The following is a 144179-nucleotide window of genomic DNA, read 5'->3' on the forward strand; positions in this document are numbered from 1 at the left end:
GCCCGCCGTGGGGAGGACCCCATGTTGATATATACGACGAGGTGGGGAGCCTAACAACAGGCGAGGCTGTGCCACCCGCACCCTGCCATTCGGTCCGAGGGGAGCTAGGAAACGCCTGAAAACCTAGTCCAGGGTGCACGCCAACATGCGGTGTACGCGCCCGTAGAGAGACAGGAGGGGCCGAAGGGTCGACCTCCATCGGGGCGGGACACCCGACGGGCGAAGACGTCCTATGGTCCGGAGCTGGCAAGAAGTCCATGGCGGAGGACATCTGGTCACGGGAAGCGATCGGCGGCGCGTGACCCAGGGAGGCGCCCGGCGGTTGCAGCGACGCGTCCACTGCGGGCGTCGCCGGCGGGACAACAGGCGGCGGCGGCGGCGGCGCGTCGCCATGGGGCAAAATGGAAGGCAGCGTCGGTAACACCTGGGGCTGAGGCGAGCCAGTAGATGGGTCCCCAGGGCGCTGACCGGACGGCACCGTCGCTGAAAGCAGACGGGGAGCGGCAGATCCCCTGCGACGACAGAGGCGCAGCTGATTGAGATGCCGACGCACCTCACCAGAGGCCCCCAAAACCAGATACATAGCGCGGCCAAGGCAGCGAAGAATGCGCCCTGCGAGCCAACGCCGTGAACCTCGATAGTTGCGTTAGTAGACAAAGTCGCCTGGGGCAAAAGCAGGTGTCTGCTGCTGCACAGGAACCTGATGCGGCGAATGTAGCAAAGACATCAAGGTGCGATGAGGGCGACCGTGGAGCAACTCAGCCGGCGAGCGACCATCTCGGGGCTGAGAGCGATACGAGGACAAAAAGAGCAATAACGCGTCCTCCCGAGAATGAGACTCTTTCAACTTCAACATCTGTGACTTGAAAGTCCTGACCAAACGTTCAGCGGCACCGTTTGACTGTGGCGAAAACGGCGCAGACGTCAGATGTTGAATACCATTGGCCTTGCAGAATGACTGAAATTCTGCGGACGTGAATTGTGGGCCATTGTCGGAAACAATAGTCTGTGGAAGACCTTCAATGCAAAAGAGAGCGGACAACGCTTGGATGGTGGCAGAAGACGTCGTGGAAGACATCCGGACAACAAAAGGAAAATTACTGAAGGAATCGACCAGAACCAACCATCGAGCATTCCAGAAGGGACCAGCTAAATCGATGTGTAAGCGTTGCGAAGAGGAAGTGGCTTTTGGCCATGCAAGAATTTCCGCGGTGGTGCGGGTTGTTGTGCGGCACACGCCATGCAAGAAGAGCACATATTCGTAATCGCAGCATCGATTCCGAACAAAGTACAGTGCTGACGAGCAAGTTGTTTCGTTCGCACTATACCCCAATGTCCTTGGTGGAGAAGCTTTAAGACAGAGGACTGTAACGAACGTGAGACCACGACCCTGGACTGATCATTATCAGAACGCAACAGCAAAACACCACGTCGTACAAAAAGTCTCTCCTTGTGAGCAAAAAATCGGCGAACCAACGGATCCTCGATCCGTGACTTTGACAAGGGCCATTGCGTAGCAACAAAACGCAGACCAGTAGCAAGGACAGGGTCGGCAGCTGTGGCTGTAGCTACCCGACGAAAATCAATCGGAAACGATTCGACCACGTCAGCGGTTTCCGAATCAATGAACATGCAAGCAAGTTCAGAGGAATCGAATGCTCTATCCGCAGCAACAGGCAAACGGGACAACGCATCGACGTTTCTGTGCTGAGCAGTGGACCGATACAAGATATCGTAGCGGTACTGCGAGAGGAAAATAGACCAGCGAATGAATTTCTGCGCTGTACGAGGAGGTACAGGCTTGGTCGGATGAAAAAGGGATGTCAAAGGTTTGTGGTCTGTGATGATGGTAAAGTGACGACCATACAAGAAATCATGAAACTTTGTAACACCAAATACGAGAGCCAATGCTTCTTTCTCGATCTGTGAATAATTTCGTTGCGCAGACGAGAGCAATTTGGACGCAAAGGCAATAGGGCGATCGTGCGAACCATCTTTGTGCGCAAGCACAGCACCGATCCCGAAATCCGATGCATCCACCATCAACAAAAGGGGCTTCCGGGGATCGAATGGCGTAAGGCAAGTATTGGAAAGCAACGCCGATTTCAACTGGCGAAAGGCGCGTTCGCATTCCGTCGTCCAGACGAACGGATCACCCTTACGGCGTAAGCGATGAAGCGGAGCTGAAATGGAAGAGGCGTGGCGCACATATTTATGGTAGTAATTTACACTCCTGGAAATGGAAAAAAGAACACATTGACACCGGTGTGTCAGACCCACCATACTTGCTCCGGACACTGCGAGAGGGCTGTACAAGCAATGATCACACGCACGGCACAGCGGACACACCAGGAACCGCGGTGTTGGCCGTCGAATGGCGCTAGCTGCGCAGCATTTGTGCACCGCCGCCGTCAGTGTCAGCCAGTTTGCTGTGGCATACGGAGCTCCATCGCAGTCTTTAACACTGGTAGCATGCCGCGACAGCGTCGACGTGAACCGTATGTGCAGTTGACGGACTTTGAGCGAGGGCGTATAGTGGGCATGCGGGAGGCCGGGTGGACGTACCGCCGAATTGCTCAACACGTGGGGCGTGAGGTCTCCACAGTACATCGATGTTGTCGCCAGTGGTAGGCGGAAGGTGCACGTGCCCGTCGACCTGGGACCGGACCGCAGCGACGCACGGATGCACGCCAAGACCGTAGGATCCTACGCAGTGCCGTAGGGGACCGCACCGCCACTTCCCAGCAAATTAGGGACACTGTTGCTCCTGGGGTATCGGCGAGGACCATTCGCAACCGTCTCCATGAAGCTGGGCTACGGTCCCGCACACCGTTAGGCCGCCTTCCGCTCACGCCCCAACATCGTGCAGCCCGCCTCCAGTGGTGTCGCGACAGGCGTGAATGGAGGGACGAATGGAGACGTGTCGTCTTCAGCGATGAGAGTCGCTTCTGCCTTGGTGCCAATGATGGTCGTATGCGTGTTTGGCGCCGTGCAGGTGAGCGCCACAATCAGGACTGCATACGACCGAGGCACACAGGGCCAACACCCGGCATCATGGTGTGGGGAGCGATCTCCTACACTGGCCGTACACCACTGGTGATCGTCGAGGGGACACTGAATAGTGCACGGTACATCCGAACCGTCATCGAACCCATCGTTCTACCATTCCTAGACCGGCAAGGGAACTTGCTGTTCCAACAGGACAATGCACGTCCGCATGTAACCCGTGCCACCCAACGTGCTCTAGAATGTGTAAGTCAACTACCCTGGCCAGCAAGATCTCCGGATCTGTCCCCCATTGAGCAAGTTTGGGACTGGATGAAGCGTCGTCTCACGCGGTCTGCACGTCCAGCACGAACGCTGGTCCAACTGAGGCGCCAGGTGGAAATGGCATGGCAAGCCGTTCCACAGGACTACATCCAGCATCTCTACGATCGTCTCCATGGGAGAATAGCAGCCTGCATTGCTGCAAAAGGTGGATATACACTGTACTAGTGCCGACATTGTGCATGCTCTGTTGCCTGTGTCTATGTGCCTGTGGATCTGTCAGTGTGATCATGTGATGTATCTGACCCCAGGAATGTGTCAATAAAGTTTCCCCTTCCTGGGACAATGAATTCACGGTGTTCTTATTTCAATTTCCAGGAGTGTATTTTTCCCAGCACACTCTGTAGCTACTTCAAATTCTGCGGCGGAGGCAAGTCTTGTATGGCACGGAGGTGCTCTGGACTGGGATGTATGCCTTGGGTATTGAGTACGTGTCCCAGATATGGCAAATCACGAGCAAAGAACACACATTTGTCCTTCCGCAAGCGAAGACCATTTTGTCGCAAGACCTGAAAGAATGTTCGGAGATTTGCTAAATGTTCTTCGTCTGTCTTTCCGGAGATCACAATATCGTCCAGATAGTTTGCTGCAGTAGGGACCGACGCACAAACAGTTTGTAGATATTGCTGAAACAATGCAGGGGTGGATGCACACCCGAATGGCAGTCTTTTGAATCGGTACAAACCAAGATTCGTGTTAACCACCAATACGTGCTGGGATTCTTCGTCCACCGGTATTTGCAAGTACGCATCTGCTAGTTCCAACTTCGAAAAATATTTACCCGGGCGCAGTTTGTCAGAAAGATCTTCCGGGCGGGGTAAAGGAAAAGTTGCAGTCACTAGTTGTGGATTCACTGTTGCCTTGAAGTCCACACAAAGTCTCAATTTTCCGGAAGGTTTTTGCAAAATGACTAAGGGTGATGCCCAGAGGGAAGCCTGCACACGTTCAATTACACCTTGAGATTCCAAATCGTGTAATGTTCTTGCGATCTCATCACGCAATGCGTGGGAAACATTGCGCGCTCTGAAAAATTTCGGTTGCGCGTTGACTTTCAGTTCCAAATGTGCTTTATAGTTCTTAGCGCAACCAAGGCCCGGTGCAAAAATGTCTGCAAATTCTTCACATAGACGGGAAACACTGTCCGAAGGCACAGTCTGGTTCACTGAGAGGACCTGATTGACTATAGACAAGTTAAACAACTGAAATAAATCTAAACCAAACAAGTTCACTGCAGAAGAAGAACGAAGGACGTAAAATGACACAAGTTTTGTTTGTCCCTTGTATGTGCAAGAAGGCTGCACTGTCCTAACACAGGGATAGCTTGTCCGGAATAACTAGTTAGCTTAACATTTTCGGCACGCAATGGAGCTGTGCCCAGCTGTTTGTACATGTCGTGATTGAGTAGTGAAACTGCAGCTCCGGTATCGAGCTGGAACGGTATCACTTTACCGTTAATGTCCAAGTCCACAAAAAGTTTATTGTCCTGCTGACGCCAAGAGCGACTGTCTCGTGCAACGTGAACTGACGGTACAGAATCACTTGCGACATGACGGGATTTCCGGCGACGTCGACGCACACCATTTGTGGGACGAACACAGTCACTGTTAGAGAGAGTGGCACTGGGTGGAGTGGAATTTACTACATGAATTTCCATGGGCGAAGGTTCACGAGCCTGAGTATTCTTGGTTCGATTCTGATTCCGGCTCGAAGCAAAGGGCCTGGAATGGTTGTGAGTGCCCGATCGGAGCTTTTTCTGGCAAACACTTTGAACATGTCCTTTTTTATTACAGAAAAAGCAAATAGCCTGGCATGACGGGCAATTCTCACGCGAATGTCTAGTAGCACACCGCGGGCATGATTTCACTCATTTGCATGCTGGCGCGGGACACGTGGCTGAGAGCCAGGCGGCTTTGGCGCGGCCGGGCGCGAGGACTGTTTACTGTTCTGTGCAGCTCGCCCAGTGGGCCGGTGAATGTGACACACAGGCGGGGAAGTTTCAAATGATTCCTGAGCAAAGTCAAGTGTGTCCTGCCGATCCAATATGTCCATCACTTGTTGAAGGGAGGGACTGACTAGTTTCAAAATCTGTTCCCGTATACGAACATCAGAAATGTTCTGTGCAATTGCATCACGTACCATAGTATCTGAATAAGGGAGTCCACATTGACACTCAAAAGCACAATCCCTAGTAAGGCCTTGCAAGGCTGCAACCCACTCCATATTAGTCTGATCGGCTGTACGTTTTGTACAAAAAAAGGTATACCTTTTCGCAACTACATTGACTGATTCTTTGAAATATGCATCTAAGGCAGACAAAATTTCTTCGTAGGACAGAGTTGATACGTCGCATCGGGGAAACAATTTCACTATCACACGGTACATTTGCACCCCTACACACGATAATAAGAAAGGATGCCGCTCGTTACCTTGAATTCTGTAGGCGGCGAGATGAAATCCAAATTGGCGTGACCACTCCGTCCAGCTTTCCAGTGCCGCATCAAAAGGATGAAAAGGTGGTGCAACTGCATGTTGTGGCTGCGTGAGCGGTGAAGCTGCGGCTGCCGCATCGTTTTGCAGTGCACGTTGACCCTGGACCAAGTGCATCCTATAAGGCCTGCGTCTGCTGATTCTGCAAGCGATAAAATTCGGACAGTACATCTGGAGAATGTGGCGAAGCCATTACACATGTAAATCAATACGAACGCAAAATGCTCGTCGCCAATTTGTTGTGACTTGGCAAGACAGACAAGCCACTATGATTGGTAGCCGAAAGGCACGCGTTTAAACTCACGCAGGCTGGCGTGAGGTCTGGAACAGTTAAAGGAGTTGAGTCTAGTAAAAATAATACGTAGCTGCTGGAATACTTAACTTTAATCCATAATTGGTGAACATCGGTTTGACGGTACAGGCACCACAAGATAAATAGCAAATGATAATGGCGCCTTGCTAGGTCGTAGCAAATGACGTAGCTGAAGACTATGCTAACTATCGTCTCGGCAAATGAGAGCGTAATTTGTCAATGAACTCTCTCTAGCAAAGTCAGCTGTACAACTGGGGCGAGTGCTAGGAAGACTGTAGACCTGCCGTGTGGCGGCGCTCGGTCTGCAATCACTGATAGTGGCGACACGCTGTTCCGTCGTATACTAGCGGACCGCGGCCGATTTAAAGGCTACCACCTAGCAAGTGTGGTGTCTGGCGGTGACACCACAGTATGCTGTTGCCCTTCTCCAACATTTGAACTGTCTTATCGACTATAGAGGGATCTCCTGTTTGTCGTGGATTCCGAACCTTGGTGTAGTTCAGTAGTTTTTACGTTCTATAACGGATCTTTTACGTTGGGATAAATTTATTTTATTTTTTGTTAGATGTTTTCGTTAAATAGCTGAATAAATTGTGATTAGGAATAACTGAATTAAGCAGAGAAGAGAAGATAAAGTCGAAGAGATGTTAATTGGGCGGACATTGTCGTAATATAACGGCATTGCGTTGTTCGATTGTTAAAACAAATCGTTTGTGTTCCGTTCTGCTGTTCGGACGTGCGCGTATCTGAAAGGAATTAATTCGTGGACTAGAATAAACTTTCACATAATAGTTACGATTCGATGTTCCGACAAAAGGAGTTAACGTCAGTGTTAATTTGAATTGTGGACGACAGGATTACTTTTGATAGATACGTCCGTACGTAACGAAAGTTTTTCGCATATCATCCTTGAACGTGTCTTTTTATTTAATTAACGATTGCGGGCTCATTAAAAGCCATTATCTCATGATTAGGATCAATTCCTCTTTCCTCCCAGATAGTGGTCATTCGTTAACATTTACGTCATACGAAAAAGGATTATAAATAAAAGTGATGTTAAATGACAATTACGTGTTACTCCGTTAGTGTGGAACCGAAGTAATATCTCTGAAATGACAGTGATATATAATTTGTGTTAAATAGTGAACTGAGATAGGAAGTAAATTGAAATTAGTGAACATTTGATACTGAGACTACAGAAGCAGAAGCGCTTAAGGTTTCTCTTCTCTAAAATGGCAAAATAGGTACGAACTACTACATTATGTATTGCAAAGATATTAGCATTTCATACTTATTTCGACGACGCGCTGTTAAACAAAGGAACGTTGAGTCTCTGTAAGAGTAATAAAATTAAATCTAAAAAACATAATTATAACGGCGAACTCCGATTTAACAAACTGTATTGCGTGTCGTCATCGGGCAATAACTGCTCAACCCTCGAGACTTGTGTGGTGAAATTAGAAGTCGGGCATGTAAAACAAACTTGAAAATCCATTCAACCTACAGTGGAGTCGGCAAAACACGACGTGGGCAGTTATAGTTCACAAACACTATCACAGATAAAAGAAGGAAAAAGTTCTAAGACTTAACGGGCTTTGAACCCGACATCTTTATCACTACACCACTGAACCATCGTGCCACACTTATAACGTTAATATACTTCGTGGAGGAGGGGAGGGAGAGAGGGGTCGTCATGTCTCTCACGACTCCTCCCCCATTTGTCTGCGCCCACTCTCAGGTTAGCGACACCAGAAGCGGACGGAGGCAGCTGCGGCTCGACTTCAGCGCCGGCGCCGCGCGGCACTCGGAGTAACGACTGGTGACGGGCGCGGCGGCCATAAACCGGCCGCATAAAATACGAGCGCGTGGTGTGGGCCGGCGAGCCGCCTGCGCCTGGATTTGTGGCAGCGGCGATATTGAAACGCGAACCGCACAGGGCCATGCCAGGCTAGCCCGGCCCGGGCTGCCCTGTCTCCGCGCCATAAAGCAAACATAGCGAGCACCGCGATAAACGCCTCTGCCTACACTCGCCCCGTCCCGCACCGCGCACGTAAACGTTATTTGTGGATCTGGCGACCCTGCCAGGAATCCCTCTGACCGCCCCGCCCCCCTCCGGCTTTATCAGGGACGTTTCTATTGTTGCTGAACGGAGCTCTTACATGGCGAGGTGTAGGGTGTACACTTCCTGGGAGCAAATTCCTCATCAGCAGGAAACCTACTGTAATTTCCAGTACACCATTAATGCAATATACACTGAACAGCCAAAGGAGCTGGTACACCTGCCTAATATCGCGTAGGGCCTCCGCGAGCATGCAGAAGTGCTGCAACACGACCTTGACTAATTTCTGAAGTTGTTCAAAAAATGGTTCAAATGGCTCTGAGCATTATGCGACTTAACTTCTGAGGTCATCAGTCCCCTAGAACGCAGAACTACTTAAACCTAACTAACCTAAGGACATCACACACATCCATGCCCGAGACTGGATTCCAACCTACGACTGTAGCGGTCGCGCGGTTCCAGACAGTAGCGCCTAGAACCGCTCGGCCACTCAGGCCGGCTCTGAAGTTGTGCTGGATGAACTTTACACCATGAATCCTGCAGGGATGTCCTTAATTCGTAAGAGTACAAGGGGTTGGAGATCCCTTCTGAATGGTACGTCGCAATGCATCCCAAATACACTCATTAATGTTCATGTCTGGGGAGTTTTGCTGAACATCGGAATTGTTTAAACTCAGAAGAGTGTTCCTGGAGCCACCCTGTAGCAATTCTGCAAGTATAGGGTGTCACATCCACCTGCTGGAACTGCCGAAGTCCGTAGGAATGCAAAATGCACATGAATGGATGCAGGTGATCAGACAGGATGCTTACGTACCTGCCACTTGTCAGAGTTGTATCTAGAAGTATCATGAGTCCAATATCACTTCAACCGCACACGCCTCATACCATTACAGAGCCTCCACCAGTTTGAACCGTCCCCTGATGCCTTACAGGGTCCATGGATTCATGACGTTGTCTCCATACCCATACTCATCCATCCGCTCAATACCATTTGAAACGAGACTCGTCCGACCAGGCAACCTGTTTCCAGTCATCAACAGTCCAATGTCGGCGTTGACGGGCCCAGGCGGGGCGTAAAGCTTTGTGTAGTGCACTCGTCAAGGGGACACGAGAATGCCTCCAGCTCCGAAAGCCCAAATCGATGATGTTTCGTTGCATGATTCACATGCTGACACTTGTTGATAGCGCAGCATTGAAATCTGCAGGAATTTGCGGAAGGGTTGCACTACTGTCGCGTTGAACGGTTCTCTGCAGTCGTCTTTGATCCCGTTCTCGCAGGATCTTCTTCTGGCCGCAGCGATGTCGGAGGTTTGATATTTTATCGGATTCCTGATATACACAGTACACTCGAAAATGGTCGTACTGAAAAATCCCCACTTCATCGCTACCGCGTAGATGCATTTTCCCATCGCTTGTGCACCCACGATAACACCACGTTCAAACTCACATCTTGATAACCTGCCATTGTAACAGCAGTAATCGGTCTACCAACTGCGCCAGACACTTGTTTTCTTATATAGGCAACGCCGACCGCAGCGTCGTATTCTGTCTGTTTGCATATCTCTGTAGTTGGGTGTGCATGCCTATACCAGTTTCTGGCGCTTCAGTGTATGGTATCAAACATCTCGAGGAAGAAAGAAGTCAGTAGTAGTCCAAACAGTTCATTAGGGATCACAGACGAGCAGGCTATGCCCATTGATGCCGATGGAGAAGCATGACTAGGAGTTAACATCAAGATGAAAATAAAGACGTCGTTTTTCCAGCAGTATGAGTGGTCAACAGTCTAAGGAAGATTGAAGGCCGAAGAACAACTTACAGAAGGCAGTTTTTGTGAGTGTACCTCAATGATTGTATTTGGGCGTCCAGTGCCATGACTTCTCATGGGACAGCTGGTGATGAGAAGCCAGACGCTGGTACTGCACCAGTCCTGGAGTACAGCCATCCACAAGACGAGTTTTCTGATGAGACCGTGGTCATCTCCAGATCAGACGATTATTTCATGTCATCAGGACTCCAGTGGACTTGATAATGGGCACAGTAAAGAGAAGTCTGGCACCCAACATAAAGGTTAATGGGTAGTGAAGGTCCTACTACAGAAAAGTAGTTCCTGCACAGAAGCGGCATTCTTCCATGCTTGAAAACAGACTTGTTTCGGCGCTGTAGTAACTAAAATACAAATAAAGTTGCTAGGATCGTAAAAGCAAATAACAGTAATTTATTAAAATAATAAGTGGTACTCTAGAAAAGACATGACCACTGGTCTCAGTGATAAGCAAGTAATCTAATAGTTTAGTCTGGACTGTTGTAGACAGCATTTAGTTCAAGCACGAATAGTAATAACCACCTAACACTCGACGGCAACTGTCCGATAACCACTCAGTAACTCGTTAGTGGTGGTGGTGGTGGTTATTGTTTAACGTCCCGTCGACAACGAGGTCATTAGAGACGGAGCGCAAGCTCGGGTTAGGGAAGGATTGGGAAGGAAATCGGCCGTGCCCTTTCAAAGGAACCATCCCGGCATTTGCCTGAAACGATTTAGGGAAATCACGGAAAACCTAAATCAGGATGGCCGGAGACGGGATTGAACCGTCGTCCTCCCGAATGCGAGTCCAAACTCGTTAGTACCTGACCAAACGCCAAACGAAGATGTTCTGCTGCTACTGAAATGGCCATGGCTCTGAGCACTATGGGAATTAACTTCTGAGGTCATCAGTCCCCTAGAACTTAAAACTACTTAAACCTAACTAACCCAAGGACATAACACACATCCGTGCCAGAGTCAGGATTCGAACCTGCGAGCGTAGCGGTCGCGCGGTTCCAGACTGTAGCGGCTAGGACCGCTCGGCCACCTCGGCCGGCGAAATGGTCATCTGCACTCTATTTGGCGGATGTAGGAAATCTTCCCTTGCGCCACTGCCCTACGTGGACTATTGGTGCATGGATAGGACTACTGTAATGGATTGTGGTGGAAGGTTTGTAAGGCTACTGTTACATGTAACATATGTGTAGGAACTGATCGTAACTCGCGATGCCACAGCTGGATGCTAACTGGCTGGTTGTGCCCTTTGTGGTAGCAGACGTGCACCTTGTGTATACAATAGCTAAGTTCAGTTTCAGAGCACCTGTGACTCCAGAGTTATGGGTCATAATTCAGTTCTGACGCTGCGGTTGATAATGGAAGCAAGACTGAAGAAAAATCAAAACGCGTTCATAGGATTTATTGACTTAGAAAAAGCGTTCTACAATGTCAAATGGCGCAAGATGTTCAAAATTCTGAGGAAAACAGGGGTAAGCTGTAGGAAGGGATGGGTAATATACAACATGTGCAAAAGCGAGAGGGAATAATAAGAGTAGAAGATCAAGATCGAAGGGTGTAAGACGGGAATGTAGACTTTCGCCCCTAATGTTCTATCTATACATCGAAGAAGCAATGATGGAAATAAAAGAAAGGTTCAAGAGTGGAATTAATATTCAAGGTGAAAGAATATCAAGGATAAGCTTCGCTGACGACATTGCCGTCCTCAGTGAAAGTGAAGATTAATTACAAGATCTACTGAATGGAATAAACAGTCTACTGATTACGGAGTACGGATTGAGAGTAAATCGAAGAAAGACAAAAGTAATGAGAAGAAGCAGGAATGAGAACAGCGAGAAGCTTCATGGTCACGGAGTAGACGAAGTTAAGTAATTCTGCTACCTCGGCAGGAAAATAACCAATGAAAGAGAAGTCTACTAATATCAAACATAGACCTTAATTTTAGGAAGAAATCTCTGAGAATGTACGAGTACGTTTGGAGCACAGCACTGTATGGCAGTGATACATGGACTGTGTGAATACTGAAACAGAAGAGAATCGTAGCATTTGAAATGTGGTGCAACAGACGAATGTCGAAAATTAGGTGGACTGATAAGAGGAATGAGGAGGTTCTGCGCGGAATCGGAGAGGAAAGAAATATAGGGGAAACACTAACAAGAAGAAAGGACAGAATCGTAGGACAGCTGTTAAAACATCAGGGAAAAACTTTGATCGTACTTGAGGGAGCTGTAAATGTTAAAAAATTTAGAGGAAAAAAAGATTGGATTACATCCAGCAAATAATTCAAATAATTGACTACTTTATTTGCCAGTGCTACAATGAGGTACTGAGGTAAAGAGGTTGGCACAGGAGAGGAATTCATAGCGGGTCGAATCAAACCAGACTGATGAAAAAAAAAAAAAAAAAAAAAAAAAACCTCCTATATGAAGTGGCATCTGTACTCAAACTAACACGATAAGTTATGCATTGACATTATGAATTAAGTCCGAAAATCTGCTTCTATTTTGAGATGTTTATTTAATAAAAAAATGTTAAAATGTGTGTGAAGTCTTATGGGACTTAACTGCTAAGGTCGTCAGTCCCTAAGCTTACACACTACTGAACCTAAATTATCCTAAGGACAAACACACACACTCATGACCGAGGGAGGACTCGAACCTCCGCCGGGACCAACCGCACAGTCCACGACTGCAGCGCCCCAGACCGCTCGGCTAATCCCGCGCGGTGTTTATTTAACCACGACATGCCTCTTTCAGCACTATTTCCATCATCAGACGATCTATAACATCGCTGGTTAGTCACTTAAGCACTTTTCTGACGTTTTTTAAAGTTATTTTATGACATAGCTTTCATAGGCTACATTTGTTGGAAGTTATAGCCTGAATTTTATTTGTTGTGTGTCATGCAAAAAAAAAAAAAAAAAGTGGCGGCAAAAACTTCCTTAAGAGCTCTAATTTTCTCTGGTTCTCTCGTTGTGGTCATCTGAAGAGACGCATGTGTGATGAAGTAATATGTTTCCTGACTTCTTCCGGAACGTACTCTCTCTCGAAATTTCAATGGTAGGTTTCTGCATGATGCCCTTTGTGAATATTGAGTATTAAGTAACTTAAAATTAGATATACTTAGCGTAATGAAGCGACTGGAATCAGTAAAGGTAAGCCTTCCGACCCAGACTGCATACTAATTTGGTTCTTTTCAGAGTATTCTGATGTAATAGCTTCATATTTAGAAATCTAATAAACCGTTCCCTCGATGAAAAGTCCGTGCCAAAAGACCGATAATTGCAGGGGTCTCACCAACACTCAAGAAAGAAAGTAGAAGTAATCCGATTAATTAAAAACGCACATTGCTGGCATCGATCTGCATTAGGATTGTGGGACATATACTGTGTTAAAACATTGTGTATCATGTTGTAGAAAACTGTCTGTTGACACATCGTCAACACGGATTCAGAAAATGTCGTCGTTGTGCAACACAACTATCTCTTTATTCTCGTGAAGTAATGAGTGCCATGGACAGGTACTCTCAAAATGATTGTGTATTTTTATATTTCCAGAAGGCTTTTGACATCATTCTTCACTAGAGACTCACCTCTGAATTCACAGTCGCCGGGTTTGTATAGCACAGTTTATCTGAAACAATCGGAGAATGCCCAAGACTAACTTGTATAACGGTTGCGGGAGTACTAATCGGTATCAGTTGTTAGTGGACATTTTGTGCCTGTTTGAAATTAACTGTGCAAAACAAACCCTGATGGCTCTTGATTCATAGAAGTGTTCTATTTCTGAATGATCGGAAATTGAAACCTGCAGTAATATACCGCCAGCTGTAATCATTTGTAATACATAATTTCTGGCCGTATCCGTGGTCTCTTTCTCATGGCTACTGTGGACTTCAGAGCCATTTCCGTAAAACAGGATCTCTTCTCCACCCTGGAGGCGATTTTGCGATCTTTCCATTATCCTTCTAAACGAAACATTGTCACTTCCGTCCTGACTTCAGCAGTGAACAGCGTAAAATTTTGAATATGTGTATTGTGTGTGCGCTGTGTGTAGTGACTGGGACTGAGAAGACAATAGACAATCTAGCACTACCCTTTCACATCATTAACTTCTGTGTAATGGGCATTGTACAATAGGGACAAACAGAAAGAAGTATCACTGTTTTAAACAGACTAGCCCCGTATATGGGAGGGCGGAGGCTCCAATCTTCATCTGGCTATCCTAACCTAGGTATTTAGTGGATTCTGTAAATTATTTCACGAAAATACTGGAATGGTTCCCACAAGAAGGCCGCAGCTGACTACCTATCCCACCCTTGTCGAACTACACCCGTAAGTATGCAAACGTCTATAAATGTCTACCTAGGTTACATAATTTATTTTTGTTGTTCTTAAAGTCTAATACTAAGACATGTCAAACATCCTTGCCAAAGTGATCTACGTATAAATAAAACTCCTACTACTGCAATCACTACCACTACTACTACTACTACTAATTAGTCTAATCTTTTCTTCTCGGTCTTCACACGTACTATGTTCCGAGATTCCTACCGTATAACTGGTTCTTGAAAATTTGAAAGTAGATTTAGTATCGTAATTATCGACAGCGAATAAGAGACAAACATTCTCTTGCGCAGATATAACTCTCTTCCGGTCCAAAAACAGTCAAGCAAATATGTGATGCAGTAGTGATCGTTACAGAGCTGTATTAATCCCGCGGCTGCACGGTGACAAACCATTTGCTGCTAACTTGTGAACCCGACCTTACTTTACCACAGACTTTTGTGGAACAGTGATGAGTCCACCACTCTCGACAACTTTGTCTATCCAAACGGCTTTTCATTTCGCAACGGAATTTACTTCGTGAATCACATCGCTTGTGAACCGAGTGCTATGTAACACTTGCAAATTGAAACTGTCTGCTGAACCGGGATTCGAACCCAAACCCACGCCTTTCTCGGGCAGTTCTCTTCCCGACAATCCTCGACTCTCGACCATCTCTCTAAGTTTCCGCCACTGCCATTATCGTACCTTCCAAAGTTCATAGCATTTCCAGACCGAAATTTTCACTTTGTAGCGGAGTGTACGTTGATATGAAACTTCCTGGCGACTTAAAACTGTGTGCTGGATCGAGGCTCGAACTCGGGACCTTTGCCTTTTGCTCTAGAGACTGAGCTACCCAAACACGGCTCACGAACCGTCTTCACAGCTTTACTTCCACCAGTATTTCATCTCCTTCCTTCCAAACTTCTCACTTATTCTGACATACGCTGAGTCTAATCTGGCTGCTGTCTTAAGCCATGGCATTTGATGTTTTCATATCAGTTTTATATTTGACAAGAGCCGCTCGGCTTCAGCTAATGTAATTTACCACAATCTGATGTAACAAGTGAGTACTTTTACTTCATAAATATTTTTCTGTTATCATTATTTTGTTGCGTAAGTAAAAATAGTTTGTAACCATCCATATGCATTTTTAGGGCCCATTTCTTCTGAAGAAGATATTTTTATAAACATCCAAACCCAGGTCAAGAAATAAATAAACTTTTAGTTTTAACGGGGTGGCTGACTTTTTCAGCCTCTTTACAGAAGCCCTTCTGCTTCTCTGATGTTTGTAAGGTGGGAAACGAGGTAGTTACAAGGGAAACTGCCCATCGCACCCTCCTCAGACGTAGTCGTAAGAGGGCCCAATGGACAGCCGTTAAAAACTGAACACATATCAAGCATGAAAACAGGAAGAAGGTGTGACTGAACTGTGAAAAAAAAGCAAAATGGAAACTGTGAACGATCTAAGGAAGAGAAGAGCAATATGGAGCAGCCTGAAACAGCAATGTCGTCGCGGTGAAGTGGTCTTGGAGTGCAAGACGGGCGAGCTGTGTTGAAGCCTCCCTAGTGCCATTTTTTTTTTTTTTTCGCTGTTCGCTGTATTAAAATTTGTGTCTGTGTCGAGGTGTAACGTCCGTTTGCAACAGTTACGTTTAAGGAAGGAACCTATAATGACAGTTGATTTGTACTGCATTAGCAGCCGAAAGCAAATGGCTTTCGAATGAGAACAGCAAACGTTTGAGGACAAAGCGATAAGTCAACCAAATCTTTCACCGCAAAACACGTCTTACGTGTCTTTCACGGCATTGGTGTCAGTTTGTGTGGTATGATAGGAATCTCTTACCGACGTACGTGATTTGTACGCCTGGTAAGTGAGTAAGATATGCCTCCTTGCACGATTTCGTGCGAATGTGAAAACAATCACTCCCAGGGAAATGATGAAAACATAATAGTTTGTCACATTAGCTGCAACAAAATGTACGCAACAGTTTCACAATCACACAGTTTCTCTGTGCTCTGTCAAAACATACGTTTTTAATGTTTCTGAAGTTGAGGAAATTTCGACTCTTGAATTCCTTTGTCGTAACATAGATCACACCCGTTTATTTTTTGTTTTGATTTGTGTGAGACGTCTATGTGGTATCGTGCGTGCTCTCACTATTCACCATGTTTACTTGCGACGGTAACGTACTCTTAGCACATGACTCATATTCAACTGCCAAGACTACAGAAAGAGAACAAACATTTCAATGACGGGACGGACAGTTGATAAGGTTGTGAAAAAAAAAAAATTGCACGGCTCGTCCGGTTTGTAAGCCAACACTGTGATCAGTTAACAGCGATGTTGTCTCTGTATTGCACTTGTTGTCCCTGGACCCGTTCCCTGTTTCTATTTTGCTTAGTTCATTATACCTTCTTCCTGTTTTCGTGCTTGATCTGTGTGCAGCTTTGATGAGCTATCCACTGGTCCATCTTACCACTAAACCTGAAGGGTGTGCGATGGGGAGTTTCCCTATGTCAGGAGATAAAGCAGTGAGGACGGATCATGAGACGCGTTTGGTAGCTCACTCGGCAGAGCTAGCAAAAAGTTTTAATCTGTCAGGAACTTTCTTTGCAGCAACTCTGCTGCATACCTCGCTATACTCCACCCGCTTGGATAGCCACAGGTGATAGCTAAACGCCTCCGGGATGCGGGGAGCTGCCTAGACCCAGCTCGAATCTGCCCAGCTGATTAGCGACGGTCCTGTGTGCCATCCAGCCTAGACATGTTTTTAGTTTCCGATATCCATTTAGGCGAATATTGGGCTTCTACCTATGTTCCGCCTCATTTACAAGATTTGCAAACATTTCGTTTTCTCGCACTTAGTATAATACTAGACGCAAACAGATGGGGTTCCCTCTCGGAGGGGTAGGAGTTAAAGGCAAGGGCGGTGACTGATACGACATTCGTCCATTCTCTGCCCATTTACACTGCCAAATCCAGAACGACATGCCGCCCCTGTGCATACAGGAAAAAGAAGAAGATTCCTTGCTGTACTAGCACTTAAGGAAGCAAAGATATTGCGGACAAATGGCTCAGCCACAGCTTACGAGCTTCTGGGAAGTTTGGAAATTACGATGGAAACAGAGCTGCGAGGGATTGTGGTGAGGCGGTCTTGAATAGCTCGATCTCGAGGAGGACTTCCGGGGAAACGCAAGGTACCGGGTTCGAGTTATGATCCGGCACACAGTTTTAATCTTCCGTGAGGTTTCATGTATTAGGTACAATTGACTGTAACGCTCTTTTTTTTTGTACAAGGTGGTAACGAAATCACGGCTACCAGCTTTTCTTTCGTCAATGGCCGCGTTCACGCTGCTGCTCTGAAGTTTCGGGGACCAGTCTGCTGCACGTGTGGCCGGCGCGAGAGCCGCACAGGGCGCTACACACAGCCGCTGATCCGGCAGTAACACCAGCAGCCGCCCACACCCAGGGAGGGCCACGGCGGCAGCGGAGTGTCTGGCTGCGCGTCCCGTCAAAGCGGCTTAATTGCGTGCCTGGGCTTTGTGGCGGCTCGCGCCGCTGTTTTGTGACCTGTCAGGGTCTGTGTGTGTGGGTGGGTGGTGTGGGGGAAGGACGGCAATGAGAGAGAGAGAGAAGGCCACTGAGCACTGAGGGCGAGAGTGAGTGCGGCTGCGGATGAACACGGCTTCTTGTCAGCGTCAGACGCCGAGCGCCGCTCTCAAAGACCGCCACCCGCACACCAGGGCACGCAAACAGCTCCTGTGACCCCAGCCCCTGCTCAGGACTCCTGACGTAGCCGCACACGCGGCTTTATCCCCCCTCTGCTTGCCTGTATGCGAGATTACAGCTCTCATCCAGAAAGTGCTCGGGCGCTCTGACTTTCAGACACTCGTGAGCTCGCCAGCATTTAGCAACGCCTTGTGTCATCTTCCAGGCGAGTCAATGAAAAGGTCTTCCGTAAGTTGTTATTGTTGTTGTTGTTGTGGTCTTCAATCGGAGGCCTAGTTTCATCCAGCTCTCCACATTACTCCATCATCTGATGCCCTCTTCGTCTCAGAGTAACTACAGCAACGTACGTCCACTTGAAACAGCTTACTGTACTCAACCGTTGGCCTACTTCTATAATTTTTATGCCCCACACTTCATTTCCAAACTGACGATTCTTTAACGCCACAGTAATGGCCTCCACAAACAGAATTCTCCTTTTAGTCAAGATGTGCCTTAAATTTCCATTCTGCCCAGTTTGATTCATTGCCTTCTCAATAAGACAGGCGTTCAATAAGTAACGCAACACCTGGCCTATTTTGATTGCAAAAATGCGGAATTTGTTGTGTGACATTCTCGAATATTCCAACTTCAGCGGTTACTGTTTCATGACCCGCCAGGTTAGCCGAGCGCGCTAATGCGCTGCTTCCTAGACTCGGGTGAGCGCGCCGGCCCCGGATCGAAACCGCCCGGCGGATTACCGTCGTCGGTCGGTGTGCCGGCCAGCCTGGATGTGGTTTTCAGGCGGTTTTCCACATCCCGCTAGGTGAATATCGGGCTGGTCCCCACGTTCCGCCTCACTTACACGACTCGCAGACATCTGAACACACTCGCACTATTCCATGAATTACACACGACGCAGACAGTTGGGGTACACTGATTCCGTCCGGGGGGGGGGGGGGGGCGGGGGTACAGGGTGGCGGCAGGAAGGGCATCCGGCCACCCCTTTCCACTAACCTTGCCAAATCCGTTCCTAACAATGCCGACCCTGCGTCAGCGCGGGATTTGGCACCAGTGAAAGAAAAAAAGAAAGAAAGAAAGCGGTTATAGTTTCATGAAGTTCCGATAGATGGCGGCGCTATACGCAGCTTTCAAAAAGACATCTGTAACGGAGGTACGTTCCAACCAGAGATCTGTAACTGAGCTTCTTTTGGCGGAAAACCAGAGCACTGCAGATGTTCATAGGCATTTGCAGTACGTCTACTGAGACCTGGTAGTGAACAAAAGCACGTTTAGTCATTGAGCGAGGCGTCTGTCAGCATCGCAACAAGGACGTGCAAACCTGTCCGGTGTCCCGCGTGCTGGTTGGCCACACACACCCTCAAGAAACAGAAGAAACGACTTCAGCGTGTTCATATCTACAAAAAAGTTATCGAACACCTACTTCTCCCTGAAAACGCAAGGCCTCTCACCGGTTTGCGAACTCGAGAGGTTCAAATGGCTCTAAGCGTTGGACTAAACATCTGAGGCCATCAGTCCCCTAGACTTAGAACTACACTACTGGCCATTAAAATTGATACACCACGAAGATGACGTGCTACAGACGCGAAATTTAACCGACAGGAAGAAGATGCTGTGATATGCAAATGTTTAGCTTTTCAGAGCATTCACACAAGGTTGGTGGCGTTGGCGACAACTACAACGTGATGACATGAGAAAGTTTCCAACCGATTTCTCGTACACAAACAGCAGTTGACCGGCGTTGCCTGGTGGAACATTGTTGTGATGCCTCGTATACGGAGGAGAAATGCGTACCATCACGTTTCCGACTTTGACAAAGGTCGGATTGTAGGCTATCGCAATTGCGGTTTATCCCATCGCGACATTGCTGCTCGCGTTGGTCGAGATCCAATGACTGTTAGCAGAATACGGAATCGGTGGGTTCAGGAGGGTAATACGGAATGCCGTGCTGGATCCCAACGGCCTCGTATCACTAGCAGTCGAGATGACAGGCATCTTATCCACATGGCTGTAAGGTATCGTGCAGCCACGTCTCGATCCCTGAGTCAACAGATGGGGACGTTTGCAAGACAACAACCATCTGCACGAACACTTTGACGACATTTGCAGCAGCACGGACTATCAGCTCGGAGACCATGGCTGCGGTTACGGTTGACGCTGCATCACAGGCAGGAGCACCTGCGATGGTGCACTCAACGACGAACCTGGGTGCACGAATGGGAAAACGTCATTTTTTCGGATGAATCCAGGTTCTGTTTACAGCATCATGATGGTCACGTTCGTGTTTGGCGACATCGTGGTGAATGCTCATTGGAAGCGTGTATTCGTCATCGCCATACTGGCATATCACCCGGCATGATGGTGTGGAGTGCCACTGGTTACACGTCTCGGTCACCTCTTGTTCACATTGACGGCACTTTGAACAGTGACGTTACATTTCAGATGTATTAAGACCCGTGGCTCTACCCTTCATTCGATCCCTGCGAAACCCTACATTTCAGCAGGATAATGCACGACCACATGTTGCAGTTCCTGTACGGGCCTTTCTGGGTGCAGGAAATGTTGGACTGCTGCCTTGGCCAGTACATTCTCCAGCTCTCTCACCAATTGAAAACATCTGGTCAATGGTGGCCGAGCAACTGGCTCGTTACAATACGCTCGCGTTGGTCGAGATCCAATGACTGTTAGCAGAATACGGAATCGGTGGGTTCAGGAGGGTGATACGGAACTCCGTGCTGGATCCCAACGGCCTCGTATCACTAGCAGTCGATGTTCTTGATGAACTGTGGTATCGTGTTGAAGCTGTATGGGCAGCTGTACCTGTACACGCCATCCAAGCTCTGTTTGACTCAATGCCCAGGCGTATCAAGGCCGTTATTACGGCCAGAGTTGGTTGTTCTCGGTACTGATTTCTCAGGATCTATGCACCCAATTTGCGTGAAAATCCCGAATCAGGATTCACCTGTGACGGTAGCAGCAGTGCGGTTCCGGACGGAAGCGCCTAGAAGCGCACCCGAGATGAGCTCACAAAACTTCACTGAACTGCTCTTCCTCATCCGCCCTACGGCTCGGATCTCGTAGCTTCTGATTTCCATCTCCTTCGCCCATTGACGGATGCATTACTCTGGAAGCAGTGTGTGGGTGCAGCAAGATGATGGCTGCGATGTCGACCAGTAGAATGGTACCATGCAGACGCACAGGCCCTCCCAGTAAGGTGGCGTGAGACTGCCGCATTGAACGGAGATTATGTTGAATAACAGAGTTTTATAACGAAATGGAAATATGGTATACTGGAATTCTGAATGTGGCAACGGCTTTGCCGCAGTGGATACATCGGTTCCCGTGAGATCACCGAAGTTAAGCGCTGTCGGGTGTAGTCGGCTCTTAGATGGGTGACCATCCAGGCCGCCATGCGCTGTTGCAATTTTTCGGGGTGCACTCAGCGTCGTGATGCCAATTGAGGAGCTACTCGACCGAATAGTTGCGGCTTCGGTCAAGAATACCACCTTACGACCGGGAGAGCGGTGTGCTGACCCCCTGCCCCCCTACCCGCATCATCCACTGAGGATGACACTGCGGTCCCGGTAGGCCACTCTTGGCCTGAAGACGGAGTGGAATTCTGAATAAAACTAGCCTTCTTTCAGAAAAAATGCGTTGCATTACTTGTTGAACGCTTCTCGTACCTATGTGATGCACCTATCTAACCTTCAGCACCACACTTCAAAATCTTCTAATCTCCTACTGTCTGAACTGCTTATAGCCTACGTCTAATTTCTGTTCAAGGCTACACTCCAAACAAATATCTTCAAAAAAATACTTGCTAACACTTAAATTTACACTGTGATGTTAACAAATTTCCATTGTCTGAAATGCTGTTTTTGCTGCTAGCAGTTCGCATTTTGTGTCCCCCGTACTTTGTTTATCGTCACTTAGTTTGGTGCCCAAATACCAAAACCAGTTTACTACTTTTATTGTGTCATTTCCTAATCTGTTTTCGTCAGCGTAGGATGATTTAATCCGAGCACATTCTATTACCTGTTTTTTATTTCTGTTGCTGTTTATCTTATAACCTCTTTTCTTCTTAATCCATTGCAGTATGTAACAAAATTGCAGTGTCATAGGCAAACTTTAAATTTTTTCTTTCTTCTACCTGAAATAAGCCTATCTCACTCCCTTCTCAAGTACTGCTTCCTCTTCGTCCCCTTCTACTCAAAACTCCAGTTTGGTTTCTGATCAAGTTCTAAATAGCCTTTCACTTCCTGTACATTATCCCTTCAGTCTTCAGAATTTCTAGTCAACATTGTCAAAACCTTTCTCGAATGCTCGTAAACATGGATTTGCTTTGGTTCAGTCTGTCCACTAAGATGTTTTATGGCCCGCGTGTAATAGAAATTGTGCTCTGGTGTTCCGTTAGATTCGGTTGTTGGTTTTGTGTGTATTTTTGTAATCGACAGCAACTCCATTTCCAGATCACATGTTATAAATGGCAACCTGGCCATTCTACATACGTGTTGACCAACTTATGCATTTTTTGCTAACAATTTCAATGTTGACTTCATTTATTTGAATTTGAATGGTGTTCTAAGCTCCACATCTATCATTTATTTCTAATAACCATTCAGTACCGACCAGCCATAGTGTTATCCTCTGCCAATGGCTTCATTCAGGTACTTTGTTGAGGACTATGGGATAAGCATCGGGGGACCAAATTCTAATAGTTTTCAATTAAAAATAGAGGCGCTATGAGTCTGCATTATACGCATGTTTTGTCATATACTTCTACGTACGAAATGAAGCTGACTATTGCATTTTTCTTTAAACTTGGGACGAGATCTATGTGTATCTCTAGTCTCGAGAAAATTGATTGTATGTAGCGCGTTCACTTCCGATTGCATTCGCAAAAAATTGAGTGACAGTGAAATTTTCATAACACCCCTCGTATCTCGTAAACGGTTAGAGACACAGCAACGCGGTATGGCAAATGATAGCGTGAAGCGCGGAGAACGTTTCGCCACATAGTTAACATGTGAAACTTTCTTATCTTTTGCTATATATGGCTGACTACAAATAATTTCAGCGAAATACTGTAATTATTGGTCATTGATTGCTCGTAAACTGAGAATTAACCACGCGTTTGTAACAACAGAAATGAAGAAATCATACACTTACTAATACACGGAACATGAGCGTCCCATAAGCTGTCAGCCTCACTGGACCTCAACAGTTTGTTTAATAGCAGACTGTTTCATGATTCTGTCAAAACTAAGTGGAAAGGATGGAAGGAAACAGAACAGCATTCTCCCCCCCCCCTCCCTCCACCATCCATTTACAGTTACCCATAGTCATACTGTGCAGACTTATATTGACAGCAGTAGCGCTGAGTCACTACGTTCATGCGAAACACATCTTCCAAGAGACGTTGTTATGTTGTTTTCTATTAATGATTGTATTACAATTCATTTTGGTAGAAATCCAAGAAATTTCGGTAACCGTATTCACTATCGGGTGTACAGGTTAAAGTCTGCGCTGGATTTGCTAGCCCAGTTAAATATGACGTCTGAAAAAGCGTTGTCACAGTTTCTGACTTAATCAGCACTGTCGCTATTTCTCTTCAGTCAGACGAGGTGTAAACAGCTTCAGTCTAATATTTCAAATTATCCTTCACTGTACAAAAAGGCTCTCCGTCCATATTAGCCATTTTTAAGAAACACAAGACAAAACCAAACAGCCTAAGCACGTTTCAAAACTCGCGCGTCTACATGGGAACGTAAACCGATTGCGCCGTTGAAAAACCGGAACCTAGAAACGGATTCCCAGAATAGATTTTGAAATACTTACATGACTATCCAGAAGCGACATTGGGGAATCGGTTCACGAAATCCGGTTTTGGGAGCCCCAAGTAAACGGGATGAATGAAAGACTGCTAATGGTGATTGCATACATTGATTTTGTATTGTGGACACTGCGACGTTGTGAAAGTTGTCAGAGTTTCCTACTATCACAATAATGTTAAACATGTTCCATGTACTTCAAAGAATTTCGCACAAATAATTTTCAGATGATGTACACACATCAAAAAAGTATTGCTTCCCCTCGGTTGCCAGAGTTCCGGAACCCGTACAGAAAATTGGAATAGAGATCAACATAAACATCATTTCCAACCTTTTTATTGCTCATGAAAACCACACTTGCATGTTGTACTACCATACAGTTCATCAAGGCACTGTCGGTTCAGACTGCCCCACTCCTCAACGGCGATTCGGTGTAGATACCTCAGAGTGGTTGGTAGGTCACGTTGTCAATAAACAGCCGGTTTCAATCTATCCCAGGCTTGTTGGATAGGGTTCATACCTGGAGAACATGCTGGCCACTCTAGTGGAGCGATGTCGTTATCCTGAAGGAAGTATTTTACAAGATGTGCACGATGGAGGCGCGAATTGTCGTCCATGAAGACGAATGCCTCGCCAATAAGCTGCCGACGTTGTTGCACTATCGGTCGGAGGATGTCATTCAAGTATCGTACAGCCGTTACGGCGCCGTCCATGACCGTCAGCGGCGTACGTCGGCCCCACATAATGCCACCCCAAAACAGCAGGGGACCTACCTTGCTGCACTCACTGGACAGTGTGTCTACGTCTGAACAGCCTGACGGGATTGTCTCCAAACACGTCCCCGATGATTGGCTGGTTGAAGGCATATGGGACACTCATCGGTGAAGATAACGTGATTCCAATCCTGAGCGGTCCATTCCGCATACTGTTGGGCCAATCTGTACCGTGCTGCATGGACATCGGGAGTGAAGCTGGGCATCATGCAGCCTACTGCGCACAGTTTGAATCGTAACAAGTCGTCCTGCGGCTGCACGAAAAGCATTATTCAACATGGTGGCGTTACTGTCAGGGTTCCTCCGAGCCATAATCCGTAGGTAGCAGTCATCCTCTGCAGTAGTAGCCCTCGGGCGGCCTGAGCGAGGCATGGCATCGACAGTTCCTGTCTCTCTGTATCTCCTTCATGTCCAAACAATATCGTTTTGGTTCACTCCGAGACGCTTGGACACCTTACTTGTTGAGAAGCCTTCCTAGCACAAAGTAACTATGCGGACGCGAAGGAACCGCGGTATTGACCGTCTAGGCATGGTTGAACTACATACAACACGAGCAGTGTACCTCATTCCTGGTGGAACGACTGGAACTCATCGGCTGTCGGACCCCATCTGTCTAATAGGCGCTGCCTGGTTGTTTACATCTTTGGCGGGTTAAGTGACATCCCTGAACAGTCAAAGGGACTGTGTCTGTGATAGGATGGCCACAGTCAAAGTCTGTCTTCAGGAGTTCTGGGAACCGGGCTGATGCAAATGTTTTTTGATATATTTAATATATTGAAAAGCGGGGGCGAAATGGTACACCCTTGTCTGAAGCCCTACTGGTGATGGAAGGTGCTAGCTCTCCACTTATACCTAAAATGCTTGAAGCGTTTTCGTAAAGGCTTTTTAAGGCGTTTATTAAATGGAGTGCGTACCTCCTTTTCCCCATCACTATCCACATCTATTCTCTGTTAGCTTTTTCAAAATAAACAAGTTCTAAGAGGTCTTTCGATTAGATTCTGCATATTTCTCAGTGATCTGTTGCATCATAAATAATGGATCTGTTGTCGGTCTTATTCTACCGAAACTCATTTGTTCTTCACTTAATAAACACTCTGATATTACTTTTAATCTGCAATTCAGGATCATAGCTTGAGCAGTGTATGTTGCGCCCAGTAAATTCAGTTCTCTATAATACTGACGGTTACTTCTATCTCCTTTTTCAAACAGCCATGAAACTTTAACTTGTTCGCATGATTTTGGTGTACACTCCTGGAAATGGAAAAAAGAACACATTGACACCGGTGTGTCAGACCCACCATACTTGCTCCGGACACTGCGAGAGGGCTGTACAAGCAATGATCACACGCACGGCACAGCGGACACACCAGGAACCGCGGTGTTGGCCGTCGAATGGCGCTAGCTGCGCAGCATTTGTGCACCGCCGCCGTCAGTGTCACCCAGTTTGCCGTGGCATACGGAGCTCCATCGCAGTCTTTAACACTGGTAGCATGCCGCGTCAGCGTGGACGTGAACCGTATGTGCAGTTGACGGACTTTAAGCGAGGGCGTATAGTGGGCATGCGGGAGGCCGGGTGGACGTACCGCCGAATTGCTCAACACGTGGGGCGTGAGGTCTCCACAGTACATCGATGTTGTCGCCAGTGGTCGGCGGAAGGTGCACGTGCCCGTCGACCTGGGACCGGACCGCAGCGACGCACGGATGCACGCCAAGACCGTAGGATCCTACGCAGTGCCGTAGGGGACCGCACCGCCACTTCCCAGCAAATTAGGGACACTGTTGCTCCTGGGGTATCGGCGAGGACCATTCGCAACCGTCTCCATGAAGCTGGGCTACGGTCCCGCACACCGTTAGGCCGTCTTCCGCTCACGCCCCAACATCGTGCAGCCCGCCTCCAGTGGTGTCGCGACAGGCGTGAATGGAGGGACGAATGGAGACGTGTCGTCTTCAGCGATGAGAGTCGCTTCTGCCTTGGTGCCAATGATGGTCGTATGCGTGTTTGGCGCCGTGCAGGTGAGCGCCACAATCAGGACTGCATACGACCGAGGCACACAGGTTCAACACCCGGCATCATAGTGTGGGGAGCGATCTTCTACACTGGCCGTACACCACTGGTGATCGTCGAGGGGACACTGAATAGTGCACGGTACATCCAAACCGTCATCGAACCCATCGTTCTACCATTCCTAGACCGGCAAGGGAACTTGCTGTTCCAACAGGACAATGCACGTCCGCATGTATCCCGTGCCACCCAACGAGCTCTAGAAGGTGTAAGTCAACTACCCTGGCCAGCAAGATCTCCGGATCTGTCCCCCATTGAGCATGTTTGGGACTGGATGAAGCGTCGTCTCACGCGGTCTGCACGTCCAGCACGAACGCTGGTCCAACTGAGGCGCCAGGTGGAAATGGCATGGCAAGCCGTTCCACAGGACTACATCCAGCATCTCTACGATCGTCTCCATGGGAGAATAGCAGCCTGCATTGCTGCGAAAGGTGGATATACACTGTACTAGTGCCGACATTGTGCATGCTCTGTTGCCTGTGTCTATGTGCCTGTGGTTCTGTCAGTGTGATCATGTGATGTATCTGACCCCAGGAATGTGTCAATAAAGTTTCCCCTTCCTGGGACAATGAATTCACGGTGTTCTTATTTCAATTTCCAGGAGTGTATTTTATTGTTCTCGTTACTGAAGTTCTGTTCATGTGGGGAACCTTAAGAGTGAGTTTGACATCAAGAAATATATACAGAGTGAGTCACCTAACGTTACCGCTGGATATATTTCGTAAACCACATCGAATGCTGACGAATCGATTCCACAGACCGAACGTGAGGAGAGGGGCTAGTGTAATTGGTTAATACAAACCATAAAAAAATGCATGGAAGTATGTTTTTAACACAAACCTACGTTTTTTTTTAAATGGAACCCCGTTAGTTTTGTTAGCACATCTGAACATATAAATAAATACGTAATCAGTGCCGTTTGTTGCATTGTAAAATGTTAATTACATCCGGAGATATTGTAACCTAAAGTTGACGCTTGAGTACCACTCCTCCGCTGTTCGATCGTGTGTATCGGAGAGCACCGAATTACGAAGGGATCCAAAGGGAACGGTGATGGACCTTAGGTACAGAAGAGACTGGAACAGCACGTTACGTCCACATGCTAACACCTTTTTATTGGTCTTTTTCACTGACGCACATGTACATTACCATGAGGGGTGAGGTACACGTACACACGTGATTTCCGTTTTCAATTACGGAGTGGAATAGAGTGTGTCCCGACATGTCAGGCCAATAGATGTTCAATGTGGTGGCCATCATTTGCTGCATACAATTGCAATCTCTGGCGTAATGAGTGTCGTACACGCTGCAGTACATCTGGTGTAATGTCGTCGCAGGCTGCCACAATACGTCGTTTCATATCCTCTGGGGTTGTAGGCACGTCACGGTACACATTCTCCTTTAATGTACCCCACAGAAAGAGGTCCAGAGGTGTAAGATCAGGAGAACGGGCTGGCCAATTTATGCGTCCTCCACGTCCTATGAAACGCCCGTGCCCCGCGTTTGTTACAACACGCAACTGAACGTCGGAGGTTTCAAGCGTCAACTTTGGGTTACAATATCTCCGGATGTAATTAACATTTTACAATGCAACACACGGCACTGATTACGTATTTGTTTATATGTTCAGATGTGCTAACAAAACTAACGGGGTTCAATTTAAAAAAACGTAGGTTTGTGTTAAAAATCATACTTCCGTGCATTTTTTTATGGTTTGTATTAACCAATTACACTAGCCCCTCTCCTCACGTTCGGTCTGGGGAATCGATTCGTCAGTATTTGATGTGGTTTACGAAATATATCCAGCGGTAACGTTAGGTGACTCACCCTGTATATGTCCGACGGAGAGGATGGGTCAGGCTAGGAGACAGTAACAAGATGCGATCTAACCAGATGCAACACAGTCGCGATTATGAACAGTGATCCAATACTGTCAAATGTTTTTTTATTCCACTCTTTGAGCACAATATCACTTCCTTTGACGCTGACCGGTTTCAGTCAGCAATGACCATCTTCAAATCTGCTCCACACCAAGTCCTAATATGATAAGTCCGTAATGGCATCGTCAAAACATACACTCCTGGAAATTGAAATAAGAACACCGTGAATTCATTGTCCCAGGAAGGGAAAACTTTATTGACACATTCCTGGGGTCAGATACATCACATGATCACACTGACAGAACCACAGGCACATAGACACAGGCAACAGAGCATGCACAATGTCGGCACTAGTACAGTGTATATCCACCTTTCGCAGCAATGCAGGCTGCTATTCTCCCATGGAGACGATCGTAGAGATGCTGGATGTAGTCCTGTGGAACGGCTTGCCATGCCATTTCCACCTGGCGCCTCAGTTGGACCAGCGTTCGTGCTGGACGTGCAGACCGCGTGAGACGACGCTTCATCCAGTCCCAAACATGCTCAATGGGAGACAGATCCGGAGATCTTGCTGGCCAGGGTAGTTGACTTACACCTTCTAGAGCACGTTGGGTGGCACGGGATACATGCGGACGTGCATTGACCTGTTGGAACAGGAAGTTCCCTTGCCGGTCTAGGAATGGTAGAACGATGGGTTCGATGACGGTTTGGATGTACCGTGCACTATTCAGTGTCCCCTCGACGATCACCAGTGGTGTACGGCCAGTGTAGGAGATCGCTCCCCACACCATGATGCCGGGTGTTGGCCCTGTGTGCCTCGGTCGTATGCAGTCCTGATTGTGGCGCTCACCTGCACGGCGCCAAACACGCATACGACCATCATTGGCACCAAGGCAGAAGCGACTCTCATCGCTGAAGACGACACGTCTCCATTCGTCCCTCCATTCACGCCTGTCGCGACACCACTGGAGGCGGGCTGCACGATGTTGCGGCGTGAGCGGAAGACGGCCTAACGGTGTGCGGGACCGTAGCCCAGCTTCATGGAGACGGTTGCGAATGGTCCTCGCCGATACCCCAGGAGCAACAGTGTCCCTAATTTGCTGGGAAGTGGCGGTGCGGTCCCCTACGGCACTGCGTAGGATCCTACGGTCTTGGCGTGCATCCGTGCGTCGCTGCGGTCCGGTCCCAGGTCGACGGGCACGTGCACCTTCCGCCGACCACTGGCGACATCATCGATGTACTGTGGAGACCTCACGCCCCACGTGTTGAGCAATTCGGCGGTACGTCCACCCGGCCTCCCGCATGCCCACTATACGCCCTCGCTCAAAGTCCGTCAACTGCACATACGGTTCACGTCCACGCTGTCGCGGCATGCTACCAGTGTTAAAGACTGCGATGGAGCTCCGTATGCCACGGCAAACTGGGTGACACTGACGGCGGCGGTGCACAAATGCTGCGCAGCTAGCGCCATTCGACGGCCAACACCGCGGTTCCTGGTGTGTCCGCTGTGTCGTGCGTGTGATCATTGCTTGTACAGCCCTCTCGCAGTGTCCGGAGCAAGTATGGTGGGTCTGACACACCGGTGTCAATGTGTTCTTTTTTCCATTTCCAGGAGTGTATAAATATACTCAGCACAGCATCGTCACATAGATCTACTCCTTATCTTAGATCTATGTGGCGACGCTGTGCTGAGTATATTTTGTAAGTGGGTAACCTCTTTTGATGCTAGCCAAATGTCAGGATGAGCATTACTGCAAAGGGCATTTGATTCTAAAGCATTATGTCAGGGTGAAAAACACTAAATAAATTACTTTTTCTCTCTTAACAACATGTGGGCAGGGTGGGTTCTTCCTTGGCTTGGGTATGAGGTAGAATGAAACAGCGTTTTACATAAGATAACTTTTATTGAAAGATTTGTACAATGGTTTCCTTACTGGAGTGTTCTGGCTGGGAGAGCAGCAGCTGTGTCGTTTGCGAAGCCTTCTGCTGCGTGAGCGGCGGCGTCTGATTACACCTGGCGGTGTGTATCTCGTGTCGCTGTTTCGCCCAGTTGACTGGAGACGCGCATCGTGAGGTGGCCCGTTTAATTATTGAAGACGGAGTTGTGAATCAGATGGTGATACCTTGGATGTGGCGTCCCATTGTTTCTCTTCTCTATGCGGCCGCGTGTGTCACTGTTGTGCGTCGGCCAGCGGAGCGGCGCTGTGGGAGAAGGCCAGTGTCCCGGACTCGAACAACGAACTCCAGCTTGCCAGTCTTCGGCTGTCAGATCTTCATCACCAGCTCACAGGTGACTGCTAATGTGAGGCCGTCTCCTTCCCGTCCTCACGAGTCACCCGGGTACGTAAAAATCAGTCTTCAAATATCTTCTAACTTCTGTCTTCTACCGGCGAGGCTGCTGCTTGCTATTCCATTACAGCGGCGGTCTTGGTGCTTCTGTGTACGATGTAGTCTCTTCCTGCATGACAGTCTTCAGCACCGACTGAACTGTACCGGAACTGAACTCGAACCAAATCTGAACTGAAAACTACTGTCTGGCCCACTGCATCTCGCGTATTTATTCGGTTCACTGGAGGTGAACGACTTCACGGTTATTGCCTCTTCTGTCACGTTGAAAATCTTCTCGAAGAATCTTCTTAACGTCGGTCATTGGCTCTTGGAATGCAGGTGAGGGCCTTTGATCACATGTGACAATTGAGAAACACGTGAGCCGGTCGGGCGATGCCCTGACGGTTGAATCGACAGCTTCCGCTTACGTGGGGAGGGCGATGGCTTCTCCTAAACGTGCTGACTTGCAAGCGCCGGCCGTTGCCGCTGCTGCTTTGCCCGCTGTTTGCCAGTGTGTAACTCTTCTAAACTAAGTTTTTCATTTATTTTCTAATTTCTGCTTCACTTTACATTGATTTCAGTAATTTATTTACCTATCTCAAGTACCACTAAACAATTTATATGTTTTGACGATGCCATTTCGGCCTTATCTCATTAGGACGTGATGTAGAACAGATCTGAAGATGGTTATTACTGATGTGACACAGCACGTGAAAGTTACTGGATTTGGACGGGTTACTCCTGTAACTGAAATATCAGATCTGAAGATGGTTCTGAATGAACCGAAACTGGTCATATGAATAAAAAATTTGCAATCAAGACGGATTTTAAGTAACATTATAAAATCACTAATTGCTGTTATCCCATAAGACATTATGTCTGTTTTTGCAAAATAAAAACGTAAGATGCGATTTACCTCCCACTGCCCCCCTAGAATCGATCTCTGGATCCGCAAATTCCTGACGATAGGTGTTCAAGGCTGATGGTCAGGAGAGGAAGCTAGCAGGCAGATTCTCTTTTTAGCAGGCTCAAAATGGTTCCAATGGCTCTGAGCACTATGGGACTTAACATCTGAGGTCATCAGATTTCTTTATTATCAAACCATTATATTTATACAAAGTAACCCACTACCTTACTACATTAGTGGGTCCTAACAATTATACATTGATATTGAAATGTTGCAGCTAGTTTAGTATTAGTTAGTGAGCTACAGTTTATATTAATGTTAATAACAATGGGCATCTAATATCTACATTTACTACTTATTATCTATTCCTATGACTAATTTAATTAGTGTTCTGCAGCGTCACATGTGTGCCAGTAAAGATATAAACCTACTTGCATTTGCCTTGCTCTTCGAGCTAACCCCGAAGAGCATGCCCCTGGCACTGGGCAGGCCTCAATGTTAATTCGCTGCAGTCCCCATCTTTATTTCCTATAACTAATTCCTACAAACTAACTTATCCTACGTCAAATCCGGTGTGTCTCACGATCGGTGGTTGTTCCCTACTCCCCCTAGTCCTGCACGTGGCGGATTCCAACTTAGATGTAGTCGGCCAGTCCACGCACAGGCGGCATGGGAATAGGGCTCCTGGACGCAATTGGTGGTTATTGTATCTCACCTAAATAGTCAATTAGGACTTTTCGAGATACCTCGTTAGCCAAGGTGTTTAAGGTCTGAAATGTTTCCTCTTGTCTGAGTAGTTGGTATGTGTCGCGGTTGGGTAGTCTGTCTCGTAGTGTATTGGCAACATCATTGAAGAGGGGACATTCGTAAACTACATGCTCGGGTGTACCCTCTGGATCACCACAGTCACACGCTGGTGATGCCCTCTTCCCAAATCGACATAAGTATGTCGGGTAGGGTCCATGGCCAGTGAGAAAGTGGATCAGCCCTCGCGTAGGCTCGAAGTACTTCAGTCCAAGTCGTTCCCTGACATCAGGTAGGAACTGGAAGGTTCTTCGTCCCGTCTCTTCTGCCTCCCAAGTCTCCTGCCAGAGCTCCTCCCCTCTTTTCCTTATCTCTCTCTTATCCCCCACTCTAATACCCATCAGTCCCCTTGAACTTAGAAATACTTAAACCTAACTAACCTAAGGACAGCACACACATCCATGCCCGAGGCAGGATTCGAACTTGCGACCGTAGCGGTCGCGCGGTTCCAGACTGAAGCGCCTAGAACCGCTCGGACACACCGGCCGGCTTTTATCAGGCCCTGTCGCAACAGAAAAGGGAACGCCGGTACACTGCGGCCACAGCGACCCCTATTGTTTAATTCGTCTGAGCATGGCTGGGAAAGGCGACCCGCTACCCGGTGGCGAGGTTACGCGAGGCAGCTGCAGAGTGCGCGTGCGCCGGCTCAGGGGCGATTAACCCTCACCCTGGATGGAGCGGCGCGACGCGGCGTGTTGCAGCCGGGGCGACTGGGGCCAGCGCTGGCGCCGTTTCCGCCAATTTGTCGCGTTTGCAGGCCGAGCGCGCCCCACCACCGCCACCGCCGCCGCCCACCGCCCCCGGTCGCCGGCCCGGCAGCGGCGCGCTCGATATATCGACACCTGCTGCGTCGGCCGTGTTTTGTTTGCCGCTGCCCATGGAAATGACTTCCAGAAACAATGTCAAGAGCCAGTGGACGGCGGCGGCGGCGGCGGCGGCGGCGGCGGCGGCAGACTTGCCTCATTGTGCGTAAAGGACCTACTTTCGACCCGGAATAGACTATCGGCAAACGTCCTCTGCACTTCGTTGCAAAGAAACTGAAGGCTACATATCCAAGTCATGACCCGTCTCATAGCGGGATGTGAACTGTACCTGCATAATATCGGCAAAAGAAATGTAATCAAATTTGTGTGAAATCTTATGCGACTTATCTACAAAGGTCATCAGTCCCTAAGCTTACACACTACTTAACCTAAATTATCCTAAGGACAAACACACACAGCCATGCCCGAGCGAGGACTCGAACCTCCGCCGGGATCAGCCGCGCAGTCCAGGACTGCAGCACCTTAGACCGTTCGGCTAATCCCGCGCGGCTCGGCATAAGACATACAGATGCAACTCAGTAGAGGTCGGTACGAGACATCTGGTGGCAGGCCCAAGGGAGCGGAGGCGTTTGTAGATTCATGACCACCACCATAAAAAGTTGAGTAATAGCGTTCATAAAGTTACACTACAGGCCATTAAAATTGCTACACCACGAAGATGACGTGCTACCGACGAGAAATTTAACCGACAGGAAGAGGATGCTGTGATATGCAAATGACTAGCTTTTCAGAGCATTCACACAAGGTTGGCGCCGGTGGCGACATCTACAACGGCCGGCCGCGGTGGTCTAGCGGTTCTAGGCGCTCAGTCCGGGACCGCGCGACTGCTATGGTCGCAGGTTAGAATCCTGCCTCGGGCATGGATGTGTGTGATGTCCTTAGGTTAGTTAGGTTTAAGTAGTTCTAAGTTCTAGGGGACTGATGACCACAGATGTTAAGTCCCATAGTGCTCAGAGCCATTTTGAACACCTACAGCGTGCTGACATGAGGAAAGTTTCCAACCGATTTCTCATACACAAACAGCAGTTGACCGACGTTGCCTGATGAAACGTTGTTGTGATGCCTCGTATAAGGAGGAGAAATGCGTACTTACACGTTTCCGACTTTGATAAAGGTCGCATTGCAGCCTATCGCGATTGCGGTTTGTCGTATCGCGACATTGCTGCTCGCGTTGGTCGAGATCCAATGACTGTTAGCAGAATATGGAATCGGTGGGTTCAGGAGGGTAATACGGAACGCCATGCTGGATCCCAACGGCCTCAACTAGCAGTCGAGATGACAGGCATCTTATCCGCATGGTTGTAACGGATCGTGCAGCCACGTCTCAATCCCTGAGTCAAGAGATGGGAACGTTTGCAAGACAACAACCACCTGCACGAACAGTTCGACGACGTTTGCTGCAGCATGGACTATCAGCTCGGAGACCTTGGCTGCGGTTAACCTTGACGCTGCATGACAGACAGGAGCGCCTGCGTGGTGTACTCAACGACGAACCTGGGTGCACGAATGGCAAAACGTCATTTTTTCGGATGAATCCAGATTCTGTTTACAGCATCATGATGGTCGCATCCGTGTTTGGCGCCATCGCAGTGAACGCACATTGGAAGTGTCTATTCCTCATCGCCATACTGGCATATCAACCGGCGTGATGGTATGGGGTGCCAATGGTTACACGTCTCGGTCACCTCCTGTTCGCACTGACGGCACTTTGAACAGTGGACGTTACATTTCAGATGTTTTACAACCCGTGGCTCTACCCTTCATTCCATCTCTGCGAACCCTAGATTTCAGCAGGATAATGCACGACCGCATGTTGCAGGTCCTGTACGGGCCTTTCTGGATACAGAAAATGTTCGACGGCTGCCGTGGCCAGCACGTTCTCGAGATCTCTCACCAATTGAAAACGTCTGGTCAATGGTGGCCGAGCAACTGGATCGTCAGAATACACCAGTCCCTACTCTTGATGAACTGTGGTATCGTGTTTAAGCTACACGGGCAGCTGTACCTGTACACGCCATCCAAGCTCTGTTTGACTCAATGCCCAGGCGTATCAAGGCCGTTATTACGGCCAGAGGTGGTTGTTCTGGGTACTGATTTCTCAGGATCTATGCACCCAAACTGCGTGAAAATGTAATCACATGTCAGTTCTAGTATAATAATTGTCCAATGAATACCCATTTATCATCTGCATTTCTTCTTGGTGTAGCAATTTTAATGGCCAGTAGTGTAGGAGTCGATAGGGAAGAGATTGGGGATCTAGCATTAGAACAATAATTTAAAAACGCTTTTGAGGACTTAAGATCATATAAGACAGGAAGGATAGATAACATTTCATCAGAATATCTAAAATCATTGGCGGAACTGGCAACAAAATGACTATTCATGTTGGTATGTAGAATGTACGGCACTTCAATCACACAATTCCGATGATTGTAAGAGCCGAAAAGTGCGAGAATTATCGCACAATAAACTTAAAAGTTTATGAATCGAAGTTACTGACAAGAATAATACACAGATGAATGGAAAATAAAATTGAGGATCTGTATGCTTACGATCAGTTTGGCTTTAGGAAAGGTGAATGGACCAGAGAGGCAGTTCTGACGTTGCGGTTGGTAACGGCAGCAAGACTAAAGAAAAATCAAGACACTTTCATAGTATTTGTCGACCTGGAGAAAGCATTCCACAATGTCAAATAGTACAAGTTGTACGAAATTCTAAGAATAATAGGGGTAAGCTATAGGGAATGACAACTAATATACAAGATGTACACGAACCGAGAGGGAATAATAAGAGTGGAAGACCAAGAACGAAGTGCACCTATTAGAAAGGAAGTATGACTTTTTTTTAAAAATCACACCATCGACATGACGGAGAATGCAAAGAAATAAAAGGAGACTAGCATAGTCGAAGACGGCATTCCTTTCCGAGAAAAGTCTTGTGTCGAACTTCGGCCTCACTTGGAGATAGAAATTGGAGCACAGCACCCTGTGGTAGGGAGTCATGGACTGTGGGAGAACCTAAAAAAGAGGGGATCGAACAGTTTGAGACAAGATGCTATAGAAGAATGTTGGAAAAAAGATGGACTGATGCCATACAGGTTGAGAAGGTTTTCCGCAGAATCGGTGAGGTAGGGAACATCTACTTACATGTAAGTAGTCGCAAAGCCACTAAAGGTGGCGTCAGGGAGGAAACGTTGCACCATTTCGCGTTATTTCCTTTCCTGAGGCACTCGCAAATGAAGCGAGGGAATAATGGTAGCCTATATGCCTCCATCCGAGCCCTAATTCTGTTGTCTTTTCTTCAGTGTTGTTACGCGAAATGTACCTTTCTCCCAGGCGAAGCGTTCTGCAATCATCCGCAAATACCGTTTCTGATTTGTGTTCACTGAGCATTTCCGTAATACTCGAGAGTTAATCGGACCTGCCGGTAGCAAATGTAGCAGCACACCTGTGAACTGCTTCGACGTCTTCCTTTAATCCAATGCGGTGGGAAACACGTTACTCGTTCGCACACCAGTCCAGTCCCGTTCAGTCTTTCTCGTTCATTAGCGGGAGATTACTCGCTCCTTATTCCTGCGTCGGTTACTACTTCCAGTTTCGTCGCTTTCTTTCTGAACAGTGCCGAAATTTGTTTTGTTCATTGTGTTTCCCCATTCATTTTCATCTACAAATCATTCCCGAAATATCGACTTACAATTATAGCATACAGCATTCACCATCCACGATCAGTAGTTCACAACTTTTTTATAATTGTATATTAAAACTAAACAGTATGTCCCGATTCACCTAAACTCGATTTTCGACACGCTTGTCTGTGTTTCCGAAAACAAAGTGCCCACAATTTTTGCTTTACACTTCAGAACGAGTTATACGGGTTCGTATAAATAAAATTTTAAATTGGAACTAAAGGCATTTATGAAAACAGTTTCCTGTACCATCTACACCTTCCAACTTCTGAAGAGTAACTGACAATCCATTGAAGTGACAAAAATCCGTTGTAGTCTCAGGTTCGTTCGCTCAATCACCAACTTTCTTCGAGTTTCGAAAATTTCTGAACCTACTTGAATTCGTCGTATATACAATGTTGATACTAACACTTCTTGCTTTTAAAACGACAGTTTTTTAGATGTCTGTATATACTACACACATCAAAAAAAGTTTTGCATCACTTTCGGTTCCGAGGCTTCCGGAACCTGTACAGAGAATTGGAATACAGATCAACATAAACATCTTTTCCGTCTTTTTATTGCTCATGAAAACCATACATTGCATGCTGTACCACTATACAATGAAACCTTCAGAGGTGATGCTCCAGACTGCTGTACACATCGGTACCTCTAATACCCAGTAGCACGTCCTCTTGCATTGATGCATACCTGTATTCGTCGTGGCATACTAACCACAAGTTCATCAAGGCACTCTTGGTCCCCATTGTCCCACTCTTCAACAACGATTCGGCGTACATCCCTCAGAGTGGTTGCAGGGTCACGTCGTCCGTAAACAACCCTTTTAAATCGATACCAGCAATGTTGGATAGGGTTCATGTCTGGAGAACATGCTGTCTACTCTAGTCGAGCGATGTCCTTATCCTGAAGTAGGTCGTTTACAAGACGTGCACGACGGGGGTGCGAATTGTAGTCCATGAAGACGAATGCCTTGCCAATATGCTGCCGATATGGCTGCACTATCGGTCGGAGGATGGCATTCACGTATCGTACAGCCCTTACAGGGCCTTCCATGACGTCCAGCGACGTACGTCGGCCTCACATAATGCCACCCCAAAACAAGCAGGGAACTTCCACCTTGTTGCACTCACTGGACAGTGTGTTTAAGGCGTACAGTATGACCGGATTGCCTCCAAACACTTCTCCGACGATTTTCTGGTTGAAGGCACCGGTGGAAAGAACGTGATCCAATTCCTGAGCGATCCATTCGGCATGTTGTTGGGCCCATTTGTACTGCGCTGCATGGTGTGGTTGCATACATGGACCCCCCCCCCCCCCCTTGGCCGTCGGGACTGAAGTTGCGCATCACGCAGCCTACTGCGCAAAGTTTGAGTCGTAACACGAAGTCCTGTGGCTGCACAAAACATGGTGGCGTTGCTGTCAGGGTTCCTCCGAGCCATAATCCTTAGGTATCGGTCATATACTGCAGTAGGAGCCATTGGACGGCCAGAGCGAGGCATGTCATCGACAATTCCTGTCTCTCTGTGTCTCCTCCATGTCCAAACAACATCGCTTTGGTTCACTCCGAGACGCCTGGACACTTCCTTTATTGAGAGCCCTTCCTAGCAGAAAGTAACAATATGGACGCGATGGAACCGCGGTATTACCAGTCTAGGCATGGTTGAACTACAGATAACACTACCGTGTACCTCCTTCGATTTGGAATGACTGGAATTGTTCGGTTGTCGGACCCCATCTGTCTAACAGGGACTGCTCATGCATGATTGTTCATACCCTTGGGCGGGTTTAGTGATATCTCTGAACAAATAAATGGACTGTGTCTGTGATACAATATCCACAGTCAACATTTACCTTCTAGAGTTCTGGGAACCGGGACGAAGCAAAACTTTTTTTGATGTGTGTATTTTCTACTCGGAATGGAGTACATCCCCCGAGGAAAAGGAATTTCACTAGACTTTTTTTCTAATTTTCATTTGTTTCTAAATCTTGACTTAACTTTAAGCACTACTCTTAAATATGGTTGTTACTTGCCATGGGCGTGCCCAGGAGGGAACAGGAGGTAGAGAATACTACCCTCCTAAAAATTTTGATCTTCAAAACCGAATCCGAGCTCGCTTCATGCTAGCTACACAAACAGCAGATGTATCAATTATCAGTTTGAAGTAAGACAGGACATGTAATGGATAAGACATGTTAGTATAAAACAGTATCGGTCGCACAGTCTTTTTTTAAAAATATGACCGGTTTCGGCCACTAGTAGTAGGCTATGTTCAGATAATGCATCATCCGCCTGCGGATGACGCTTGCAACAGTTGTACTGACCCAAGTCACAGCCAGGTGGTGCAATATCTGAAGATGGCCTACTACCAGAGGCCGAAACTGGTCATATTTTTTAAAAATTAATGTGCGATCGCTGTTTCCCAATAATTTTATGCAAAATTATGCGTGTAATGGATGCTGAACAGCAGAAAGCGTACCTAAAACAATCTGTCGTAAAAACTCAGAATTTTCTTTTCGATCACCGTGAAATTAATATGGACGACCCCTCCCTCTCCCCTCCTCTCCCTTCTTCACTGAAGCTCAGATGTTACCACACTCTTGTTAATTGCTACAGAGTAACTTTTAGTCTAGATTATGCCTCTTTCAAACACATACAGCATTACACAATGAAATAAGAAAAAGAAGGGTGAACGGGTAAAAGCGAACTGTTCCCAAGAAGGACCAATCTCCATTGAACTAGTTACCAAAGGTGAGTGAGTTAGCCAACCTCTACGGATGATACTGCGCAAGTGCAAAATAATGTCTGCAACAGATATATTTTCAAAGAAGGATAGGAGCACAGTAATCAGTCACATTAACACTATTTTTTTATTATTCTTCCATATCCAGATTTCAGCTATAAATAGCCATCTTCAGTGCTAAAATACGAAGAGATTTTAGAAGCAGAATTTATTTACATAAAACAATAAGTAAAATACCCCGTTATCCAATAGCAATGATCCATTCACGTCAGCATACCATTTGAGTAAGGTACTATCCAACACAATCACAGCAGTACATGTCACCAAATGACTTTAGTGGTGTATTTGGAGGAGGAAACTGAAGTTGTTGTTCACAAGTACAACTCTTTCAGTTTGCTTCATGTAGTGCAAATAACGCCCTCTATACTATGGAAATAACTAAATCAGTTTCGTTGCTATTTAGTCGTTTAAAACTCTTTTTTAATTAATAAATCAGCAAGTATATTTGAATTTCACCTTAATACTGGAATGAAACTGGGTTACTTATTTCTGTACTCCAGAGGACGTTACTTACATTACAAGACGCAGTGTGAGACTACTGGTTGTAAACACCGACCTGAGTTTTCTTCTGCCTATACACCTTTAAAGTCATATGGTGACTGCTGCGAGTGTGTTGGATGGTACTTAAATAGTGTGTTGACTAGAATGGATCATTGCTATTGAACAACACGGTGTTTAAATTACAGTTTCATGTAAATATATTCTGATTGTGTAATTTTCTTGCATTTTAGCATCGAATATTGCCATTTATAGCTGAAACCGTGATATGCGAGAATAATAAAAATCGCGTGGGATTACGACAGATTGCTGCGGTCCTACATTTCCTTAATTAATCTACACGTAACTGTGCACATTGCTTCGTTATGGAATTAGTGTTGGTTAAAGTATAAACTGATCAACCAGAACACTATGACCACTTACCAAACAGCCGGTATGTCCACGGCACAGATAACAGCGACGATGCGTCGTGGCGTGGAAGCAAGAGGCCTTTGTAGGTAGCTGGAGATAACTGGCACTATATCCGCACACACAAGTCATCTAATTCCCGTAAATCCCGTGGAGAGGGAGAGGGACGGTGGAGGGGGGGGGGAGGAGGCGATGAACTCTGGCGCCACGTTTAATCACACCCCAGATATGCTCGATCGGGTTCAAATATGGCGAGTTGGGGTGCCAGCACATCAGTTGGAACTCGACACTGTGTTCCTCGAACCACTCCATCATGCACTCCACTCCTGCCTTGTCACATGGTGCATAATGTTTTTGAATGATGACACTGCTGTCTGGAAACATGGTCGTCATGACGGGGTGTACGTCGTGTGCAACCAGTGCACGATGCTCCTTGGCCGTCATGGAGCCTTGCACGTGCTCCACTGGACCCGTGGACGCCCACCTGAATGTTCTCCAGAGCACAATGGAGCCACCGCCAGCTCGTCTCCGTCCCGCAGTACAGGTTGCAAGGAGCTATTCCACTGGAAGATGAGGAATTCGCTCTCTCATATGGGCATTATGAAGAAGGTATCGGGATTCATGAGGCCATGCAATGCTCTGTCACTGCGCCAACGTCCAGTGCCGATGGTCACGTGCCCGCTTCAGTCGTAGCTGCTGATGTCGAGGTGTTTACGCGTGTGTCGTCAACTTCTCAGGTCCATCGCTGGGAGTGTTCTGTGCACTGTGTGTTCAGAAACACTTGTATTCTGCCCAGCACTAAAGTCTGATGATAGTTCCGCCACAGATGGCCGCCTGTCCTGTTTTACCAGTCTGCCCAGCCTACGACGACCGGCGTCTGCAATGACGGGTCGCCGCCCAACCCGAAGACGTCTGGACGTTGTTTCATCTTCCTTTCGCCACGTGTTGAAGACATCGCCACATCACTCGTCGAACACTCGACAAGTCGTGTAGTGTCCGAAAATTTTTTGTGCCGAGCCTCCATGCCATCACAATCTGCTAAATGCGGTGGTTCGTTTTTTTACACGTTACTATCCCTTGCTGTAGGGGCTGTAATTTTGATATTTTTTTCTAAACCAGCACGGTAATGAACACGTCCCAGTTTATCAGTGGGGGATAATTGAAAATTATTATTACTATTTTCGGTACCATGCGTGCAATGGTCGTGCCAGGCGCGCGATATTGAATCTTTATCCTGTCGTTAAAGACGCGAGACCTGCACGACCTTATAGGAACCGTTGTCATGAGAATAGTTCTGCATAATTCTACTGTGACACTAAGGATGATTTCACGTAATGAAAGGGATAATGTAAAGATTGAAGGACTCATTTATTTAACAGTTGAATATTGAACAATTATACAATCAAATGGGGGTGGGGGAAGAAGAAACTGAGTTCAGCAGCCTGCCCCAACGTACGTTAGTAATACGCTGCGGTGGCAGCAGAAAAGGAATTTTAGGAACGATCGCCGTATTATCAAATGGAGATCAATTTACGAAAGGAAGGGGTTGCAGGCACGCAACGACCACCACCATGAATCAGCCAAAGACTAAGAAAGGTGCTACTGGGGGTGAATCGCTAGGTAGCCTCCTGTACTAAAGGAATAAAAGCAGCAAGATACGAAACTATTCATACAGAAGATACCAGATAACTTTGGCTCGCGGTCCGACGACGTTAACGAAACATGAAGGGGCGCCAGACACACACCACGTGGCGTAGGACAAAGGGCGCAAGTTTTCAAGCTAGGAAGACCTGAATTCTGAATCAAATTTTGCACGGGAGAACTGAAAGAACTACTGCCGGACGAAGCGGAGAAGTGAGCATAAAAGTATACACTTTAGTGCCGAACTGCAAGCTACTGTGACTTACCAACACATCGCGCACATTATTCCTAACTGTACACGGAAAACCTACAGTCTTATAACCAGGAAAATTGCGTAAACCGTAATTTAAGGAACGCACATCAGTAAAATGACCTATAAGGTTCCCTCTGGGCAGTAGGGCGCGAAGCTACAGTGCACGTCGGCGCTCATGCTTACCGAAACTTCATCTTATGGAAGCAGCACCTCCAGCCTCGGGCACGGTCACACTAGAACGGTCCATTGCCCCTTTGTCCATTATCCACCCGCGGAGAGCGGTTGGCGCACACCCGCGAAAAACGGACGCGCACCTGAACTGGCCAATCAGAGGACCGGAATCTCACAGGGAGGCGACCTCGCGACGTTAAAATCGAGCAGAAATAGCAGTTACATGGTTGGTAAGGCAGATTGGGGAACTGAGAACAGGAGAAACTTTGGCCATTACTGAACGTTCAAATGATACCACGTGCTACCCAAGCGGTCCGAAAAAGGATGGGAAAAGGGAAGCCATCGCGGCTACTAGGAAGACTGCTTTCCTCACCCATAAATAAAGAAAATTCTTAGCGACAAGCTCCTCTTACAGATCAGTGTGAGACCAACTGTAAACATCGTCAAATAAATTAGGCAAGCCATAGAAATTATTAATAGGAACTGAATTATTGTATTACCGAATACCAGAATGCTGGGATTAGAAATATGAAATACGAGCACTGAGTGGTGAATGAACTGCACGTCTTTGACTGCTCTCGGTGAAACTCAGATACACGGCGCACCTTCCCCATTTTACACACGGACAGCAAACTCATTGATACAACATGCACCGTGCGTGTGTCTGACTAGCAGTCATTGCTCCCCAGGTGACGCTGCTATCGCATGGATGGCTTTATACCAGAAGGTAGATCATAACGTTCTGGGTAATCATTGCACCGGGTGATCAAAAAGTCAGTATAAATTTGAAAATTGAATAAATCACGGAATAGTGTAGATAGAGTGGTACAGATTGACACACATGCTTGGAATGACATGGGGTTTTATTAGAACCAAAAAAATACAAAAGTTCAAAAAATGTCCGACAGATGGCGCTTCATCTGATCAGAATAGCAATAATTAGCATAACAAAGTAAGACAAAGCAAGGAAATGCTCAATATGTCCACCATCATTCCTCAACAATAGCTGTAGTCGAGGAATAATGTTGTGGACAGCACTGTAAAGCGTGTCCGGAGTTACGGTGAGGCAACTGGCGTCGGATGTTGTCTTTCAGCATCCCTAGAGATGTCGGTCGATTACGATACACTTGCGACTTCAAGTAACCGCAATGCTAATAATCGCACGGACTGAGGTCTGGGGACATGGAAGGCCAAGCATGACGAACGTGGCGGCTGAGCACACGATCATCACCAAACGACGCGCGCAAGAGATCTTTCACGCGTCTAGCAATATGTTATGGAGCGCCATCCTGCATAAACATCGTACGTTTCAGCAGTGTTTATCAGCCAGGCTGGGGATGATGCGCATTTCCTCGAAGAAAAAAGGCCCGATAACGGTAGATGTGATAAATCCAACCCATACCGTGACATTCTCGTCGTGCACTGGAGTTTCCACGACAATTCTAGGATTTTCGGTAGCCCAAATTCTGCAGTTGTGGGCGTTGACAGACCCTCGGAGCGTGAACTGAGCTTCGTCTGTCCACAACACGTTACTCAACCAATCGTCATCTTCCGCCATCTTTTGAAACGCCCACACCGCAAATGCCCTCCGCTTCACTAAATGATGCCAATGGATTTTGTACTGATACATCAGAGAGTACGCCTCATTGCCAACCAAACAGTAGTGTATGGAATGCCGGTGCAACGTGTGACTGCACGAGTGCTGCCTACCCCGTGCATAGACGAACCCGCTACAGTCTCCATTTCTTCCTGAACTGTTTCAGCAGCATTACGCCTACGCCTTGCGCTCGGTCGGCCACTACGGGGTCTATCGTCTAAACAACCCGTAGCTTCGAACTTCGAAATCATTCTCGCCACAGCTGCATTTGTCAACGGACTTTTACCCGTTCGAATCCCCTTGCTGTGGCGACAGGATCGTAACGCTGAACTAGCACATTCCCCATTCTGATAATACAGCTTCACTAAAAGCGCCTTTTCAGGTAACATCAACATGCTGCGACTGCTGGCGCATCTGATTCTCTCTCATTACAGCTCCTTTTATACACGATTGTCATGCGCAGTCACAGACGTTTTGCTTTCCAGCGCCATCTGTCGGACATTTTGTAAACTTTGTTTTTTTTTGTTTTAATAAAACCCCGTGTCTTTCCAACCATGTGTATCAATTTTTACCTCTCTATCTACATTTTTCCGTGGTTTATTAAGTTTGCAAATTTATACTGACTTTTTGATCACCCGGTATGAGTATGAAAATTTTACCATTTGCAGAGACACTTGTGGGTGGCAGACTACAATTGCAGCACATGATCTGGTTTTAAACAAAATAAAACATTTATTTCTGAATGTTCCTCATATCTATGCTACAGCCCGCTGAGTTACTATATGTAAAAAAAAAAAAAAAAATACACCTTGTCACTTTCTCTTCAACCTTTGCCTGCACTAAAAATGAATATTTAACGAAAACATTTTGTTCGAAGACACTACTCACGTATTTTTTTTTCTTTTTTTGTGGGATTCATCAGTTCTCTAATTGGTTTCTTGTGGCCCGCCACGAATTCTTTTTCTGTGCCAACCTTCTCATCTCAGAGAAGCACTTGTACCCATAGTCTGAATTATTTCTTTAATTATTTCTTGGATGTATTCCAATCTCTGTCTTCCCCTACAGTTTCTGTGCTCTACTTCTCTCTTCAGTATCATGACAGTTATTTCCTGATGGCTGAACACATGTCCTATCATTGCGTTCTCGTTCAACCAAGTTCACAAATTATTTTATAAATTTCTCCTCAGTTGTTGATTGATGTCTCATAATATTGCTATCCAGTTTTTTAGCTGCTGTTCCGTTATTTACGCTTTTTCCCAAAACATTATTACTGCCTGCATTGTTTGTGTGACTGTTTAATCCGCAATTAAGTTACACGCCACCAAGTGTAAAGACAACAATCAACGTTTGTTTGACGTAGGACATTTTGCTTCCAGTTACTTCATACGAGCTACACCGGAACAAATTGTATTTCTACCACAAACAAACACAACTGCTCTTTCCTTCGTTCTACATGGCACAGGGCTTATTTCCGAGCTGCACGCTGTAGAGACTCGGAATATCACAGTGTGATACAGTGGGTGCCAAGTAGTGAAGGAGTCGGGTACCTGTTGCTGCTCGGACGAATGGTCTCTGCGTCGCACAAAATTTTGCTGCGTGTTACGACACCGTTACTGTTAGCGTAAAGCGGTAATTTCGCCCGCAGAGCGCACTCGGTGTCGTTCGACGCGGTCCTCAAAAAACTGAGCTGACGCAGAAATGAGACGCAAGTGCGGAGCAAATGGCCAGTGAGAGGCGCGGCCGGGGCTGGAGTGGTGGCGAAAGCGGCCGTTGGCACGTCCCGGGCCCGCAGACCGGGGCGTTAAGCGGCGGAGGGTCGTGATGGACGCTGGGCGGCACCGCCCCTGCCGCTAGCATCCATCACGCGGAATGAAACCGCCCCCCACCCCCACCCCTGCCTCCAGCCCCGTCACAGCTGGCCGCGATCCAGCCGCCGGAGCCGCCGCCATAAGGGGCGAGACGTGCGCCGACTGCGCCTGGAACACCGAGCAGGGTCTCGAGAGCTCAGCTCGACAAGCGTGCAGGGGATCCATTAAATCCTTTACGAGACGAAATTTTCCTGTCTCTCCAGAATCTGATTTCCAGCACCGTGTAGCAGATACTAGAATCTTTGAACTGACAACCAATGGGCAGAATCGGTGCAGGGCTCTTGTAACTATACTATGTCACCAACAGATATTTTTCTTTCTTCTTTTCGGCCAGAGGTGGTTGTTCTGGGTACTGATTTTTCAGGATGTATGCGCCCAAATTGCGTGAAAATGACAAAATGACTTAACTACACTACTGGCCATTGAAATTGCTACACCAAGAAGGAATGCAGATGATAAACGGGTATTCATTGGACAAATACATTTTACTAGAACTGACATGTGATTACATTTTCACGCAATTTGGGCGCATACATCCTGAAAAATCAGTACCCAGAACAACCACCTCTGGCCGTAATAACGGCCATGATACGCCTGGGCAGTGAGTCAAACAGAGGTTGAATGGCTTGTACAGGTACAGCTGCCCATGCACTTTCAACACGATACCATAGTTCATCAACAGTAGTGACTGGCGTGACCAACAGTAGTGACCCCGATGCAAAACCTGCCCCATGCATCCCCCCACAACCACCTACTCCAGCCCCACCACTGGTAAAACCTACACAATTCAAGGCAGGGACACATGTGAAACAACACATGTCATTTATCAGCTGACATGCCTGCACTGCACAGCCCTTTACTTTGGTATAGCGACAACTAAACTGGCTGAGCGCATGCACGGGCACAGACGAACTGTGGTTCAAATGGCTCTGAGCACTATGGGACTTAACATTTATGGTCATCAGTCCCCTAGAACTTAGAACTACTTAAACCTAACTAACCTAAGGACATCACACAACACCCAGTCATCACGAGGCAGACAAAATCCCTGACCCCGCCGGGAATCGAACCCGGGAACAGACGAACTGTCCGCCTAGAAGATGTCCAATACCCAGTAGCGGAGCATGTCCTCCAGCATAATTCTAGGGACCTAGGAACCTGCGACACCGTACGTGCCATTTGGCTTCTCCCACCCAACACCAGTCCCCTGGAACTGCGGAGATGGGAACTTGCACTCCCACACATCCTTTCATCCCGCTATCCCCCTGGACTGAACCTACGTTAACCAACCTCACTCCCATTTACTCTTCAGTCTTCTCCTCTTTTCCTTTCCTCTTTAGCCATTCACGCATCTTTTTATCCTACACAATTATGTTTATCTTTACACTATATACCTCTTTACTTCTGTATGCATCCTCTTTGGTTTGAAGCTGGCACAGTACTTACAGTAGAATATCTTTGGCTTCCCTCTGACACCCATGCCTCCATCTTTGCTACCCTCTCTGTTTACCTGGGTTGTGACTTTCCCTTCTTCCCCTTTTTTCCCCTCTCTCCTCCCTGACGAAGGAACAAAGTTCCGAAAGCTAGGATACGTAAATTTTCTGTTCTGTTTTGTGTATCTATCGGCTGTACTGAGCTGAGGTAAGTACTGGCCAACCCCTCTATCTCTTTGTTAGTATTTGTTTCACATCTTTATATGAGATTTTCCATTAATCATTTAACTAATATTTATTGCATAACTCGATTAGTCTTTGTTCTCTCTCATGTGTATTACCAAGTCATTATTCTCTCGTAACACTTCCTTCTCATCCTTCCCCTACGACTGCATTCTCGTTCCCCATGTCTATCAGAGTTTATGAACTTTATGTACTGAACGACTCAATGAATATTCTCATATACCTTTCTATCCCTTCGGCTTGCGGGTCGACATGTATAATTGAACCACTGTTGTCGGTGTTGGTTTTCTATCGAGTCTGATGAGAACAACCCAATCACTGAACTGTTCACAGTAGCTGTGATTGCTCTCTTTAGACATGTCCATTCCTCTTCAGCTGTGTTGTCGATTGAGCTACTCATTACCACAGTGTCTGTAGCCTCAAAGAATTTAACACAAGAACCTTACGTTCCTATTCACAACGAATCCTACTTCCGTTATACCATTCTCTGCTAATGTTGATGTTACTCTATACTCAATTGATCAGCAAGCCCTATCTCCTTTCACTTCATTTCAGTGACCAACACCATATCTATACTGATCCTTAGCATTTTCTGTTCAGGTGTTCTTGCTTCACTACCACGTTCATGCTCGTGACAATCCACTCCCCGATTCGTAAGGCGTTACCCTTGCACTGGTATTTCAATCTTTTTCTCAAGGTCACCTCCCCATTGGCAGTCGTCTGCGGACCAGAGGAGAATCGAGGTTTTTGAGATGTGTTGTTACAGAATAATGTTAAAAGTTACGTGGATTGGTAAGATCAGGAATGTGTAAATTCTCTGCAGAATAGGCGAAGAACGTATGGAAAACACTGACAAGAAGAAGGGACAGGTTGATGGGATACGTGTTAAGACATCAGGGAATAACTTCCATGGTACTAGAGGGAACTGTAGAGAGAGGTATTTAGGAGAAGATAGGTGCTGGAATCACTTTTTTAGGCCAGCACAGATAAAGAATTCTTTAGGCTCATCATGTTCACCAGCAATTAGCAAATTAAGATTATCTGTAAAACGCAGTTAACCCCTAAACTTTGAGAGGCACCCACATGCCTTGCTCATACTGTGGCATCAAGCAGTCAGGCCTGCAAGATGAGTGGTCTGCCAAGCGAGTGGATTCATTCTTAGTTATCGAGTAATATTAGCTCTAGTACTCTCACTTAAGTTACAAGTTATCCTCCTATATGATTACTACGCAACGGAAACGCATATCTGACTATCAGTGATTTACAGAACTCTGACTGTACACTACGCACTGGCAGTACCACATTTTCTTTTTGTCTTTTATTTGACGGCTTTTATTAACACGTGGCCATCCCACTGAATATGAATGGCGCACACATTATATATTCGGGACATTATGACAACATACAATTTGAAGGAATAGTCTACCAATCTCTTTCTTTTCACTATCTGATTTATTCTGATAAATTCCCTAACCTAAACACACAAATTCTATAACCTACAAGAATAACATATGAGAAATTCCGCCCAGTGGGCATGGCTTTACATTAGTGAATCTCTATATTATGGTCTCGTAATTTATTTAACGCTACAGTGCACTTTCTGGATAGGATGGTGGATCTTTTATTATACCTCACACTTCGACTCTCACAATCATCATCACGAAACTTTCCTCCAGACCGAGCGGTACAGAAGGAACAAGCATAACCCACTAATCTTTTGAAACTACTTCGCTACACACCCATGGAAACCACACATACCCAAATTACATGACATACACTACACAACAATATGAAATACTACACAGAGAATGGTTACAACATTATCACTTTCAGCTTTCCCACTTCAATTAATATTGATCCCAGTTTCACACGACACTGCCCCACTTTGTAATTCTACTTTCCTACTGTGAACTCTGGAGATAAATGCACGTCTTCCTGTGCAATGCAAGCCATGTGGCGTTGCTGGATAGACGGCCGACTCACCTTACTTCTCTCTCAGAGTTTGAATCTAGCGTCACACGCAATGTAGTATTAATGTATTCATCACACACGCGAATCCTCAACTGATACCATGGACGAGTACTTCTCTTTATCCTTTGTCTCATACACAGATTGAGACTCACACAGTACTCACCACGTGGAAGTACTCGTCTCTAATTTCAAGTCCTGCACACGCCATTTCTTAAATATTTCAACTTATGGTACACACGCTATTTCTTAAATATTTCAACTTATTGTGCACACGCTAGTAATTCAGCTTAGCTTAAGCACACGGAAGTATTTCAACTTATTGCTACACGTGGTTTCTTTGTGACCGTTGGTCACTTCCGAAGATTACTACAATCCCATTAATATTACCTGCCTGACATTTAATTCTCCCCACAAAAGTTTCTGAAATAGAGAAATTATTATTTCAAACTACTCTTAAATATTCCACATGCATACCATGCCTCCACTCTTTCGTCATTACGGAGCACATCTAAAACAGGTGTTAACAGCACAGGATCCAGCGGCAGAGTGCCGAAACATGGCCGTTCTCGAGGTCCTCTCCCATCTCTGTCGAGGTGGGGGAAGCACCTTGCTATCGTATTGGTCAGCCACATTTCAGGCGCTCAAAGCTCTGGTAAATTTCATCTCTTTGGTCCCACCAAAGGTGGCCAAAGGATCGACTCAAAGATGATCATATATTCACATTCACTATCTGTGGTTAGCAGACGACCATACATTCATTCATTTCAAAAGATCTCACCAAACTGGATGTAGGGATTTATTTTGTGGGAGTGCACATATGATAAATTAAATAAATAAATTGTCATTCTTTCCTACACTGGTATCCGGCTTCTCTGTATTAATTGAAATTGAGTTATTTTACAAAAAAAAAGTGTTCTGACAAAAATACTGAAGTATGTTGTACCTATATTCAATGTCGGGCGGTACTGTACCCTTTCAACTTTAAGCAGTCAACAAATCAGCAGTTACGAATATAAGAACTAAGTCTATGGTCAACCGGAACACCACCGATAAAATTTCGGAGAGTGTTAAGGGATATTTTGCTGAGTAAACTGATATGAGGGACGTATGCCCTCCGGTGGATTCTTGCAGAGGTATAACGCAATCATTGTTTATTGGCTTTGTTAGCTCAGTTATCTTTGTTTCTGGGAAAAAGTAACTCAACAATCGTCATACAGATTTAAAACTACTGTGACGTGGTTGTCATCGCTACGGTAAGAGCTCAGTAGTCGTCGTTCTGCAATTACCTCGCTTTTAGCAAACCCACACCTGAGCTGCATACCGACGAACGCTTAAACAGTAAACATTTCGACACAGATGCGGATCGCTGTTAACGCACAACGCTGCTCTAAAATCAAACGCGGGAAAGAATCTGTCACACGGCGTATCCCGGCAACATTGTCACTGTTTTGCACATACAAAGATAAATGGGAGTAACAAAACAAACGAAAGACAGTCACTCTAACATATAGTAGGAAACAACGGGTACTTTTTACCAAAACTCAGAAAACATTTCTGAACAATCTGCAAAATGTTATAGGTCGATTTCGCTTTCAAACTGCCTAGTTTTTAAAATAAGCGTAGCACTGAAACTGATATATCTGTTCCAAAGACCTCTTCATCTGTACCTATAACAATTATTTCTATTGTCAATGGAGTGAAGAACATCAGACGAGTGATAGACCCCATGCCGTCCATATCAAACCACTGCAGCCATTACGATTTATGCCACCTTCCATTCGTGACCGAAGGCGACGCGCCTGTAATGAGGATTTACTGCTCAGTGGCTATAAAGGTACCACAAGCCAAGCGCTCCGCATTTTCACAGTAGATTAAGGGAACCCATGACTTCCCCATTCGTGCAGACTGCAAGTTAGCCAATCTGCAAGTACAATAATCTTAAGTGGTCTTTTTAAGGATATGCAGATGGGAACACTACTTAATCCTTTTCCGCCTTTATCATGCAGATTTCGTAACGGTCGTTATTTCTGCGCAGTGGAAAGCATTTCTTAGAAATTTGAACATGTATGAGATTTTTCTGTGAGCGTTTGTCCACAGGTTAGGCAAATAGTTTAATCTAAAAGTCTTTCGCGATGGCTTTATTCTATTAAACCTTCTCAGCGCACTTTTCGTGTTAATTCTGTACGAAAATCCGTTGGCCACCGGTTAATTTTTGTACAGTGACGTATTTAACGACCGACGGTATGGCTATGGGCTCACCTTAGTCAGGGAGAACTTCGAATAACGTGCATTAAATCGTGCTCCTATTCGCTCGTTCTGTTTTTATCGTTATGTTGGTCATACGTTTTCGATTTGGCCTCATAAAAAGTAAACTTTGCAGCAATTAATTGATAACTTGACCAGCAAACATCCTAACTTAAAGTTCACTGCGGACATGTAAAAGGACGTTTTAGTTGAGAAGCTAGACGGTCGACTTGGCCATTCGGTTTATTTCAAAATGACCTACACATACGTCATCTCAATGCAAGCAGTTTCTAGCATCCCGCCCAATGGAGGATTGTGCTGAACCCTCTAATACATAGAGCTAATACATAGGAGCGTACTGGACGACACCTTCTCTGCACCGAAATAAACCATCTGACCTCTGGGTTCAGAGACTCTGACTATAGGTCACATTAACTAAAAGTACCTCTGCTTGTAAAACATACCTCCAAGTCTGGTCATCGAAATCAAACAGATCAGAAGGCGACGTTCTACCGTTTTTCGGGGCAACAACAAATAATATTGGCAGAATCTTAAACAGATATTGGTTTAAAGTCGTCTTTCGGTAGCCAAAGGAAATCAGACAGATGCTATAACCACCGAAGAATATTACGTCAGATTCTGTCCACAGCTCGTGGTCTAGTGGCTAGCGTTGCTGCCTCTGGATATTGAGGGCCTGGGTTCAATTCCCCGCCGGGTTGAGGATTTTCTCTGCCCGCGGACTGGGTGTTTGTGTTGTCCCGATAATTTCATCATCATTCGTGACAGTGGCTAGATCGGACTGTGTAAAAAACTGGACTGTGAAAAAATTGGGACATTGTACGGGAGCTGAAGACCGCGCAGTTGAGCGCCCCACAAACAAAACATCATCATCACTTCAGATTCCCAGGCGCTCACAGCATTCCTTGTGAATGTAGTAATAGCTATACTGGACAGCCTATTCGAAAGGCTTGCCTGTGCTGTACCGAACATCAGCAGCACATCAAGTAAAAATCTTGCCGTACACAGCCTCACAAGTAAGCACAAAATTCTGATTTAGAAAACACATATTCTACGCTATACTTCAGACCATTGGAGCTCACTCATCAAAGGCGGTGTGGAAATTAGAATGTTTGATGCGGGCTTCGTTCTCAACAACGTGTGGAAGCAGTGCTTGATACCAATTTTCTTGAATACTTTTCCAGGAAGAGAAGGTTTTTCAGTTAATGATCCATGTAGATCCTTCAAGCCAAATATCAGGCCAGCTGTATGCGGGGCAGAGGAAACCCAACTGGGACGATTTCGGGATTTCCATTTCGGGCATTTGACTTACAACCAAAGAAAATCTTCCAAAAAGATTACGCTATTGTTATACACTGTCTGATCAAAACTACCCGGACACCTACTAATAGACATTAATATTTGGTGTGTCCACCGTTCGCATTTGTGGCTACTTGAACCCTGCTGGTGACACTTTCGATGAGGCGTTTGAATGCCTATGGAGGAACGGCAGCCCTTCATGCCTCAGGAGAGGGAAAAAAAGTAGTTAATGATGTTGCACGCTGAAGTATGGAGCGAAGTCGATGTTCTGTCACATTCCAAAGATGTCTCATTGGGTTCAGGTCAGGACGCGGGAAAGAACAATTCTTTTATTTGAAGGCATGGTGTCTGTTCTTTCGAAGGAACAGACACCACGCAGACCCCGCAGTTGTGAAACACTATATGTAAGTTGAAGGAGAATCACTGCTGTCCGCTGCAGCGGGACATTAAACGGAATCGGCGGCGACGAGCAAAAATGTGTACCCGACCAGGATTCGAACCCGGGACTTCCTGCTTATATGGCAGGTGCGGAAATCACTGCGCCATCCGGGATACAGCGTTATCGCATCTGCACGAGGTATTTCCGTACGCCTGACGGACGATCCACACTCCCACCGAGCTCCACCTATCCGCAGTCCCTGCCCATTTGTACCACGTTCGGTGCTCCGAGATTTCCGCAGGAGGTAAGACGTACTTGTGCGTCTGCATTGAAGATGGTGGGTCCGTTGTCCATCTAGGCGAATCAATTACGAGTGCGTGGTGTCTGTTCTTTCGGAGGATCAGACACCAAGTAATTCATAATCCTGGTTGGGCAATGGATCCGCTTTCTTCAGTGCGAATGCGCAAATACACTATGTGATCAAAAGTATACGGACACCTGGCTGAAAATGACTTACAGGTTCGTGGCGCCCTCCAGCGGTAATGCTGGAATTCAATATCGTGTTGGCCCACCGTTAGCCTTGATGACAACTTCCACTCTCGCAGGCATACGTTTAGTCAGATGCTGGAAGGTTTCTTGGGGAATGGCAGCCCATTCTTCACGGAGTGCTGCACCGAGGAGAGGTATCGACGTCGGACGGTGAGGCCCGGCACGAAGTTGGCGTTCGAAAACATCCCAGAAGTGTATTATAGGATTCAGATCAGCACTCTGTGCAGGCCAGTCCATTACAGCGATGTTATTGTCGTGTATCCACTCCGCCACAGGCCGTGCATTATGAATAGGTGCTCGATCGTGTTGAAAGATGCAATCGCCATCCCAGAATTGCTCTTTAACAGCGGGAAACAAAAAGCTGCTTAAAACATCAATGCCTATGCTATGATAGTGCCACGCGAAACAATGTGTCGTGCAAGCCCCCTCCATGAAAAACACAACCACACTAATCGAGTTGTGCAATTAATTTTAGCCACACACCACGCCGGTAAGTGCCAAACGACGCCTCGCTTGGTGTAAGGAATGTAAACATTGGACGATTGAACAGTGGATAAACGTTGTGTGGAGTGACAAACCAGAGTACACAATGTGTCGATCCGATGGCAGTGTGTGGGTATGGCGAATGAGCGGTGAACATCATCTGCCAGCGTGTATAGTGCCAATAGTAAAATTCGGGGGTGGTGGTGTTAACCACCCTTTTCAATCTATCCAATCCATTTACAAGATGTGCACAATGGGGACGCGAATTTTCGTCCATGAAGACGAATGTCTCGCCAATATGTTGCAGATATTGTTCAACTATCGGTCGGAGGATGACATTTACGTATCGTACAGCCGTTACGGCGCCTTCCATGACAACCAGCGGCCTACATCGGCCCCACATAATGCTATCCCAAAACACCAGGGAACCTCCACATTGCTGCACTCACTGGACAGTGTGTCTAAAGCGTTCACCCTGACTGGGTTGCCTCCTGATTGTCTGGTTGAAGGCATATGCGACACCCATCGGTGAAGAGAACGTGAGGCCAATCCTGAGCGGTCCATTCGCCATGTTTTTACGCCCATCTGTACCGCGCTGTGTGGTACCGTGGTTGTAAAGATGGACCTTGCCATGGACGTCGGGAGTGAAGTTGCGCATCACGCAGCCCATTGCGCGCAGTTTGAGTCGTAACACGACGTCGTGTGGTTGCACGAAAAACATTATTCAACATGGTAATGTTGCCGTCATTGTTCCTCCGAGCCATAAATCTTAGGTAGAGGTCATCCATTGCAGTAGTAGCCCTTGGGCGGACTGGGCGAGGCATGTCATCGACAGTTGCTGTCTCTGTGTATCTCCTCCATGTTAGAACAACATCGCTTTGGTTCACTCCGAGACGCCTAGACACTTCCTTTGTTGAGAGCCCTTCCCGGCACAAAGTAACAATGCGGTCGCGATAGAACCACTGTATTGACCATCGAGGCGTGGTTGAACTACAGACAGAACGAGCCGTGTACCTCCTTCCTGCTGTAGTGACTGGAACTGATCGGCTGTAGGACCCTCTCCGTCTAACAGGCGCTGCTCGTGCATGGTTGTTTATATCTTTGGGCGGGTTTAGTGACATCTCTGAACAGTCAAAGGGACAGTGTCTGTGATACAGTATCCACAGTCTACATCTATCTTCAGGAGTTCTGGGAACCGGGTGATACAAAACTTTTTTTGATGTGTGTAATTAACACCCTTCACTAAGCTGGTATGTATAGTTGCGAGATATCGCTGGAGTCACATGGCGTACACGTATTACGTATTAATGTGCCGCTTCTTTTTGATGGTGATAGATTTTTCATTCTTATCCACATATTCCATGCAGATTTTTGTAACGCTATGATTCTTTTATATACACTCCTGGAAATGGAAAAAAGAACACATTGACACCGGTGTGTCAGAGCCACCATACTTGCTCCGGACACTGCGAGAGGGCTGTACAAGCAATGATCACACGCACGGCACAGCGGACACACCAGGAACCGCGGTGTTGGCCGTCGAATGGCGCTAGCTGCGCAGCATTTGTGCACCGCCGCCGTCAGTGTCAGCAAGTTTGCCGTGGCATACGGAGCTCCATCGCAGTCTTTAACACTGGTAGCATGCCGCGACAGCGTGGACGTGAACCGTATGTGCAGTTGACGGACTTTGAGCGAGGGCGTATAGTGGGCATGCGGGAGGCCGGGTGGACGTACCGCCGAATTGCTCAACACGTGGGGCGTGAGGTCTCCACAGTACATCGATGTTGTCGCCAGTGGTCGGCGGAAGGTGCACGTGCCCGTCGACCTGGGACCGGACCGCAGCGACGCACGGATGCACGCCAAGACCGTAGGATCCTACGCAGTGCCGTAGGGGACCGCACCGCCACTTCCCAGCAAATTAGGGACACTGTTGCTCCTGGGGTATCGGCGAGGACCATTCGCAACCGTCTCCATGAAGCTGGGCTACGGTCCCGCACACCGTTAGGCCGTCTTCCGCTCACGCCCCAACATCGTGCAGCCCGCCTCCAGTGGTGTCGCGACAGGCGTGAATGGAGGGACGAATGGAGACGTGTCGTCTTCAGCGATGAGAGTCGCTTCTGCCTTGGTGCCAATGATGGTCGTATGCGTGTTTAGCGCCGTGCAGGTGAGCGCCACAATCAGGACTGCATACGACCGAGGCACACAGGGCCAACACCCGGCACCATGGTGTGGGGAGCGATCTCCTACACTGGCCGTACACCACTGGTGATCGTCGAGGGGACACTGAATAGTGCACGGTACATCCAAACCGTCATCGAACCCATCGTTCTACCATTCCTAGACCGGCAAGGGAACTTGCTGTTCCAACAGGACAATGCACGTCCGCATGTATCCCGTGCCACCCAACGTGCTGTAGAAGGTGTAAGTCAACTACTCTGGCCAGCAAGATCTCCGGATCTGTCCCCCATTGAGCATGTTTGGGACTGGATGAAGCGTCGTCTCACGCGGTCTGCACGTCCAGCACGAACGCTGGTCCAGCTGAGGCGCCAGGTGGAAATGGCATGGCAAGCCGTTCCACAGGACTACATCCAGCATCTCTACGATCGTCTCCATGGGAGAATAGCAGCCTGCATTGCTGCGAAAGGTGGATATACACTGTACTAGTGCCGACATTGTGCATGCTCTGTTGCCTGTGTCTATGTGCCTGTGGTTCTGTCAGTGTGATCATGTGAAGTATCTGACCCCAGGAATGTGTCAATAAAGTTTCCCCTTCCTGGGACAATGAATTCACGGTGTTCTTATTTCAATTTCCAGGAGTGTATGTAGGCTCTTATGAGTTTTGCAAAGACGTCTGATAATAGTCAATACTCCGCAACCGGTAATCTTTTAATTACTATCATCTTTATTTTGGTGGATATATGGTCATAATCGTGATAACGTCACCAGTGACCTATAAGTCACATATACGTTGGAGATGAAGATTAAAATACCTACATGTAAACGCTCTGGCTCGAACCCGCAGTACTTTCATTACTGTCTGATCGCCTTAGCAATGACGGTTATCCGAGTTGGCTGACTTACTTCATCAATCATTTTCGTTCGTTTAGTGGAAGCAAACATCTGGGATTCGTTCGCCAAAAACATAGTATGAAATATCTTGCGCTTGTATTACAAATATGATATACTTGGTTTACGTGTTTGCCTTGTGGCGCTGAATCACGTTTACACACTATTAAGGAGTCATAAACCCAAGCTTTGTCTGGTGCTATTTGAAGTACTGGTGACGTCATCCTCCAATACTAAGGTTGATGTGTAGCCACATGTTTTTCAACACACACGCGGATACTTATTTACCTCGCAATGTGCTTGCGTTCAGGAAGGTGGGTGTGGGAGAGTTCATTGATCTGTCGTATCACACCAAGGATGTTTCAGTAACGAGATACCAGTACTCTTCTGATAGCAGCTGAACTAAGGTAACTGAAATGGAATGAGTGGAATTAACGGTGTTAAAAGAATTAATCCCAGATACTTGAACTGATATCAGTCGGAGTAATTCAAACTTGCAGTGAAATGAATGTCTCTACACAGATGAAAATTTGCCAGATTGGGCCACTTAATGAGAGAAGTTCCGTGGTACAAGTTAACCTTCACCGTGCACCATACGGTGACTTAAGCATTATGTGCCATGCAGATGTACATGTACATTTTAGGCTGTCCGAGGACACATCAAAAATACCGACTCATACTTTCAGTGGCACTGATGTTCGCCTGCCATTTCCAACGACCTGTACAACCGGAGGTTCTCTTACAGGCTATGTGGGAGTAACACCATTAGAGGAGCTGATTACATGTAAGTAAGCGTCAGTGAGATAGAAAATCTGACACGGACCTGGAAGTGTACTTGGACGGTCTAATTTCTTAAGGCGACTGCTCGTTCTAAGAAGGTGATTCGAAACCGAACGCTGGTCTGGCAGACATTTTCATCTCTGACATATTCATTTCTGTTCTGATGGTGGCTTTGGTGCACGAAGCGTTATCCGTCAAGAGCAGTGAAGTTTCCGTTTCAGTAGCTTACACTGTGCTGAACTTTAAACAGTTAGCACGAAAATATTGTTTTCCGATCCAGGGCGTGCAGGCAGCTCAGTGAAATGATGGGTTGAAATTGGAGATTTCTGTGAAACGGCTACGCTTTATCGGATACCTCAGTGTCTGCAGGCCCAGTAGATGTTCTCCGGTATCGTGCATAAACCTTCTGCTAGCGTTCGTATGCAGACTCTTACATCGATTGATAATGTTCTGTCGATTAAATCTGTAACACTGAGAGGTATTAAAAGGACAAGAACGGACTTTATATTGATATCTTATCCTCCAAACCACGTAGGAAGTCCTAAACTTACTTTGGAAGAGTAGTGGGAGGACGTATCGTCTTTTATAGTTTCAGTTCTTACTGCTGAGGTAATTATAATAATTATTTTTATGTCAAGTTATGCGTTTGCATTCTGTGCCCAATGACTCCGTCCTACACGCCCAAGCACCAGACGTTTATTTCTTCGTCCATGCATTCGTCAGCAACCGAGCTTCAAACGTATCAGATTTCTTGTCTGCTGGTGAAAACAACGTGGCAACAGTTCTTTGTTCCTGAAGAATTTCCGACTCCTCTTTCCAGAGTAGTCTGTAATCTTCTTAACAGTTCAAGTTCCACGTCGCGCCCGCCTTCCATAGAAAATATTTTATAAGCTTCTTTCTAAAGCAGCGCGAAAGAGCAGGGTTCTGTCACCTTTTCGACATTTAATACTGGTTTTGGCTGTGAAAGCAATTTCAGCTGCCAACAACGCAACACTGCGATACTATTTATGAATTTATGACTGTGAGTAAAAATAGGGACCAGATCTTGTAAATTTGTTACATGATATTTGTGGGGTATACCGGTGTCGTTTTATTTACAGCTGCTATTTTTTTTTTCTTTATAGTTCATGTGATTATCTCGTTTTCGCCACATGAATGTCGTACTTAAGTCTTTTTACGATACGCTTTACCTGGGGCATACAGTTTCCTTGCAGAGGTATCAAACTGCTTACCCCTCATTGTCTTTATATGTGGAAAAAGCAGTATAATCGATACTCCTTACCGTTGAGAGTAAAGATAGGGACCAGATCTTATAAACTCATTACATGGTATTTGAGGGGTATACTTGCGTCGTTTGGTTTGCAGATGCTAAATTTTTTTCCTTATAGTTCATGTATTTATCTCGTTTTTGCTATATGAATGTCGTACTTATGTCTCTTTAGGATACACGTTAGCTGCGGCGGAGACTCCCCCCGTCGGAGGTTCGAGTCCTCCCTCGGGCATGAGTGTGTGTGTGTGTGTGTGTGTGTGTGTGTGTGTGTGTGTGTGTGTGTGTGTGTGTCGTTCTTAGCGTAAGTTAGTTTAAGTTAGATTAATTAGTGTGTAAGCTTAGGGACCGATGACCTCAGCATTTTGGTCCCATAAAACCTTACCACAAATTTCCAGTTAGCTGGGGCAAACAGTTTCCTTGAAAAGGTATCAGACTGCTTACCCTTCTTTGTCTTTATATGTGGAAAAAACAGTATAGTTGCTCCCCTTCGGCATTAAGGAACAGAAACTAATTTGAACACAGGGTCTTTCAAGCGTTTACCGCGCGCCCCATGGACCTATCAACAAAATTTTACGAAGTATGTTGCAGTTAAGGCCAGATACCTTTGCGACAAATGAACTTCTAATTCACCGCTTGGAAAATAATAACTAAAATATGACATATAGCCAATAAGCAATCGTTCGTTAGAGAAATGACCAACAGTTCCACATCTCGTGTGTTCTAATCAACTCGCAATATTTTGTACAACACCCGACAACTGACGAGTAAAATTTATTTTTATATGGACAGAGCTAAGCACACTATCGTGAACAGAGCAGTCTGCTGATTTTTTAACTAAGTTAAGAAAGAATGTACTCTAATCCTCCAATCCAACAGGGCGTAGAATTAATCTGAAAAACAAATAATATAGAGATGAGTATGTAGAGAAACAGGAAGAGTGGAAGCAAGAAGAATAGTAATAGGTATATAGCTGTGGCTTTGCCGATGACCTGGTTAAATTTTTTTTAAATTTTTTAAGACAGAAGAAATGAATGACTTGATGAAACAAAGAATCGCATTTATAGAAAATAACTACAAAATCAAACGAATATTTGCAAAGTGAAGTAAAGGGCACAAGCATGTGAAAAACAAATATCAGCTCGACCGAAGTAATCGGGAAGTAAAAGTAGCTTATCGTAAATCACCTCAACAACAACAAAATACGAAGTCAATGCAAAAAAAATTCGTATGAGGCTAATTAAATTGTTGTCTTACTGAAAAAGTCGTGGACAGAATAAAGAAATGATGATATCCAAACGCCTTGAGAAGAAAACTGAAAGGAAGTGGATTTAATATAGATGAAAGTTAAATGAAATTGTGGGAATCAAAAACTGATTATGCGTGGAGTACAATTAATAAAAAGCTTCTTTAATTTATTTAGTAAACCTAGGAATTGAAAAAAATGCTTTAGAGGATTCTGGACAAAAATTAATTTCGTAGAGAAAGATGATGATATCCGTATATTTTTAGACTCTGTAATTTGATGAAGTATCTCACACTTTACGTGCAGATAGTGCCAAAGTATGTGATAAACATAATCTCGAGAAACTGAAGGTAATTTGGAGAACGAAGCTACCTACGAAAATAATAAAAATAATAAAATATACGTACAGATAACCGTAAATTACAATTTCTGGAAACTAAGGAAATAGATTCTGATATAAGACAGGAGCGTGGAATATACCCTACTTAATATTTTCGAGTGCATTATGTAGATGACGTTTGGCGTAGATAATATTTAGAACTGCAAACGTAAGTTACGTAATAGTAAAAATATAATGAATTTTCTTTGTTATAATCACACAGTTATTAATGACAATGATGAAATCTTGCAAAGAAATAGAGTTTAAAAGGCCATAATATTAGAAGTAAATCACCAATCTATACATATTATGCCGGCCGGGGTGGCCGAGTGGTTCTAGGCGCTACAGTCTGGTACCGCGCGACCGCTACGGTCACAGGTTCGAATCCTGCCTCGATCATGGCTGTGTGTGATGTCCTTAGGTTAGTTAGGTTTAAGTAGTTCTAAGTTCTAGGGGACTGATGACCTCAGAAGTTAAGTCCCATAGTGCTCAGTGCCATTTGAACCATTTTAAGTTACCCTGAAGCGTTTTTCTGCTTGTTTATGAAGTGCTAATCTCAGGAATTACTGTAGATATTTTGATACGGTTTTCACTAATAGACAGACTGATTCCCGAGGAAGGTTTGTGCAAGTAATTTATTACCACTGAGCTGGACAAGTTGTCCGGCCGTTAACACTACGAAGTCGAGGTGGGACGTAGCTGCATATGAAGAAATAGTATTGATGAATTCATTTACCTTTCTAAGACAAATGATTCGAAGAGGACATGAACGTTCCACAAAAGCAAGCAGATCGTTTCTAAAATCATCGCTATTCCGACTTTGTTACTTGGAAGTTAGGTTCGAAAAAAGGAATTTAAAAATAATGTGTGCACCAGACATCTAAGATGTAAACAGAAAAGAAAGGAATGCGTTAATCCGCGTAATTACCTTGCATTATAAAACTTGAAGCCAGTGAATGATATAGCAGTTGACAATACAAGTAACTGTAACCAGTCACTTTACCTGCCCACTGGCAGCTTTGGGGGATTACACTTCCATCACGAGGCTGATTTATTTAAATTAACATGTCTTACGTGGTTTGTATATACAACTTTTCTGGGCAAACTGTGGCATAGTGTTTTAGTGGTCAAGTTCCTTTTCGACTCGTGTGAAAAAATCGCCTATGTCTTTCGTGATGGAAGGCATGACGTATTTGGGGAAACCTACTCCTACTTCTACGGTGGTGTGCAAATAAGGTGATTTCGTGGTGTCTCCTGCGTAGAGAGAAATGTAAAAATACTTGGTGGCATCGCCATTGGGCTCTGTATTGTTTGACGCCCGCCAATCGTTCCAGCCGTTGCCTACACTGAGTGCGGTAACACTGGGGTAACCACCACACTGGGCCACTGTTTCTTTGCTTCTGACTTTCGATAGAAAATTTTATATGACCGGAAAAGCTGTCGCTGCCCCTCTCACAGTACTGCTTGTCATTTTTGCTTTATTCCACCACGAATAATGAACACTAGTTAAGTACGATCTTTTCTGTTAGTTTATTGGCTTTCGAGACGTGCCCATACCGCCATCTCAAGTCTGGAATGTCAGTTATGACGATACAAACATAAGGACAACATAACCCCCAGTCCCCGAGAGGAGAAAATGTTTACCAAACGCAAAAAAAAACGTGAAAAACAACGCTAACTGTTCTACTGCCACCACGAAACTCACGTAACTAACAGTCGAGCCTTCTGAGGCTACTGGCCGCAGCGTCACGTGTTGCCCTGCCCTTTGCCACTGTGCGTTGCCTCACCACTAACATTCTTACGTGCTCACAACTACAGTACAACGAAGAAAGGTACCATATATATTTTTATTTTTCATTCAGATTTTCGGTATCTACTTGGTGTAGAGGTCATTTTCAAATGCAAAAACAGTCCCGCACAGCGCAGTATGTGGAACATGCTAAGGGTACAACAGTAAACAATATCGCCTGTGTCTAGTTAATCTAAATAAGTGCACTTGATAATGTAGGTATAATACTCCGAAATGCTTAATCGCCAGTTCAATAACACTCACTGGTTAGAGTTTCGTAGTCGACCCTTGCTAACCAAACCTCGCCAAACACAATTTCTCGATAGATCGAATTATTGCGTAGTCCCTTGAAAAGAAAAAATAAGAACAATAAATCGAAGAAGTCCTTTGTGTTTTGGTATACCTGGCAAATGGAAGCAATTGTCATGACAGACCGCAACGTAACTATTGTAATTCGAGGTCAGCGGCTCTCCAACGCTCGATAATTCGAATTATTCGTTAACTGTTAACATCATTTAAGAAAAAAGAATAGCTTAGTTTTTAAGAAGATTTGTAGAGAGAATGTGGGTGATCAAGAGACAGGCGGTACAGACACAGTTCAAGATGCAACAATTAATGACATTAAAGTTTCCGTATGTACATTCGGAATTTTGATTGTGCCTTTGGTTTCAATTATTAAAATCAAAAAACAATAAAAATGGTAAAGATAAGCCTTAGCTTGAGTTCTAAATCAAAGGTACCTGTAGGTTGGCTCTTTCGTATCACAGCTCGCCTACTTTTGCCCTTTACTGGATCGCGATGTTTATGTTTATGTAATATTTGAGATACGGTACTAATCAGTTTCAGCATACAGTGTCCCAGGAGGAATAGACGATATTCAGGGATATGACAGGAACGACTATTCGAAGCAAAAAAGTCTAGTAAACATACGCACTAAACTGCATACCTTAAAAACTATGAGCTCTTGTTCAGTAGAAGAGATCTAATCCGGTAGCGAAGAAGAAAAATTGCTCATAACTCTTCAACCATGCACTTCGGAGCCAATGTGTTCAGCACAGCACTTTCTTCTTTTGATCCATACTACTAAAACTGAACTCCGGCAGAACAGGCCTTAAAGACCCAACGGCACCGACCGGCCGCCGTGTCATCCTAAGCTCACAGGCGACACTGGATGCGGATACGGAGGGGAATGTGGTCAGCACACCGCTCTCCCGGCCCTATATCAGTTTACGAGACCGAAGCCACTACTTCTCAATAAAGGAGCTCCTCAGTTTGTCTCACAAGGGCTGAGAGCTTGCCGCTTGCCAACAGCGCTCCGCAGACCGGATGGTCACCCACCCAAGCGCTAGCCCAGCCTGACAGCGCTTAACTTCGGTGATCTGACGGGAACCGTTACTACTGCTGCAAGGCTGTTGACTGATCCATATTACTACCTCTCGAAATGTGGAAATCAGAGAGTTTGCAGAAGAAGAGATTTATTTCACAGTATCGAAAATGAATCAGTGCTCATAGCTTTTAAGGTATGCATTTTAAATCTCATGCTTTTTGTTTCAAATGATCTTCCCTCTCATATCCCTGAATATTGACCGCTCCTTCTAGGGTACCCTGTCTATCGAAATAAGTTTGTTTTTGTAAACTCTTTGCTAACTCGCCGTGTCGAACTTAGTCTTTGGTGAATCGGCTTTACTCTCGACTAATAGCAACCAATTGCGAGGTGCGAGAAGTGGATTAGTGTTCGAGAGCAGTCCTTGTCTGGTTCCGTTTGTAAATCTGAAAGCTGCTTTCGAAGTCGGGCGCTGTTTTGATAGAAGTCAGCTTTGTCTGATGGAAAGCCATGTTGTGAAGCAGATGTTATAATGGTAAGATCAGGCTAATGTATATTTAGTGGTGAAGTGTTTTGGGTGTGAGGTTAACTGACGACGTTTACTAGCATAGTTCGATGCGTAGGTATTTCATTGCATGTTTCTGCATAGTAGAACACGTTGCGAAATCAAAATTATTCGGAAGATGTTTACAGCGTCACTGGTAATTCTATTCATTTCCGAGTAGCAATAAATACATCGACGCTATATGTTCGTGGAGTTTAAGATTTCTTCTTGTGCCGATGGTTCTGGATCTTGTAAGCCAAAGAGCTTGTGTCGGTTTGTAAGGATAGGTATAGTCTGGCTTATCCCTAACAGGGAACAAAGTGTTTCAGTTGGTTTTGCAGGTCAGTATATTCCTTATCTAAATCACGCCTTGTGAATTAATTTCCGAGGGACGCATTATTCTTGATTCTTGTTTATTTAAATGTGCCACGCTAGAGGGCCGCCAGTTTGTAATGATTCGGAAATTAAAGACACTCTGCGAAGTCACTTAAATAAATCGCCATTCGACTGTAGTGTAGGTATTAAGAACTGTAAAAAAAATCGATATAACGTGTACGAACCCTGGTTGGCTCTCAATAATTCAGCAGCGCAAGACTGAATATCATGTACTGCCGGACGCTGATGCGAGAGTTGAGCTTGCATTGGTTCACTAAGCTGCTACGATTTATTTTTTTATTTAATATTGTATGAGAAACATAGATTTATACACAGCTATGGCTATATTACTTTTGCCCAAAACTTGGCCACCTACACCACATTTTCCGTTCCTGGATGAAGTTCATCTTCTGTGCAGGAGGCTGGACACAGTCGGCATTGAAGCATAGGATGAACAGCCTAGTCTTCTATAAAGTCGCACTGAAAATAATCTTTATTAGTGTGGCCCCATCTTGCCAAATTAGCCTTTGATCTGCCAGGACGTAGAGTTTCTGAAACTCCTTTTCATCCAGAGGGAATGTAGGTCGTAGCCATCCATATTTGCAATCTAACCTTTTCAGCACTGGTTCTGAGTGCCGTCGATGTACTTAGGAAACTCCTCCCTGACATCAGTCTTTGTGGGTGCGGCTCGTGAACGGACACAGGATGCCTTCTCTCCTGCTCCACTTTATTTCTTTCCTAATTCGCAGCTATTTCTCTTTCAACAGGATGGTGGTGCTGTTCCTGCGAGGTGGTAAGGCGATTTGAGTGGAGTGGATATCAGGCAAACAGCAGCTGTCGTTGAGAGCTATGTCTACCTGTTTGATATATGTTGAAATGTACCAAACTTTACATGCACACATGCCGTTCCCGAGGTTTCTTTGAATTTCACGCTGACAACCCCACTGTTATCCGGCCGCTTTCGTAGAATATTGTTATTGGAGGAAACTTTTGACTTTCAGTACATACGGTACTTCTTAAAAATAAGAGATCTATCAACTGTCACTCCTAGATGTTTCTGGGGACTCACAGTGTCCTAGTTCGACACCTGGCCACACTATCTTCAATTTGTGACTAGCTTCTCCGTTTATCAAGCATACACTTGTGTCTTTGTGGGGTTGGGTTTCAGCTGGTTTATGTTGCAGTATCTACAAAGTTGTTTAAGAGCATCTGTGAGGTTGTTCTCACCTGATCAAAATTCAGTGCACTTGTTGGCTAAAGTCATCGGAATACAAGAAGCTGATATTGCGTGTTACGGCTCGATCTGGATATCTGGTGAACAAAGATAGCTGCTACGATGAAATGTGCAGTAGGTGGTTAGTCATTTATTAAATGATCTTTCAACTAGTAAACTATTTTCTGCATTCTGAATTTATCTGTATACGACAGGGCACACTGTCACGTAGCACGGACGCTGTAAGCGGAAACCTAAGACATATTCAGTGTGTTGCTTTCACGAAACTTTTTATTCATTTAATGCATACGATATTTCGATATACAGGCCCATTACTCTGTCTGTAGTGGTTGGCTGGTTGATTTGGGGGAGGGGACCAAACAGCGAGGTCATCGGTCCCATCGGTTTAGGGAAGAATGGGGAAGGAAACCGGCGTGCCCTTTCAAAGGAACCATCCCGGTATTTGACTAAAGCGACTTAGGGAAATCACGGGAAACGTAAATCAGGATGGTTAGACGCGGGTTTGAACCGAAGTCCTTTCGAATGCGAGTGCATTGTACTAACCACTGCGCGACCTCGCTTGGTTTCTCTGCTGTGCTGAATTTCTGTGTGTTGTGTGTGAATATTTTACAAACATATTCGAGCCAGAAGGCGTTACTAACGTTGTTTTCTTGGTCATTGCATATTTACATTTTGCATATCATTAACCTGTCACTGCTTATTTTATCACCACCTATGAGAGTAGCCCATGTTTCATTTTACTCACATACCCTACGTAATTGTTACTTTTAGCTTCCCTCTGCAAAGAAATCCGTACGTTATTGAAATTAGAGTGTCACCATTCTTAACGTACTCTCCTACAAGCTGTTACCCACAGCTGTGTGCACAAATCAGTAATTTTGTTATAATGAGTGATGGTGGGTAAGTAAGGTACTGTAAGTGCAATAACTCCAGCCGTCCTCACGTGTCTTCCTGTTGAGGCAACCATAGTTCGTGATGCGTTCCCCCCCGCCCCCCCCCCCCTACGGTCACAATGCACAACACGGTGACGTGCACAGTGTTCTGCCAAGAAGTGCATGAAGAGGGCGTGGCTAGGAACGTGCATTTATGCCTCGTGATACTGAAGGACTTATACGTTACACAATGTGTTGCGTAATGCACATTATGCAACAAATTTAATAATTTTAGCATGACTTATGTTGACTGATAAAAATGACGTTACATCACTCTCGTAGAGTGATATTTTTTTCTAAAGTAGGCTTTGTTCTTCGTCGGGATTCAAGCTATCTGCATACTAAATTTCATCGTAACTGGTTCAGCGATTTAGTCGTGAAAACTCAGAAGAACGATTTACTTGTGCGTTATGATATTACAATGGACTGGCAAAGGTAAGAGGGCGTTCCTGATCAAGAGAAATCTGCTGGTATCAAACATAGGCCACAAGTTCAGAAAGAAATTTCAGAGAATTTACGTTTTGAGTACAGCATTGTATGGTAGTGACCTCTGGACAGTGGGAAAATCGGAACGGAAGACAAACGAAGCGTTTGAGATATGGTGAAACAGAAGAAGCTCTCCGCAGAATCGGCGAAGGAAGGAACACATGGAAAGCACTGACAAGAAGAAGGGCAGGAATATAGGACATCTATTAAGACTTCAGAGAATTACTTCCATGGTACTACAGGGAGCTATAGAGAGTAAAAACAATAGAGGAAGACAGAGCCTGGAATACATCCAGCAAATAACTGAGAACGTAGGTTGTAAGTGGTACCTTGAAATGAAGAGATCGGCGCCGGAGAGGAATTCACATCAAACCAGTCAGAAGACTTTAGTTATTCGAATTTTTGTTAGTGCCCTTGAACTTCGAACTATCGAAAGTTGTATGTAGTGACGGTTAGGGCTAATCAAAAATATTCCCGTTCAAAGATACTGTACATGATGACACCTGCAAAAGTGCTACAGACCAGTCAGCAGATTATACACTCTCGTTCAGGAAAAAGAACACCTTGAATAACTAGAGATAGGACGTTCATATTCACAGGTCTTTTACAATAATATCCTCTGCAGAAACAATTAGCATTTGAACCATATCGATCAGCGGGTTTTTAATGTAATTAAAAAAAATAAATGTAAAATGAAATGATTTTGAAAAATGTCCGGGGGGGATTGTAAATGTTACTTTTTAAATTGTTTTTGTTATTTGCCCTTTCAGTACGAACTTTGTTGTAGAACCCCTTATTTACGTGTGGTAATAAAAATTCATTTAGACAGAATTAAGTACATTTAAATTACGTGAACTTAGTCAACAATCTCATGCTGATAAATTCATATTAACTGATTAAGAATATTTAGTTGAGAATTAAATCTTTTATATAATTCGGCCTTGGCACACATTTTCTAAATGCAGTGGTTTTTTTTAAATATTTACTGAATTATTTCCCGGCGTTAGCTATGGAACACAAGACTGTCTCTATTAGCAGAAAATGGTTAAATATTGCCAAGCCAACCTGAACGTTTAATTATCATTGATAAAACACACTTCACTATACGTTTAAGTTATTTGCTTTAGAAATTGTAAGAACCAACAGATTGTTAAACTTCAACGTTAACTATCCGCCTATGAATGCACAAATGTTAAACAAGTAATAAATTCCGTCAGTCTCAGGATCGCTGTAAAAGAAAAAAAATTTCTTAATTCATTGCTAATTTTTATGTGCTACCGATTGGTTAATTTTTCTTAGCGGAATATTTTTTTTTAAATGTGCCGCCGCTGCAAATCGTTCGGTCGCGGCACAGCCCAGCAACACCAGCGATAATTGCTAAAAATGCTGCAAATTCTTTAAAGAAATATTGTAGATGACATGGGCAAGCTAATTTACATTATTAATACACAATTTTGATAAATTATAATGTATTTAGACCACAACAATAATTCAACTTACATTAGTTTGTAATTTCTCCTCTAATGGCGTCTAAATCTAGATACAGACAAATGAAGTCTACTCATTCATAATATGCTACGTCACGGGTTCCTCTCTCTCTCAGCTCTCGAGGAAGACGACAAAGAATGCACACTATGTATTCCTATTTATACCACTCCCAACCGTTAATGTCTCTTTGCAATCTGCGGCTGTATTTTACATTTTTTTTATCGCAGATATTGACACATTTCGTAATTACATTATGAGTATAGAAATATTAAAATCATAAATACGTTGGGAATATTATTACAGAAAATATTACAATAATAACGAATGTCCTTTATACAAAATTAAATAATATTTTTGTTAAATAATTACAGTATATACAAATTGCTTCATAGCGGCGTATATAGTACAATTAAATTTTAGTTTATTAATAGTGTGTGTGCTGCCAGGGAACGTTACAGGTTCAAGGCCAAAATCGATATCTCGGCGCAACACCTCCCACCGGTAAAATGTGCCTGCGGCTCTCGTTGTCGCTGTAAAGCGAAGGTAATGGATCAGTGCGACTCGAGCAGATGTGCAGGATGCCTCGCAGACGTATGTGCGAACCGTACTGTCATACCAGTGACATTCAAAGAGGGTGCATTATTGGCATGAGAGAATGTGATGCATCCATCCGGCAAAATACGAGTAGCTGCTCGTGTAGGACCATATGTTTCGGCAGTGCAGCGGGTGTATGCAGAATGGTTCATGGAAGCCCGTAGAACACGACGAGATAGGTAAGGTCGCAAAACCCAAACCACTCCCCTAGACGACCGACACCACATCCTAATGACACTGAAAGACGGATCTGCATCCTCTTCGGCTCTGACGCAACAGTGGAACAGCGTAACACATCGCATATTATCAGAGGTGACAGTCCGTCACCGTTTATTGCAGGGTGGGCTACGTGCACGTCGTCCACTTATCAGCCTACTTTTGACGAATGTGCAGAAACGTACTGGACGGCAACGGTGTACGGGATGACTTCACTGGGGACAGGAATTTGCATCATATAGTGTTTTCCGTCCGGGTTCTGTTTGTTTGGCCGCATTTTGGATCACTGCAGACAGGGAGAGCTGCATCACAGTGACTGCATTCGCACTAGACGTCAGCGCCAACTCTAGGCCTTTTGGTGTGTCATGCTATAGGGTACAACTACAAATCACATTTGTTTCGTGTTCAGGGTACTGCTACCAGTAAAATGACCTACGTGAATGATATCTCGCGAACCGTAGCCATACTTTCCCTGCACAGCACCCCAAACGCCAGTTTCAGTAACACAATGCACGACCACATGTTGCTGCACGAACACGTACCTACTTGGAGTCACAGATGTCAGATTTCTGCCCAGGCCCGCGAGATCACCAGACTTCTCGCCAATCGAAAATATGTGGCGTAGGGTGAAACGACAGGTGCAGTGCTGTGATCCAATGCCGACCGCCGGATACGAACTTCGGAACCAGGTGACTGTCGCATAGATGACTTCACCACAGGACGACTTTAGCGCCTTATACGCGTCGATGCCATCAGGCATGGAACAAGCTATCAGGGCCCATGATGAACCCTGTGCAGCCGGCCGCTGTCGCCGAGCGGTTCTTGGTGCTACAGTCTGGAACCGCGCCACCGCTACGGTCGCACGTTCGAATCCCGCCTCGGGCATGGATGTGTGTGACGGTCCTTAGGTTGGCTAGGTTTAAGTAGTCCTAGGGGACTGATGACCTCCGAAGTTAAGTCCCATAGTGCTCAGAGCCATTTGAACCATTTGAACCCTGAGCCTACTAGGCTACAGGACACTTGCTGAGCCTAAGTGACTGGAATGCTAATTATTTCTGCAGAACATTGTACTGTAGATGTTCTGTGAATATCAAGGACCTGTCTCTAGTCGTTGAAGGTGTTCAGTTTTTTTCTGAACATTAATGTATGAATTCGTGGTGTCTCTACATTCACACACTTCCGGAAGAACAGAAACCACGCATTCATATAGCTGATTCACATCGATGGGAAATGAATTCTTCACTTTGAGTTCGACCTTGAATGGGAATATAAGATTAGCGGTTATGAGGACGTAGACGGGGACTACGGCTAGGTGGCGTTAATTTGGCGTGTGGGGCAGATGGGGAGCTCGTGGGTCAGAAAGGGAGCGTGCCGACATAGTCATCGCATTTGCGATAGACACTGTGTATGGGTGACGCAATGATTATCGCAAATGCATAGTAAGCAGGAGATCCTGGGTTCGAATCCCGGTCCGGTACACATTTTCACTCGTCGCCTTGATTCCACATAAACTTCCGATGCATATATGTCAGTTCCTTCCCTTTCCTTTCCTTTCTTCCCCCACCACCTTCAGTTCACATAATACACTACTGACCATAAAAAAATGCTACGCCAGGAAGATGACGTGCTACAGACGTGAAATTTAACCGACAGGAAGAAGATGTTGTGATGTGCAAATGACTAGCTTTTCACAACATTCCCACAAGGTTGCGGCCGGTGGCGACACCTACAACGTGCTGACACGAGGAAAGTTTGCAACCGATTTCTCATACACAAACAGCAGTTGACGGGCGTTTCCTGGTGAAACGTTGTTGTGATGCCTCGTGTAAGGAGGAGAAAAGCGTACCATCACGTTTCCGACTTTGATAAAGGTCGAATTGTAGCCTATCGCGATTGCGGTTTATCGTATCACGACATTGCTGCTCGCGTTGGTCAGGATCCAATGACTGTTAGCAGAATATGGAATCGGTGGGTTCAGGAGGGTAATACGGAACGCCGTGCTGAATCCCAACGGCCTCGTATCACTAGCAGTCGAGATGACAGGCATCTTATCCGCATGGCTGTAACGGATCGTGCAGCCACGTCTCGATCCATGAGTCAACAGATGGGGACGTTTGCAAGACAACCACCATCGTCACGAACATTTCGACGACGTTTGCTGCAGCAAACAGCAGCAGCTCGGAGACCATCGCTGCGGTTACCCTTGAGGCTGCATCACAGACAGGAGCGCCTGCGATGGTGTCCTCAACGACGAACCTGGGTGCACGATAGGCAAAACGTCATTTTTTCGGAAGAATTCAGATTCTGTTTACAGCATCATAATGGTCTCATCCGTGTTTGGCGACATTGCGGTGAACGCACAGTGGAAGCGTGTATTCGCCATCGCCATACTGGCGTATCACCCGGCGTGATGGTATTGGTTACACGTCTCGGTCGCCTCTTGTTCGCATTGACGGCACTTTGAGCAGTGGACGTTACATTTCAGATGTGTTACGACCCGTGGCTCTACCCTTCATTCGATCCCTGCGAAACCCTACACTTCAGTAGGATAATGCACGACCGCATGTTCGACTGCTGCCCTGGCCAGCACATTCTCCAGATCTCTCACCAACTGAAAACGTCTGGTCAGTGGTGGCCGAGCAACTGGCTCGTCACAATACGCCAGTCACTTCTCTTGATGAACTGTGGTATCCTTGTTGAAGCTGCATGGGTAGCTGTACCTGTAAACGCCATCCAAGCTCTGTTTGACTCAAAGCAGAGGCGTATCAAGGCCGTTATTACGGCCAGAGGTGGTGGGTACTGATTTCTCAGGATCTATGCACCCAAATTGCGTGAAAATGTAATCACATGTCAGTTCTAGTATAATATATTTGTCGAATGAATACCCGTTTACCATCTGCATTTCTTCTTGGTGTAGCAATTTTAATGGCCAGTAGTGTACTAATCAGGACAGCGGCGGTATTGCACTGTGGATAAAGACGGGAGAAAATTTCGTTACCGTTTTTGCTGGCGTAAGTATCTGCGTGCGGCAGAGAGCCCCACTGCACGTGTTGCTCTAGCCTCTCCCTACCAGACGCCGGAGTCGGCCGGGGTTGATTTCCTCCGGGTGGTCGCGGCCCGCGGGGGCCATTTATCCCGGCCGGCTGGCCCTGCAGGGAGGGCGCCCGCTGTCGTCCAGCCCCAACGGACTGGGCCCCTCCTCGGTTTGCAGGTCAAGGAGCACCGAACCAGTAGAGGCGCCACTGAGGAGCCGAACCGCAGTGGTATGCAGCCTCACAAGTCGCTGTCAGAATGGTGTGGCATGATGTATCGGATTCTCCAGTAAGAAATGTGTGACGAAATACACTGAAGCCCCAAAGAAACTGCTATAGGCCTGCGCATTCATACCAGGCAAAATACGGCGCTGCGGTCGGCAACGCCTAAATAAGAAAACAAGTGTCCGGCGCAGTTGTTAGATCGGTTACTGCTGCTACAATGACAGGTTATCGATATTTAAGTGAGTTTGAACGTGGTATTACAGTCGGCGCACGAGCGATGGGACACAGCATCTCCGAGGCAGCGATGAAGTGGGGATTTTCCAGTACGGCCATTTCACGAGTCTACCGTGAATACCAGGAATCCGGTAAAACATCAAATCTCCGACATCGCTGCGGCCGGAAAAAAGATCCTGCAAGAACAGGGCCAACGATGAGTGCACAAAACCGTTCAACGTGACAGAAGTGCAACCTTTCCGCAAATTGCTGCAGATTTGATTTCTGGGCTATCAGAAAGTGTAAGCTTGCGAACCACTCAACGAAACATCATTAATATGGGCTTTCGGAACCGAAGGCCCACTCCTGTACCCTTGATGACTCCTCGACACAAAACCTTACGCCACGCCTGAGCCCGTCAACACCGACATTGGACTGTTGATGACTGGTAACATGTTGCCTGGTTGGACGAGTCTCGTTTTAGATTGTATCGAGTGGATGGACGTGTACGGGTGTGGAAACAACCTCTTGAACCTATGGACCCTGTATGTCAGCAGCGGCATGTTCAAGCTGGTAGAGGCTCTTTAATGGTGTGGGGCGTGTGCAGTAGGAGCGATTGGGGACCTCTGATACATCTAAACACGACTTTGACAGGTGTCACGTACATAAGCATCCTGTCTGTTCAACTGCATCCATTCATGTTCATTGTGTATTCTGACGGACGGGCAATTCCAGCAGAACAATGAGACACCCCACACGTCCAGAATTGTTACAGAGTGGCTCGAGGAACATTCTGAGTTTAAACACTTCAGTTGCCCACCAGATTCCCCAAATGTGAACATTATTGAGCATGTAACTTCCTGTCAGATTAAATCGGGACCTTTGCCTTTCGCGGGCAAAGTTCCCGAGTTCGAGTCTCGGTCCAACACACACTTTTAATCTGCAATGAAGTTTCATATCAACGCACACTCTGCTGCAGAGTGAAAATCTATTTCTGGATTATTCAGCATATCTGGGTGTCCTTGAAAGTGCTGTTCAGAAGAGATCTCCATCCCCCGTATTCTCATGGATTTATGTTAAACCATGCAGCATTCATAGTATCAATTCCCTCCAGCACTACAGCACTACTTCATACATTAGTCGAGACCATGCCACATCGTGCTGCGTCACTTCTGCGTGCTAGCGGGGGCCCTGCACGATATTAGGTAGGTGTACCAGTTTATTTGTCTCTTCAATGCAGATCGCGACCGAACGGTAGAATGTCACTGTCCAATGGACACAACATTTCAACAAGCAACTACGTTATCATTATCAGGTGCTCTCAGAAACTAATTGCCTAGGAACAGCGTGGGACTTTTATCTGCTCCCTCCGACGTGCCACACTGTCTGCAGCTAGCGCACCTGATGATGGTAACTTGACCTCCTGCTGAAATAGTGTGTCCATTGGACAGTGAAATGCGCCGATCACCAGTGAACTAGACTGCACAAAAGAATGATGTTTCAGCCCTGCTCTAAGTAAATTGACTGGACGTAATCTCACCTTCTTTCGTATACACACAACGAAATCTGAACGTGATCCGAAGCACCAAAGAATACTTATGTTCTTTCAGCGCTCCTGTTTTCCAACCTCTTGTGGCGTGATCAGATGGGAGTGCAACATTAATGTGTGCATGGATAAAACAGCAAAGTGCCCTTCTAAAGACCCACAGTTCGGAAACATTGTCCGTGCCACCCACGAAACTTTGTTAAGTGCGTTAGAAATGTACCTGTCGGAGTCTTCGACGCCAATGAGCCTTGCAGGAGCTCTAGCACATGCAAGCAGGCAAACCTCATCCAAGGGATGTCGGAGGGATTGCCTAACGCTCAGGCGCTAAAGCAGCTGCCACGCTGATTTAGTGTCGAAAGTTCAGAAGATACATTTCTAACGTGCTAAACGAAGATTCGTGGGTGACACCGCAGTTGTTACCAAACTGGAGGAAGAACGGGAGAGGGTGGGGGAGGGACCCTTGCCGTTTTTTTCACGCACATGTCAATGTTGCTCTCCCACGTGATCACGTCACAGGAGAGCGGAAAACAGGAAGGTTGAAAAAGTAAGTACCGTTCGCTTTTGAACCGCCACAGAGGAAGGTTATAGGCACCTTTGAGACAAATTTCAATCTTATGTGTTGCTATGTGGGGGTAGTTACGGGGCTACGAACAAGTAAGTCTCTAAGGGGTAGCGAAAAAGTGAGCCTTTAAATTTGTTGCACACTGTATTTTGTCATAAAATACGCTGGGAGAAGTTAAAGAATCACAAGAGATGTATCTTTGATGATGCCACTCACCACCATATCGTCCCAATGAAAGTACATAACGCAAGTAAGAATTCCGAACAAAATAGTGATCGCTTGTGAGCGCTTTACATGCTGTAGAACTACCACCAGGCTGTCAAGGGACCCTCCACCGATGGCGTATGTCATGACAGTGGAGTAGTGTGCACGTGCCAGTCGGTTTTCTGGCATCAGTGTTGTAAGAAACGTCGACGTGGGGGCGAGACAGGCTGACAAAAAGGAGGGAGAGTGTTTGGATTGTCCATGGGCACACCATTAATGAAATTGCCCAATTTCATGGTGTATCAAAGTGAATTGTCCAACGGGTTTATAACGAATGATGTAACACTCACATCCAGCAGAGATAATTGTCACGCTTTGTCAGTGACAATCGTTTTCGAAGTCGACGACAAATATTGACGTCAGTGAGTACAGATTCACCTTAGCCAGTTTCTGCGCAAAAGTTTTGGATAAACCCGCATGCAATCGACATTTGGCGTCCTGCACCTTGCAAAAAGATGACAACGGCCGTGGTCAGATGGCTGCAAGCTCTCGATTCTTGTTTAACGAATACGCATAAACCCTATCGTTCCTCGACTGGCCCGCTAAATCGTTCGATTTTAATTGCATAGAAAATATCGGGGACTACTTCGAATACCGAAAGGCGGCAGCCAGCACCACCGCAGTTTGAGAGCTCTACGGTATCTAGTCATGAATGAATGGCTTCAGCTGGCGAGGCGTACCTCAAAAACTTGTGCACTCTTTTGTCCTCTGAATCGAGGCCATTATCTAGGCTAGAACCGGTGTTACACGGTATTACCTTATCCTCTCGCCGGTGTTACTAATTTTTGACCAGTTTCCAAATGTTATTACTGAGATTTTACGCCTTTAAGTAGTATTACCGGTACACCCTCCAAGCCAATAAAAAGCTAAAACTGTAGGTCGGTACTGTCGCCATGGGCGTGAGATAATAATAATAATAATAATAATAATAATAATAATAATAATAATTTCGTCTGGTACAATGACCGAGTGCAAATCTTTAAACTACGCGAGCCTTCAGTGACTCGTGTGTGCCTAGTCTACCCAAACAGTCCAACTGATGATAAAGCACCTGTAGCTTGGCATGGAATGCAAACCAAATATCGTTACTGGCAACCCCTCGCCTCTTTGAGAGGTGAAGGTTACATTAGAGGTAAACTGGAAATTCCAGTGGTCCGATCGGCATTCTATCCAACGACCTCTCGGTTTTGCAGGCACAAGCTTTGCCGCGGACTACTAGGGCCGGTAGCGGAAATGGAGAAATTACAGTCGTTTTCGGAATACCCCCCGCCATACACCGATTCATTCATGCTTCTTCTTGGTCGTCTACGTTCAAATAACAGTGGGGACTGTGGAACCAGGTCAAATGCTGATTACTGCGTGACCAGCGTCTTCGTCTTGTATCACTGTAGACACCAATCGAAAAACAACTTAACACATTGTGACGATCCAACGCACCCAGCCGTCGATAGACCAGCCAAACGACTCCCTACATTCTGCCTCCCAACAAAAGATATAACCCACTTTGTCATAACGGCCATCCAAAATAACCATCCTTTGAGCTATCACTTTAAAATGTCTCACTGGCCGCCTGACCTTTATTTCACCTGAATTCCTAAACTGTTTTATCCGATTTTCAGACTACTCTGCGTAGCACCTTCAACGCTACTATACTCAATCCCCACAAAAAGCATAATCAGATCGTGTTCCATTATCTCAACTCTCGTAACTCCTGCCAGATAAATTGCCCTCTCCAACACCGCTCACCCTCTTTCCAAAGAACAGCTGCCCACTTTAACTCCACCTACCTGTTCACTCAGAGCTGAACTCTACTCAAGACGACCTAAACAGTTTCGGCATCATAATATCCCAATATTCCATCAACACCTCTCTTTACAGTTTGGATATTACAGTAATCAACTGTTTCATAAATATCAATCCCATGTTTTCCATCTTTTGATATGTTCGTAATTCCATTTCGTTTTAGACATCTACACTGTCGGCAGTTATCAAATTCTGCTATAGATCCTCTCACAGCCTTGGGGAACAGACTGAGGACAAAGGAAAACAACACTTCACCTAAGTAATTCTCGGTGGTTAGTCCATACGCACCACATATGGTTTCGGAACAAATAATTACTATTTGACCTGAGCATGTTTAAACACAGTACAGTCTGTGCTCTCTGTGAGATTATTTTCTTGATAGACTTCCTCAGTTCTTGTTTTCACACTTGTATTGTGTGTATACTGAACTATTCAATTGCATTTATTGATACACAAGTAATATGTTTGTTAGGATAGTCATTTCCGCTCCTCTGTTATAGAACAAGTATTATTTGGATCTCCCAGCCTTAAACATATTGCATATATGTGGCGCACTTAAGACAGGAAAGCCAAATAACGCTTGTGATATACAAAGGTACTTGCATTTCGCACCTCATTGGTGCTTCTCTGCTGCGATCAACGAATTATCCGACTGAACGCGTTTTGCGTACGCTTCCTTCAAAATAATAATGTTATTACCATAATCACCCGAAATCATAGAGCAGAATAGTCAATGAAATAATGGGAACAGGTTTGTTACACGAACACAATACTAACCACAGAAAGAACTGAGCTGCTTGAACTTCTAGAACTATAAATTCTAGGAAAATTTGACGATCAAATTAAGAACTTACCGACAGCAAGTAGTGTAGGAACTGACTTGATATCATACTAATGACTATCAGAAACTTACTCTGTTCACTCTGCGAGACTACAACTGTCTTCTTTCACTTATTCAGTATTTACTGAAGATGCAGTCAGAAATTAAGCGGTGTCTGATATGATGTGTGTCCTGTATTTTAATATTTTAGGGCGCTAAACTAGGTGATCATCGGCGCCTACTTTATGTGTAAGATAAACTACTTCACAAAACAGAATATGATACTAAGTGAGGATATAATGTCCGTAATTTATAATGTAAACAACACCATAAATCAGAAAATTATGCTAATTGTTATTTTATACTTGTCGGAATTTTACCAGAGGAACACTTTATTCTGGTTGTTCCATGTGAACATAATACTATAGAGTTCTTATCACACATGCAAGTTTCTATCACATATAGTTCATTAGTGCAGTAAGTTAACTGTGCAGTTGACTGAAGCTGCCGACCGCTGTGCCCGAGCGGTCCTAGGCGCTTCAGTCCGGAACCGCGCTGCTGCTGCGGTCGCAGGTTCGAATACTGCCTCGGGTATGATGAGTGTGATGCCCTTAGGTTAGTTAGGTTTAAGTAGTTGTAAGTCTAGGGGACTGATGACCTCAGATGTTAAGTCCCATAGTGCTTAGAGCCATTTGAACCATTTTTGACTGAAGCTGATAATATTTTACCTTTGACTTATTTCCCTTACTCTCATAGACCAGTGCGTTTTAATTTCACAGTTTCGCGTAACACTACGAACACAAAAAATATCTCTAAAGAGGTTATGTCTACCGGTAATCTTATGATTTCAGGAATGAATAAACACTTTTTTTCTTGTAATAAAATTTAAAAAGATAAGAAATGATTCCTTTCTTAATTTTTGAGCATCTCCAAAGATGTGCAATAGCTCATTCCATGTTGACTTCAGTTCAATAAGTTTCATTGATGCCTCATCACTGGAGTTCAGTGCTGTTTGCTTGCGCTATATAATGCAGAGATAAATTTCCAACAGGGGTACACCTTTGATTTTTAACTTCTGTAACGTATTTAGTATGTTTATCAGCTACCGTTTAAACCCTTTTGATCTCGTCGTTTCACAAGTCTGACTCTATTAAATATATTTCTTTCGGATTCCATATTCCATCTCACCATACTATCCCATAAATAATTATCATCTATATTCTACTTTTTCAAATGTTTAGCCGTTTAGTTACATATACTCAATAATTACTTGCAACCTAGTTTTAAAAGCTCATTAGCTTCCATTTGGGTGATACTTCTTATGCAGTAGCAGGATGCCATCACAAGTAAATAGAGTGAAAAAAACAATCTAACAATATATATATTGGAAGCAACTATTGGAAATGGCACTGATGATGGGATCAGGTATGTGAAAACAGTTTACAAAAGAATCGTAGGCAAACGAAAGAGTGCTCAGTTCATTCATCTCAATCTTATGAACTCAACTGAAGCGTAGCACGCGATAACCGCCGCGACAGACCTGGATAGTCAACATTTCGCTAACGGCCGAGAGACTTTTATGGCAAATGCATATTTCATGCGCCTAGTTTGAGATATGCATAGCGAGATACAAACTCGCATGGCGCTATGCAAATTTGCCACGCATAACTTTGCATATGCCAATATTTCTTAGTGCCCGGGTGCCTTATGGTAGGAGAACACTTTTTTTATTTTTTTATTGCCGTGGCGAGAGAAGTGGTGCCGGACAGAGAGCAGCGCAGACTGAGTGGGTGGACCTGCCGCGACCTGCAGCGCGCTCCCAGCTAATGGCCTAATTCGTCATCGCAGACCCACAACCTTCATTCAATCTCAGCATCAGGCTTCTCGCATTTCGTTTTAATTTTCTCTGTTGTAATTAACCCTAGCAGAGCAGGAGGAGAATTCGTTCTCTTTGAGGAAGCGTAAGATCGTATTTCTTCTGTTGCATGGAAGAGCCATTAAAATGCACCGTCTGCAGCGCACACAACGAAAATGCCGGGGAAAAAAAGAAAGAGATGGTTACGATGGCTTCTCCATTTCCAGCGAACAGAATGCACATTTTTAAGCATCATAATCGCTTGCAGTTTGAAATACTGCACATTTTTAGCTCTTATTATCGTCCTTGGAACTACTTCCCATCTGCTGTATGGCTGCTGTCCGATGAGGGCTGCCGGCGAATGTGGCAGAAATCCGATAACAAATAATTGTTCAGCTCTGTCCACTATAATATGCGATATCGCGACAGTTTGACTTTTTTTATGACTTCGAGAGTAATAAATTGAAGCTGTCACCTTCGGCATTCCTCCGATTGCTTATTTGTGTATCGTAGTCTCCTTACGGAGAGCACCAAGTTCCACGTATTTGAAATGTATTTCTCGTTGCGTGAATGCAGATACACAGCTCTTACTTGGGTCACCTGACTGGATACTTCATCAGTTGTATGTTTCCCACATAGTGTCTACTTTAATTATGGAAACAAACCAAACTCTGGTGGACTCATACCACAACTGTATGGTGGGTGGGAAAGTATTTCCCATCTATATTTGTCGAGCGTTAGAGCAACGAGCGGTCTTGGCATTATCGTACAAAATGAGGACACCCATTGCAAGCATGTCAGGATCTCGTCGACGAATTTACTGGCTCAAAACATTTTGCAGAATCAGCTTCTAGAACGCACATGTTACATATGTCCCCTGGCACACTCTGTTTGTAGCTTTGACACTAATCACGTAATATGCAAAGATCATTATCAGTTTCAGCTTGGCGGTGGAATTCTTTCAGGCTTGGAGTGTCGGAACTTATCATTTGTGATGACTCAGACTTCAGTTTTAGCTCAAAGCTTCTTATCAAGTTTTCACCAAGTGCAACAGTCTATTTCTGAAACTGTTCTCCTTCTGTTCGATAGCGATCATTTTGCTATCTGCTTTCTATTCTTCACTCAGATCATGCGGAACCAATCTGGCAGTAACTTTTATCATCTTTAACTTTTCAGTTATGAATCTGTAAACTGAAATGACAGAATTCATGTCTCAAATGCAATTTCGTGACATGTTTTTCATAAATTCTCTCCTAAAATAGTTTTATCAATAGCCTGAGAGGTGTATTGTGTTTCAGTTGATGGCTTTCCACTCCTTGAATTGTCCTCGGTGTTTCAGGGAGGGAAGTAGACCACCGTGGTACTGTGCTACGATCTACCAATATTCCCATCCACCTTTCTCAAAACGTTGAAAAATTTCTGTTGGGGTATTTCCACGTATAGATTCTATTTTAAGGTAGGAACGCTGGTCACTATGTGTAATCCGACCTCACTCGGTTTCAGCTTTCATTTTAAAACCCTTCCATTTTAAAAATGAATTACGACACAGCCACGCGAACCAGCGTCGTCATATAAGACCGTGACGCCTAAAAGTCTCGCTCACAAACGTCATCTGCTTCAATTTGATCACGCCAGCGTAACGGTCGCACGTGCACGTGTGCAACACTTTTGAAATGACCCTCGTACAAATTATGAGAGAGTGGGATTTAATTTAATCAACTAAGGTAAGGTACCTCTTGGGTACTTCTTGGGTATCCTAAAGAAATACCAGTCTACGGTGTCTATCCCTAAAGAGGGCATTACTGTGGAAGACTTTTTTCCTGAAAGTTGATGCATTTGGAAATACTTCGCAGAAACCAGCAACTTATGGCCTATATCACTGTTATGACTGTAGTAAATGATTATTATTATAAATCAGTTAAGGCTAAAAGATTCTTAATGCTTTGTTATCATAGAGATTACACCACCAGGAAGTATAGAAAATAATAAAATTTGCTTGTTGTGCGCATGAAGCATAGTGCCAAGAACACGTGGAAAAATTTGCAGGTGATTTGAGGATGCATAGTGTGCGAAATTTTGTACAAAGTACTGCCACCTCGGGCAGCAACGATGGCTCTAATCTGACTCCGTATCGAGTCGAAGTAAGCTTATATGACAGAGAAGGTTACACATTTTGTAACATCGACCAGAAATCGCAGTACCATACCAAAGTCGCCGTTGTGAATCGATGACACAGACATTATCGAGTACTCACCGCAAGCTGTAACAACCAATGGCAGGCACTCCAGAAGACACGCCTTTCTCTCAGCATAGCAGCGCCGTCACGCTGTGTAGCGTGGAGCAGGAAAGAGATCAGCAGTTCACGACGTCAGAATCATAGTGTAGGAACAACAAGTTGTTGGAGTTTCAGACGAAATTGTACTCTTTTAAATGTTGACATTGTAAATAAAGATAACAATTTGTTACTTAGGGCATCAAGTGATGCTTTCTTAGTCAAATTTCTTTCTTTTGCTAGTGCCGTTTTTCCCGCGGATACGCAGGGTCGGCATGGTTAATCGGATGTGGCAATGTTAGTTAGAGGTGTGGCCGGATGCCCTTCCTGCTGCCACCCCCCCCCCTCCCCCCCGGGGAGGAATGAGTGTACCCAAACTGTCTGTGACGAGTGTAATCCATGGAATAGTGCGAAAGTGTTCAGATGTCTGCGAGCCGTGTAACTTAAGCGGAACGTGAGGACCAGCCCGGTATTCACCTAGGGGGATGTGGAAAACCGCCTAAAAACCACATCCAGGCTGGCCGGCACACCGGCCCTCGTCGGTAATCCGCCGGGCGGATTCGATCCGGGGCCGGATCGCCTACCCGAGTCCAGGATTGGTTGGTTGGTGTGGGGAAGGAGACCAGACAGCGTGGTCATCGGTCTCATCAGATTAGGGAAGGATAACCATCCCGGCATTTGCCTGGAGTGATTTAGGGAAATCACGGAAAACCTAAATCAGGATGGCCGGACGCGGGATTGAACCGTCGTCCTTCCGAATGCGAGTCCACTGTCTAACCACTGCGCCACCTCGCTCGGTCCCGAGTCCAGGAAGCAGCGCGTTAGCTCGGCTAACCTGGCGGGTTGATGCTTTCATAGTCAACGACAGATGTAAATTATCAAGTGAAATGTGTCCAAGTTAAATAAATCTTTCATTCATTTGCGTAATAAAGTGAACTGATATTGCATGTGTTCTAATTGATGAACCTCCTGCCAGAGCAATCAAAGAACCCACAGTTGTGGCCAGATGAAAGCAGATATATATCTGGTCACAACATATGTCAGCCTTACTTCAACTCTATGTCATCGTTAATGCTGTCTGGCGAGTCACCAGTCTCTCGGCAACTCCTGACTTAACATTTTCAATGTGAGAGAGATCTGGAGAACGTGTTAGACAAGGGCACAGTCGAACACCCTCTGTATCAAAATAGGTCAGGATAGCACGGGCAACATGTAGTCTTACGTTATCTTGCTGAAATACTTCACGAATACGTCAAAAATGTAACACCTGCTATTCACATTAGGTGAAACAATGACACCCTACATAATAATTCCAGACGTTGGGCCCGAATGACTACGACGAGTGCAAAATGGCTACTTTCATTTACAGAGCCTTCATTCACGGATACTTTCATTGTGATACTGCACTCAGAACCAGAACTGTCTTCTCCCGCTGGACGAATATGGCGTCGAGTATAGCCCTCCTCAACTCAATTCCATATTCGCATGACAGTCATGGGGTCCATTTCACAGTGAGCAGTCATATAGCGGAGCGACAAACAGCACAGTAGGTCAGGATGCACCGCTGGCGAATTCTGATACGAGGCTAACAAACTAACGCATTCAAGTTACGATTTTTGAATGAGAAACCCATTGTGTAATCTTGCCTTATATCCAGTATAATCATAAGGTTACTTCAACCTCCGTATCCAAAGACGTAGTACACTTCATTCCAGTTTGCCGTTTGTTGCACGTCACTTTCATGGTGTTGCAATACTAACGGTCAATAGAGTATTTGCAGATGGAAATGAAGTCCCAAGCTTCTTGACAGAGCGTAGGGGAACGAGGCGGGAGACCCGCACCGCCGTACTAAGCAAAGTCCTAATGGGACCGAGCGAGGTGGCGCAGTGGTTAGCACACTGGACTCGCATTCGGGAGGACGACGGTTCAATCGCGCGTCCGGCCATCTTGATTTTGGTTTTCCGTGATTTCCCTAAATCGCTTCAGGCAAATGCCGGGATGGTTCCTTTGCCAGGGCACGGCTGACTTCCTTCTTCATCCTTCCCTAATCCGATGAGATCGGTGATCTCGCTGTTTGGTCTCTTTCGCCCCAAATCAACCCAACCCAACTCAGCCCTAATGGAGGTGGTTTGCCGTTGCCATCCTCCAACCGTAATGGGGGTGAATTATGATGATGATGATTATGATGATGACGACACATCAACACCCAGTCACCTCGGGGCACGTTAAAATCTCTGACCCCGCTGGGAATCGAACCCTGGACCCCGAGCTCTGGACGCGAGAGAGCTTCCACGTGACCACGAGCTGCGGACTAACAGATATGCGAAGAAAATAAGAACTCGCTGACGATGATACAGGTAAGCTGAAACCTGTCAGGCCAAGAAACAGAAATTGTTTACAAAAGCATGACATTGATTATCCGGATACTCACAATAAATGTTCAGATGTGTGTGAATTCTTAAGGGGCCAAACTGCTGAGTTCATCGGTCCCTAGACTTACACACTACTTAAACTAACCTATGCTAAGAACAACACACACATCCATGCCCGAGGGAGGATTCGAACCTCCGGCGGGAGGGGCCGCGCAATCAGTGACATGGCGCCTCTAACCGCGCGGCCACTCCACGCAGCTCGCAATTACTAAAATGTTCCGCACTATTATGCCATGGTCGAATGGGCTTCACATTTAAACCCAGAGCTTCACCCCCATCCGAAGAGGAAATTCCCAAGCGGTGTCGTAGCTTCCTTGAGTGTCCAATTCACACCCTGCCTTGCTACTGACTGCAGCAGAATACCGTTTGCATGTGCATCCGCGCAATGGCGTAACGTCACATGCTTTGAATACCCGAGTGCAACTGTCTGTTGTCGACTGCTTTCGTCCGCTGTTCATATCACCCCAAGGTAGAAGACTAGTAAACATCTTGTTCAGCTTCGGTATCTAAATGTGATTAAATTTCACGACATCCTCCTTCCTATGGAAATTTCTGGGGTGTTCTACAATCCTTGTGGCGTATCTGTATACCCTTATATCGTACCCGCGTATGGCTGCCAGTATTTGAGTCCTGTCAAAATGAATATGGTGGTCTGGCTGCAAACCATGTCCCACAACAGCTGATCTGTCAGTCTCCGGCCTTCTGCAATTACCCTCGTGCTCTTCTAGTCGTTTTTTGAGCGTTCTTTTTGTAATAATCTTGCACACTTGCCCGCAGCTACACAGAATCCTACAGATTCCTGCTTTTTCCAGCGGTTTACGATCATCATTGGCCAATTTTAGGAGATCTTCCGGGTGGGTTTGTAAATTATGGCGATATTTCTTTCTTTCATTTTTCTTCAATATTTTTTTCCTATGCGTTCTGTAATGTTCTTAATGAAAAGCAGGACATCTTTCGAATTCACAGGCGATTGTGCATCGTTATGATGTCTGCACGGCGGTATTAACGCTCTTTTCACCTCAGCTGACGAATAATCATTCTTGAGCGTTGGAGAGATGTTTTACATCTGCGTCAAGCGCAGACGTTCGCAGACGTTCCTTTCTCTAACATCCAATGTTTTTCATAATGCCTCGCTTTTCTTGTGAATAAGGGATCGAGTTCCGGTGCAGGTAACGGTCTGTGTGCTTGGGTTTTCGGCAAACTGTGTGGCCTAAGCTACTATCTTCTTCCTTGAAAACTGCCACCTGCCACTTCCGCTATGGTACACTGAATCCTTGCATTAATCCCGTTGAGATGCTCGTTAAAATGACATAGTTCCTCTCTGGTATGCCTCCACAATTCAAATGTATCATTTATGCAGAGGAACCAAAACCATATATATATATATATATATATATATATATATATATATATATATATATTTTTTTTTTTTTTTTTTTTTTTTTTTTGCACTTTCCAGTAGCTACTCCTCGCATTCTTCCATAAAGAAATTCGCTCTAACAGGGCTTCAGGTGCGCCCCATAGCCACGTCATCCGTTTATTCATACGACTCATGGTTCTGAAATACGTAATTTTAGGGCAATATTTATACGTTCTGGAATATCAGAAGAAAAACCCGGATTCAGCTGTTGCAAAACCGTATTGGGCGGAAAAATGTTGTTGTTGTTGTGGTCTTCAGTCCTGAGACTGGTTTGATGCAGCTCTCCATGCTACTCTATCCTGTGAAAGCTTCTTCATCTCCCAGTACTTACTGCAACCTACATCCTTCTGAATCTGCTTAGTGTATTCATCCCTTAGTGTCCCTCTACGATTTTTACCCTCCATGCTGCCCTCCAATGTTAAATTTGTGATCCCTTGATGCCTGAGAACAAGTCATACCAACCGGTCACTTCTTCTTGTCAAGTTGTGCCACAAACTCCTCTTCTCCCCAGTTCTATTCAATACCTCATTAGTTATGTGATATACCCATCTAATCTTCAGCATTCTTCTGTAGCACCACATTTCGAAAGCTTCTATTCTCTTCTTGTCCAAGCTATTTATCGTCCACGTTTCAATTCCATACATGGCTACACTCCATACAAATACTTTCAGAAACGACTTCCTGACACTTAAATCTATATTCGATGTTAACAAATTTCTCTTCTTCAGAAACGCTTTCCTTGCCATTGCCAGTCTACATTTTATATCCTCTCTACTTCGACCATCATCAGTTATTTTGCTCCCCAAATAGCAAAACTCCTTTACTACTTTAAGTGTCTCATTTCCTAATCTAATACCCTCAGCATCACTCGACTTAATTTCTTCTACAAGGAAACATAGTAAGTTGCAATCAAGTGAAAGTTTACATTTTATAGTTTTACAGATACTGTGCCGCTACATCTACATCTACATCTATATTTATACTCCGCAAGCCACCCAACGGTGTGTGTCGGAGGGCACTTTACGTGCCACTGTCATTACCTCCCTTTCTTGTTCCAGTCGCGTATGGTTCGCTGGAAGAACGACTGTCTGAAAGCCTCCGTGCGCGCTCTAATCTCTCTGATTTTACATTCGTGATCTCCTCGGGAGGTATAAGTAGGGGGAAGTAATATATTCGATACCTCATCCAGAAACGCACCCTCTCGAAACCTGGCGAGGAAGCTACACCGCGATGCAGAGCGCCTCTCTTGCAGAGTCTGCCACTTTTGTTAAACATCTCCGTAACGCTATCACGGTTACCAAATAACCCTGTGACGAAACACGCCGCTCTTCTTTGGATCTTCTCTATCTCCTCCGTCAACCCGATCTGGTACGGATCCCACACTGATGAGCAATACTTAAGTATAGGTCGAACGAGTGTTTTGTAAGCCACCTCCTTTGTTGATGGACTACATTTTCTAAGGACTCTCCCAATGAATCTCAAACTGGTACCCGTCCTACCAACAATTAATTTTATATGATCATTCCACTTCAAATCGTTCCGCACGCATACTCCCAGATATTTTACAGAAGTGACTGCTATCAGTGTTTGTTCCGCTATCATATAATCATACAATAAAGGATCCTTCTTTCTATGTATTCGCAATACATTACATTTGTATATGTTAAGGGTCAGTTGCAACTCCCTGCACCAAGTGCCTATCCGCTGCAGATCTTCCTGCATTTCGCTACAATTTTCTAATGCTGCAACTTCTCTGTATACTACAGCATCATCCGCGAAAAGCCGCATGGAACTTCCGACACTATCTACTAGGTCATTTATATATATTGTGAAAAGCAATGGTCCCATAACACTCCCCTGTGGCACGCCAGAGGTTATTTTAACGTCTGTAGACGTCTCTCCATTGATGACAACATGCTGTGTTCTGTTTGCTAAAAACTCTTCAATCCAGCCACACAGCTGGTCTGATATTCCGTATGCTCTTACTTTGTTTATCAGGCGACAGTGCGGAACTGTATCGAACGCCTTACGGAAGTCAAGAAAAATAGCATCTACCTGGGAGCCTGTACCTAATATTTTCTGGGTCTCTGGTGGTTACTGAGCTCGTATCCTTCTCTCGTGTTTGAGGGATGTAGTGGAAGGTGGAAGAAAGAAGTGCGGCAGGCCGAACTTGGATGCTGACGGAAGGAGACTGCAGGAGGATACAGCGCATGCAAAGTAGCGGCGAGCGAGCGGACTCGCGGCCGGCTTTGGCCGTGTCTGGCGGGGAACGAACGACCGTTGTGGCGGCGTGGCGCGGCTCGCATTGTGGCTGCTCACAATGGCGCTGATACAGTTTAGCGCTCGGCCGGCCACAAAGCCGCCGCGCCGCCCACGCGCGGCCCCAGCAGAAACTCAGCCGCACTGTGTCGTATCCCGGCAGGCCACTCCCTCGGCGCGGGGAACGGCTGCAAATAGCCGCCACCCAGGAATAAAGCCGCCAATACTGAAAGGTCGCGGCCTCGCCACTGTACCGGCCTGTCAATTAAATGACCTCTCGAAGTGACCGTTGACGGAAACACTATACCCGAGGCTGGACGTTGTCACTACAGTCTGTCAGTTTTCATAGGGGAAAAGAATTAAGGGAAATCAGGAATCATGTAAAAAGTAAGAACAACTCAGTTTGTTTTCTACTCTTCCGAGTTTTCTAGATGTGAACAATCTGTGGCAAAGTAATCTCTCTGTTCACCCCCCCCCCCCTCCCCCTCGATTCCCCAATCCCTACCATTTGCCACGTAGGTGGGGATTTGTGGAGAATCGGTAGTTTACACGCTGCCTGACAAAAAAGATAGGGCATTTATAGGACATGATAGAACGTTAATCTATCTTCGTACTCAACACACACACACACACACACACACACACAGCACACACACACACACACACACACACACACACAGCACACACACACACACACACACACACACACACACATACACACACACGCGCGCGCGCGCACACACACACACGCGCACGGGTGTATTGGTGTACTCAGTAATGAAACAAAACAGTAGGCTCTGCCAGAAATATCGACTCTTAAACAATGTGTCTAATAGTATATTTTAATACGCCTGTATGCCATCTTAGGCAATTTATAACTCTTAAAACACTTGATAATTGCACTTTGAGGCCGGAATCATGATTGTGTATCATACAATGTAAGCTTTCTCGGCCGGTATTGTCTTCACTTAAAACTTCCGGGCTGATAGGCCGTGGTCGAAGTATAAAACTCTCTCCTGACGTTTCGTCTCCGACTGCGGGAGACATCCTCGGAGGTAAAGCGGCGAACTGCGAAGAGAACTCGAGGAAGCGCTGATTATATAGACAGTACAGAGGGCGCCACTATCCATTACGTGGCGTTGGCTATGAGATTGTCTCTGGTAACGCCAACATTCTCGAATGAAAGTAATCGATCGTCACGCTTGCGGTGCAACGCTGACATCCAAATTTTATCCAGTTTAACACCTTCGTCTTTCCTGTTAAAATTATTAAGATGTTTATCAATATAAATAGCCTCTCTATACAAGCGTGCATAATAATGCGAGGTTTTTGATATGACGCTCGTCTCGCTGAATTTTATTTCATGATCACCTTCCTGGTAAACATGTTCCGCTACGGCCTATTTATCCGTGTGAGCCAGGCGGCAATTCCTCTTATGTTCAACAAGGCGGGTGTTCACACTTCTCTTTGTGGTACCGATGTAAACCTGTCCACAACTACTAGGAATTTTATAAACCCCTGGTGTAGCCAAAGGGTGTCGTACATCTTTTGCCGACCTTAAAAATTCTTTTATTTTCCTCGTGGGTCTGAGAATAGTTTCCACCTCATACTTGCCTAAAACTTTCCCAATGCGATCTGTGACCTTACTAATGAACGGAAGAAAAACTTTGCCCTTGGGCGACTGTTGTTTGTCGTTACTCATGATTCTCTGCCTGGAGCGAAGAGCTCGATCTCAATCCTTGCTAGAATAGCCATTCTTCACGAAAGTTGACCGTAGATGTTCAATCTCATTTTTTAAATAAACAGGTTCACAAAGTTTGTATGCCCTGTCTACCAAAGTTTTCATTACACCTATTTTTTGTCAATTGTGGTGGTTTGAATCTTTGTGTAGACAACGATCAGTATGTGTGGGCTATCTATACACCTTATGGCCCAACGTACCGTCCCGTCGTTTAATCACAGACACATCCAGGAAATTCAATTGCCCATTCCTTTCGGTCTCCATAGTGAATTCGATTTTCGGATTAATGCTGTTTAGCAGGTTTAAGGTCGGCAAAAGATGCATGACACCCATTGGCTACACCGGGGGTATATAAAATTCCTTGCAGTTGTGGACAGGTTTACATCGGTACCACAAAGAGAAGTGTGAACACCCGCCTTGTTGACCATAAGAGGAATTGCCGACTGGCTCACACGGATAAATAGGCCGTAGCGGAACATGTTTACCAGGAAGGTGATCATGAAATAAAATTCAGCGAGACGAGCGTCATATCAAAAACCTTGCATTATTATGCACGCTTGTATAGAGAGGCTATCGAGATTGATAAACACCGTAATAATTTTAACAGGAAAGATGAAGGTGTTAAACTGGATAAAATTTGGATACCAGCGTTGCACCGCAAGCGTGACGATCGATTACTTTCAATCGAGAATGTTGGCATTACCAGAGACAATCTCATAGCCGACGCCACGTGATGGATAGCGGCGCCCTCTGTACTGTCTATATAATCAGCACTTCCTCGAGTTCTCTTCGCAGTTCGCCGCTTTACCTCCGAGGATGTCTCCCGCAGTCGGAGACGAAACGTCAGGAGAGAGTTTTATACTTCGACCACGGCCTATCAGCCCTGAAGTTTTAAGTGAAGACATGATTGTGTAAGTGTAAATCTAACACTGTAAATAAACAACAGTCTAATGGCGGTACTGACTTTAAAGGGGAAAAAATCACAGAAATTCGAGCTTACACAGATGTCTCCCGAGAGTTGTTCTTCCCGCTAACCACTCGCTAGAACTGGAAAGGGGGAAATTACACAAGGTTCATCTGAAAAGTTCGGTGAAGTATTTCATAAAATAAAGAAAACCAGAGTTACAGACAAAATATCTTTACTGGCCTTCAAATTAATCACCATGAACCACAACACACGGCGATATCAACTGTAAAGCTGTTGGAAACTGTCGTCAAATAGTTCTTCTGGAGTCGCTTGGAGCTTCGTGGTCATGCGTTGTTGGATATCCACGTCGTCTGCGAAGCATAGGCCTTTCAGGGCTAATTTAAGGCGGGGAAACAAAAAGAAGGCTGCTGTCAGCAAATTCGGAGAATAATTAGGGTGCTGAAGAACGGTCATCTCGTGCTGAGCGAGAAAGTTGAACGCACGGATCACAGTGTGAGAGCGGACTTTGCCGTGGAGGAAATTCTCCTGTCCACTCTGGTACAGCTACGTCGGAACCCACCGGATGCGTTGCAGCAGTTGTTTCTAAACGCCCTCGTAAACTACCGCATTGACAGTTTGACCCTCGGGTACAAATTCAAGCACTTGGTTTCGAAAAATGCGATCATCATCGTCTTAATCTTGAATTTTGTCAGCCGACTTCTTCTTTGGAGGCAGGAATGCGGTGAATGTCATACAGCTGATTGTCATTTAGTCTTCAGATCGTAATGGTAGAACAAAATTTCATCTCCTGTAATTATGGTTTCCAAAAACTGCGGATTCCGGTCAGACATATCGCTGTAATCTCCAGACTCTTTCACCCAAATGTAAACGTAGGCTTCCGCGGCCGTTGTCACAATCAGTAAAATTCTTCTGGCTTTGAGACTGCATTGTAATCTGTACAATTACAACGTTTCGGCGACTGTTGCAAGGCACCTTCCTCAGGGTGTATTGCTAACAATACAACAGGACCCTTGCAACAGTCGTCGAAACGTTGGAATTTTACAGATGACAATGCTACCTCAAACCCAGAAGAATTTTATTGACTCTTGCATCCGAGTTTTCTTCTGTTCGACCGTCAGCGTGCGCAGCACAAACCGGTAACAATAATTCCGCCTTTCCAGATGTCCGCGAGCAACACTGCTTACACTGTGGTGTACATTTTCGACTCTTCTGCTATCAATCCCAGAGACAACCGCCGATCATCTACAAGCATCCGTCCCACTTGTTCCACGTTGCCTGCAATTGTGCATGTTGATGATCGAGCCGAAAGCAGCTGTTCCTCGACTATTTCTATTCAGTCTCTAAGTCGATTAAATCACTAATAAAACGCATTTTTTACTCATTGCTTCACCGCCACACACTTGTACTAACCTTCCATTTGTCTAAATTGACATTTTGGCTAATTTGAAGGAAAACTTCATGTTGACACGTTGCTGCATTTTGTGCTTCATTTTGCAATGACTACCGGCCAGAGTGGCCTATCGGTTGTAGGCGCTACAATCTGGAACCGCGCGACCGCTACGGTCGCAGGTTCGAATCCTGCCGCGGGCATGGCTGTGTGTGATGTCCTTAGGTTAGTTAGGTTTAAGTAGTTCTAATTTCTAGGGGACTGATGACCTCAGAAGTTAAGCCCCATAGTGCTCAAAGCCATTTGAACCATTTTTTTTGCAATGACTAAACTTGGTCGCGGCGTTCACCACTGCCTCATATCGGTGATTTGCATGAAGGAGGCGCTTGTTGACATGTCTCTCAATGCACATATGTGGGCGCCACATTCTTACCAGGGCGCTTCCCACGTAACCATTCACCGAACGTTCTAGACGCACCTTGTGTTGTTACACGAGGTAACCATAGTCACACATAGTGCCATGCGAAGTTCAGAAGTACAGTTGTTGTTGTTGTTGTGGTCTTCAGTCCAGAGACTGTTTTGATGCAGCTCTCCATGCTACTCTATCCTGTGCAAGCTTCTTCATCTCCCAGTACCTACTGCAACCTAAATCCTTCTGAATCTGTTTAGTGTAATCATCTCTTGGTCTCCCTCTACGATTTTTACCCTCCACGCTGCCCTCCAATACTAAATTGGTGATCCCTTGATGCCTCAGAACAAGTCCTACCAACCAATCCCTTCTTCTAGTCAAGTTGAGCCACAAACTCCTCTTCTCCCCAATTCTATTCAATACCTCCTCATTAGTTATGTGATCCACCCATCTAATCTTCAGCATTCTTCTGTAGCACCACATTTCGAAATCTTCTATTCTCTTCTTGTCCAAACTAGTCATCGTCCATGTTTCACTTCCATACATGGCTACACTCCATAGAGTTACTTCCAGAAAAGACTTCCTGACACTAAAAATTTATACTCGATGTTAACAAATTGCTCTTCTTCAGAAACGCTTTCCTTGCCATTGCCAGTCTACATTTTATATCCTCTCTACTTCGGGAAATGCAAAGGCTCAATCTAGATATAGTAGGGGTCAGTGAAGTGAAGTGGAAGGAAGACAAGGATTTATGGTCAGCTGAGTATCGGGTAATATCAACAGCAGCAGAAAATGGTATAACAGGTGTAGGATTCCTTATGAATAGGAAGGTAGGGCAGAGGGTGTGTTACTGTGAACAGTTCAGTGACCGGGTTGTTCTAATCAGAATCGACAGCAGACCAACACCGACAACGATAGTTCAGGTATACATGCCAACGTCGCAAGCTGAAGATGAACAGATAGAGAAAGTGTATGAGGATATTGAAAGGGTAATGCAGTATGTAAAGGGGGACGAAAATCTAATAGTCATGGGCGACTGGAATGCACTTGTAAGGGAAGGAGCAGAAGAAAAGGTTACAGGAGAATATGGGCTTGGGACAAGGAATGAAAGAGGAGAAAGACTAATTGAGTTCCGTAACAAGTTTCAGCTAGTAATAGCGAATACCCTGTTCAAGAATCACAAGAGGAGGAGGTATACTTGGAAAAGGCCGGGAGATACGGGAAGATTTCAATTAGATTACATCATGGTCAGACAGAGATTCCGAAATCAGATACTGGATTGTAAGGCGTACCCAGGAGCAGATATAGACTCAGATCACAATATAGTAGTGATGAAGAGTAGGCTGAAGTTGAAGACATTAGTCAGGAAGAATCAATACGCAAAGAAGTGGGATACGGAAGTACTAACGAATGACGAGATACGTTTGAAGTTCTCGAACGCTATAGATACAGAGATAAGGAATTGCGCAGTAGGCAGTACAGTTGAAGAGGAATGGACATCTCTAAAAAGGACCATCACAGAAGTTGGGAAGGAAAACATAGGTACAAAGAAGGTAGCTGCGAAGAAACCATGGGTAACAGAAGAAATACTTCAGTTGATTGATGAAAGGAGGAAGTACAAACATGTTCCGGGAAAATCAGGAATACAGAAATACAAGTCGCTGAGGAATGAAATAAATAGGAAGTGCAGGGAAACTAAGACGAAATGGCTGCAGGAAAAATGTGAAGACATCGAAAAAGATATGATTGTCGGAAGGACAGACTCAGCATACAGGAAAGTCAAAACAACCTTTCGTGACATTAAAAGCAACGGTGGTAACATTAAGAGTGCAACGGGAATTCCACTGTTAAACGCAGAGGAAAGAGCACATAGGTGGAAAGAAAACATTGAAAGCCTCTATGAGGGTAAAGATTTCTCTGATGTGATAGAAGAAGAAACAGGAGTCGATTTAGAAGAGATAGGGGATCCAGTATTAGAATCGGAATTTAAAAGAGCTTTGGAGAACTTACCGTCAAATAAGGCAGAAGGGATAGATAACATTCCATCAGAATTTCTAAAATCATTGGGGGAAGTGGCAACAAAACGACTATTCACGATGGTGTGTAGAATATATGTGTCTGGCGTTATACCATCTGACTTTCGGAAAAGCATCATCCACACAATTCCGAAGACGGCAAGAGCTGACAAGTGCGAGAAATATCGCACAATCAGCTTAACAGCTCATGCATCGAAGCTGCTTACAAGAATAATATACAGAAGAATGGAAAAGAAAATTGAGAATGCGCTAGGTGACGATCAGTTTGGCTTTAGGAAAAGTAAAGGGACGAGAGAGGCAATTCTGACGTTACGGCTAATAATGGAAGCAAGGCTAAAGAAAAATCAAGACACTTTCATATGATTTGTCGACCTGGAAAAAGCGTTCGACAATATAAAATGGTGCAAGCTGTTCGAGATTCTGAAAAAAGTAAGGGTAAGCTATAGGAAGAGACAGGTCATATACAATATGCACAACAACCAAGAGGGAATAATAAGAGTGGACGATCAAGAACGAAGTGCTCGTATTAAGAAGGGTGTAAGACAAGGCTGTAGCCTTTCGCCCCTACTCTTCAATCTGTGCATCGAGGAAGCAATGATGGAAATAAAAGAAAGGTTCAGGAGTGGAATTAAAATACAAGGTGAAAGGATATCAATGATACGATTCGCTGATGACATTGCTATCCTGAGTGAAAGTGAAGAAGAATTAAATGATCTTCTGAACGGAATGAACAGTCTAAAGAGTACACAGTATGGTTTGAGACTAAATCGGAGAAAGACGAAGGTAAATAGAAGTAGTAGAAATGAGAACAGCGAGAAACTTAACATCAGGATTGATGGTCACGAAGTCAATGAAGTTAAGGAATTCTGCTACCTAGGCAGTAAAATAACGAATGACGGACGGAGGAAAGAGGACATCAAAAGCAGACTCGCTATGGCAAAAAAGGCATTTCTGGCCAAGAGAAGTCTACTAATATCAAATACCGGCCTTAATTTGAGGATGAAATTTCTGAGGATGTACGTCGGGAGTACAGCATTGTATGGTAGTGAAATGTGGACTGTGGGAAAACCGGAACAGAAGAGAATCGAAGCATTTGAGATGTGGTGCTATAGACGAATGTTGAAAATTAGGTGGACTGATAAGGTAAGGAATGAGGAGGTTCTACGCAGAATCGGAGAGGAAAGGAATATGTGGAAAACACTGATAAGGAGAAGGGACAGGATGATAGGACATCTGCTAAGACATTAGGGAATGACTTCCATGGTACTAGAGGGAGCTGTAGAGGGCAAAAACTGTAGAGGAAGACAGAGATTGGAATACGTCAAGCAAATAATTGAGGACGTAGGTTGGAAGTGCTACTCTGAGATGAAGAGGTTAGCACAGGAAAGGAATTCGTGGCGGGCCGCATTAAACCAGTCAGTAGACTGATGACCAAAAAAAAAAAAACTTCGACCATCATCACTTATTTTGCTCCCCAAATATCAAAACTCATTTACTAATTTAAGCGTCTCATTTCCTAATTTAACTCCCGCAGCATCACCAGATTTAATTCGACTACATTCCATTATCCTTGTTTTGCTTTTGTTGATGATCATCATATATCCTCCTTTCAAGACACTGTCCATTCCGTTCAGGTGCTCTTCCAGGTCCTTTGCTGTCTCTGACAGAATTACAATGTCATCGGCGAACCTCAAAGTTTTTATTTCTTGTTCAGGGGTATTAATTCCTACTCCGAATTTTTCTTTTGTCTCCTTTACTGCTTGCTCAATATACAGATAGACAGATGTACTCAGCGATTGTAATTAAACGATCGCTAGTTGAGAGGTCCCCCATGAAAAATGAGTACTCATAGGACAATGAAACTTCCCGGAAACATTTGTAAGGACAAGCGGGAAAGGAATAATGAATAATCCATTAATGAAACATATTTTAGTTTCCCGATGAGAGGCTAACATTTGTCAACTGCGTACCATGTTTACTTTCCAGGTTACAAACGTTGCTCAATGTGACGATCATCTGCATCCACGATACCCTGGGATCGCGCAAGAGGTTGCTCTACTGTTGCCCGTCTCATTTCAGATGGAAAACTGGCTACCTGCCTCACTATGTTATTGTTAAACCTATAACGTGTGTTAGTGTCGCGTTCATAAATCTTGTTCTTAGGTAACAGCACAGCCAGAAATCACACTAGTTCAAAACTGATGATCGCGGTGCCATCTAAGTCCAAAGCACCTCTCTCTCGTAGAGCAGGAGTCACATGTTGGCGAAGTAGATCACAGTGTACGTGAGCAGTTCATTTGCGTGTCCATAGTAATTCTGGTACGAGTTCCTGATACAAAAATATAATTATTATTAATTGTGCCGTGAATCCACGCCACAAAGTGACGCGGAGGAACTTCACAAACGTTCGTTGGCGGTGAAGATCCCATAAAACCACAGCTGTGAGTGTTCACTATCCAGTGAGGGTAAAGTGTGCTTCATTACTCCACAAAAGTTGTCGGCTTGAAAACTTGCAAGGTACGTAAGAGCCGTCCACACGAATGTCTGCGACCCATGGCAGAAGTTATTGCGTAAGATGCAGATATTACGGATACCATTTCACAACTTTTCGCAGCACTTTTCGATCTGTGGACCATGGATTGTGCAGCTGTCGTGGCACAGTTGGGCCACTGCTTGAAGATTGCATCCAGCATTCTCAGCTACGGCAACAGTACATTCTTCAGCAATTTGTTGCGCAGTTAGCCGTCGACCTTTCCCAAGAGCAATTCCCAAATCGCCCATTAAATCGAGCCTCCGAATTATGTTCTTCAACCCAGAGCGAAAAAATTGATGTTGTTTTCATGAAACAGCTTTACGAGTAAAACCCTACTCACATTGTCTAGACTCACGTTGATTGCAACTGTAATACACACAGACACTCTGTAAGTGCAGAACAGGGAATCAGTGATCATAAGGCCGTTGCAGCATCCCTGAATATGGAAGTTAATAGGAATATAAAAAAAGGGAGGAAGGTTTATCTGTTTAGCAAGAGTAATAGAAGGCAGATTTCAGACTACCTAACAGATCAAAACGAAAATTTCTGTTCCGACACTGACAATGTTGAGTGTTTATGGAAAAAGTTCAAGGCAACCGTTAAATGCGTTTTAGACAGGTACGTGCCGAGCAAAACTGTGAGGGACGGGAAAAACCCACCGTGGTACAACAACAAAGTTAGGAAACTACTGCGAAAGCAAAGAGAGCTTCACTCCAAGTTTAAACGCAGCCAAAACCTCTCAGACAAACAGAAGCTAAACGATGTCAAAGTTAGCGTAAGGAGGGCTATGCGTGAAGCGTTCAGTGAATTCGAAAGTAAAATACTAGGTACCGACTTGACAGAAAATCCTAGGAAGTTCTGGTCTTACGTTAAATCAGTAAGTGGCTCGAAACATCATGTCCAGACACTCTTGGATGATGATGGCATTGAAACAGAGGATGACAAGCGTAAAGCTGAAATACTAAACACCTTTTTCCAAAGCTGTTTCACAGAGGAAGACCGCACTGCAGTTCCTTCTCTAAATCCTCGCACCAACGAAAAAATGGCTGACATTGAAATAAGTGTCCAAGGAATAGAAAAGCAACTGGAATCACTCAACAGAGGAAAGTCCACTGGACCTGACGGGATACCAATTCGATTCTACACAGAGTACGCGAAAGAACTTGCCCCCCTTCTAACAGCCGTGTACCGCAAGTCTCTAGAGGAACAGAAGGTTCCAAATGATTGGAAAAGAGCACAGGTAGTCCCAGTCTTCAAGAAGGGTCGTCGAGCAGATGCGCAAAACTATAGACCTATCTCTCTGACGTCGATCTGTTGTAGAATTTTAGAACATGTCTTTTGCTCGAGTATCATGTCGTTTTTGGAAACTCAGAATCTACTATGTAGGAATCAACATGGATTCCGGAAACAGCGATCGTGTGAAACCCAACTCACATTATTTGTTCATGAAACCCAGAAAATATTAGATACAGGCTCCCAGGTAGATGCCATTTTCCTTGACTTCCGGAAGGCGTTCGATACAGTTCCGCACTGTCGTCTGATAAACAAAGTAAGAGCCTACGGAATATCAGACCAGCTGTGTGGCTGGATTGAAGAGTTTTTAGCAAACAGAACACAGCATGTTGTTCTCAATGGAGAGACATCTACAGACGTTAAAGTGACCTCTGGCGTGCCACAGGGGAGTGTTATGGGACCATTGCTTTTCACAATATATATAAATGACCTAGTAGATAGTGTCGGAAGTTCCATGCGGCTTTTCGCGGATGATGCTGTAGTATACAGAGAAGTTGCAGCATTAGAAAATTGTAGCGAAATGCAGGAAGATCTGCAGCGGATAGGCACTTGGTGCAGGGAGTGGCAACTGACCCTTAACATAGACAAATGTAATGTATTGCGAATACATAGAAAGAAGGGTCCTTTATTGTATGATTATATGATAGCGGAACAAACACTGGTAGCAGTTACTTCTGTAAAATATCTGGGAGTATGCGTGCGGAACGATTTGAAGTGGAATGATCATATAAAATTAATTGTTGGTAAGGCGGGTACCAGGTTGAGATTCATTGGGAGAGTCCTTAGAAAATGTAGTCCATCAACAAAGGAGGTGGCTTACAAAACACTCGTTCGACCTATACTTGAGTATTGCTCATCAGTGTGGGATCCGTACCAGATCGGGTTGACGGAGGAGATAGAGAAGATCCAAAGAAGAGCGGCGCGTTTCGTCACAGGGTTATTTGGTAACCGTGATAGCGTTACGGAGATGTTTAACAAACTCAAGTGGCAGACTCTGCAAGAGAGGCGCTCTGCATCGCGGTGTAGCTTGCTCGCCAGGTTTCGAGAGGGTGCGTTTCTGGATGAGGTATCGAATATATTGCTTCCCCCTACTTATACCTCCCGAGGAGATCACGAATGTAAAATTAGAGAGATTAGAGCGCGCACAGAGGCTTTCAGACAGTCGTTCTTCCCGCGAACCATACGCGACTGGAACAGGAAAGGGAGATAATGACAGTGGCACGTAAAGTGCCCTCCGCCACACACCGTTGGGTGGCTTGCGGAGTATAAATGTAGATGTAGATGTAGACACTTTTGTTTAAACTATACGTCGCCGCACCAGTACCGGCTATAAAGAGGGTTGTTTAGTAAAGAGACATTAAATTTACAATTCTGGCAGCGTATCTTGAAGGTGAGCACCATATAAACAAAACTCCCAGATATCCCAGGCTGATGCAGGCCTGCGGTTCGATGCCACACCACATTACTTTGAGCTTGCGCCAAGCTTTACCATTTCTCAAATAAAAGGCGCACGTACACTACAACGATGCAGTTATTGACTAGCCCGTCTGCTTTTGTGTGATACTGTCCCATGACTGCGTAAGTAGACACCTCCTCGATGACGTCAGCATCTATTGGAAGCTGTGCGCGAAACAAAACATGTCACGCAGACGATACCAACTGGAAGAACGCACAAGCATCGCCCATTGCAGGAAGTAATCCGTTCTGTTTAAGCCGCTATTCATGCAGCGTATGAATGCAGACGTCCGCCCTCTCGTATCTGATCGACATCTTTCCATTGTGATGTGCTGCGACGCAGCTTCAACGTGCTGTATTGTCAGTGAGAGAAAGGCCGTTGTAGCAGCTTTCACAGCCTTGTTGCGGTACGAACGGCGGCTGCCGGTTGACATCGATTCCCTTAGTTTCCTGAATTGCTTAGGTAGATGTCTACGCAGAATCTGATGCGTCAACCGTCTCGCACTGTGTCAGTTCGTTAAGCACATCACATTATCATTAAAATTGACGGTTTTGAATAGTCTGACATCTTCCTAACACGTATGTTAAGCGATGATGTGCTGTAAGGCATCACTTTATTTTAGTTAATGCCCGAGGTCTTTTATCAGTGGAGACAAAGGTGTCACGATAATTATCACATACATTATTCATACCTAAACAAAAAATGGATGTAGGTAAGTTACTTTTTAAGAACTAGTATACGAGAATGTTTCTCACACCAGTATCCCTTATTCCCAGCACATTGATAACTAACAACACTATGCAATTAAATAAACAGTTGACAACTTGTTAACAACTCCATGCAAAATTGTACACGCTTCACTAGTAACTTCATATTAAAGACAGAGATTGAATAAAAAATAAAAAGGTGTGTAAAAATCGGATATTGTTGTTGTATTCAGTCCAGAGACTAGTTTGATGCAGCTCTCTATTCTACTATATCCTGTGCAAGCTTCTTTATCTCCCAGTAACTACTGCAACCTACATCCTTCTGAATCTACTTAGTGTATTCATCCCTTGCTCTCCCTCTACTTTTTTTACCCTCCACGCTTCCCTCCACTACTAAATTGGTGATCCCTTGATGCCTCAGAACGTGTCCTACCAATCGATCCCTTCTTCTAGTCAAGTTGTGTCACAAATCCCTTTTCTCCCCAGTTCTATTCAGTACCACCTCATTAGTTATGTGATCTACCAATCTAATCTTCAGCATTCTTCCGTAGCACCACATTTCGAAAACTTCTACTCTCTTCTTGTCTAAACTATTTATCGTCCATGTTTCACTTCCATACATGGCTACACTCCATACAGTTACTTTCAGAAAAGACTTTCTGACACTAAAAATTTATACTCGATGTCATCAGATTTCTCTTCTGCAGAAACGCTTTCCTTGTCATTGCCAGTCTACGTTTTATATCCTCCCTACTTCGACCATCAAGAGTTATTTTGCTCCCCAAATAGCAAAACTCATCTGCTGCTTTAAGTGTCTCGTTTCCTAGTCTAAGCTTCCCTCAGCATCACCCGATTTAATTCGGCTACATTCCATTATCCTCGTTTTGCTTTTGTTGATGTTCATCTTGTATCCTCCTTTTAAGACACTGTCCATTCCGTTCAACTGCTCTTCGAGGTCCTTTGCTGTCTGTGCCGAAATTACAGTGTCATCGACAAACCTCGAAGATTTTTATTTCTTCTCTATGGATTTTAATTCCTACTCCAAATTTTGCTTTTGTTTCCCTTCTCTTCGGTATATCCTGTAATTTTGCATCGGTAGTACTGCAGTCGACAAGCGACAGTATTTAGGATTCTTTATCGTGCACTTGCTTCCAGCTTTTGCCCTTTACAGTACTGTAGCAAGGAATGTTGTTGTTGTTGTGGTCCTGGCCTTTTGTCCAAAGCTGATCTGATACAGTCCCATTCCCACTCCAATCCATTCTGTTTAAGGCCGTTCGTGCTTGGATAACTACTGCGATCCACAACCTCACGAACCTGCTTACTGTAATGGCGCTTTCGCCTTTCTCTACAATTTTTATTCGTCACGCGGTAACTCGAGCGACCCTCTTTCTCTGATAGTCGGATCTGCGCTCCTCTGACTCTGTCCCCCACTGAATATAGTACCAGAATCACCACTCTGAATGTCCATGTACGATTCTCTGTACTCCAGTATTGAAGCACGATAGTATGTCCGAAGCATCTAATTCTGAGTGTGTGTGTACGGACAGTTTATCCTCCATTGTATAAGCGTGATGTCTTTTTCGAATCCCTAATGGCAAATTACTTCTCACACACTCTTCTTGTGGAGACTGTTTTGCACATACCAAAATTCCCAACCAGTTTTACACCGAAGAGCCAAAGAAACTGGTACACATACTTAATATCGTGTTGAGCCCTCGCAAACATGCAGAAATTCCGCAACACAACGTGCCATGGACTCGAAAACGTCTGAAATAGTGCTGGAGGGAATTGACACCATGAATTCTGCAGGGCTGTCCATAAATCCGTAAGAGTACGAGAGGCAGGAGATCTCTTCTGAACAGAAGGTTGCAATTCGTTCCAGATGTACTCAATAATGTTCATGTCTGGGGGAGTTTGGTGGCCAGCGGAAGTGTTTAAACTAAGAAGAGTGTTCCTGGAGCGACTTTGTAGCAATTCTGGACGTGTAGGGTCATGCTGGAATTTCCCAAGTCCGTCGGAGCGCACATTGGACATGAATGGATGCAGGATGCAGGATACTTACTTACGTGTCTCTACATCTACATCTACATCTACATCCATACTCCGCAAGCCACCTGACGGTGTGTGGCGGAGGGTACCCTGAGTACCTCTGTCGGTTCTCCCTTCTATTCCAGTCTCGTATTGTTCGTGGAAAGAAGGATTGTCTGTATGCTTCTGTGTGGGCTCTAATCTCTCTGATTTTATCCTCATGGTCTCGTAGGAGGGAGCAATATCCTGCTGGACTCTTCGGTGAAGGTATGTTCTCGAAACTTTAACAAAAGCCCGTACCGAGCTACTGAGCGTCTCTCCTGTAGAGTCTTCCACTGGAGTTTATCTATCATCTCCGTAACGCTTTCGCGATTACTAAATGATCCTGTAACGAAGCGCGCTGCTCTCCGTTGGATCTTCTCTATCTCTTCTATCAACCCTATCTGGTACGGATCCCACACCGCTGAGCAGTATTCAAGCAGTGGGCGAACGAGTGTACTGTAAACTACTTCCTTTGTTTTCGGATTGCATTTCCTTAGGATTCTTCCAATGAATCTCAGTCTGGCATCGGCTTTACCCACGATCAACTTTATATGATCATTCCATTTTAAATCACTCCTAATGCGTACTCGCAGATAATTTATGGAATTAACTGCTTCCAGTTGCTGACCTGCTATTTTGTAGCTAAATGATAAGGGATCTATCTTTCTATGTATTCGCAGCACATTACACTTGTCTACATTGAGATTCAATTTCCATTCCCTGCACCATGCGTCATTTCGCTGCAGATCCTCCTGCATTTCAGTACAATTTTCCATTGTTACAACCTCTCGATACACCACAGCATCATCTGCAAAAAGCCTCAGTGAACTTCCGATGTCATCCACCAGGTCATTTATGTATATTGTGAACAGCAACTGTCCCATGACACTCCCCTGTGGCACACCTGAAATCACACTTACTTCGGAAGACTTCTCTCCATTGAGAATGAAATGCTGCGTTCTGTTATCTAGGAACTCCTCAATCCAATCGCACAATTGGCCTGATAGTCCATATGCTCTTACTTTGTTCATTAAACGACTGTGGGGAACTGTATCGAACGCCTTGCGGAAGTCAGGAAACACGGCATCTACCTGGGAACCCGTGTCTATGGCCCTCTGAGTCTCGTGGACGAATAGCGCGAGCTGGGTTTCACACGACCGTCTTTTTCGAAACTCATGCTGATTCCTACAGAGTAGATTTCTAGTCTCCAGAAAAGTCATTATACTCGAACGTAATACGTGTTCCAAAATTCTACAACTGATCGACTTTAGAGATATAGGTCTATAGTTCTGCACATCTGTTCGACGTCCCTTCTTGAAAACGGGGATAACCTCCGTCCTATTCCAATCCTTTGGAACGGTCCGCTCTTCTAGAGACCTACGGTACACCACTGCAAGAATGGGGGCAAGTTCCTTCGCGTACTCTGTGTAAAATAGAACTGGTATCCCATCAGGTCCAGCGGCCTGTCGGAGTCATATCTAGACGTATCAGGTGTTCCATATCATTCCAACTGCATACGCCTCACACCATTACAGAGCCTCCACCAGCTTGATCAGTACGCTGTTGTCAGGCAGGCGTAGTCTCCATACCTGCACACGTCCATCCGCTTGATGCAATTTGAAACGAGACTGGTCCGACCAGGCAACATGTTTCCAGTCATCAACAGTCCAATGTCGGTGTTGAAGGGCCCAGGCGAGGGGTAATGCTTTGTGTCATGCAGTCATCAAGGGTACATGAGACGGAATTCTGCCCGGAAGCCAGTATCAATGATGTTTCGTTGAATGGTTCACACGTTTACACTTCCTGATGGCCCATCATTGAAATCTGCTGCAATTTACGGAAGGTTGCTCTTCTGTGACGTTGAACGATTGATTCTCTTCAGCCGTCGTTGATCCGGTTCTTGCAGATCTTTTTTCCGGTTCCAGTGATGTCAAAGATTTGATGTTTTACCGGATTCCTGATATTCACGGTACACTCATGAATTGGTCGTACGGGAAAATCCCCAATTCATCGCTGCCTCGGAGATGCTATGTCCCATCGTCGTGTGCCGACTATACCACCACGTTAAAACTCACCAATCTAACAGATGCGCCAGATACTTGTTGTCTCATATAGGCGTTGCCGATAGCAGCGCCGTGTTCTGCCTGTTTACATATCTCTGTATTTGGATATACGCGCCTATACCAATTCCTTTGGTGCTTCAGTGTATATTCCGCCATCTGTCTTATGGTATAATTTTGTATTGGTTTTTTTTCTTCACTCCATTGGGTCGGTAACGCTTTTCCCCACAGTCAACTCCTTTACCGTCCTCTCAGTCTAAAAAAATGTTCAAGACCTATGTCACAGTCTCTCTACTGATGTCGGACCATGCTTTTCCCAATGGCACGTTTTCGTCATTGTAGGAAAACAGAAAGGATAAAAACGTCCTATCCCTTCGGCATTGGCTTGGCGGACTGCCAGCCACGCAGTGAAGTCACATTCTTATGCTTTCTCAGGATATTATCTGCTGCAAAAACTTATACTTTTGTACACCCAGAGATGCTGATAACATTCCTCTGAAATCCCTAATGTCACCAGCCCGTTTTTCCTCGTTAACCTGAGGGCATGTTGAATAGCCCATAGGTTACAATGGGGACACAGTGGGGGTTGCGTTTCTAATATTGCGACTGCGTCCTTGTATACTGTCCTCGTCGCATCACATATTGATACCAGCCTACCCACGTACCACAGTTGGCAATGGTATCGCAAGCTTCCGTCCAATGCCGATAGTGATCTTGCAGAATACGGCGGATGGCATGGAGCATGCACACCGAGCCACACTTCCAGAGACTCTGGTCTACGAACGCCCTCTGTCATCACAATGTAGAATGACTTGGGGCAGTGACTCAGCACACTTGCACTTGAAGCCACTAACCTACGACACCTTCGTTCGTTCTTAGGGCAGAGAGTCTCATCCTACTTGACATCTTATGCGCTGGACCCTTGTTCTTGCCGTTTATCTGTAATGAGTCTTAATTCGTTTGAAGAAATGCAAGTTACGTACACACTCTGTTTGCTGTGTCAACTTGTTCCTGTCCAGATTTCCTATGACGACAGTTGCCGTACCACTCTGTAGACCACCTCTCCTTACTACCTTGTATAAAATCATCCACGACAGTCCTCAGCCTTGTGACCCAGGACCAACATAGTGACTGCAGTCCACAGTGAACCTACAATCCTCGGTTGTGGGTTCACTGTCCAGCTAGTAAAGGGCACTGCCTTCTCTGTCCCAAGCGAATGACCATTGTTGTGGCCCTCGCACTCCATAGAACTTGCTCACCCCTGACAACGCCTTGCTCATCTCCAAAGATCGTTATACGGCTTGCAGGAAACCCAGTTAGAATGTGAAAGGGCTAAGAGATGGTACAGCCACTGGACCATTTCATTGTTACAAACATAATAATCAATACGGTCACCGCTTTCATGGGTGAGATGTGGCTAGCCAGAATAGTTATCCACCTCTTACACCTTACAGTACTAAATGTGGACAGTCTTCTGCAGTACAGTTTGTTATCTTAAAAAATGCTTTTACTGTAGTTTATTTACAAGTGATGGTTCACCTAGCAAACATCACAGAAAATTCGCATCTGATGTAACCAGCGGTGGATAGGAATTTACAGCTTGACAATTGGACCAGATTAAACTATCTTCAGCTAATTTAATTAGTAACTTTGCCCTTTAGCACAAAAATCAAGACACTTGTCGCCAACTGGCTGTTGGTTTATGATCTCAGCTCCACAATGGAAAATTTTGCTCGATTCGACCTCTTCTGCCCTGCTCTGAGCTTATTATTAGATTGCATACCAGGATGTGTGCTGGGATAAATTCCAAAGGAAAGATACCCCTGCCCCAATTAAGATCCGAATATGACAATTATTTCTTCCCTGATGGATTCGATGATACTGGGTAGCGTTGACCCCATCGATGGCTGAGAGATCAGTCTAACACCCCATCTCCATGAGCGTGTATTCACTACTGGAGCAAATCCAGCTGTGCTCGGATTGGAACCAGATCATTTTCTTGTGCAGCATGCGACGATGAATCAACTCTCACGCCCGGAATGTGAGGAGAGGGGATCGTGAACCCATAGTCCTTGGCAGCAATCCATTATTACTTCCTGTCCTGAAGCCATTAGCTTCAGCGCGACACAGGAGCCTCTCCAAGATAAGCATTGTAGGTTGGAGCAGCGTCAGTTGTTGGCAATGCAGTCCTTCATGGCTGCCAGTGGGCTACCCCAGAAGCATCAGGTGAAGGATGTGAAAACATCCCTGAAGCCCAGCTCAACCTCTGACATAAGGCTGATGGCACCTAGCGAAGATAGACACTAAGTGGGTCGGTGGCTATAAGGATCAACCTTCGACCCTCAGCTCATCAACGCTGATGCTGGAATGTAATGCGAGTAGTATTGCACGATGACAGAGAAGACGACTGTCCAGTCACATTAAAGTGACCACCTGCCTTTTGGAGCACAGAGCACTGCAAGACATTCAGGAAGAATGTTAATGAGGTGCTGGAAGATACGGATAGGGATGAGGAGCCAGTGCCATGGCCAGGTGTGCTAAATTTCTCGGTTGATGGTCTATCTCGATCGTGGTTGTTCCTCAAATTCTCGACTGGGTTTGAATACGGGGAGTTTGGTGGCCACGGAAATGAGGTAAACTAATCCTGGTGCTCTTTGAGCCACACACATACACTGCGAACTGTGTGACATGCCCCAGTTTCCTGCTGAAAGATGCCATCGTACTGAGGAAGAACAAACTGTATGTAGGTGTGGATATGGTGGATCGATGCATATTTCTGTTGATACACTGTGCCTTCCATAATCAACTATGGAATGTCTTGAAAACATTTCCCACGCCATAATGCCCCTTCCTCCAGCCTGGACCCTTCCAGCGATTGCTGCAGAGTGTTTGCTTTCATTCTGATGGACTACAAAACGTGATTTTTTTCTGAGAAGGCCACTGGTCGCCACTGAGTTACTGGCATGCAGATTCCAGCCCTTGTTGCCGATGAACAGCAGTCAGCGTGTGTGCATGAACCAGACACCTGCTGTAGAGACCCATATGCAGCAACGGTCGCTGAATGGTCGTTGAGGAGACACTGCTGGTAGCCCACGGGTTCATGTGGGTGGTCAGCTGCTGAACAGTTGCATTTCTATTTGACCACACACGTCGCCACAGCAGTCGTTCACCCCCATCATCTGTGGCCCATGGTGTACCAGATTCGCCTGGGCGCCGGTTGGATAGCGCCATATTGTGGTGCACGGTGTATTTTGACCACGGCGGCACGCGAACAGTTTACAAAGTTAGCCCTTTCAGAGTTGCTTCCACACTTGACCCGAAAGCCAGTGATCATGCCATTTTGGACGTCAGAAACACCGTTCCGTTTCCTCATTACGACAACGACTCCACTGCTAGCGCTCTAGCGCTCTCACTTGCCATCTGTGAGTGGTTTTTAGATTATTAGATATTGACACTGAGCATAGGCGGAGGTCAAGTGAATGTGGACCATGTAATAGATGCCAGGGGGAGACTTGCTGACATGGAAATTTCCGAGGCGTCAGGTAGTTTTGAAATGCCTGCGCTAGCAGGTCGGAGCGGATTAGGTTATGGAAAGGGGCCAAAATGAGTTCCTGTCAGTTGCACTCAAGATACAAACTTTATTTATCAACACACAATATTACAAAAACTTTAATTGACCTCCTTTGATTAACTTTAGAGCGGCTGAAGGCCACATTCAAAATTCAAGACACAAGGCCTAAGCAAAATTGAAATATAAGATTCTTCTAAAGGTTTCAGCCAAGAATCTGAATCTGAAACTTCAATCTAAGTGGTTGAAGGCCTTAGCAAGTTAATTTTGATGGAACTTTGCTGGAGGTCGCATATTAAGTAATAAGAAGAGTTTGGATGAAAAGGCCTTATCTTAAAACATTGAATGCAAATTTCGGCTGAAGGCCCATACAAAAGCACCACAGTCTTATGCCTTAAGCGCAAGACAAGAACATTATTTAAGAGATATTAAAACTCGGCTGAAGGCCACACATCAACACAATAATTTAACGGCCTCAAAAGATTTTATGTAAAGTTAGGCTAAAAGCCTCATATAACGAGTAGGAACATTAATTCAGAATATATAAAAACTCGGCTGAAGGCCACACATCAACCAAATAACTAAAACTCAAACGAGGAAGTTACTATGTAACAGATACGGAACGGCGCTCAGAAGTTTCCAAGGGTCGGCCTGGAATTGTAACACTAACGCCCTTTTAGGCGAGACAGGCAGCCTAACCAACAATCTCTTAACCGGACAGCAACCCAACCACCTGACAGCCTACGAACCAACCAACTACCAGATTTCGGTCACCAGCCCAAAAACACTACAACCAAGATCCCAGTGAGGCGAAGAGACTAGTAACACTCGTCTTCAAATATTGGTTCATTAATAAGCCACGGCACAATAACTACTGACATACATGAACATCGCAACAGCTGTGGAACTACACGCCGTGGCGGACAGCATCAACACAGTAAGAAAATACTCACTCGCTGCACTGTCGGAGCTGACCAACTGGCTACTGCAGTACGCAGACAGCATTACAGCATTGGTCAGTCGAACTGCCACAGGGTACACAGTGTTGCACGAAAAATTGCCACAAGAAACTCGAACACTCGTAAAACGAATCACTGATGAACAACTGGAACAAATCACCGGCGGACACACACACAAACTCGAAGGACGGTCGGTGACAAAACACACGTCGTCTGACCAGACGACCGACCAACAACCAACCAAGGTAGTTGGCACTCAAACCATGAGCGTCCGCTGTCCATCGGGAACAGGGAGACACGGTGATCCGGACACACTGGCTCGGACCCAATCATTCAAAGGTAACTCTTGCCCATTGACCACGACATCGCCGCACAAGAAGGAACCGAGCCACGTCCAGCAAGATGATCCAGTGACGAGACCCAGAAAGGGTCAAAAGACCAAACACACGTCGCCCAAAGAGGCGACGAACTGAACGACCGACCAACGGTCGATCCCGCTGCCATCTCCGTCCGTCGGATAGTTCATTCCGTGTCGCGAGCGGTCTTCGAGTACTGGCTGTCCGCGCCTCTCGGTGCTCCGTCCCCGACTGCTCCTACGTCCCGACTGCACTTCTGGCGCGTTCCAACTCCAACCGCTCCAGGTCCGATCTCACTCCACGGCACACCACGACCGGGAAGTAACAGCCGTCCAGGAAATACAATACGGCAGGGCAAATAACGATACGCGCTGCTACTGCCACTCACGGGCAGGCGAGACAGTAATTTAGTGACACCAGTAATTTAAATTTAAAATGACGAGGCGGCCGTACTGTAAAACAAGATGTTACATAATAGATGGCACGAACATGAGCCACACACGGCTTAAGTTTATGTTTCTTAAAGCTGCTGTCGCGGCCCATATTTCTGTAAAACAGATGGTTGTCTGCTGGGTGGCTGTATCACTGATCTGAGGCCTGTCACGATAGCGAAAGCTGTGACAGTTGCTTGCTGCGATCAGCGTGGTAGAGGTGTTAGCTTGCGCTGGCCAGTACTGTTACAACACCAAACTCTAGTCACAATGGTACATTACAAATGTGTATCGCATCACATTTTAGATGGGGTTATGATAATGAATACATGTGATTGCGTATCACATATGAGCTTTGTTCAGTAAGCCTCTGCTCGCTACCTTGCAAAGGGATGATGCGGCCAACCGCGCATCGCCGCCGGGCTACAACCGTCTCGCGTGGAACAGTAGAGATTACAGCATATCCTCGGCGTTGCTGGATCCAATTAATTCCAGATGGAATTTGTAAAGGCAGAGGCCTCGGTAGGTCTGCAGCTAAGCGGCCGTGATTCGGCGCTGCTGCCTCCTTCCCCGCCGGCCTCGGCCGCCTGTTTAACATTGCAGCGCCGCCCGTATCACGGCCGCGGTGCCAGACCACGCCCCCGACGGGCTTCTCAATTATTGAGGGGCCGCCCAAGTTGGGCGGCGGTGCCGGTGAGCTGGTGCCGCTACCCGCCCCCAGATGGCAGCCCCGGCGCCCGGCGACAATTAAGGCGGCACCGGCGTGCTGTACGCCGGGCTTCGGAGGCCGCAGCCACGGGCTTAGGCGCGCGCCCCAGCTTTCATATTTAAGCGCTGCGGTGAGGGGCGGCCTTACCGTCTCCTGCTGCTGCTGCCGCTGTTACTTTGGCTCGACAACTCCTCTCTAGCCCACGCTCCCTGGGTAAGCGTAATAACACCCCCAGAGACGTTGGGAGCCTACCCGTCGCTGGACTGTGAGCACTCCCTTGGCCCTCACAACTGATATTGAAGCTTTGTCGACCAGCTAATCCAGTCTTAGTATTCAAAGTTTTATTGAGATACTTGCCGACTATTAACCATTTTTCTATTAGCAAGGAAAAGGAATGAAACTGGCCTGTTGAAACTGGAGATGGGGAGGGAGGAGGAGATCAGTCTTTAACATCCACAACGAGGTCATTAGAAACGGAGCACAAGTTCGGATTAAGGAAGGATGCATAAGGAAAGCGGCCGTGCCCTTTAGAAGGAATGTGCCAACATTTGTCTTAAGCGATTTAGAGAAATCGCGGGAAAGCTAAATCAGGATGGCCGGACACTTGTTTGAACCGTCGTTCTCCTAAATGAGAGTCCAGTGTGGTAAGAACTACACTACCTCGCTCGGAGGAGAACAAAGTATCGAGAAAACTGTCTCGAAAACGCCAAGGAATTCTATAAATTACAAGGTACGATTAACACAGACCTTTTGAGTTGCTTGTGTGGTTGTGATTCTGACGTGGATTAACAATAAATCCAACACGTTTTGTGATACTACTGGTAGGACTATCGAACCACAGGAAGTTGCATAAGGGAAGACGGAAAGGAAAGTCTCTCCTGAAGAAGAGATAGGCTGGTTTTCCCATCAGGTGAGAGCCCTCAGACCCTATAACCCCAGTACCGGCCGGAGTGGCCGAGCGGTTCTAGGCACTACCGTCTTGAACCGCGCGACCGCTCCGGTCACAGGTTCGAATCCTGCCTCGGGCATGGATGTGTGTGATGTCCTTAGGTTAGTTAGGTTTAAGTAGTTCTAAGTTCTAGGGGACTGATGACCTCAGAAGTTAAGTCCCATAGTGCTCAGAGCCATTTGAACCATATAACCCCAGATCTGGTACGTGCCTGTTGGTATCCAATACCGTTACTGCAGAAAGCTCGGTCGAGTAGCGAACTGAGAATTCCGTACAAATTACTCATATGGACAGGTCATCCCTCCCGGGAGTCCAGAATCTCGACCATTTTACCTATTATCGACGTTGACATTGGTAAGTATCGGTCTCAGGAGTTGCGATAGCCGACCGGAGTGGCCGAGCGGTTCTAGGCGCTTCCGTCTGGTACGGCGCGACCGCTACGGTAGCAGGTTCGAATCCTGCCTCGGGCATGGATGTGTGTGATGTCCTTAGGTTAGTTACGTTTAAGTAGTTCTAAGTTCTAGGGGACTGATGACCTCAGCTCTTACGTCCCACAGTGCTCAGAGCCATTTGAACCATTTTCGAGAGTGTTTAATTATTAATAACATAAATGAGACACAAAGTGATGGAGGAGGCAGGCGTTCATTATTATAGTAATCTTTAGTTCTACATTCAGGCTGATTGGGTCGCAGGCAGAGAATGACTTTATCGCTCATATGATGCAATTTAACCATTCTCAGATATCCAGGGGCGATTACTGTATGTAGAGATGGCGTTCCACATACAACTAGAAACGCCTTATGTACGTGCAGTAATCGCTCCTGGGTGTCTTATGACGTTTAAATTCTGAAACGCGTCATATGAGCGATAAAGTCATTCCTTGCCTAATGCTTACTTTTCATCATTGCCACACAGTCAACCTCAATGAGAACTAATGATTGTTTGAATTTCAAGTTCGACATCGGGTAACAAATGAGAAAAAGTATATCTTTTCGAGTAAAAAATTACAAATTAAAAATCTTCGGAATTCTAGAATGAGATTTTCACTCTCCATCGGAGTGTGTGCTGATATGAAACTTCCTGGCGGATTAAAACTGTGTGCCGGACCGAGACTCGAACTCGGGACCTTTGCCTTTCACGGACAATATATGTAGACAATTTTAGACCTATTTCTATGCCATCAGTGTTTGCTAAAGTTATTATAGAGGCTGTGAATGTTAGGGTAATTAATCATTTTATATCACACGATTTGCTATCAAACGTACAATTTGGCTTTAGAAGTCGTTTAACAACTGAAAATGCTATATTCTCTTTTCTCTGTGAGATACTGGATGGGTTAAACAAAACGTTTCGGACGCTAGGCATATTTTATTATTTACCTAAGGCATTTGATTGTGATCACAAAATATTGCTCCAGAAATGGACCATTACAAAATACAGGGAGTAGCTCACAATTGGTTCACCTCTTACTTTAGCAACAGACAGTGAAAGGTCTTTATTCACAATGTTGAGATTGGCTGTGATGTGCGGTCTCAGTGAGGCATGGTCAAGTGTGGGGTCCCCCTGGGATCAGTGTTGGGGCCACTCCCGTTCCTTATTTATATAAATGATTTGCCCTCTGCTATTACTGTTAACTCTAAAATATTTATGTTTGCTGATGTCACTAACTTGGTAGTAAAGGATGTTGTGTGCAACATTGGCTCGGTTTCAAATAGTGCAGTTCATGATCTAAGTTCATGGCTTGTGGAAAATAAATTAACCCTAAAACACAGTGAGACTCAGTTTTTACAGTTTCTAACACACAATTCAACAAAACCTGACATTTTAATTTCACAGCATGGGCATATGATTAGTGAAACTGAACAGTTCAAATTTCTAGGTATTCAGATGGATAGTAAACTGTCGTTTAAATTCCACGTTCAGGATCTTGTTCAAAGACTTAATGCTGCCATTTTTACTATTCGAACGATTTCTGAAGTGAGTGATCGTTCGTCACGAAAAATAGTCTACTTTGCTTATTTTCATTCGCTTATGTCGTATGGTATTATATTTTGGGGTAACTTTTCCTATTCTAAAAGGATATTTGTGGCTCAGAAACTGGCGGTATAGGTTCACGAACCTCTTGTCGAACCCTGTTCACGAGTCTGAGTATTTTGACATTTTCCTCTCAAAATATATATATTCCTTACTGTCATTTCGTGTTAACAATATTAGCTTATTCTCAAGAATAAGCAGCAGTCACTCAGTTAATACGCGGCAGAAATCAAACCTGCATTTGGATCGGACTTCCTTAACTCTTGTGCAGAAAGGTGTGCAGTTTACTGCTGCATCTATTTTCAAAAAGCTACCACTCGAATTCAAACATCTTAGCAGTAATCCACGCGCTTTCAAATCGAAACTGGAGAGTTTCCTCATGGGTCACTCCTTCTATTCAGTCGAGGAGTTCCTTGAAAAATTAAGCTGCTTCTTGTTGTATTGTTGACTGCGTTCACTTAAACTTATGGACAGACTTTCTTAGGTTTAATAAACATTTTATTTTTATCTGTCATTACTTTTATGTTGTAATTTCATGTATTGACACGTTCCATGAGCTTGGATATTTGCACCTCAATTTGGTCCTACTGAACTTGAAGTGTAAATAAATAAATAAATAAAAAGGAGAGACATGATGGTAGGACACGTGTTAAGACATCACGGAAAAACTTCCTTGGTAAAGAGGGAATCGTGGAGGGTAAAAACTATAGAGGAAGACAGAGACTGGAATACATCCAACAACTAATTCAGGACGTAGGTTGCAAGTGCTACTCTGAGATGAAGAGGAACTCGTGGCGGGCGCTACCAAACCAGGCATAAGACTAATGACTCAAAGAAAAACAGAAAAGAAATATTGCGCGCCACTATGTCTTCATCTGGCTTGCTTGCTGAGGACGGCGTCGCAGAATTATCATACCGCCCCAGCGGCGCAGTTTTTAAACAGACGTGCTCGTAGATAATTGCGCACAGCGGTAGTTGTGCTTTATTGCATATTGGCTGCAGCAGTGGCTGGCGGGCGGAGCAGCCGAGTCGGCGCAGTCCGTTTATAGGGGCGAGTGCGCCGGCGGCGGCGAGGTCGTAAAGCCGCTGTTAACGGCCGCAGATGTATTCGGCCCGTGCATTCTTCCAGACCGCTCTCCTGGGATGAAACACTACATCACAGGTTCTACTCGATGTGCTTTTGCTTGCGAGCAGCAACGAATATAACCTTTTTAAAATAAAGTTTGGGAAACTCACTTCGCTTCAGGCAGAGTCAACAGCATTCCGCGCAAATTAGTAGCATTGGCTGAGTCGCGAGCTAGAACTACATGCGCGGTTGAACAAAGTATCAGTCTTCCGAAACTCAGCTAGCCCTATTCTCACACTTTACCCTGCGAACTATTGATGAAGGGATTTCATATTCCTGTTGTAAGGTGGCTATAATTTCGCACCTTACCAGCACTCATCCACATACTTTGCCCTGATCTACAAACACAATTAGGTATAATGTAATAGGTTGTACATCATATCTATTAATATATAAAGGAGACTGACATTGGCACGTACTTGTAAATAAGTGTTGCATGAAAGGTGACGGAGTGTTCTTTATTATACACTACTGGCCATTAAAATTGCTACACCAGGAAGATGACGTGCTACAGACATGAAATTTAACCGACAGGAAGAAGATGTTGTGATATGCAAATGATTAGCTTTTCAGAGCATTCACACAAGGTTGGCGCCGGTTGCGACACCTACAATGTGATGACATGAGGAAAGTTTCAAAGCGATTTCTCATACGCAAACAGCAGTTGACCGGCGTTGCCTGGTGAAACGTTGTTGTGATGCCTCGTGTAAGGAGGAGAAATGCGTACCATCACCTTTCCGACTTTGATAAACATCGGATTGTAGCCTATCGCGATTGCGGTTTATCGTATCGCGACATTGCTGCTCGGTTGGTCGAGATCCAATGACTGTTGGCAGAATATGGAATCGGTGGGTTCAGCAGGGTAATACGGAACACCGTGCTGGATCCCAACGGCCTCGTATCACTAGCAGAACAGATGACAGGCATCTTATCCACATGGCTGTAACGGATCGTTCAGCCACATCTCGATCCCTGAGTCAATATATGGGGACGTTTGCAAGACAACAACCATCTGCACGAACAGGTCGACGACGTTTGCAGCAGCATGGACTATCAGCTCGGAGACCATGGCTGCGGTTACCCTTGATGTTGCATCACAGACAGGAGCGCCTGCAATGGTGTACTCAACAACGAACCTGGGTGCACAAATGGCAAAACGTCATTTTTTCGGATGAATCCAGGTTCTGTTTACAGCATCATGATGATCGCATCCGTGTTTGGTGACATCGCGGTGAACGCACGTTGGAAGCGTGTATTCGTCATCGCCATACTGGCGCATCACCTGGCGTGATGGTATGGGGTGCCGTTGGTTACACGCCTCGGTCACCTCTTGTTCGCATTGACGGCACTTTGAACAGTGGACGTTACATTTCAGATGTATTACGACCCGTGGCTCTACCCTTCATTCGATCCCCGCGAAACCCTACATTTCAGCAGGATAATGCACGACCGCATGTTGCATGTCCTGTACGGGCCTTTCTGGATACAGAAAATGTTTGACTGCTGCCCTGGCCAGCACATTCTCTAGAGCTCTCACCAACTGAAAACGTCTGGTCAATGGTGGCCGAGCAACTGGCTCCTCACAATACGCCAGTCAGTACTCTTGATGAACTGTGGTATCGTGTTGAAGCTGCATGGCCAGCTGTACCTGTACACGCCATCCAAGCTCTGCTTGACTCAATGCCCAGGCGTATTAATGCCGTTTTTACGGCTGGAGGTGGTTGTTCTGGGTATTGATTTCTCAGGATCTATGCACCCAAATTGCGTGAAAATGTAATCATATGCCAGTTGTAGTATAATATAATTGTCCAATGAATACCCGTTTATTATCTGCATTTCTTCTTCGTGTAGCAATTTTAATGACCAGTAGTGTAAAAACGGCGTAATGCATGATTGCCTGTACTAGTAGTGGTTGGAACGCCAGTGGAAATGAAACGGCTGGCGGAACTGAAACCCTGGGTGGAAGGCCCACACAGGTGTGTTGGTTCTGTTCAATCACAGGAAATAGCAAGACAGATGTTGTAGTACCTAAGCGCTGGGTACAATAGAGTCGCGACCGGCCGTTTTGTAGCCGAAGCGGAAGTACTATACCTCGGAAACGCTGAAAATCTTGGACGCAGGTGAGAGGAAAGAAGAAGCGGTACCTCAGAAACCACGCAGGCTGGGTTATTTCCAAGGGTTTTTACTCAGAAGCGTACCATTGTACGAGTATAGGTTTGTCCTCGCAAACTTGCCGCACTGGACGACAAAAGACTAAAGACTAAAATATGGTTGGTTGGCGTTGGGAAGAATCTGTAGAGGGGGAGAATATTCCGTGGTTTCGGGAATATGATTCGTTTTCGGAATTACGAGGGTGGGTAGCCAAGCCTTGCTGGGAAGCCAGCGCTGGAGAGAGGCAGTCTTCCGTTGTGAGCGCCCGTGTGTGACGGTCGCTCGGTATCAGCTTTTGTTGGTAGAGACGGAATAGCTGTCTTTGCTCTCAGGAGAGTTTATAGTTAGAACAGTTAATCACTGTACTGTTGCGAACCTATACGATCCTGTACTTTCACCTCTGGGTTGGAAGTCGTCGTTGACTACGCAGCGTTCATTAATTGAGTGCACTTCCTCTGCCTATACTTACGTTGAGAATTTACCTGAACTCCGTCCTTGTGGCTAAGAGTTCGCGTTTCTCGTCTGTAGAACACAGAGAGGAGAAGACAGTATCAGAGTGTATTAGTCAGAGGACTGCCTTCTGCCGTCCTAGTGTTTGAAAGAGTTTTATTTTGTGGCTGGAGTTCTTCCATCGACGCAGATGTATACGAGAACCAGCATGCCGACGCACCACACGCAGTATACACGGTGATATCGCAAATTGCTTCGGCTTATTAGGGCTATAAAGCTAAACAACTGTGACCACGTTAGTTTATTTCCGCTGAGGTTCCACACCGCTGTAGATTATCTTTGAAAGTAGTGACTTCTAGTGTTTGGTACGTAGATAATGTCAGTCATTTCGAGTTATTTATGTTAGATCGCGTGGCCATAAAAGGGGGCAGAGTTGGGCAATTGATTAATAATTTTACTTAGGAAATGCAGACATTTGTCAGAAAGGGTGTTTTTTTTTCAATCTGCAATAAACGTATAATAAGAAACAACGTTTATCATTTAGTAGTATTAGTTACCTTCATCATTCATTAATGTCTGGACTGTAATTTATGGAATTAAGAGATCCTAAGATCTGCTTCAGGGGGTAGTCAGAGAGGGCCAAATCATCATTTTAGCGTTTATTATTTTCCGTTGCGTACATTCATTTTACACTCGCTTGGAATAGCGTCTTGGTCTATATTTCCTAAAAGCATTTGATGCGATGTCCCACTGCGGACTCTTAACGTAGGTACGAGCATAAGGAATATACCCGCAGATAGATGAGTGGATCGAAGACATCTTAAGTAATAGCACCCAGTATGTAGTCCTCAATTAGAGTTCATCAGAGACAAATGTATTGTCGGGAGTGCCCTAGGTGAACGTGACAGAACCACTGTTATTTTCTGTAAGCGTAAATGATCTTCGGGCAGGATGGGCAGCAGTCTGTCGTTGTTTGCTGATGATGCTGTAGTGTGCAGAAAGGTGTCAGGATACAAGATGACAGACAAAATTTCTGGTTGGTGTGTCTAAGTTCACGAGGATGCGTAGGAAAAACCTGTAATGCAGTAGTGTCTTGCTTGACACAGTCACGTCGTTTAAAAATCTGGGCGTAACGCTGCAAAGCGGTATGAAATTGAACGAGCATGAAGGATTGTTTCAGGGAACGCAAAAGGTCGACTTCGGTATATTGGGAGAATTTCAGGAAAGTGTGTTCATCTGTTGACTATTTGAGCCGCAAGTTAAACGTAGACCTGTGCACCTCCGCTGTCTGTGAGTTGTCCGATATCTAGTCTATAGTGAGTGTTTTCGTCTAGATACAGCATACCTGAAAAAACGTGTGTACTCTCTTCCTCGCCAAAATGAGGCCATTATCTTTGGAAGGTATCGTATAACTCCAACACAAACACCCCAATCCTCAGATAGCATCATTAGCTTCTATATACCCTGGTCCAGTCACATTAAAGTGACCACCGCCTACAGTAGACGTTAAGTCCAAGACCCACAGGGGGCAAGTGACTAGCATTGAAGGGTATACAAAGCGTGTCGGGAGAATGCGGAAAACAGTGCTGTCGCTATGTAATGTCGGATCGGAGTGATTTATCTGGCGTTCAAGAGGGCATCGTCATTAGCTCTTGGGTCGAAGATGGAAGCAGTTCCAAAACGGTTAAGTTTGTAAACTGTTTGCGTGCTGTCTTGATTAAAGCAAGCCATGTACGGCAAAACTGGGTTATCTAAACGCAGCGCCGAGGCAATTATGGTGCACCACGGACTACACGAGGTGCGACTATAAAGTAATGAGACTGATGTGAAAAAAATGTTGCTTACCGTTTTAGTCAAGTTTAGTGTTGTCTCCTTCAAAGTATTTCCCTTCTGGTTCAAATGGCTCTGAGCACTATGGGACTTAACTGCTGTGGTCATCAGTCCCCTAGAACTTAGAACTACTTAAACCTAACTAACCTAAGAACATCACACACATCCATGCCCGAGGCAGGATTCGAACCTGCGACCGTAGCGGTCACGTGGTTCCAGGCTGTAGCGCCTATAACCGCACGGCCACTCCGGCCGGCTCAGTTCCCTTCTGATAGCACACACTTTTTCCAGCACTTCTGCCATTGATGGTAACATTTCTGGAACTCATCTTCTGCTATATCCTCCAAGACCCTCGTCACAGCTTTTGGGACATCTTGTATTGTTTGAAAATGGTGTCCCTTGACCGCCGTTTGATTGTTGGAAATAGAAAAAAGTCGCACGGAGCGTTATCTGGTGAATAAGGTGGCTGTGGTAGTACTGAAATTTGTTTGAGGTTAAAATTTGCTGTACTGGCAGAGCAGTATGGGATGGCGTATTATCGTGATACCAAGATCTTCAGTTATTATTAGACGAACCGTTTCTCGATTGATGTTCAGTTCTTCTGCAATCATTTTCATGGATGATCTACGGTCAGATTGAACGAGTTCACGCACCCTGGCCAAGATGACATCCGTTCGTGAGGTTGATGGTCGTCCACTGCAGTCTTCATCTTCAACATTCGTTCTACCTACACTAAACATTTTATGCCAACGAAGAACTTGAGCTCTTGACATAACCTCCTGTCCAAAAGGCTTCTGAAGCTTACCATAAGTTGTCGTCGCGTTTTCACCCAATTTAACGCAAAAAGAAATGGCACACCGTTGCGCAATATTATGCGGTTCTATTTTCGTGACGAGAGACACGAACACTTGTTAATTTATTACAGCAGAACTCACGACTGAGCAGTTGCATGAATGTGCCTCTTGAACTAAAAGCAACTTATAGACCAAGATCAAAGATATTGTGCCTACGCAAGCCTGCAGGGTTGCCACATCTTGCAAAGAAAATCAGTCTCATTACTTTATTGTTGCACCTCGTAGGTGACAGTGATGAACGACGATTGGAGAGATGTGTACATGTGAATAGACGTGCGACTGTTGAGAAACTGACTCCTCAGATGAACCAAGGGGGCCACCAAAAGTGTCTCCTCAACATCAGCGAACACTGCTGCTTATGGGCCGGCAGAGCAGGTGCTTGGTTCGTGTGCCCACGTTGACAGCTGTTCATCTGCGACATAGGCTGGAATTTACATAACAGTACTGCGACTGAAAGTCTATTGAGTGGTGACAGGCGGCTGTTTCAGATGTATCACGTTTTATGCTCCATGGCCGCTGGCATGTACAGAGCGAAACGTTTGAAGTCAAATAAGGAGGGAACATTATGGAGTGGAAAATGTTTTCGTGCCGGCCGGGGTGGCCGAGCTGTTCTCGGCGCTACAGTCTGGAACCGCGCGACCGCTACGGTCGCAGGTTCGAGTCCTGCCTCGGGCATGGATGTGTGTGATATCCTTAGGTTAGTTAGGTTTAAGTAGTTCTAAGATCTAGGGGACGTGTGAAACTCAGCTAGCGCTATTCATCCACGAGACTCAGAGGGCCATAGACACGGGTTCCCATGTAGATGCCGTGTTTCTTGACTTCCACAAGGCGTTCGATACAGTTCCCCACAGTCGTTTAATGAACAAAGTAAGAGCTTATGGACTATCAGACCAACTGTGTGATTCGATTGAAGAGTTCCTAGATAACAGAACGCAGCATGTCATTCTCAATGGAGAGAAATCTTCCGAAGTAAGAGTGATTTCAGGTGTGCCGCAGGGGAGTGGTTCAAATGGCTCTGAGCACTATGGGACTTAACATCTATGGTCATCAGTCCCCTAGAACTTAGAACTACTTAAACCTAACTAACCTAAGGACAGCACACAACACCCAGCCATCACGAGGCAGAGAAAATCCCTGACCCCGCCGGGAATCGAACCCGGGAACCCGGGCGTGGGAAGCGAGAACGCTACCGTACGACCACGAGATGCGGGCGCCGCAGGGGAGTGTCGTAGGACCGTTGCTATTCACAATATACATAAATGACCTTGTGGGTGACATCGGAAGTTCACTGAGGCTTTTTGTGGATGATGCTGTGGTATATCGACAGGTTGTAACAATGGAAAATTGTACTTAAATGCAGGAGGATCTGCAGCGAATTGACGCATGGTGCAGGGAATGGCAATTGAATCTCAATGTAGACAAGTGTAATGTGCTGCGAATACATAGAAAGAAAGATCCCTTATCATTTAGCTACAATATAGCAGGTCAGCAACTGGAAGGAGTTAATTCCATAAATTATCTGGGAGTACGCAATAGAAGTGATTTAAAATGGAGCCGGCCGCGGTGGCCGTGCGGTTCTAGGCGCTCCAGTCCGGAGCCGCGCTGCTGCTACGGTCGCAGGTTCGAATCCTGCCTCGGGCATGGGCGTGTGTGATGTCCTTAGGTTAGTTAGGTTTAAGTAGTTCTTAGTTCTAGGGGACTGATGACCACAGCAGTTGAGTCCCATAGTGCTCAGAGCCATTTAAAATGGAATAATCATATAAAAGGTTGATCGTCGGTAAAGCAAATGCCAGACTGAGATTCATTGGAAGTATCCTAAGGAAATGCAATCCGAAAACAAAGGAAGTAGGTTTGCAGTACGCTTGTTCGCCCACTGCTTGAATACTGCTCAGCAGTGTGGGATCCGTACCAGTTAGGTTTGATAGAAGAGAGAGAGAAGATCCAACGGAGAGCAGCGCGCTTCGTTACAGCAACATTTAGTAATCGGAAAAAAGTTACGGGGATGATAGATAAACTCCAGTGGAAGACGCTGCAGGAGAGACGCTCAGTGGCTCGGTACGAGCTTTTGTTGAAGTTTCGAGAACATACCTTCACCGAGGAGTCAAGCAGTATATTGCTCCCTCCTACGTATATCTCGCGAAGACACCATGAGGATAAAATGAGAGAGATTAGAGCCCACACAGAGGCATACCGACAATCCTTCTTTCCACGAACAATACGAGACTGGAATAGAAGGGAGAACCGATAGAGGTACTCAAGGTGCCCTCCGCCACACACCGTCAGGTGGCTTGCGGAGTATGGATGTAGATGTAGATGCAGCGCAGCTGGCCACAGCAATGGAGTTGGCATAGCTCCATATCCGTGACGGCATCTTCCAGAACCTCAGTGACTCACTTCCTGCACGTCTTACAGCAGTCTGCACTGCGAAAGGTGGTTACTGAGGCTTCTGATGGGTAGTCACATTAATGTGAAGGGACAGAGTATAAACACGATGTCGTCTTTCTGGAAGATCACGGGCAGAGTGCAGACTCCCACCAGCAAACTTGTCTATCGTTAGCTCTGCCAGGCGGCCGCGGCGGCGCAGCTCAGCGTAACGAACGGGGCCAGGCGGAGCGTCTGCGACCATACATCAGCCGTGGCGGCGCTAATAAATCCTCGCGCTCATCGCAGGAGGCGCCACCTGCGCTCCTACCCAGACCTCCGGGCCGACACAAAAAGCTGCCGCCAGTTAACGCCACCTGACGATTGCAGCACTTCGTCACTGTCTCTCCTACTGCGACTGCAACTACACCTGCTGCAGTAGGAGCACCGTACAGTAGTTACTGCTCCAAACGGAAATGAAAAAGGTTTATAGTCTGAGTTGCATCGTAATTCTGCGAAGATCATTGCAGCACCTTTCCCATCTTTCCAACTTGCGTTAACAATGGGTCGAGAAATTTTCATTTTTTAAATTTATTTTTTTTATTTTTCAACACTTGGAAGCTGTTCTGGCAGATTGTTCTCCGCCTAAGCCATTATGTCTCTGTAAACGATCTAACTTGTTTGCCAAATTCTATGTTGTACAACTGCAGTAGAATGTCCTTTAAACAATGAAGATTATAAATTCGATGTTATGTATCCACAGGTTTGTCGAACAAGTGTGCAGATGGGCCAATCATGTTTGGCAAATTTAACTGCACTTTTGAAGCAGCTGTCACGCTGTGCGTATCGTGTCAGGTAGTACTTCGACACTAGTGGGCAATGAACGACGTGCAATGCAGGATAAAAGCTTTACATCTTAGAAATCTTTTTCACTTGTCAGATATGTCAAAATAGTAGATAATACATGAATGTTTCAAAAATGGTTCAAATGGCTCTAAGCATTATGGGCCTTAACATCTGAAGTCATCAGTCCCCTAGACTTAGAACTACTTAAACCTAACTAACCTAAAGACATCGCACACATCCATGCCCGAGGCAGGACTCGAACCTGCGACCGTAGCAGGAGCGCGGTTCCGGACTGAAGCACCTAGAACCGCTCGGCCACAGCAGCCGGCTATATGAATGGTGTCTGTTCATTAGGGCATTCATATAATTGATTCCCATCGATGGACAATGAATCTACTGCCTTCAGTGCGGATGCACAGTTACGTTCGATCTCCAGCATGAATCTCAAAGCAACGAGCATGAGGAGCACGAGGGCATGGACAGGGACTGAGGAAAGGTGGCGGTAGACGTGAGTGTGGGGGCAGCTGGGGAGCATGTCGAGATAGTCCACGCATTTGCGATAAACTCTGTGTGTAGGTAGCGCAGTGGTTAACGCAGCTGCCTAGTAAGCAGGAGATCCCGCGTTCGAGTCCCATATCAGCACACATTTTCACTCGTCCGAAGTGTTCCCGCATAAATCCCGATGCAGCTGATTTCAATAGTTCCTTCCCTTTACTTTCCTTTCTTCCTCCTCCTCCACCTTCAATTTACGTAAATTATAGATAATAGTCGGGTAAGTACCTGCGAATTGTTTGACAAACGGTCAAACTTGTTTGTCAAATCTGCCAACAATCAATATTTCCTTCAACCAAGACTATGAAAGCAGGCCATTCTCAAATAAGTTGACAAACATGTGGAATATGCAAATCTTTTGATTACATGCGAGGACCCTTAGGACTGACGGAAGAACGAGACTTAGTTTGTGTACTCCTGGCAGTGCACAGCGACTACAAAGGAACAAAGGAGGAGGTTAGATGAGGGCGGAATTCCGTTGTTCCACCCCTGGGGATGGTTGCCCTGTATCGCTTCTCACATCTTCTGTCCGACCCACTTACTACTGCAGCTGACCCGATCATCCATCAAGCCCAGTCCTCTTTTTTTGTGTCGGTGCTGAGGGGAATGTTTCCACGAGAATAAAGCCCCGATGCCGCGATTCCCTTCTTCCATCTATCTTCCTTCTGATTCCGTCCAGAGCCCCCCCCCCCCCCTCCTTCCCCCACCAGCACTCCACGGGCACTACAAGCCCCTGCTTTGGAGCTCTACATGGTTTCAGCTGCAACTCCTGCTGAATACCTACCTGTTTGTTTGTAAATCAGTGTTCCAACATGTTTCCTATCTCCACCTTTCCCTCGAACTGATTCAAAATGGAACACTTCAGAAAATCTCATTTAGTCAGATGTATAAGCACTTTCTGAAAGAGTAGCCGCGAGGGGTAGCCGAGGCGTCTTGCCACGGGTAGCGCGGCTGCCCCCCGTCGGAGGTTCGAGCCCGCCCTCGGGCATGGGTGTGTGTCTTGTCCTTAGAGTAAGTTAGTTTACGTTACATTAATTAGTGTGCAAGCCTAGGCACCAATTCCTCAGCAGTTCGGTCCCATAGGACCTTACTACAAATTTCCAAAAAATAAAAAATAAATAAAAACACAGTGCTTTTCTGTCTAGCTCTGGTTCCGAGTACCATGCGACTCTTCTCCCTCGTTGTCCCGTATTTTGCTACCATTACCAACAAATCACTTCACTAATGCATTATTGTTTTAATGAAGAAGATACACGGGTGATGGTTCTCAGACATGGAAAAGTAATTTTGAAGCTCGACACTGGCTAATCGTGAGGATTTGTTGTTTATGCAGTAGGCTGAATACCAGTTCACATAGTGATCAATATTATTCGTTAGGAAATGTTTGTTTTCTCTACATTAACTCATGAAATACACCTATCTTAAAACACACGGTACAATCTTATTAGTGTGACCACCGTCTACGTTCGACGTCAGCGTCTAAATAACCACTCACAGACCTCAAGTGACAGCACTAGCAGTGGAGGGTATACAAAGCGTGTCGGGGATGCGGAGAACAGGACAGTCGTTGTCATAATGCGGAACAGAGCGATTATCTGACGTCCAAAATGGAATGATAAGTGGCTTTCGAGCCAAGGGTGGAAGCACTTCCGAAACGACTAAACTTGTACGTTGTTCTCGTGCCGCTTTCGTTAAAGCATTCAGTGCATGGCAAAAGGCAGCATCCGAAACAGGTGCTGAGGCAATTGTGGTGCACCCCGCGCCATAGATGACACGGCTGGAGACGTTTGTACGAGCGAATAGACGTGCAACTGACTACCGCGATGAACCAAGGGATTGCCAACAGCCTCGTTAAAGACCGTTCAACGAACGATGCTGAGTATGGGCCTCCACTGCAGGCACCTTGTTGACGTAGGCAGAGTAGGCACTGTGTACGATTCAATCTACAACTGTAGTTCATGGAAGGAATCGCGCTATGACAAGAACAGGTTTATCCTGGAAATTTCTCATTAGCGGTTTTCTACAGACGGCTTTCAGATTCAAATGGCTCTAAGGACTACGGTACTTCATCTGAGGTCATCAGTCGCCTAGACTTTGAACTTAACTAACCTAAGGATATCACACACATCCATGCCCGAGGCAGGATTCGAACCTGCGACCGTAGCAGGCCACAGCGGCCGGCCAGACGGCTTTCCTTGCCTCTCTAAACCGTGTGTGATCCATTTCGGTAAAGCAAACGACTGTGGCAAGGCGGCACATCAAAGACGCCGCTAGTAACTAGCGAATCAAATAGAACCTGATCGTTCTAGGTAGACCTTGCACATGGCTAAGAGGCCTTGGGAATCAAACATGGAAATTTTTTAATCGCAACGTGTTTTTTGGTGAATCTACTTGGACGAAAACCAGAAACAGAACCAAGAAAAATCGGATTTTGAATGACAGAACGCACTGGCTGGAGAAAACACACGCTCCAGTCACATTAAAGTGAACACCGCCAATATTCGACGTCAGCACGCAATAGCCTCTCACAGACCGCAGGCGGCAAACCAGCTGTAGAGGTCTGTAAGGGTGTTGGGGGGGTTGCCGAATACAGTGCAGACGGTGTTGTAATGCGAAAAAGAAACGGTTTAACTGATTTCCTGATGGACGCGATCATTGGCTTTCGAGACAAGAGTGGAAGTATTTCCCAAACGGCTAAGTTTGTAAGCTGTCCGTGTGCTCCCGCAGTTAAAGTATAGTGTACATAATGAGATTTTCACTCTGCAGCGGAGTGTGCGCTGATATGAAACTTGCTGGCAGATTAAAACTGTGTGCCGGACCGAGACCCGAACTCGGGACCTTTGCCTTTCGCGGGCAAGTGCTCTACCAACTGAGCTACCCAAGCACGACCCACGCCCCGTCCTCACAGCTTTTCTTCTGCCAGTACCTCGTCTCCTAACTTCCAAACTTTACAGAAGCTCTCCTGCGAACCACGCAGAACTAGCACTCCTGGAAGAAAGGATATTGCGGAGACATGGCTTAGTCACAGCCTGTGGGATGTCTCGGTCCGGCACACAATTTTAATCTGCCAGGAAGTTTTATACTGTACATGACCAAATGGCGCTATCGAAGACCGACGCCGAAGCAACTGCGGTGCACCATATGTCATAGACGACAGGGGTGAACGATGGATACAGAGATGTGTACGGACGAATAGACGTCCTACTGTTGAGCAACTGACCCCTCAGATGAACCAAAGGGGCTACCAACAGCGTCTACTCAACGACCGTTCAGCAGACGTTGCTGCGTATGGACCCCGCAACATGCGTCTGGTTCACGCACCCATGCTTACTGCTGTTCATTGGCGATAAAGACTGAAATTTCTTCTTCTTCTTCTTCAGTAGCGCTACAGCCCTTGGTGAACGTTGGCTTCTTCAACAATCTTCCTCCAAACTTCTAGGTTATTTGCTGCTCTTTTCCAAACCCGGACTCCCATACTGGTGATAACCATTACTACCTCGTCAATCCATCTTCTTCTAGGTCTCCCTTTTCGCCTAGCTGAATGGATCACACCTTTCATCATTTTCTTTGTAATTCTATCCTCTGCCATTCTCTCCAAGTGTCCTAGCCATTCACCGTGATTTCACAAATTTTACTATGTCCCTACCATGTATTAACTCTTGCAATTCGGCATTGTAGCGTATTCTCCACCATTCTTCCTCCCTTATTGGCCAATAGTATTTTCCGCTGAATGGTTCTTAGTGGATTTTTATCGTGAAACCTCCTGGCAGATTAAAACTGTGTGCCGGACCGAGACTCGAACTCGGGACCTTTGCCTTTCGCTGGCAAATGCTTTACCGACTGACCTGTGAGGACGGAGCGTGAGTCGTGCTTGGGTAGCTCAGTCGGTAAAGCATTTGCCAGCGAAAGGCAAAGGTCCCGAGTTCGAGTCTCGGTACGGCACACAGTTTTAGTCTGCCAGGAAGTTTCATATCAGCGCACACGCCACTGTAGAGTGAAAATATCATTCTAGATTTTTATCGTGTTCTGTCAACGTCCATACCTCTGACCCGTATGTGATAACCGGACGGACTAGGGACTTATATATTAGCAGTTTGGTTTTCTTGTAACAAGGCTAGTTTTGAAAAGTTGCATATTTGCAAAGTAAGCTCTGTTTCCTGCTTTTTTTTTTCCTTTCGTTTGTAGTCTTTCCAATACTGTTCTTATTTCCAAGACTGGAATTTCCACTCCAGTAATGCAACTGGACGTTCACTTAATGGTGCCATGTGACCTTTTCAAACGAATTACGGTTTACGCTCCATTGGACAGATGGCCACTGGCCGTGTCCTGCAAGAGTTGTCAGAATGATCCAGAACTTAGTGCGTTCAATGGGTGATCTTGTCATTCTGGAAGACACAATGGATCAACACAAGTATGCATCTATCCTTGGGAACCACGTTCACTCCAACATGCAGTTTGTTTCTCCTCGTCACGATGGCATGTACCAGCAGGACATTGCAAAGTGTCCCACAGCTCGCAATGTACGTGCGTGGTTCGAAGAGCACCCGGATGACTTTAGCGTACTGCCCTCGCCACCAAACTCCCCGTATTAAAACCCAACTGAGAATCTGTGGGACCACATTGATCAAGCTGCTCGCTCCATGGATCCCAAACCTTGCGCAGCTGGCCACGGCAATGATGTCGGCAAGGCTTCGCATCCCTGTTGATACCGTCCGGAGCATCACTGACTCTCGTCCTGCATGTTCCACAGCGGTCCGAGCTAGCAAAGGTGGTTATTCGGGCTTTTGACAGATTTGCATAGCTGTAACTGAAACGCCCTGCTTAACCCGCAGGACTGGACAGATAGTTAGAAATCGTGGAAAGGGGCCAAAATAAGGAACTGTCAGTTACACTCGAACACACGACTTCATTATTTGATCAAACATTACAAGATCCCAACATTAAAAAAAAAAAAGTAAAAACAGCTTTAATCCTTGGGACTTAACCGCGCGAGCGCTACGGTCGCAGTTTCGAATCCTGCCTCGGGCATGAATTTGTGTGATATCCTTAGGTTAGTTAGGTTTAAGTAGTTCTAGGGGGCTGATGACCTCAGATGTTAGGTCCCATAGTGCTCAGAGCCATTTGAACCATTTGAACCTTGGGACTTAATTACCGGCTGAAAGCCACTTTAATTTGAAAACGGCTGAAGGCCAGTAACTTAAAACGCAAGCATAATCAGAAATTTAAAAGGCAAGCCTTATCTTAAAACAGTTCTTTAGTAAGGCTGAAGTAAACAAGTTAAATTCAAATCGGCTGAAGGCCTAACACTTAAAACTCCATAACATTAATTTTTTTTAAATACCAAAGGCCTTACATGAAACACTTCTTTAATTTAGGATGAAGGCCATAAGAGCAAACAACTGAAACTCAAAACCGGCTGAAAGCCCAAGACTTAAAAAATTCAACGACATAAAATTTTTTTAAATGCCAAAGGGTTTTACGTGAAACATTACTTTAAACTGGGCTGAAGGCCTTAAGAGCAAAACAACTCTAATTTTAAAAAATCGGCTAGAAGCCATACAAGTACAAACAAGAAGAAGAAACTAAAAAAATATATAGGGCGGTACACCCAAGGGCGCTCAGCTGATCGAGGGTCGGCCTGGAATTCAAACACTAAGGCTCGCTTAGGTGAGACAGGCAGTCGGGCCAACCATTCACGATCCGACGAGTACCCAACCGACCCACAGTCAGCGGACCCACCGACAAAATAACTTCCACTTCACCCGACCAGTGCACAACCGGGAGTTCAACGGAACAACGTAGAAGATATTGGCGCCCACAACCAATCATACATGGAACTGTCAAACTACACACCGTACTGGACAGCAACAACACGATGAGGATACTGACACTGCCTGAAATTTACGTCAACGACCAGGGCAGGTAATCGGACCGTTAACTGCCACATGGCAGAAGATTCCGCTGGTGAACTTCAAATAACCAAATACAGTGAAACTCCACCAGAGGGTGGCTAGAATTTTCCAACTTGAAAACCACGCAGGAATATCCTAACAGCCGATAACGAACTCCAAACGACACAGTGTGGACAGTCTTGACTTGCTGGTAGGTTAAATCAAAATTCAAGTATCGTGTCTAGGGTCGGTGAGCCACAGACCTCGTAGCAATGGAAACAGCGCCACACACTACGACACCGCGTAGAGACCGCCAGAGGGCCCCGGCAAAACTACGCCCCGTCGAGAATTCCTCGCTGCTCCACGCCAACCGACCAACTGAGAGCCAGCACTCCGACAACATTTCAAATAACTTGTCAGTCAAAATCACACAGACTACACACAGTTTCACCAACACTTGCTCGAAGAACTAGACAATGCTAATGGCAGTGACTGTACAATACAAGGACGAATCACGAGTCGGCACACACAGCCAACCCATAAGCTATCGCCGGCCAAATACATGTCATCCGACAAGACGACCGACCGATGACCAACCAAAGTTGTCCCCACTCAAACGATGTATGTCGGCAACCGTTAGGCGAGTCATGGCGGTCTGGATCTCACTGCTGCCCGCACCAACTTGTGGCGTGTACCAACTCAAACACTGCCAGGTCCGAACTAAACTGACAACACACGACGACCGGGAAGTAATATCAGTCCAGCAAAGATAATATGGCAGGGCCTATATCGATAAGCGCTGCTGCTGCCGCTCACGGGCTGGCAAGGCAGCAACTCAGTGACACCAGTAATTGAAAATTAACATAACATGGTGGCAGTACGGTAAAAAAAAAACAAGAAGTTAAATAAGAGATGGCACGAACACGAGCCACGCACGGCTCAGTAAGCTATGGGAAAAGTAGAGCAAAGGCAGGTAACTGACTAGAGAGTGATGTTCGGTTGGATACTAGGACACTAGAACACGGCTCTCATCGATTGGAAACGACAGTGTACAGATGTTCTCTTCATGTCTGCCACTGCATTCTGAGCCACACTCTGTTGCTAATGGGATCGAAGGTCACTTCATCTTGCTGATCCGAGATTCGCTGCAATTAGCAATAACTGAGAGGCACTTGATACCGTCACTGCCTGCACTGCATGATACGCTATTCCCAGAAGATGGAAATGACAGGCTTTCCCTGAATCTCGCTCCACTGTAGACAAGAACTTGGTAATGCCATGTAACAGATATCTCTACTGTTACTCTGGAATAGCACCCTGGAAAAAATAAGCTATCTTTGATACCAGATAATATCAGTTTCCTTTTTTTCCTCCCCTTTCACTCAACAACGTGTTGAAGATAACAGCACCAGTCAAGAACTCAATTAATATTAAGAGATATGACGCTAAAACCGTGTAAAATCAATTGTGACCTTGATAATGGCTACTTTCTGCAAGGAGGAGTCCATATTTTTCTACAGGTCAACAATATCCAGATAATGATTAGACCCCCTACACACGTAGAGCTACCAGATTACGCGGTGTGAACTACAATGTATCATCCACTGTTCCACGTGGCTCCATTTCTCTTCAACAGGACTAAGAGCGACTGATTTCGCGGGCCAAACAAATTCCGACAGGATGCCTGAGTGTGCTCAAATCGTGAATACAGATGTATTCCTAACGCCAACTGTTGTTAACGTGGAAGACTGGAGTGTCCAGAACATACTCATCATGAAGAAAGAGAATCACTTGCTCACCGAGAATACTGCAATAAACGTTCTGGTTCATATTCACGGAAACTTGAATACTGGGGCAAGTCATGGTGAGAAAAACACCCCCACCCTGATCTGTTTTCCCCTTCGTAACCTAGCACTCAGGTACCTCATTGAGTCATCGCTATGTTCGACACCTTTCATTATTTGACAAGGCAAAATAGCGAATTGTTCGACCACATTACTCGCCACCATCCAGGCACTGCCCAGATTCCGTTTTGTTTGGCCCACCGAAGACACGCAGCCGTAAGTGCCGCTGTGAACATTGGTCTTTCGCGAGATACCCGACCCCAGATATCCGCTGCATGTACTCCCCTTCATCATGTTCGCTGGGAAAGTGTTTGTGATGGGCCTGCATTCACTGATGTGATGTAGAATTTGAAACCGACTGTCAGAGACAAGCCGTGACGCTCGCCTCTGGTCCCTCTAGGTTAGCGTCTTTTTACGGCCAGAAATTCCTTGTAGATGTATTGACAGTTAGCACTGACGCCCCAATACATCCAAAGACTGCATTCATGGTGTGATCACGGCTGCAACGAAATACGACAGCTCCTTCCTGCCATTCTCTAACGTATTCGATGAGTCCACGTAACCGGCTAACAAATACACGTTACTACACTGCCACGTCTTACAAAAGTGGTGAAGGATCATTTGGCCGCCTGGTGTCACTTCTGAGCCGAATACGATGACCAGTGTGATCATCGTCTCCTTTAAGAGGATGACTAATAATTTGTCACGTAAGTTTGTTTTGTATCGATAGTTATCCTTATTCACAACAGATGAATACATGTATTTGAAAACAGTAGTGTTTCATTTCGTGATATCGTTTCTATACCACTTTCCTAAATGTTGCTCTTTCAGGACTGTATTCACTCTGAATCGTGTTGCAGTTCACTTTTATTGTAGACATCACTCTTCTAACTGGTTTGATGCGGACCGCTACGATTTCCTCTCCCATGCCAATCTTTACATCTCAGAATAGCACTTACAACCAACGCCCTCAATTATTTGCTGCGTGTACTCCAATCTTTATCTTTCTCTACAGGTCTTACCCTCTACACCTCCCACTAGTACCATGGAAGTTATTCGCGGTATCTTAACAGATGTCCTACCATCTTGTCCCTTTTTGTGGTCAGTGTTTTTCCAAATATTGCTTTCGTCGTCGACTCTACGGAGAACTACTTCATTCCTTACGTTATCAGTCCACCTACTTTTCAACGTTCTTGTGTAACACCGCACATTTTTCGATTCTCTTCTGTTCCGGTTTTCCCACAGCCCATGTCACACAATCATACAGTGCTGTGCTCCACACATAGATCCTCAGAAATTTTTTCCTCCATTTGATACCAGAAAGACTTCTCTTGGCCATGAATGCCCTTTTCTGCCAGAGCTAATCGATTTCTTAAATCCTCCCTGCTCCGTCCGTCATGGGCTGCTTTGTTGCCTAGGTAGAATAATTGCTTAACTTCATCTACTCCGTGATCTTTGTTTTCATTTGTGCTACTTATTATTTTCATCTATCTTCGATCTACTCTCAATCCAAGTTCTGTAGTTATTAGACTGTTTATTCCATTCAACAGGTAATTCTTCTTATCTCTCACTGAGGGTAGCAACGTCATCAGCGAATTTTGTCATCGATAGCCTTTTACCTTCAACCTTAATCCCACATTTAATCCTTTTTTTTCTTTTTTTTACTTCCGTGATTGCTTCTTCGACGTATCGATTGAGCAAGAGGGGTGAAAGATTACATGCCTGTCTTGCACCCGTTTTAATCGGAGAATTTCGGTCTTCCATTCTTGTTGATCCCTCTTTGTTCTTGTACGTATTGTATCTTACCCGTCTTTCCCTATAGCTTACCTAAATTTTTCTCAACATTCCAAACATCTTGCACCATTTTAAATCATCGAACGCTTCTTCCAGGTCGATAAATCCAATGAACGTGTCTTGATTTTTTCTTCAGTCTTGCTCCCACTATCATCCGCAACATCAAAAACTCTCTCTGGTGCCTTTAGCTTTTCTAAAGCCGAACTTATGGTCATCCAACACATTCTCAATTTTCTTTTCCATTCTTATGCATATTACTCTTGCCAGCAACTTGGATGCATTAGCTGTTAAGTTCATTGCGCCGTAATTCTCACTCTTGTGAGCTCTTGATATTTTGGGAATTGTGTGGATGAGGCTTTTCCGGAAGTCTGATGGTTTATCGTCAGCTTCACACATTCTGCCCACTAACGTTTTGGTTGCTATTGCCGTCAACGATTTTAGAAATTGCGATGGTATGTTATCGATCCCTTCTGCCTTATTTGATCTTAAGTCTTCCTAAGCTCTTTTAAATACCTACTCTAGAACTGGATCTCTTACTTTTTCCCTGTCGCCTCCTGCTTCTCGTTCCATCACGTTATCAAGTCCTCCCCCTCATATCGTCATTCAGTGTATTCTCTCCACCTATCTCCTCTCTCCTCTGCATTTAAAAGTGGAATTCTAGTTACACTCTTAATGTTGCCGCCCTTGGTTGTAATTTCAGCGAAGGTTGTTTCGACTTTTCTGTATGATAAGTCAGTCCTAACGATAATCATTTCTTTTTCGATTTCTTCATATTCTTCATGCAGCCACTTTGCCTTAGCTTCCCTGCACTTCCTATTTACTTCATTCCTTGTATTTCTGTATTCCTGAATTTCGATGAGCATTTTTGTGCTTCTTTCGTCGATCACCTAAAGTATTTCTTCTGCCACCCACGGTTTCTGCGCAGTTAGCATCCTTCTACCTATGTTCTTCTCTCTAACTTCCGTGATTGCTCCTATTAGAAAAGTTCGTTTCTCTTCAACTGAACTGCCCGCAGTTAGCATCCTTCTACCTATGTTCTTCTCTCTAACTTCCGTGATTGCTCCTTTTAGAAAAGTTCATTTCTCTTCAACTGAACTGCCCACCGCGCTGTTCATTATCGCAGTATATATAGCCTCTCAGAACTTCAAGCGTATCTCTTCATTGCTTAGCACTTCTGTGGCGCACTTGTTCGCGCACTGATTCTTCCTCACTAGTCTCTTCAGCCTACTCTTCATCATTAGTAATTAAGATCTGAGTCCATATGGGTTCCTGGGTACACCTTACCTCCAGTATCCGGTTCCAGAATCTCTGCCTGACCATGGCGTAATCTAACTGAAATCTTCCTGTATCCTCCGGCCTTTTCAAACTATCTCTCGTCATCTTGTAATTTTTGAACAGAGTATTCGCTGTTACTAGATGAACTTTATTGCAGAAGTCAGTTAGTCTTGCTCCTATCTTATTTCTACTACCAAGACTACATTCCGCCGTAACGCCTTCTTCTGCTCGTGCCCGCATTTCAATTCCCCATGACTTAGATTTTCGTATCTCTTTACGTACTGACTTCCTGAATTATCAGTTTAGTATTTTCATACACTTTCTCTGTCCCTTCATCTTCTGCTTGCGACGCTCGCATGCATACTTGAACTACTGTTGTCAATGTCGTTTGCTGTTGATTCCGATGAGAACAAACCAGTCACTGAAGTGTTCACAGTAACTCACTCTCTGCCCTCCATTCCTACTCAAATTAATCCTTCGCCCGTTATACCATTTTCTGCTGATGTTACTCTATACTTATCTGACCAGATAAGTATAGAGTACTTCACTGACCCCCAGTATAAAATAGATTGATCCTTAGCGTTCTCATTTCAGTTTTTTTAGCTTTCCTACAACGATCATACTTCTGACATTCCACGCCCCGATTCTTAGAGCGTTACCCTTTCATTGGTAATTCAATCGTTTTCTCATTTTCATCTCCCCTTTCCCAGTTGCCTCCCGGAGATCCGAATGTGGGACTAGTTTGGAATCTTTTGCCAATTGAGAGAGTCACCACGACACTTTTTTTAATTACAGACCACAAGTCTTTGGCTACTATTACTAATGATTTTTATTCAGAATTTAAGCAGCGGCGAAGTTGGAATCCGGGAACCAGTACGTTTTAATTAGTAGTCAAAGAGGTTACTTCTGGTCCGTAGGTGAACTTCAGTATGCTTATGGTTACGAAACTGTAGTCCAACATGTATGGAAGTGAAACATGGACGATAAATAGTTTGGACAAGAAGAGAATAGAAGCTTTTGAAATGTGCTGCTACAGAAGAATGCTGAAGATTAGATGGGTAGATCACATAATTAATGAGGAGGTACTGAAGGGAATTGGGGAGAAGAGGACTTTGTGGCACAACTTGACAAGTAGAAGGGACCGATTGGTAGGACATGTTCTGAGGCATCAAGCTTAAGCTACATCCATGCAATTTGCGATGATTAGATACCATGGGTGATGTGTTGGCAGAAGAGCCAACACCGTGTTGCTAGAGGAGGCCGAAATGCACGCGTTAAAGCTCACGCAGGCTGGCGTGAGGTCTGGAACTGTTAAGGGAATTACAGTAGCAAATAAAGTACGTAGTTTATGTAATACTTAACTTTAATCCATAATTGGTGTACATCGCTCTTGATACATAATTACAATCTCAATATAAACTGATAATGGCGCCTTGCTAGGTCGTAGCAAATGACGTAGCTGAAGGCTATGCTAACTATCGTCTCGGCAAATGAGAGCGTATTTGTCAGTGTAGCATCGTTAGCAAAGTCGGCTGTACAACTGGGCGAGTGCTAGGAAGTCTCACCAGACCTGACGTGTGGCGACGCTCGGTCTGCAATCACTGACAGTGGCGACACGCGGGTCCGTCGTATACTAGCGGACCGCGGCCGATTTAAAGGCTACCACCTAGCAAGTGTGGTGTCTGGCGGTGACACCACAATGGGTTTAGTTTAAACTTGATTATTTCATTCGGTTGCATGTACAAATTTAAAACCTCCAAGTGCATGATCTACAAGGAGTGATCAAGAAATTTGCGTTTGAGAGCGTTGTTGTAGCGTATACGCAACAAAGATTGACTCCAATGCGCGTATGTAAGCACCGACAAGTTGGCCAGGGATTAGCTTCACATTCATATCTTTCTGAGGAGCGTGCGGTAAATGTGTAAACGTGGACTATGACGAAGTTATTACCAAATGCTTCCAAACAGGATCAACGCGCTGTTACTGTTTTCTTTGCTGCCGAAAGACAGACACTGACATACTTCCATCAGAGAATGAAGATAATGTGTGGGGCAGCCTGACTGTCGAAACCACCGTTGTGAAATAGTGCTCTACGTGCTGGTACCGATTCGACAAAAGACGCCAGTGGATCTGGGAGGACAGCCTCGTTCTTTACGGACAACAACAAGAGGGCGGGCATGGGTGTGTGTGTTTGTCCTTAGTATAATTTAGGTTAAGTAGTGTGTAAGCTTAGGGACTGATGACTTTAGCAGTTAAGTCCCATAAGATTTCACACACATTTGAACATTTTTGAACAAGCGGGCGGTTGATGATGCGATTATCCCCAAGCAGTTATCACGTTTTCGGTCCCAAGGTCTTGAAGGGTCGATGATTCCTCTCGGACGAAGATGTGCAGCAGTCAGTTACAGAATTCTTCACCCAGCAAGACACTGTGTTTTACCAAACGGGTATCATCAACCAGATGCGTCGAGTTGATTGCCTCAGTGCTCACGGTAATTTTCCTGATTGTTACATCGATTCTGAATGTACGTCTTTCCAGCGCCAGCAATAACAATATAAAAGAACGGAGCAATATCTGCCTAGTTAAAAATACCACGCTAGTAAATCATACGACAATTATGCAACTAAAACGTTGCAGTGAATTTCAGTACAATGGTACTCTAAATGGATCACATGTGCAGTAGTTTCTAGTGATTACGCAAAAATATGATAAAAATTTTGGGCTTTACTGTGACGTACAGAAGGACGTTGCATATGTAATGTAATCGAATGGCGATAAGAGGTATGAAATTTACAGTGTAATTGTAATCAAGATGCAAAGCTGGTACTATCACACACGACAGACAAGAATTAACTGGTGAAATTGTAAACGATGTTTTTCAGAAAATCATTTAGTGGTTCTCTGCAAATGGGCTCTCATTAAACTTTGACAAAACACAGTATATACAGTTCCACACAGTAAATGGAATGACCCCATTAATAAATATAGACTTCGACCAGAAATCGGTAGCTAAGGTAGAATATTCAAAATTTCTAGGTGTATGGATTGATGAGGGGTTGAACTGGAAAAAATACACTGAGGATCTGCTGAAACGTTTGAGTTCAGCTACTTATGCTATTACGGTCATTGCAAATTTTGGCTATATACATCTGAGTAAATTAGCTTACCACGCCTATTTTCATTCTCTGCTTTCGTATGGCATCATATTCTGGAGTAACTCATCATTGAGTAAAAGAGTGTTCATTGCACAAAAACGTGTAATCAGAATAATTGCTGGAGCTCATCCAAGATCATCCTGCAGGTACTTAATTAAAGAGCTAGAAATCTTCACTGTAGCCTCACAATATATATATATTCACTTATGAAATTTGTTATTAACAATCCAACTAATTCAAAAGTAATAGCAATGTTCATGGCTACAACATTAGGAGAAAGGATGATCTTCACTCCTCAAGGTTAAATCTAACTTTGGCTCAGAAGGGGGTAAATTATGCTGCCACAAAAGTCTTTGGTCACTTACCTAATAGCATCAAAAGTCTGAAAGATAGCCAAATAGCATTTAAAAGGAAATTAAAAGAATTTCTTAATGGCAACTCCTTCTACTCGTTAGATGAATTTTTGGATATAGTAAGTGGATAATTTCCCAACCCCACAAAAAAGAAAAAAAAATATTGAGTGTCATGTAATATTTTGTGTAATGTAAGATCTTGTATAGACACCTTTTATAAACTGACACGTTCCACATCATTACGAAGTGTCGTATTCACGATCTATGGAACAAGTACTAATCTAATCTAAACTATCGGAGTTTGACTTTTTAGCATCATATATGTGAGATATTTCATGTAGCTCTTACCGGTTCCCTTATTGTTGTTCTCCAACCTGTTGCAGAGCTAAGCTCGGCATGATACTACCCTTACACAGGACTATACGATTATCGTGGAGGTATTTTACTACCTTCTCTGGTCTTCGTGTTTTCTCCTCTTTGCAATATTTCATTGCTCTTTCGTACATCAATCAATCAAGGATATGATGCTATTAATTTATTTTGGTGATGTAATTAAAAACAGTTACTTTAGTTGAATGTCAAATCCGAAATTAATTTAATTTGAAACATGGTTTTTCATTACGTCGCGTAATGTATTCGTCAGAATTTAAATATCGGAATATGCTTAAAGCTTGCCAGAGCGGAAAATAATGGCCAGGGTGCGCTCAAATGTTTGAATGAGGTATATTGCGTTATGCATCGTTAATATTTCAGTTAGACTTTTCCACGTTGTTGAATGTGGACCGCTATCCAGTATAAAGCAAAAACATATATGCATTTGAATCTTTGAATTTTCATCTCCTGTTTGAAAAGATACTAATTATCAAATTGTACTTAATCAAGCTTATTCAGTACCAGGCAACCGCCACAATCCTGATTTCTCTTTTTTTCATTAATACTGATTCGAATTCATGATTATTTTGGGAATTACATACTTCGTAATTGAATGACTCAACGACCTTTTATTTCTGTCTGTCACCTGTCCTACAACAACAGTGGTCTAAACCTACCATACTGTGGTCATAGGGGTCGATTTCAATATTCTAAGTTTTGAACAACGTGTTTATGCTGATTCTCCGATACATTCCGCGTTCTTGTATGAAGAATCATGCGGAACAGTTGAACGAGCACATTCATAAGTTACCTTGAACAGTTGGATACTGAATTATCTTATTTTTGTAACACATAGACCTTCTAGCAACATGTACGTCCATACACTAATGGACGATCGTCTGTATTACAGTGACTATCGCTCAAAAACTGATTACGATAAACAAACTATAGTTATTATCACCCTATGGGTTTTAATGCTGTAACAGCAAACGAGGTTACAAACCTCAGACCTTATTATAGGATTTAATTGCGAATCTTTACATACAGACGGAAACGTCAACTAACATACGAAGACGTTCCGTTTTACAGAAATAAGTGGAAACCAATTAGAAGTTTCCACGTTGAGGAAAACAAACAAAAACACTATGTAAAAGCTGTGCGAATGTACAGGAGGCTGTGTCAAACGTCCGTAGCTCGTGGTCGTGCGGTAGCGTTCTCGCCTCTCGCGGCCGGGTTCCCGGGTTCGATTCCCGGCGGGGTCAGGGATTTTCTCTGCCTCGTGATGACTGGGTGTTGTGTGATGTCCTTGGGTTAGTTAGGTTTAAGTAGCTCTTAGTTCTAGGGGAGGGATGACCATAGATGTTAAGTCCCATAGTGCTCAGAGCCATTTGAACCTGTCTTAAACACAGCAATACACTTCCGTGTGCAACTGGCGAAATTTACAGTACATACTGATCTCTGACTAACTTCGTATTTTAAGTAATCTAGCGTGGAGCAGGTCTTCTTTTCCTTTGCTTTCAGAGAGTGCTGGGGGAAAGGGCGCACACTGGACCTTGGACTGGCAAGGCAGTGTTCGACGTACCAAAAAAGTGGGCCCGTGCAGCTAACAGAGTCTCTAGCATTCCCACAGGGCAGGTAGCGTAAGGTGTTGTCTTTGTGAAAGTTTCATCGCCGGGCGAGCCGAGGGGAACGAGTACTATTGTTCATTTACAACTCGTCTCCAGCCAAGCGGCCGAGCACGCCTAGCGGCCGAGCACTGCAAAGGTGAGGAACTTGTATCAGCAGGAGGCAGGAGCTCTGCCCTGTCGTGAGAAGTGACTTCAAGGAGATGATAATCTAGCGGTCTCCTAAAGAAACACGGCATGCCGCAAAATAAGAGCCCGGCATCGATCACTTTTTAGTTTCTGAGGACCTCTGATGTGAGACTGGCAGGTGGGCGCGAAAACGTGTGATCGACAAATATGGTTGTGATGTCAGGAAGATGGATCATAGGGAAAAGTTTTTGGAAAAGATGGCTGGTTCTAAAAGTCATTGGAGTTTTAACGTGACGCGTTTTTTTCTCTCTCTCTCTCTTTGATGGGCTTATGCCATGATTGGTGGTCATGTCTTGTTTGATGGGTAGGAAAGAGCAGACTGTGCGATTCAGATAGAAAATTAAATTTCGTCCCGGGCAGTAGGAGAGTGTGCATGGAAGAGTTCTGTTGGTCACGGAGAAGAGTGCGCATCTTTTAGTTCAGAGGGTGTCTTGGCGTGGAGTGGATAACTGTGAACTGCCGTCTCTAATTGAGCAGTCAGCTGGGGGGGTCCAGAGTTTGACCCTCGCACTATACTTCTGAGTGTCAGCCGTCCCAGTAGTGCTCTGCATGCCTCACGCTCATAATTTATAGTGAGAGCATTAATAGCAGCATTGACTGTTGTACCCCGCGACTGGAACGGTCGCGGGATGGCCGTGAACGAAAGTGCGGCGGCACCGAATGGGACGGACGAACGGGAACGGATGGACACGCAGAACTACAGACGACCGAGCAAGGCATGAAGAGCAACAACACGCGTGAAGCAACGGGATGACAAGAGAAAACCTCACGGAAGCAACAACGTCCACTAGGACACGGAAATAAGCAAAGTAAACACGATGTCTGTAAGCGAGATATCGAGAGACTCACACGAATATCAGATTGCCTCGCTGAGTTTTTTTTTTCTTTATTTTTATTTTTAAACCTTTACATAAATGTAGGCCGGCGGTGGCCTAACTACGCCACTCTTCGGACATAGAAAAACATACATTAAACAGGAAGACATAACAAAATAGAGGATAAAAACAGGAGACATACAGATTAAAATAGAGGAAGGCGTTCACGGACGCACTGGTTGCATAAAACAGTTCAACACTATACACAAACGGAGACACAGAGTTGCACACGTGAACGGAAGAGCACAGAAGGAGAGACACTGATGAACTGATGGGAAGAGAAACAGTAGCACAGTGGCGACGAACTTCGGCGCACTAAAACACACTGTTTGCACGAAAAAGTCAGGGGCCTGCCATAGGGAAGAGGGGAGGATAGAAGGGAGGGGTGAGGATGCCAGTAGGAGGGAAGAAGGGAAGGGGAGAGAAGAGGGATGGGAGGGTGTGGAAGCCCGGAAAGAGGGGGAGGAGAGGGAGAGAGGAGAGGGAGAGAGGAGTGGGGAGGAAGTGAGGAGGTAGAGAGGGGAAAAAGGGAGACCTGGGGGAAAAAAACACAGGAGGAGGAAGGGGAGGATCAAAGCTGGTAGGAGGGGTAGATGGAGGGGACGAGGTCATCATCAGGAAGCGGGAGCTGGCGGAAGACACCTTGGGCAAGGGTATGGAGTTTGGTAAGATGGAGAGCGGGTGGGATGAAGTAGTACAGGCACAGGCAGTAGATGGAGATGGGAAAAGATGTGAGAGACAAGCGGGCGGGGGGGGGAGGAGAATGAGTTAACGGGAGGTGTTAAGGATCTGTATCCGTTCAAGGAAGAGGAGGAGGTGGGGGAAAGGAATTAAGTCTTAGAGGATCCGCGTGGGGGATGGGAGGCGGATGCGATAGGCGAGGCGGATCGCATGGCGTTCCAGGATTTGAAGGGACTTATAGAAGGTAGGACGGACGGAGATCCAGGCTGGATGGGCATAACAGAGGATGTGGCGGATGAGGGATCTCACTGAGTGGGAAGTAGGCTCTTAAATATAAGGGTACGTCGCTATTGGCCGGTGGGACCACGTGATTCACAGTGGCGCCCTCGCATTATACGCGGGCCAGGAGCGCACGCAGCCACGGCTTATGGCGCGACGGCTGCAGAGGCCTCTAGTGGTAATCGAGGTCCATGCCGTCAGGCGCGGATTCAGAATCCGCGGCGCTCCGTACCAGACCGACGTCTTAACTTTTGGTAAGACTATACTCAAATCTCTATAGTTAACTGTATCAAGTCTAGCATTGCTTTGGGAGATACATGTGTTTCTCTGTCTGTGATACCAGCAGTCACTATGTCCATTTAGTTAGAACCTCGCACATCATTTTTAAAACATCAATCACGTCTAAAGGGCACATTATCAAGACTTTCAAGTAACTCTGAAAACCAGCAGGATCACTGGTGTAATCCCTGCAATTAGCTGTTCAATATTAACTGAGTCTGTTAGATAGTCAGAGGCATTTAATGTTGCCTTTTTAACTAAATATGTAAATGTGTTCATTCAGAACTTCAGTTAATCTCAGTCTTAATATTAAGCAGTTCTCCATTTTGGGATCCGCAGTT

The sequence above is a fragment of the Schistocerca cancellata genome, chromosome 3 (assembly GCF_023864275.1).
Source record: "Schistocerca cancellata isolate TAMUIC-IGC-003103 chromosome 3, iqSchCanc2.1, whole genome shotgun sequence".
NCBI lineage: Eukaryota > Metazoa > Arthropoda > Insecta > Orthoptera > Acrididae > Schistocerca > Schistocerca cancellata.